Raw genomic sequence first — 144,179 nt, forward strand, 5'->3', positions numbered from 1 at the left:
AAAGACTTCCAACACAGAGAAGGCCATGACGACAGGAATTCTCTGAAAATTCTACCAGTATTTTAAGGAAGTACTACTGCCAATACTCCTCAAACTATTACATGAAATAGAAGGGGTGCAACACTTCCAAATTCATTCTAGTATCACCCTGATTTATAAACCACAGGACATATTCAGGAAGGAAATCTACAAACCAATGTCCTTGAGGAAAACTGATGTAAAATCTAATCAAATAATATAAATTGCATTCAACAGAACATTAAGATTTTACATCAAGACAAAGTTGATTTCATTCCAATGATTCAAAGATGGTTTAACTTATGCAAATCAATAAATTTAATTCATCACAAAAACTTAATTAAGCAGCTGGACTTGTGCTTCAGTGGTAGAACGCTTGCCTGGCTGATGTGAGGCTCTGGGTTTGATCCTCAGCACTGCATATAAATAAATAGAAAAACATTTATAAAGAAAAATATTTTTAAATATGTATATAATTAAGGACAAAATCACATAATCATCTCAATATGTGCTTTGGGTTTCTCATACACAAGTTTTATAATGTTGAGCTAAGTTATTTCTATCCCTAGTTTCTTCAGATTTCTTAACATAAATGCATAACTACATTTAGTCTTTTTATACATTTATTGAGATTATCATATTACTTTTGTCCTTAATTCTATTTATTTGATAAATTGTATTTATTGATTTTTACATGTTGAACAATACTTGCATCCCTATGGTGAAACCCACTTGATTATGGTGTAGTATCTTCTGAATATGTTTCTGAAAACAGTTTACTAATATTGTATTAAAAGTTTTTGGTATCAATGTTCAATAGGGATATTAATCTGTACTTTCCTTGTAACATCTTTACCTATTTTTGGCATCAGGTGATATGGCTTCAAAGAGTGAATTTGGGGGTCTTCTTTATCTTTCTATTTTATGGAATCATTCAAGAAGAATTGACATGAGTTCTTTAAAACACTGGTACAATTCAGCTAAGAATTCATCTGATCCTGGGCTTTTCTATTACTACTTCAATAGTTTTGCTTGAGATTGGTCTGTTTAGGTTTTTTTATATCCTCCTAGTAGGATACAAAAATTGTGGTAGGTCCTATATGTCTAGGAATTTATCAGTATCTTCTAGATTCTCCAATTTAGTGGAGTATGTGTTTCCAAAATACTATTTAATAATCCTCTGAATTTCAGAGATATCTGTGGTAATATCTCAGTTTTCTTGTCTCATTTTATTAATTTGGATATTCTCTTTCCTTGTTTTGATTAATTTGGCTAATCAAAACAAGGAAACAGATAACCAGGTTGCCAACTAGAGCAGCCTGTAACTGAAGCTACTTGAAATAGTTCTTAGCTTCCCTTCTCTCTAGTATAAATCAGAATAGAATGTGAAGTACTGTCCACAGGGGTTTAGTCCAGACAGACTAGATTGATGTACACCTAGGGTGGAGCTGATGCAAATTTCTAAGCGGGAATTTCCAACAGTTGGGGTTAAGCTCTGATCAGACCTTTGAAATTTTGTCAGGTGCTATCTCCTAGGACCAAGCCGATTTCTATCTCTGCTAAGTGTCTCAATCTCAGAGGCCTCTTGAGAACTCCACTCACAGGATGAGATAACCAAATTTCTACAACTCTTACAGACTTCACCACCCATGAACATGGCCTTCCCAGGCTCAGTTCCTATTGTAATCATGCCTGCCTGTTTAGCTTCCCAACTCTGTTCAGCTGGTTACATAAACCAGCCAGATTCAGAGGGAAAATGAGCCACATTCCCCTCCATAACCCTAACCTGAGTCCCCTTGGGAACAATCTTCTCTAGGCCTGTTTCAATCCCACTCTAATGGACACACCCTAGGCCACACTGTAGGTCCTTGCCAGCACAGTATTGCAATATTTGCTATGACCTGGATTCCTGTGGCAGCATGCTGCAACAGGACATCTTCAAGATGGCTGCCTGCCTCAGCTCTTCCAGTTGAGAAACACAGAGCACTTTTAAACACCAGCTCTGGGAGTTTGGCTAAGTTCAGACTGCTTTTGTGTTCTACAGGTTTTCTCATGCTGAATTTGTGTGCCTCACTTCTGTCCTTCTGTTTGTGTTTTCCCTCCACTCTGTGGGGAACTCGTGCTGCTGCCCACCACTGCTTTGGCTCTAATGCACGCTTTCTTGTCCTCTGTTACAAGAAACCAAATTTCTGGATTTTTATGATTCTATGACTTTCCAGTGTCAAATTTCAGTGAATTCCTTTTGTCACAGAGCTTTTTGAGGAGCAGAACTCCTGCTTCTTGAATCCCAAGCTATGGAGCAACTAAAAAGTGCAACTCTCTTCTAATCCACCATCTTTGATCTCTCTCTGGCATGATTCCAGACTCATTCTTATATTAAAATTTCACTCCTTTTTATGGCTGAAAAATATGCCATTATATGTCTATACCACTGGGTTTTCCAATCTTTTTTTTTTGTCTTCCCTCTTTACAGTTCTTCAAATTCAAATTTTAACATGACCATGAGTCTACCACGACTGTCTAGAGGTGACAAAGTTATTCCCAGTTAATATTCCACACCTTCTATGCTCGGGTTGCTGACTTCAGTGTTTATATAATTAAGAAGAAAATATTTAATGTGAGATCATGTCCTTTTCAAGGATGAGGAAATATTCATGGTTGCCACTTTGTCACTATGAAATGTTAAAAATTGTCACTAAAAATGGGACCCACAAACGCAAAGAAGTCAATCCATTATTAAATGTTGATGTCTATGCTACCTGCCCTTGCACATTGAGATATAATGAAACAGCAATAGAAAACCAGCACTATTCCATATACCAAGGTCTTTTTAGCACCTAGTTTGGACTGGAGTCTCTGAAAAGACATCCCTGTATAGTTTCATTCCTGTTGAAAATTGTTGTCATATACTTAGAAATTAAACTTATTTAATAAGAGAAAAGATGTTTCTAATATTTTAGACAAAACTTAGAACTCCTTTTATCTTTTATTCTAAGTTCTCATACATGCAAAAAACAAAACAGAACAAAAGAAAACTAGCCAGCATCAGATTTCTGTCCCTTGTATGAAGGAGTGAGTAGTTAGTAAAGGAGAGGACTCGTATGATAATTGATTGATAGGGCTTTTTGTGTATGTGGGCAGAGTTATCTCTAGTTAATTGCTGTTTGATAAAAGTCAGAAATTGAAATGATTTATGAAAACCTGACCCTGGAAATACAAATCCACTTTTATCTCATTAGATTTTTGAACATATGCAATTCTGGCAATTCTTTAAAAATTTTTGTTTTTCTTTTAAGAAATTTAAATGTTCAGATCCAGAGTAACCACTATAAAAAATTGAGTTATCGTGGTTTACCCAGATTGTACATGGATTCACAGAGCCACATCAATTAATAATAGTTATTTTTCATATTAATCGAAGGGAAATAACAGGTAGAATGAAAACATATTATCCTTCCAGAAGACTTCAATTGCTGACATAAGTAGCAAGACTTTTTCAATGATATTGACATTTTTATTATTTGGCAGCTGTCCGAAACTGCCACAACTGCCTGAAATGTGAAATCATCTTTAAGAAATGTTACATTAACAGCTGGGTGTTCTTCAGTATTGTATTCTGATGTTTTGCTTTGTTTTTATATCTTCTCTCAGTTCTGCATCATTTTGGTATATCAACTTGGCAGAGTTTAGGAAGTTAATAAAGTTTCAGAACCACTGTATTTTACTACATTTGTACTTCATTCTTTAGTATGTACACTATTGTTTATAGTGTGGTGATATAGGCTCCATGTTTATAAATGAGCATCTTTTTTTCTCACACTTTACTTCCTATCATGGCAAAGAGCAGACAAAATTGATTTTAGAAAATTCATGTTATTTTCCATTGCAGACCTTAACAAATATCATCTTTATGGTATTTAATTTATCCATTTAAGTGTGTTTAATCAAAAAAAAAATAAGAGCAAGTACAAATTTATAATTACTCCCAATAGTACTTTATCTCAATAACAGAATATTCTCACATGCTTTTTTTTTTTTAACTTTAACGTCAGTACCTTCACAGTCACTCACTAGCATAAAACTTTGTGTATTTTCTCTGTACTGGGGATTGGACCCTTAGGCATTCTACCTCCAAGCCACAACCCCTACCTTATTTATTTATTTATTTGACAGGATCTTTGTGGTGAGCCATTTCTGTGAACTGTGGCCGCCATTACAAGATGGCGCTGGTTTCCCCTGTAGTCTGTGACAAACAACTCCTTATCAGAATGAGTTGGCACGCTGTGACTTGGCACCCTATGAGAAAAGTCCACGTGGCAGTTGTGCATTGGGGCTTTATCTGCTTTATTAAGGCTGGGGCACACGGGAGTAGTAGTAGTGGCAGTAGTAGTAGCAGTAGTAGTAGTGGCAGTAGGAGTAGCAGTAGAAGTAGTAGTAGGAGTAGCAGTAGAAGCTAAAAGACATGTCAATACAAAGGCCTGAATAAACAGCTGAAAGAAGAAAAAGTATCAAGGACCTGAATAAACTGCTGAAAGAAGATTCCTGAGTTGCGTCTTCCTTGCGGGCAAGGGGTCGCAACAGATCTTGCTAAATTTCTCATGCTTTCCTCAAACTTTTGATCCTCCTTCCTTAGCTTCCTGAGTAACTGGGATTATATGGATGTGCCAACAAGCCTATCTACAGCTAATTTTTAACCCTCTGAAATGTCCTCTCCCTTTTACATTTTAAAGAAACACATAGGGGAAGTTCTTTGTTTGTAATATTAGGACTTGAGGACACCGAAATGTATCCTAAAGAGCCACAATCCAGGAACTGAGAGTCCTTCAGTGGATCCTTCAGTTGACCCTGGCCTTCTAGTTTTCAGTTTATCAGTCACCTACCTGAGGAACATAACTGTGGTGACTTGAACTGCTCAAATGAGGTCTCATTTGAATGTTGTGCCTTAATAGGCAGAACCTTCCAGGTTATTCAATTCATTTTATCAGATCAAATATCACAATATGAAAATAAAACCTTGTTTTTTATATTAAAATAATTTTATACTAGTACACAAGAAGAGATTGCTTTTGTTGAAGTTCTCACATAAAGATAGATGATAGATATATAATTGATAGATGGAGAGATGAATGATAGTTAATAGATAAGATATAGAGGCTACTTTCAATACAAAATCATTTTTTAGCCAATGAGAAGCAAACTGTAGGGTGCATTCATCCCATCCTCCATTTAAAAATAACCCACAGGGGTGTGAAATGCCTGAGATAGAAATGACTACCACCACACACAGAGGAAAAGACCTCCTAGTACAGAGACACTTATGTGACACTTGCATTATTGAATGGGGAGTAAGTAGGCAAGCTTCATCTTGCTACCATTTTGAAATCCTGTCTTAGCCCCTGTCTGCTATTAAAAACCTGCTCAGATGACGCACCCTTTAACCATTTCAGCAGAGACATGGGTATGCATCAATTAGCAATTTGGAAGCCAATATAGAATGTTAGATGCCTCTGTTGGGAAAGAGAAGTTGGACAACATTCCAACTGAAATTATCAGTCCTGAAAATGGAGCCTTTGGCCAGGAACTTATATGTATTCTATGTTCTGTTCTATATCTGCTATACAATATTAAGATTCTCCCTTAATTGATAAAGATTTATTAGTCCTTCAGAATAAGATAGCCCTAATGTTCAAATAGATACTCCACCATTATATCTCCATAAATATTTTATATTGTGTATACTATAGATTATAAAATATAATGTATACTATACTTATATCATACAGTGTGAGACGTGGTAGATGCTGAGGATACCATGGCAAATAAAGCAGATCCTAACCCCACTGTGATGATGATCCTATGAACTTGTGGAGAAATGTCACTAAATACACCACTCTATAGTTATAAGGCACGATTATATGTCATTGGGGTAATTATTGGTTAGTGCCTAGGAAGGCTTGTTGTTCATGATGGTGAGATAAAAAGAGCTTCAAAGAATGTGATTATTTAGGTAAAGGGGTCCGAAACTGGCCACTTCCCTTGTCTCCAATCTGTAGGTGGGAATCTTCATTATATAGTAAAGAAATGTACTCATAAAACATCTGAAGAAATTCATCTACCACATAGTGGGAATGCAGTCTCTCATATATATCACACAAATGATAGCTAATCCAGGAGATAAAGAAAGATTGTAGCAGAAAATGGAGTCCTATAAAATCCATCTAAAATTGGGAAGGAGTACTTCAGTAATCCTGTGAACAGATGTGGGTAGAATTAATACAAACAAGAGTGGAGGAAAATAAAATAGATAAGCAACCTAATGCCACTATGGTACAATTTGGAAGCAACTACCCTTATCTTCCAAGAAGGAAAAGAAAGAGGAGATAGTCATGAATAATAAATTAACTCCTGCTCCCAAAAGAGGCAAAGACAAATTCCTGCTATTAAGAGGTATAATAGGGGCTGGGGATGTGGCTGAAGCAGTAGCACGCTCACCTGGCATGCGCGGGGCTCTGGGCTCAATCCTCAGCACCACATAAAGATAAAGATGTTATGTCTGAAGAAAACTAAAAAATAAATATTAAAAAATTCTCTCTCTCTTTAAAAAAAATAATAAAATTTAAAAAGAGGTATAATAAAAGCACCATGAACTTGCCTGATGAATTTTTGGCTGTTTGCTTAAAGGATGAGTAAGTTGGGGGTCAAGGTTCAGGCATCTGAATTGTATATCTGGACTGGAGGCCATATATAAAATTAGCAGTACATTGGTCTTCAAAAATATTGAAATTAACAGTATTGGTGGATATGGAAGCTGAATATGCATTGATATATTGTATTCCTGACAAAGTCTCGGGCAAGTTAACTGCTATTGATGGGTGTGATGGGAAAAACAGTAAGGGTTCAAGCTGTCAACACTTATGCTTCAGTTTAGACACCTGCTGCCTATCCACTACCTAGTGTTCATAGCTCCCATTTTTAATATGTAATTGATATCCTGATCTAATGGGGTAGATTTCCATAAAACATAGTAAGGGAGTTTCATTTTATTGTTAAGAGATTAAACATGTGAGCTGTAAAGCCAATATTAAGGAGGCATGCTAAACACTCAACATTGATTTTCCTGAGCTTCTCTGTATAGTTACCACTAAACAGTGCCAGCTTCCAAATTGTTATCGAGAGATAAGGGACACCAAATATGAATTGACTAAAATAAACTGTGCTCAACCCACAGTCCTTTTAACTACCTTATGTGGCCAATAAGAAATCTGGACAGGACATGGTGCATCTCAATTGGTCTCTAGAAGGAAAACAAATCTTCTGATTAAAACAGAATGTATTTTGCCAGTGTAATAAGTCAAAATGGCATCAATTTTGCAATTCCTAAAGGATTGTTATATGAATCATCTATAGGTTTTTTCTTTTATGAACTGATTTTTTAAATGATTCTAGGGATTTAACCCAGGTCCTTGAGCATCCTGTGTAAATACTCTACAACTAAGCTTCATTCCCAGCTCAACTGCTGGTTCTTGTACTAATTAATGGATATATTAATATTATTGGGGCACAGATACACTCAAGATGTAATTAAGGTGACTATTAGAATGTTATTACACAATATTAGCATTAAAAAGACAAGGGCATTTCAGTGAAATATTGGTATTAGCCACTTGTGCTGTATGCATTCAGAGGATGAAAAAAGGGAATATGTGCCACTTTTCACTATGAATCAACAGATGCCATAGTGATTGGGACTCAGTAAGTTACCCAGAAAATTAAAGGATTATGGTTAAGAGTTGTTATCAAAAATAAGCTATGTACCCTTTGTAAGTTACACTTAAAAGCTCTCAAGTGGTTTAGAAAACTAAAAAGCTTGGAGAAATTCAATGTACATTAACCATTGGAAGCAGTAAGTGTTCCCAGAAAATCTAATGCCTATGAACTTCAACTCTAAAGAGATGTAGTGAATGAATCAATGCTATGAATATAAATTTACTACTAATCCTAGTCACTCTTGTAGTTAAATATAAGCATACTGCAGAATATAATGTGCAACTGCAAATAAAGTTGTTACTTTTGTCTATTATCTTAGTCCAGACTTTTTTAGAAAAATATAATTCAGAAAGACATTTGAAATAATATGTTCTAATGGCTCTTCTTTACCTGAAGAAGACACATTTGTTTTCCACTAGATCAAAGTATAAGATTATAAAGGTTTGAAAAGCAAATTTCCATGTCTCAATTTGAATCCCAACTAAAAATATTTTTAGTAAAGCCATGGTAAATGACCTATTTTATCTTGATAGTTTATTTGCATATGACGAAGCAAATTTGTCCAAAGTCTTTAAGTATACTAAACAGTTTCTTGGTCAGTTACTCTGTTTTCTACCTCTAAGATTTCTAGTAAAATGCATCCTGTGCATTAACAAAAAAAAATTTCTCCACTGGATATTGAACCCTCATTTAGTCAAGGGAGGTGCTCTACAATTGAGTTCATCCTCAGCCTTTTTTTAAGACAGGTTTAAGATAGGTTTCCCAGCTGGCCCTGGAAAATGTAATCCTCTTGCTTCTCTTCCCAATAACTGTGGTTACAGTTGTGCACCCCATGCCTGGATAATGATTTCGATTTTTGTTGGATGTTGTGTCATGTGTTTCTCATATCACCCCCAATAAATATTTTAGCCATTTTATCTTATGCACCGCTATTATATTTTCCTCTCCATTTGTATACTGTTCCATTACTGTCATTTCTCCCAAAATGGGCCCTTCTGATGATTTTGGATATGTAGAAAAAAGTTTTGCTCATGTGTTATAATTAAAGAGGTTTTACTAGTATAAGTAAGTGAATTTATACTATAATATAGGATCTTGTCTTTCTTTATACATTACTAATGTAGTATTCATGTCTTAATTATTACAGTATATTTCTTCTGTATTATGTAAATCCAGTAAGTTGTTCTGATATTTGTGTAGTATTTACTAGTATGAAGCCACCATATTTTACTTATGCATTCCTCTAGTGAATGTTTGGTTCTATTGCCATCATTTCAAAATCTTTGCATGAACATAATTCCCTTGGTAACTTTTCATGTGTTCCTCTCTGGATGTATGATAAGGGTTCCAGTGATAAGAGTGAAGTGAATAAATATTTTACCCAGGTCTATCAGGCTGCCCACCAGAATGACTGCCCAGGATAATCTAATTATGTGCACTAGGACTCCAGTTTAAGCCATAACCTCACCAGCACTGGTACCATATACTTACTGATAGAATGAGTTGATATTGAGCTCTTTTTTCCCTGATTCCTGGTAACACTGAATATATACTCTAGAGTTGTTACATAATTGAGTTTCCCTTTCTGTATATTTCTGATTCAAACCTTTAAAATTTTATATTTTGACTTAATGGGAAACGAGTATGTTTTGTTCATTGCCTGTTTTTTCAGTTAGGTTGATTACAGTTTTGCACCCCATGCCTGGCTAAAAGATGGATTTGAATGAATTAATGCTATGAATATAAATTTTATTATTAATCCTAGTCAGTCTTGTAGTTAAATATAAGCATACTGCAAGCTCTATTGGTTTAATGTAGATATTTGCAAAGTTATATAAAGGAATAGATAGTGTTATGTTTTGTATGAGACAAGCTCACATTTGAGACAATGCAAGAAGTTTCAGAGGAGAAAGGATTGGGTTGTAAGAGTCTTAAGCCAATCGGTAATTTAATCCACTGATAGGGATAAACTGAGTGGTAACTGAAGTGGTAGGAGTGTGGCTGGAGGAGGTGGGAATTGGGGTGTGGCTTTGGGTGTATATTTGTATCTTGTGAGTAGAGTCTTTTTCTCTGCCTCCTGGTCACTGTGATGTGAGCTGCCTTCCTCCACTATCCTTTCCCATCATGATGTTCAGGCTTAGGTTGAGCCTTGAGGAATGGAGCCAGCCTTCTATGGACTAAGAGCTCTGAAAGTGTGAGCCCTCAAATAAACTTTTTCTCCTCCACAATTGTTCTGGTCAAATCCTTTAGTCATAGCAGCAAAAAAATTTTACTGAAACAGATAGTAAATACTTAGGCTTTGTTGGTGACATCCATTTGCTGACTCATCTGCTCTCCTACAATGTCATAAACATACCAAGAGCCCAGCATCAGCTCCTGTTGCTGACAGCTCTAGCACCAGCAGTGCTGTCAGTACCTCAGCCTTTGTGACAGCCCCAGCTGCTTTAGGACCTGTTGAGAGCTCCATTCCTGCCACCTTGAAGATTTTCTTCTAACGCCTACTGAGCAAGCACTGGAATAGTGAAAAACATTTCATAAATGAGTAATCCCACTTTTCCAATGTATATTTGCTATGGATGTTAATAAAATTCAAATTTAAATATATATAGGATGACTTCAAAGGCAGGAGAAGAAGAATATATTCTTCTTTAACATCTCTCTCCAAACTACTCACTTTTTCTCCCCTTTTTTCCTCCCTCCCCAACTTACCAAGTAGCCTTCCATAGCCACAGGCTTTTATAATCTTGGTTGACTGTCTGAAAAAGTAATTGGAGTATAAATAGAAACAGAAATTCATTTATTTCCATGGTTCCTTTTAGTTTAAACCAAATTAATTGGTCCTATCCATTATAGACTAATTCTGACATCCAAGAACAAAAAAACATTTTATAAAGATTATAGTCATATTCTTAAATATCTAAAACTAACATTTTTCTTTCTACTTCATAGAAAAATAAAATCATAATTTAAAATTGCACCTTAATTAAAATATAGAGATGATAAATTTTATGTTATATGTTTCTTATCACAATGAAACACTATACAAAAAGTCAATCATAATGCAAAAGGGTGATAAACATAATAATTTATTTGTAGATGCTATTAAATTCTTATTAACATGTATATGTTAGTAATTTTGACTGTTCTCTTTCTTCTGGAAGGTATATTTTGAGCACAACGTATAGATATGCATTTCTCTGCATAATAAGGAAGTCTGTACTTAGTAAAACATAGGTATATAAAAAGCTGGAATTGTATTCAACACCCAAAAAATTCATTGGCCTTGATGTTCACATAGTAACAAGAATATGACATTATTGGTAGAATGAAGATGGTATGTGGAAATCAATGTGGTATACAGGGGAATCCTGTGTAGACCCAGATATAACAGTCATTGAATCATAATTCCAAAGTTTTCTGAGCTGAAAGGACTTTGGAAATGACCAAATCCAGCCCTGGTGTTTTTCAGGGAGTTGGTTCTGCATGTGTTGCTGTGGTGGGACAAGCAGGGTCAGGCATCTGTGTCTTAACAAAAGCTCTCAGGAGATCTGATGCATATACCACTGACTCAACCAGGGAAGTAAAGTGACTTCTGAGTAGAGTGTCTCAGAAATGGCACAGGAGTTACATCCCCAAACCTTTGGTCTCTATTCTAACTATGACCCAAAGTCCCCAGCTGAGACTCCTGAGGTTTTACAATTTCACTAGAGAAGTATCACTAACTTCCAACATCATCAATAACCTATACCATCATAGATTTTTGTCCCCTAGAAATAACACAGGTTATTACAACACATTTTAGATTTCATATTTTAATACAGCATTAATATATATCTGTTATTTATTATAGAATGGCAGATCATGGACTCATCATCTATTAAAACTAGAGGTCTACTAACCTCCCATGCATTTTGAAGGTGAGAAAACTCATACTAGAGATATTATTAACTTTCTAAGCATTTCAGTAATTTAATTCTACTTTTCAGATCAATAAATTTGACTGGACTTCTTTACTGTTTGATGAGATGAGCTAATATAACAGGTCAGTTGTTTTGGCTTGGGTTCTTTCATGTGTAATTCAGTTTGTTGTGATTTTTGTGAATATTTTCTACTAAAAATATTTTTTTTCTGAACAACAGTATGCAGGCTACTGAGCAAAGGCAAAAATATCTGCATTGGTGAAATAAATTATGGTGTTCCTTTTTAATATTAGGGTAATTCATGGTAAATTAAAGGGGATTTTAAAAATCTTTTTTTAAGAAGTAACAATTTTAGGTAGGTAATTGCAAGAAGGATAGTAGTTATACAAGCCAAAGCCAGGTGATTCTTCCACAAGCTCCACGGAGATGGATCAATGCCTTGGAGTGTCAAGTATTCTTCACCAGTACATCTAAAATTCAACACAAAATTTCTGATTACATTTGTAGCATCTGTCAAGGTTTACTCAATATATTCACTATTTCTTTCTTGGAAGCCAATAAGTAACCAAATCGTATGAAATCATCACTTCATATATAATATTTATCATGGAGTGCTTAAAATTTTTCTAAATACTGTGCTAAGCACCTTGCACCTAATAAGTTAAGGAATTCCTAAAATAACCCAAGGGGTATAGGTATTACACACAGTTCAAAGAGGAGGATTCATTAATAAGGATTAATGAAGTTGGCCAAGTTTACAGTCACACAATGAACCAAGTTCTAGTCTCCTCAGATTCATTCCATTTCAAATTTATAATGCTACTCTTCTCAAAGGAAGTATTGATGAAGGAACTTTTCACCACTCCTAGTGGGTAAAAGCTCAGCTTTAACTGATGACACCTATAGACCCTACTGAGAGCATCAAAAGTTCCTTCTGGTTTGGCTCACCCACAGAATAGTTATCCAATAAACTCAGGCAAGAATTCTACAACTACAGATAGAGGAAACAAATGCTTCTAGGCAGTCAGGATCTGTCAGCTCTTGTACCATGATGGTAATAATCATCACAGACACTCCACTACAGAAAGATACCCAGGAATCAGACTTAGGTAGCACCTGAAACAAGATGGAGCATTCTTGCCACATGGTAGAAAAGTGGCTCTTAATAAAAAACACCTTGTGCAGTCATAATTATTGCCTGCTGCCATTCTTGTGCATCTCTTGGAATTCAGCCATTTCTAAAATATCCTTGACCTCTCTGTGCTATTAGAGGAGCTTCTTATTTTCTCTTATGTGAAGGATCCTTCTGTGAGCATGAAGGCTGTGGTAGCTTCTCCTTATGTGGTCTAATGTTTCCCGTCCATTTCATCCTGACTAATAGCCTGGCACTAACTTTTTGTCACAGAGACTATGCCCATCTCAAAACAAAAAGAGTGGGTAAGGAAAACTCCTCTTAGTAGAGGCTTTATCAATCATTAACAATAGGGTTTGCATTTTTACAAAGACTTAATTCTATATATTTGAAAAATCTAGGAGAGATTGAACATGCCAGATTCTCTTTTCCCTTGGTAATTTATCTGTTAAAGTCAAAGATAACAGCAATCATAGAAAACAAAAGTAGTATTAAAAATTAAAAATGAGATCTTCTAAATTGATTGAAATTTGCACTTCAGTTTTAAAGACATTATGCAAAAATAGATTTTCTTGTCAACAAACTGAAATATGTATTTCTTTCTCTAGTGGATATAGCCTTTGATAAGGAGTATACTGAGTCAATGTATAGACACACACACACACACACACACACACAACTATGCAGACTTTGATTTCCCATAAGTGTGAACAAAGAGAAGGGCCAGAATCTCAACAAAGCAACGTTAACCACTTTTATGCTACTGCTGCTCTTTGAGCTATTACTAATCTCCAAGGGATGGGCTCACTGGTAGCATAGAATCCAAGTGATCAGAGACTATGATCCTTCACTAAACTCTGAAAGCAATTAATTTCAAAATCAATAGTTCTGAAAAAATAAGAACTGAATCCCACAACTAAAACATCAGAACAATTTCTCAAAAGTCTCAAAACAAATATGTCTCCACATTAAACTTAAACACAATTTTATGTTCAATACAGAAATTGTATGGGTGTTCATCTATATTACTGTACAAGAACTCATATTTCAAGTGATACAACTTAGAATCAGGAAGTTTTGTTAGCCTTGAAAGGACTCAAATCAGCTTTAAACCTGGGGGCCTTTCTTAATCACATCATAGGAGTAATCAAACCCTTTGTGACATTGAACACAAACTTACATCACATAGGTGGAACAGCCACTGCTTTTTGTTGTATTGAGTCCTGGACAGAAGTTTTGTCCCAAAAATTCATTATACTGCAAAGCCTACAACAAGGGGGAACAGAAGTGAAACAGACCTGGATTCCAAAAGTTTCCCAGAAATTATCCCAATGATGTGAATTCTAATCTTAATTTTGTATTTACAGCATGTAAAAGTCTCATATTCACAGTCTATTTCCCACAAAATACCTTATTTTCCCTGGAAATCAAGAGGCCTAAGCTTGGGATGTTGCTTCCCATTGGCCAAGAAGTTATTACATCATCTCTTCCCAATTTTATAGTCCCATAAACACTACAACTAAAATAATACAGTGGTGATCAAAGGTAATGTTGATTTATGATAATTATGTTTTCCTCAAAACTAGTTGTAATTATGTGAGTTAGAAATTTGGTTATACATGGATGGACAGTAACTTTGGAGTTGATTGGCTTGCTAAAGCCAATACAGTTAAGAGTGTATTATGGTCTTATTTTTGCTTCTTCTACTTTCCCTAATTTCTCTACAACCTTCATCTTCCTCAAACAATGAGGTGATTGGGGAAAATCCCATGTGACTCCTGGAGTTTGTACTAACTGAGGCTAATAGGAGATTTTCAGTCATAAAAGGTAACTCCTGGATAGGACTCCTTCACTGCTCATGGTCAAAGCAATATGGATAGGCATTGTTTTTGTTGCATCCAGCTTGAGAATACATTTCCTATGACAGATGAGGACAACTTACCATATAACCATAGTGAGGGATACTTAAGTACTGAATCCATGACAGCCAAGGGGAAAAGTTTCCAAAATCCAGTGAAAAATTTATCAAAATCTACAAAAAAAAAAAAAGCAAAAACCATGAATCGGAACAAGACCAGTAATTTTATGAGAAATTCTAGATAAGTCTCTCCAAGAACTCTAGAATTTTCTATACACTTCTGCTAGGACCAACTCTTTCTTAAAATTTCTTCAACTTATTCTAGACAGTAAGCTTCATCCTTCATCCCTTGCATATCTATACCTCCACACAGCTAAGATAGTTTATGTATTAAAAAAAGGACAATATACCTATGCCGCAGTCTGGCTGGACAGAAAATCACGAGCCACTCAAGCAGGAACAAACTTTATTTTTTTAAAACTGCCGCCAATGCCCTGTACTGCCTGGGAAGATTGCTGACCCACTCCCGCAGCAATCTCCTGGAACCCCAGAGGAAGTTCCTCCCCTGGAATTCCCTCCTACTGCACTTCCCCAACCAATGGGAAGTCTCCAGGAGTCCTGTAGCAGGCCCAGGTGAACAGCAGGAGTCAAATATCCACATGAATGCAAATCTTAACATAATCATATCATCTCAATGGCTAGCTGTCGTCACCTTTCAACCAAAAATGCCATGCATCATATTACTTGGCTGTGGCTCTTAGCATACCTATAGTCTGTATTATACATTAATTTATTTGGGAGATTCAGGACAATATTATCTATATTATATTTTCCACTTATTTGGAAGATTTGTAATTATCAAGACTAAGTCCTCTAATTTTTCTATAACTGCACATAAAATAATACCAAGAAGTACAGTTATCCTTTGGTAGCCCAACGGTATTGGTTCAGGATATCTAGTCCACAGATACCAAAAATCTGCAGATGCTCAAGTCCCTTATTTTTAAAATGGCATAATATTTTCATGTAACCCACATACATTCTTTATGCATAAATAAAAATATAATGTGTTTTAAAAATCATTTTAATATTTCTTGATGCCTAATACAACATAAATACTATGCAAATAGTTCATATGAGTAGAGCAAAATGACAAAGAAATAAGCACATATACTCATTGTAGACATAATCTTTGCTTTGCATAGTATTGATCTGCAGTTGGTTGGATCTTTGAATGTGGATCCCACGGACATGAAGAGCTGATTTTACTGACTATTCAAATTATACTAAATCATATGTACCCAGTAAGGAACCTGACAGTCTAAGAACAATCCTAAGCATCACATGCCCTTTTCTACTTTCATACAACAGGTAATTTGTTATTCACAAGGGTCGAGACTATATATTCATTACATTAGGAATCATCTGGAGCTCAGAAAGGAGGCCTTAGAAAACCCAAACCCTAGACCTGATAAACAACATAGTGTGGTGAAATACAGCAGGAAACATAGTCAATCCCTCCATTTAAAGCTACCAGAAAGTAGTGTGGCAATGAAGATGCCAGGAAGGACTGCTGGAGACACACAAGAGACAGCTGTGAGGTGCACATAATTCTTGTCCTAACTGGCGTGAGGTACCCTGGGATATTCGGAGCAATGACAATGCTGTGGTTTTGTCTGCATGTGTTAAAACTGGACCTAACCAACTGCTTAGTATATAAGTCAGCATCTCCAAGTAAAATGTGATCCTGGGACTGATTTTTAAATTTCTACGTAGAAAACCTTACATAATAATTAATCATATCTTTTATTTGTTGTATGACAATGTAGAAACTATAAACAAGACATTGCTTTTTCAGTAATATACATTGATTTTTGCCAAATTTATACATGAAAGAATTAAACTTTGGCAAGAGCTTATGCTAATTATGTATCTTTGAAAGACAACTCCTCCTACTGTAGAAGAAAGGATGTGTGTATTAATAGGAGAACCACTCCTATTTGATGTCATTGTGTGGCAAAGGTTAGTAACTAGTTTCTGCTGATTCATCATTGTGAGTGCAAAATTTAAGGCATAAAAGATTAAAACTAAGGAATCATTAAAAGCAAAAGTAAGCAGAAAAATATTGATATAAAAAGCATCAGGAACCCATTAATAGGGTGACCTTGTACTATAAGTTTGGGATTTCCAGTGTTTTTATAAGTGCCAGGAGGAAAGTGGTACATTCTCTAATATAAACAGGATCTTAGTCCATGGCCTCCTGAAAGCATCTTAGGTCTATGCCCAGAATCCTCAAAGCAGGTTTTAAAGGACAGGTGAAAGAGTGGGAAGGAACAAGGGGAAAAATTCCCTCTCAGACAATCACAGTTCACACTCACCATCATCAATAGAAAATATAGTCCTAGAATTGTTGCTGTGAAAAAAATACTGTGAACTCCAATAGCAAGGATCAGGGAACCAGTTGAATAAGACACCATCAAAATGGTAAGCATCGTTATGAAGAAAGCCTTCACCCCTGGTTTCAATCCTTTGAAAGAAAAGAAAGGGTCAGTCTACCTGCCTAGGTTCCCATGTATTTGACACTTTTGTGTGTGTGTGTGTGTGTGTGTGTGTGTGTGTATATACACCCGTGCACAAATGACAGCATAATACTCCGAAAAATAATAGTATCAAGATGAAAAGTTGTCATCCAAGACCAAAATACCCAGGGACATTAATTGCATCGTTCACCACTGTATAACATTACCATACAGATTTATTACACTTTCTACCAAACCATTTTCCCATATAACACTGATGTTGCCCTATGTGTAATTTTGACCAATTCAGAATTGGTGAGGTGGACAGAGGCAACATATCTAGCCAAATTATACTGCCTTCTCCTATTAAAGAAAACACATCAACAGCACATCCATGTACCCAGACATCTCTACATTACTCACTGTCTGCTATAATGCATTTGTCAGAAAAAAAATCTGGGATCACAATTCTATATTTTTTATCTAACAATGGTTTTAATATATGGGAAGGAAAGAGAAAGAATCCATACGCTGAATACCCCTAGACACATCATACTACTCTGATTCAGATTGGAACCAAATGAAGTTTCTTCGACCACCTTATGAACTCTAATGAGTTAATGCTCACCTTACAATGTCTTACAATGTTGCAATTGCTGCAGAAACACCAATCAGGACTGTGGGGGAGGGGTTAGATTACATAATTAATTATTTATGAAACAACTTTTATTTCTAAACTGGAAGGTTTACACTTTCTCAGTGGTTCTTACTCTGCAGTGTATTGTCAAAAATAGATATTTCTGTGATGTGTGTATGTGTGCATGTGAGTGCATGAGAGAGAGAAAGAAATACATTTACATTCTTACAGCATGAGCCTTGGAAGAAGCCTGAGCATAATGCACGAATTAATGTGTCTATGGTCATTAAACAAGTATTCCTGTTAAATCCCTGTACTCAAAAGAAATCATCTTTCTTTAAATAGGGAAAAGGAGAGGGAGAATAAATATGTGTGTGTGTGTGTGTGTGTGTGTGTGTGCGCACGCATATGTGTATGTGTGTATATGGATTTTTTAGCTCTCTCTTTGTATCTCTAATACCTATTTATAGTTTTTCCATTTATATTTTATCTTTATGTAGAGGTATATGTACAGAGACACAGAGAAAAATTGAAAAGCAATAAATATCCCATTATCTCCAGCATAGTCTCAAATATGAAGGGATTCTTTCCATGTTTTTGTATGAATCACAGCATTTTACTGACATAAATTGTATTTATAGCTTTGAAAGTTCAGTTGAGTCCAGTACAGTGCCATACACCTGTTATCCCAGGAATTGGGTTGACCGAGAAAGGAGGAATCCAAGCTTAAGGCAAGCCTGAGCAAATTAGCAAAACCCTATCTCAAAATAGAAGTGTTAAAAAGGGCTGGAGATGTAACTCAATGGTAGACCACTTGTATAGCATGTGAGTGGCTCCAGGTTCAATCCTCAGTACTGCACACACACACAAGTAACAAATAAAAATAAAAGAATTTGTGTAGAACAGTATTGTCAACTGAACTACCATTTTAGAAAGTGAGGAATGAATACTTTCTCTACTGGCTTATGCCTTGATCTTTCATTTTGGAAACCATAAATATGTTTACAAAGAGAAATTAGTTTCCTTTCATTTGTAAGACTATGGACACATCCTCTTTATCTTGTTACTTACCTAACATGAAGTATACTGTACAAGTTAATAGAATAATTGTTAACAAACTCCTGGGTAGAAAATCAGATAACAGTTTTCCAAAGAAGTAAGAAGACACTCTGTAGTATCCACTGATGTACTCTTGTCTGCAGAACAAAAACACATACCATACATCCCAGATTAGCCCAGGAAGGCACAGCCCAGAAGAGTCTCTGCTCTGCAGACTCCTGCTGCCACCAGGTCTGACACTGCAGATGTCCAAGGGTTGTAGGTGACCCCCACCTCCATGTCATTCTCCACTTCAGGTGCAGCCTCCCTGGAGCATCAGCCCCCCAAGGCTCTTGCTGGGATCCTCTCATGACAGCACTCCTCCTGTGCTGCCCACTCTGGCCCACATCACCCCTCCAGGGACAGAGTCTGCATCTCCTCACTTTCCTCAGAGGCTATATTTGTCCTTTGACCTGGGTTCTGCTTGAAGAGCAAAACATCAGGGGCTAATCTCAGTGATAACAAAGGCTTTTCTTCTCCCCACTTATGATTGTGACAAAGGTGGCTTTATTATTCTCCAAGGCCCTAGAAGCAGGTGCAGTTTCCTAAACTCCTTTTACTTTATTTATTTTTATTTTTATTTTTTTTAGTTGTAGTTGGACACATTACCTTTATTTTATTTATTCATTTTTATGTGGTGCTGAGGATGGAACCCAGGGCCTTGAATGTGCTAGGAGAGCGCTCTAGCGCTGAGCTACAATCCCAGCCCTCTCCTTTTACTTTTGCTACTCTCATGATTAAAAAGAAGAAAAAAGACTTCTTCCTTCAATGATCATGTCTTTCAACAATACCCCCTTTCAGATACTAAATCCTCATCTTTCCTCTTCTTCACATGGATTTCCTGTATTTTCAAACTCTTCCACCACTGTCTTCATTCCTTCCCTCTCTGATGATTGCTATCCTTGGTGCATATGTAAGCACAGGCAAATCTCCTTTATATTTGAAAATCTCAAGAGAAAAACTGAACCTTTTCTTTTTTTCCTTTGATTTATTCCATTCTTAAATCCACTGAAGGCTGCACACCTTCAATTCTTTGTCAGCTTTATTTACTACTGCTAATTTGCTGATTAACCCACCACTACAATTCTACCTAGCTCCTCAAAATGTTCTTGCTAGAGTCATCTTGATTTGTTATATTCTAGAAACAAAAAGATAATTTCAGCCCCTCTATTACTTGCTTTCTCTGAAGCACTGGAATTTGCTGACTACACCTCACCCCAAAACTCACTCTTCCTTTGGCAGGAGGCCCCATACACTTGACTTTCTACCCTGTTCATTTTTTTTTCAGTTAATACTGGTTATCTCTGCACATACTTTGAAAGCTCATACTGTACATAATAGGTATATAGGATTTGTATTCGTCCTTTAAACAAATCAACATATGAAAGAAAAGAAAAATACTGATATTCTCCCAATCAGATCCTTGATCCAATTATGGATATCACCAATTTAGTCAACAGACATCAAGCTCCTTCCTAAAATAGAGATCTACTCACATAAAGAGCTTCTTCTCAAGTGCAAAGGTCTTCTTTGTTGACAGGTTGGGTAAACACTGAAAGCCAATTAGCAGACAGAGTGTCCAGGTCCTGCCAGGACAGAACAAAAACAAAAGAACCATAGTTTTTTTCCATAAAAAAGAAAGAAAGGGAGAAGAAAAAATTACTATTCTGGTTAAAAGAGAGAGGAAGAATGACCCCATGAGGTCTCTCCTTGTGTAGGGTATAGAAATTCTGTGTGGGAAGACAAAAAAAAAAACATTCTGTGGTTGGATATTGGCTATAGTTGCACAATGATCAGGTGCTTGATGCACTAAACAGTAAATGTACATTCAAAAAGGGTTAAAAGGGTAAAATTTATGACGTATACAGTTCAACAATAAATAGATACAAATATATATGAAAAATAAAATTAGTTTTTTCACTCATTTTTCAATGCATGAACACATCCTACCCACAATGAATAAAATGTTTACTCAATACTTATACTCAAAAAAATATGAAATGGATTTTTCCATGCTTGAAAAAAAACAGCATTGATTCAAATTTACTTACCTAATCTGGATTTCGGTGCAATCATTTTTTAGGTGAAGGAGAATAGAACTCATAACCAGTCCACCTATGATTGTGGTAATGATCTTTTTAAAAAAGTAAAATGAAAAAGATAAAGAAAATAGTTTTAATTAGAAGTGAAAAATGTACACCATTTATAATAAAATATACAGCTTCATAATCAGATTTCACCACTGAGATAAACAATTTACATGGCTTGGCCAAAGTCTCTGAGAGAATCAGAATACAGTGCACACTATTACACTACTTTCTAAATTAAATTGAACACTAACCTGTTTTTGTTGAATTGAGAGAATAACAGAGCAGATTGTTGGAATGGCCAAAGACTCCTCTCAGTGTCTACCAAGTATTCCCAGTTCAGGGCCCAGTTCAGGAGCGGGACTTATGAATGTCCTACAACATAGTAGCAAAGCAATGCAGGCACCTGGCAAAGTTGATCTGGGAACAAATTAAAGTCCACGAAGCTAAGAGGGATGACTTCAACTGAGCTCTCAACTCTTCTGCCAGGAAACATGCACATTTTCCACCTGCCCATTTTCCATAATCAGGATTGCAACCAGGATCTCACATATGCAAGGCAAATATGCTCATACTGAGCCACATCCCCAGCACTTTTTGTTTTGCATAGGGTCTTGCTACATTGCCCAGGTTTGTCTCTAACTTGTGATCCTCCTACCTCAGCCTCCTGAGTAGCTGGGAATACAGGTATGTATCAACATATTAGGCAACTATTTTATACTTTAAGAAGTTTCAAGTGAAAATTCTTACATTAGAAATAAGAAAAAGAAAAGAAAATACTCATAATTCTTAAGTAGACTGTATCAGAACCCAATTGCTCCCACATAAGAATCTCACAGTAAAATGAAAAGAATCTTTCAGATTACCCTCTCTATAGAGGTCCTGTAATTAGGCAGCAAGTTTTTGAATGAACGCCAGGAAATCCATCTGAGTTGGTGACAGAAGGAGGTGATGTAGGTGGTTTCCATGAAGGCTGGTCTCCTCTCCTTAAGACCACCTGAGTGTTCTTCTAATTCAGCTTTTGTGTCTTTGTACAGGGAGGAGTTAGCATAAAACTCAGCTAATGTTTTTGTAACTGTTTTTTTCTCTCTTAGGAAGTTCTTCATTGTGGCTGACTTTAGAAGAAAAATAGATAAAGAAGGGAAATATTATTAGCAGACAAGAACTGACTTAACCCAATTTTCTGTGACTCATTTATGAGATAACAATTTTATTCTAAAGCTATCACGAGTGTTGTCATTGATGTAAACATTAGTAAACACAGCTAATTGGCCAGATTCTGCCATAATCATATGGATAGAAAAAACTCACTCAAACTTTCCCTAACAATTTGGATCTCAGTTCTTGAAATAGACTTCTTACCACAAAGAGTTATATTTCTTCGTATAAAAACTTGTCCTTATTTTCTACTAGGAGAAAATACATAAAGTACCAAATTTTTATTATAAAAGTACAATAAATAATAAGCAAATTTATTTTTAGTGAATTTTCCTCTTACAATAACAGCATCATATAATTGCTCATTCATAAATTGAATATAAAACACAGCACTCATTGACAATAAAGTCTATCTATTGGCTGGCATCAGAACATGGCATAAACATGAATTCACAAAGCTAAGTTTTAATGAGCCACCACATTGCTAAGCTTTGGTCAAACCAATTAGGGAAATATCTGTGAATCTAAAAGATTCACATACCTTCATGGTCTTCTTCCTCTCTGTTTAATATCACAGAGGAAATTCCATAAATGACATCCAGGAAGAAGTCAGCAGGGTCATTGTGGGGCTCACAGGAATAACCTGTAAAAGGAGATACCCCAAGAACTCAGTGTGATGGTCTTGGAATGTAAACAGGTCTCCTTTCCAGAGGGTGATGGAGGTGAGGCTAGGGAAGACAGAATCTTAAAGTTTTCTCCCTCCTCTTCTTGCTCTCTTCTCACCTCACAAACTTGTACTTTCTTTCATCCTATTCATTCATACAGACTTTCAACAATATTCTATCTGCCAGCAATACATGTGTGAGTATCATAAATCATGAAACTCGAACAGCTATCAATATGCTCTGGTGCTTCCCAGTACTAAGCTTAGTACTTCCCAGTAAACTTAGTACTTCCCAGTACTAAACTTTAGTACTTCCAAGTACTAAAACTAGGTCCAGAAAAAAAGTATTAAAGGCCTGGGTACAGTATGTTTTTGAGTTCACGTAGGGACTGCTGAAACTTCCCTGTGCATGCAGCAATGACTGCTTCTCTGCCTACTGAATTTGGAGGTGCAAATGATCATCTCACATGCTGCCATATTCCAAATATGGAGCAGCATTCTTGAGAACATGACCAGCAGGTTATACCTGAACTGCCAACTCAGCTTCTTTTGGCACAATCATCTGAAGAGAGCCTGAAGTCTGACTCTCAAATTCATCTCCACTGGACTCTCCAGACTCATACATGCTTGGTTAGATTTATTCTATTTAATTTTTCAAATAGTTTGTTAGTTGTTGATGGACTTTTATTTATTTATTTACTTATTTACTTATGATGCTGAGAATTGAACTCCATGCCTAACACACTCTACCACTGAGCCACAACCTAAGCCCAGGTTATATTTAAATGACAGAGATTAAAATAAACAAATAAAAAATTAGCTAGTGAGTATTCACTACTGCATTTGGAGTCATGGAGAAACACGTATGATCATCTCCAAATGTCTTTAAATAGATTTTTGGAGCCATTTTTAAAAAACACATAATTCAATATGAAATAGAACCAGGCAGCTCAGAAACATTGGATCATTAAAAATGAATTTAGAACCACACATTCTATTGACTATTATTCACACCCATTCAAGTCATAAATCTTAAATATAATGTTTCTAGAAGGTGATATAGCATTTTCATGAGCCCTCATCAAGGCAGAGCAAGATCACTACCAAGTCAACATAGAAAAACCACAATTGGTTCTATGATCAAGAAGAAAGTAATACTGGTACTTTCCAAAAATATTGAAATGACAGAATAACTAGATGACAGTACAACCAGTTAAATAATGAACTTTCAGGAAAAGACCATTGTTAGGGTTTGAATCTGAAGTATTTCCTTCCCCAGATTCATATGTTTAGTACTTGGGCCCCAATGTAGCAATGTTGGGAGGTGGGACTTTTAGAAAATGATTGGCTCATGAGGACTATAATCTCCTTAGTGAATTAATACATGTGATTAATTAAAAATATGAATAAATTACTGGAAGATGGGACCTAGATGGAGGAAGTTGGTGAGTGGGGCCATCTCCTTAAAGGTTTTATGTTTCCCTTGCCCCCCCTCTCATTCTACTTCCTGGATGTCTTGAGCTAAGCAGCTTTCCTGTGCCATGTCCTTCTGCCATGAGGTTCTGCCTTATCACAGTCCCAAAGAAATGGAGCCACCTGAAGGTGAACTGAAACCTCTGGAATCATTAGTCAAAATAAATCTTTCCTCATCAAAGTTGATTTTCTCATGTATTTATCATAGTGATGAAAAGTCGACTATCAGAAAATATGTACCAAGAAGAGGAGTCATTGCTGTGACTGTGCCTACCCATGTGGTTAAGAAGCCTTTGGAAGTGATTTGCAGGAGAAATCTGAAAAGGTTTGGTGATGACAGCTACAGAAGCCTTAAGATATTTTAAACAGAGCTTATTGAACAATTCTGGTGGGAGGTCAAAAGACCAGAATGCCCATAGGAATGCAGACAGTAAAGATTACATTCATGAGTTTCAGATGGAAGTGAGGATTCTTTGGGGAACCGGACTGGAGGCCATTAGTAATACATCCTGGCAAAGAACATGTCTACACTTTTCCATGTCCTTAGGCTTTGTATGAAGTTGAATTTAAATGTGATGGACTAATTAATCTGGTGGAGGAAATTTCAGTGCAGCAAAGCATTTTGATCTGTTTGACTATCTTTATAATAAAAATCAGGACTAAATATCAGAGCAGAAAGATTTTGAAAATTTTGCAGTTTGGCCAGAATTTAGCATGACTAAAAGCAAAACAAGTACTTCTCATAGTGACAATAGGAGAGATGCCTTGAGGCATTCAGGAATTGACCAACCTGCATAACAGGCTCAAGTGTGTACAAATGAAAACATGTTGAAAGACTTTAAGAAGAGTCCTTAGCACAGGGGTGCCTAAGAAGGTCTTTCCCTAGGATTCCTTTCACCCTGTGGTATAGGTTGGATGTGAGGTGTCCCCCAAAGGCTCACATGTGAGATAATGCAAGAAGGTTCAGAGGAGAAATGTTGGGTTGTGAGAGTGTTAACTCAATCAGTGATTAATCCCCTGAAAGGAATTAACTGAGAGGTAAGTGAAGTGGTAGGGAGCTGCTGGAAGAGGTGGGAATTGGAGGCGTGGCTTTTCTATCTGGCACGTGAAGACCTCTATCTGCTTACTGATCATCTTGTGAACTGGTTCCCTCTGCCACACTCTTCTGATGTTCTGCCTCATCTTGAGCCCGGAGGAAAGGAGTCTGCTGTCTATCCATTGAGACCTATGAAACTGTGAGCCCAAAATAAACTTTTCCTCCTCTACAATTGTGCTGATTAGGTCTTTTGGTTGCAGTGGTGAAAAAGCTAACTAAAACACCCTGCTTAGCTGCGCATGCATTCAGAACTACTGCAACCATGGTTCAAGAGGTCCAGAATAGAGCTGTGCCTGGCTGTACAGTTTGCTATTATCCACATGAGGCTGGTTTTGCAGGAATGCAGGATGCTAGAGTTAGGGGAGTCTCTCAGACTTCAACAGAGAGTTTAAATGAAGGCCTGAGAACCAGATAGTGTGTTTCAGAGTTGGAATCCCTGAAGGTGAACCCTGAGAAGGCAAAGTGTGAAACTTTGAGAGTGAAGCAAATGATGCAGTGGAATTCCAGGGAATTAAGAGATCCCTAGAATGTAGAATTTCTCCCAAGGAAAGCTGCAGACTAGGAACAGAACCAGAAGAAGGAGCCATAGGGGTTACAACCAGTAAGGACAGAGGTGGAGGGGCTTCCCCAGCCCTAAGAGCCCAGATCTTGCTACCATTGTCTCAGAAGCTAAACGTGGACCTACAGAATTTAATATTTTCACTGCTTTGGTCCAATCCCTTCATTCTATGTCCTTATTTCTCCCTTTTAGAATGGAAGGTTTACTCTGGCATTATACGTTGGAAGCATAGAACTTTTATATATATATATATATATATATATATATGTGTGTGTGTGTGTGTGTGTGTGTGTGTGTGTGTGTGTGTGTGTACAGCTAAGGTTTTGTCTTGAATCTCAGAGGAGACATTGAAATTAGACTTTTGAGACCTGGTAGAACTGTTAAGACTATGGGGATTCTTGGGACTGAATGCATTTTGCACTATGAGACAGGCATGAGTTTCTTGGGACCAGGGTAGAAATTTATGGTTGGCATATGAAGTGTCCCACAAAGATTCCTGTGTACAAGGCTTGGTCCTCAGTGGAAAAATGTCCAGAGGCGGGCTTTTAAGAAACAATTGGATATAAAAGTTCTAACTTCATGTGGATTAATCCATCTGATGTATTAATAATTCCAATTACTCCTATTGGGAGGTGGGACCTAGTTGGAGGAAATAGGTCACTGGTAGCATGCCATGGGAGGATCTGAAATTTCATTCCCTTCCCCTCCCCTCCCTACCTCTCCCCTCCTCTCTGGTCATCATTGTCCCTCCTCTTCCTCCTCCTCCTCCTCCTCCTCCTCTTCCTCCTCCTCCTCCTCCTCTTCCTCCTCCTCTCTTCTCTCTCCCTCTCCCTCTCCCTCTCCTTTTCTCTCTCCCTCTCCCTCTCCCTTTCTCTCTCTCCCTCTTTCTCACTCCCTTTCTGCTTCCTAGCAGCCATGAACTGAGCAACATTCCTCTACCATATTCTTCCTCATGAGATTCTTCCTTGTCTCAGCTCAGGTCCAAAGCAATGGAGCCAGCTGACCATGGACAGAAATCTCTGAAACTGTGAGCCAAAATAAATTATCTTTTTATAAGTTGTTTTTCTCAGGTGTCTTGTCACAACAATGGAAATCTGACTACCAATCAATGATCACTAAGAATCATAACAGACAGGTCCAGTAAAAATACTCAGATGCACACACACATGCATACTCAGATAGGAGAGGAAAAAGAAAGAGACCTAAAAATCAAGCAAGCACTGCCAAAATGAAGAAAAATTCTGGCACCAAAGTAACCAAAGATGTTTTAGGGAGGTGGAATCCCAGGTACCTCTATATTATCAAGCAGCACTCCTGTGGACTCCTCTGCTCTCTCCCAACATAGGATGAATGAAGGATCAAGTACATGCAAACAGTCTACTATACCTGCTGATGAGAAGTACTCCAAAGCCTTCTGTGCAGGACCATTGTACATTAATTTTCCTGAAGCCGAGATGGTGAGGCTGTCAAACAGCTTGAAGATGAAATAGTGAGGTCTATGAATAGAGAAGATAACCGTTCGTCCCTGCTGAGAAATCCTAAGTTAAAAGGGAAAACAATGAATCATTAAGTATATGAATCCTGAATTTCTTGGTAAAATATTTTATTTTTGCTATTAGACCATTTGTTCCCAGTTCCACTTGATTTTCTCTTATGGAGTTCTCATCTCATTTTATATTATCTACATGATTACTGGGGAAATGAAATTCAATATTTTTATTAAAAACACTAGGACATGGGCTGGGGATGTGGCTCAAGCGGTAGCTCACCTGGCATGTGCAGGGTGCTGGGTTCGAACCTCAGCACCACATAAAAATAAAGATGTTGTGTCCACCGAAAACTAAAAAATAAATATTAAAAATTCTCTCTCTCTCTCTCTCTCTCTCTCTCTCTCTCTCAAAAAAAAAAAAAAAACTGGACTTCTTAAAGGATTGTGAATCAACAGTCTGGAATCTACTATAAAGATTCCTAGATAGTCTTCCAAGATTTTGAATTAAGATCTCAGGGTGGGTACAGGGATTAATTTTTATTTTTTTATTTTTTTGTACCTGGGATTGAATCCAGGGGTGCTTAACCAGTTAGTCCACTTTTATTTTGTATTTAGAGACACAGTCTTATTAAGTTGTTTTGGGCCTTGTTAAGTTGCTGAGGCTGGTTTTGAATTGTTATCCTCCTGCTTCAGCCACCTGAGCTGCTGGGATTATAGGCATGGGCCACTGCACCTGGCAGGAGTCCATATTTTTAAGAAGCAGCCCAGGTAATCTGTAAGTACACTTGAGTTTGAGAACTAGTTATAGAGTAAATATTATTAAAGGTGTCATATGATAAATTCTCCTTGATCATTTATATCGTTTAGGTTTAATTTTCATTCTTCTAAACTGATAAAACAATTAACATTACTATGTGTTTGCTAAATGCTTTAGAAATAGCCAGGTTTTCATGTTCACAATATTGTTATAAGGCAGTTCTGATATAATTATTTTCTTCTTTTTACATTTCAGGCTTAACGTTCAAGCAGATGATCAAAGGGTCATCGAATGCTAGGGAAAAAACTTTGAATTTGATTTCTGGTTTAATTCTACAGTATAAGCAGTGCTAAACTTCCTTTACAAAGGAGTTATAGCTTATGGGTAGAAGACACAATGACAAAATCACTGTTAAAAAACTATATTTAAAATACTTTAGGGACCAGGCATAAAGGTACATGCTTTTAATCCTAGGTATTCAGGAGGGTAAGGAAGGAGGATTGCAAATTTGAGGCAAACCTGGGAAATTGAGTGAGACCCTGTCTTAAAAAAAAGAAAACAAAAATTAAAAGAACTGGAGATATATTTCAGTGGTAGAGCACCCCAAAGTTCAAACTTTAGTACTGAAAAAAATTATGAGAAGACAGCTTGAATATGCATACTTGAGAAGCACCTAGTATATGCTAAGTGTGTGTGGAAAGATGCTTTGCCTCAAAGATAATCAGGCCAGTAGGCCAATAATTTCAGTACAATGGGAAACAGAATTAGATGAGGGTTCCATTTAAGCAAAATAGGAGACTTACAACCCATTATGAAGATAATACTAGTAGAACATCAAAAGTCTCAACAGGAGTCATCTAAGAATAGAAGACAGCTCATTCTTGAAGAACAAAATAAACAAAGCATGGAATTTAAAAAAAAATGCTTATTTTGGAAACTAAAAGAAGCTCTTTTTTATAAAGCAGGACTTATGTGTGTGTGTATGTGTGTATTTGTTTGTTAGTGAGATATTAGATGTTGGATGAAGAAAATAACTAAAGAGATCACAAAAAAAAAGGGGGAGGATTAAGTCTTCACTCAAAAAACACAACTGTAGCCAGCAGGTAATAGGGAGCTGGACTAGAAGCAGGAAGCATAATTGCATGACAGCCCTGCTTCCCAAAATGTTGTCTGAGGACCAGTGGCAACGTTATCAGAATCCCCTGTTTGATTATCCTGTGGAGAATCTTAGGCTCTATATCAGACTAAAGAAATAGAATATGCATTATAACTAGATCATTGATGATAAGAATACACATAAGTCATTTAGAATGACCAGTTAGAGCTCCCTGCAGTAGGCAGCATGCTTGTGTGCTATGTAGTGCAAAGCATAAAGAAAGCAGTTGTATATTTTGTATCAATCCATCATTTGCTAATAAACATCATTAACATATTTCTAAATAATAAAAATATCCTGGGTATACTCTGAAATGGTACCAGAATGCTAGACCCATAACTTGGCATCTTCACTTTTATGTGCACTTTACAATTCAAAATGAAGATGCTTAATTATCCATCTTTGCATCTTTCTGTTTCTTCTCTGCTAGCACAGAACCTTGCTTATGGGGGCATGGGCACCAGAGGAAGTGACCTAGTGATAGAGAGGGTGAGCCATGAAGGTGGTGTGTCTGGTAGCTTAATATATGAAGCAGAGGGGTTCCAGAGGTGGTAGACCAAATCAGTGGGAGACTGATTGCATTAAACAATTAAATTACTTAACTGAGAAAATAAGCAAATATATTGAGATAATGGGCCATATCTCTCACTGTCTAAAGTGACTTGCAAAGATTGAAAGGACAAAATTTAAAATAACACTGAAGGGGGCTAGGGCTGTAGCTCTGTGGCAGAGCACTTGCCCAGCATGAGTGAGGCACTGGGTGTGACCCTTAGAACCACATAAAAATAAACAAATAAAATAAAGGATAGCTGTCCATCTACAACTAAAAAATATTTTAAAACACACTGAATTGTTAGATTGGAATTAGGAATGTTATTATGAATTCATGGGATTTTAATGATAACATTAAATGCTAAAAGAAATATCAACATTTACAGATGTATGTTTATTTGTGACTATCAGAAATTCACATGTAGGTGTTGGTAATGTTGCTCAGTGGTAGATTGGGTACATACAATGTGCAAATCACACAGAGACTCATAAATGCACATGTAAGTATATTTATAATTATTATCTGAACAAATAAAATATAGAATCAAATTTCTACTTTATATGTGTGTATACACACACACTTAAACATGTATATTTCCTAGATTTGTCTACTAAAGGCAATGCTACTAGAAGCTAAGCCACTCCAATAGTAGTAAGTGCACTAAACAACCAGATCTTGGTTTCTAACCAAGGGCACCTTCTACAAATGGCTGATATAGTACAACATGAGCATGGAACATCATAATGACCACAAAGAAAAGAAATGCTGGACAAATTATTAGGGAGAAGTCAAAGGAACACAAAAGCCACATTGAATGAACTCTAAGAGGCCCAATCAGGATCAACTTGATCACTAAAACAGGGAGTAATAGAGATTCCGACTAAGTGAATCATATGGGAAATGAATAGGGAAGAAGAAAAACCTCTTTCTTAGATACGCTGTCAACAATTACATGTTAGGCAGCTACCACAAGAGCAGGAGATTTGGGTTCATCTAAAATTGGTGGGGGACATTTGATGAGGAACAGAATTTGGCATTAAATAGTTTATTTTATTTCCAAATAATATACTAATCAATTCCAGTGTGGGGAAAACAGTAATTTATCAGAAGAGAAGTCCAGCAGACACCAATGTGATCAGATGATGGAGGTGTACACCAGCTGTGGTGGGTGAAGCTCAGGTGTGTTATACTGGGAACTCAGCATGGTTTCATGCCTGAGTCAGCCTAAGCAACTGTAATAGACCATCAGAAGGTCATTCATGAAATGTCCTAATTCAACCACATGAGAGCCAGAGAAAGACTGAGCATCTTTTCCAGATTAGAGGATAAAAAAATGAAACATCCAGAAAATACGTGTTTCTTCAGAATCCTGAGAGAGGAAGAAAGCAAAGTGAGCTCATGACATCTGATTGGAGTAGAAGGACTCAATAATTGTGAAGCTGTCATTGTTAAGTTCCTCACTGGGAGGTTGATATGGTACAGTGTCTTTATATCTTGGAGTTTAAACTAAGGAGTATTCAGTAGTGATAGAGGATGATGTAAAGTAAAAAATCTATGTAATGGTGAGCAGAGACAGGGAGGGCAAGAAAATGCAGTAAAATGTAACAATTGGAGAGTCTAGGAGAGGAGAGTGGATTTTATTTGTAATATTCTTGGAGCCATCTTATAATTTTGAAATTATTTTTTATACTTTCAAATAAGTTTAAAAGTTAACTTTTGAAATGTTGTTTCCTATAAACTTTCCTGTCACAGTCTTGCATTTTTTTTTCTTTTTGTTATTGGGAATTGAACTCAAGGGCACTTAACCACTGAGCCACATCCCTAGTCCTTTTTTGTATTATATTTAGAGACAGGTCTCACTGAGTTACTTAGAGCCTCACTAAATTGCTGAGGTTGGCTTTGAACTCATGACCCTCCTGCCGCAGCATCCAAGATGCTGGGATTACAGACATATGCCACCATGCCCACAGTTCTCACTTCTTTTTTTAAGAGAGAAAGAGAGAGAGAGAGAGAGAGAGAGAGAGAGAGAGAGAGAGAGAGAGAGAGAGAGAGAGAATTGAACCCGGGCCGCACGCATGCCAGGTGAGCACACTACTGCTTGAACCACATCCCCAGCCCCAGTTCTCACTTCTTAATAAAAGCTATTGTCATTTCGTTTGCTTCATTCTTCCTCTTAATCAGGACCCAAATCTCAGGCATCATTCTCTCAATTCTCAAAGCCCAGGTCCACTTCCCAAACTGATTGTTTTTTCCAGCCTCAAACAGATTCAGAACCTGTGCTCCTCACCACTGCAGCATGGGCACCTTAGTCCAGACCCCATCCTGCCTCAACAGTTCCTTCTTAGAGTCCTTCACTCATCCTATCCGAACTTCACAGCCTTCCCTATAGCCATTGCCCTGCTCTAATATGCTCAAAATGCTTCCATTAGTCTTTTGTGTTAAGTGCAAGGTAATCAAACTAGATTTAAATGGGTCTGTTTTCCAAAATCAGATTCTCAGTAACCAATCATAAGAGCTCTATATTACCTGAGTCGCATTACAAGGAAGGCCCTCTGTTTAACCCCTTAAGGAAAGTAACTTTCTAATAACCTATCTGCTATATATTCTCTTCTTTCTTCTGCCCTTTTCTTCCTATAAAGCCAACCCCCTTTGCTCAGTTCATTGAGCATTCATTGTTCCCAATTCTAGAATGGCAAATGAAAGCTTGTTGTATCTTTAATAAGACAAAAAATGACCCCATGTCCCCAGCAAAAAGAATAGAAAGCCATATATTTAACACTGGCCTAGGAGACCTAGGCCAGCCCAACGTCATCTCACATCATTTCTAACTGTGAATGGCTGAATTCTGGCTTTTCCAAAATTCACATATTAAAGTCCTAACCCCCTGTATCTCAGAATGTGGCTACTTTTAGAGATAAGAGTCTTCAAATTGGTCATTATGATTGCATGAGAACCTTGAAGGTCCTCATCTCATTGGTGTCCAGTTAAGAGGAGATTAGAAACAGGAACAGAGGGAGAAGATGGTCATCTACAAGCCAATAAGAGAGGCCTTGGAGGAAACAACCTTGTGGAACATCTTAATATCAACTTTCAGCCTCCAGAGCTAGAAGAAAATTAATTTCTGTTGTTTGCCTCCAGTCTGTGGTATTTTGTTTTTACACCAAAATCACCCAGTTTCCTCTCCCCTTATCTACTAGGTTCTGTCTCTGTGGTCTCTCTGATATTCCACACACACCAGGAATGCTCTTGCTCAGGGCCACTGGCTGCTCCTTCCACCCAGAACTCTTTTCTGCAGATACATCACATCTCACTCCAGCTCACCTGTCACATGCTTGTGGTCTTCCCTGACCCTCCTGCTATTTAAAACAGCTTCCCAACCCCATTACCACTTTCCTTCCCTACACTCTTATTTCATCAATCTTGATAACATTTCTTTGTTTGTTTATAATTTCCCTCTAACAAAGAAGTAAGAAAGACTGCGATGTATTCTGATTTCCCTGAACCAAGAATATCTGGTAAACAGAAGTAATCATATATTGAATAAATGAAAGAACTTTACCTTTTCAGGAGCAAAAGAATGGCAGTTGTAGTGCTCAAATCTAAACCAGTTGTTGGTTTATCCAAGAACAAGATGGGAGGATCTGTGATAAGCTCCATTGCTATCCTGGTCCTTTTTCTTTCTCCCCTAGATAAAACCCAAAGCAAAGATTATTACATTATCAATAAGAATGGCACAGTCAGTATGATTGTTGAACAGTCCTGACAGAAATACTTTATCTCATTGTCCTAATTATTGTGAGCAACAAATAAATGAACATGGGGGAGAATAAAGAAGTTTATCTTAAAAGTGAATAAACTGAGGGTCAGAGCAGAGCTGCTAAGTAAGTGCCGAGACTGGCTGTGAAGCCCATGCTTTGAACAGTCCTGTATGTTTTTAAGTATATTTAGGTTTAAGATAGTCTATTAGAACATGAAAAGTCATTGCCCTGACATAGTGAAATTGTAGCCTAAAATGGGAGAGAAAGATAGGAGAGGAAAAGGGGAAAACTTTATGGTGATTTATTAGACTTCTAACAACTTCCCACACTGTTTTCACCAAAAGTCCCCAAGTGGACTTACCAAAAATAGGAACATTTAGAGCCAGGAAATGTTCACTATCTCCCATACCACACTGACACCTTTTCAGTTTCTACAAGGTTTTCCAGACTGACATTGTCCATGCCCTAACTGAATGCAGAATTTCTGCTTTACCTTTTCAGACTTAAAATAAGACAGGTTACTCAACAGGGCAATGGGCTCACACATTTGAATGAGTCAATGTCATTCTATGTGTGAGTAGAGAAGGAAGGTTTTAGGTAGGCAGAAAGTTAGAAGCAATTATGAAATTCAGAGTTCCCAAAGAGTCTTTTAACAGGATTCAAACAAGGGTGCTATTGACAATTGAACTATAAAAGACATATGGACACAATTTGGAAAATGAGTCCAAATTAACATGAACTCCATATAGATGATGATGTAAATACATTACTCATTGTGTTAGTTGATAATGGCATTAAAACAAGGAAGGTAATGTTCTGGTTTGTTTGAGATGCATAACAAGTACTCAGAGGTAAAATATTATATATATATATTATATAATATATTTCTATAAAATACTTCAGTAAGAAATATCTATAGTAACTAAGGAAGAAGATATTAACAACTGAGAAATCTAAGGGAATATAATTAGGAATTTACTCTTCTATTAATGATTCAACAATCACATTATAGTAACGAGACTATCTTTTCTGTTTTTTTAATTAACTTTTTAAAATTTTTATATGACAGCAGAATGCATTACAATTCTTCTTAAACATATAGAGCACAATTTTTCATATATCTGGTTGTATACAAAGTATATTCACACCAATTTGTGTCTTTATACATGTACTTTGGATAATAATGTTTATCACATTCCACCATCATTTCTAACCCCATTCCCCCTTCCTTCCCCTCCCACCCCTCTGCCCTATCTGAATTTTGTCTATCCCTCCCATGCTTCCCCTCCCTACCCCATTATGAATCAGCCTCCTTATATCATATAAAACATTTGGCTTTTGTTTTGAGGGGATTGGATAACTTCACTTAGCATTATCTTCTCTAACTCTATCCATTTACCTGCAAATGCCAAAAGTAAAAAAAAAAAAAAAATTGAACTATGGAATTCAATTAGAATTTTTGAATATAGGCAGTCAGTGACTACCTCTGCATATTTTTCCAGCAAACATAAGCAAGAAATTTAAGGCTACGAGTGCTTAATGTTAAAGAATAGAGTAGAATCCCACAGAAGAAACTCAAAAGTCAAGTCAATAAACAGATGACAAGCAAAGACAACTCAATCACTAAGTACACAAAAAATAAATGGTAAATAGGGTCGTCCCAGGGTTATTCTTCCATAACAAATATATTTCACATGCAAGAATATCCACAATAATACAGGAAGCATCAGCCAATAGAACCCCAACTTTCATTGCTTCTAAGTCGGGGAGTTCTTAAGGAGGTGAACCATTTACAGTCTAAGTAGCGCATTATCACACACAGCTTCAAATGTCTGCTCAGCAATCCCTGCCTATAGACTGTTCAACTGTTCAATAGTGTTAAGTTGATGCATTCCACTCAATTTTTCTCTCTGATGCCTAAGTAGGCATTAACTGTCACACTTCACTCTTTGTCACACTTTCACAACTGTACCTCTCAAACCTAAAGAAGCCTGGAATATAGATCTGGAAATAGGACTGGCAAAGGAAAGGAAAGAAAGGAGAGAGTGAGGTAGGGATAAGAGAAAAACTGACAAAGAAAGGCTCCAAAAATTCTTGGTGACTATATGAATTAAAAGTAAATTATATTTTGACAAAATACAACTTTGAAAGAAAAATTAAACATACAAAGCAATAATCCTTGGATTCTTGTCATTTACTGATTCCAGAAATTCACCTCAAAAAAGTCATGGAACAAAGGCCCCAGGAGGAAGAGAAAGAAAACAGCAGTTAATAGCAGGAAGAGAAACAGGAAGAAGAAGGGTTAGTTCAAACACATCAAATGAGCCATGACTTAACAATGAGGGTGGAAAGGGTCCTGTGAGGAACACTCCCCACACCAGACCACACTCCATTCCTAGGATACAACCATTATTAAGAGTATTTTTCCACTTAATTCCCACCTTCATAGTATGTAAGTAGTCATTGTTCTCATCATTACAGAAAGCAGCCACTTTTGACCCCACACATTTTGGGGAACACACAATTAGGTCATAGCATCTACACAGGAGGTCATCTTTCATGGTTATGATACTATCAGGTTTTTTCACACTACCTTGGAATTTGCTACTTTATCCAGGTCTAAATCTTCAATGACTTTGTTGATCCTTTTATTTTTTTCATGATTTGTCATAGCCATTGGAAGCCAAAGAGCCACTGAGAACTGTAAGTTTTCTCTCACTGTCAGGGTGCCCATCACAATATCATCCTAAATGCAATTTTTTTTAATTTTTGAAATCAGGAATCAACATTTTCCCTTTACCAAAAAATGTTTTATTTTTACTTTCCATTAGGAAATTGCCAAATATATTCAAAAATAGACAGAATAATATAATAAACTCCACATCTTCAAAATTGAATTTCAGTAATTATAAATGCATGATCAGTGTTGTCTCATCTATAATTTGAAGAAAATTCCAGACATCATAGTACATAGTTCTATATGTATATAAAACGTAACCACAATATGATTATCATACCTAAAATTTGTTAGTGATAATATTTAATATCATTAGATTTCCATTCAGTTTTCCCTATTTCATACTTGTTTCTTTACTCTGTAATGATTTTATATGCTTAATCATAAATCTGCTCCAGGCTGGACTGACTTCTCTCTGGGACTTTTTTTCACTAATTTTCTAAGTTGAGTGTAATTTTCCCTGTACATGTGTCTTCTTCTGTCTCATTTTAATTTCCTCAGTCATATTTCAGTATATGTAACTTAATCCATGATCTATAAAAATAACATAACCAAGGTAAAGTTCAAGATAATAGTAAACTTTCAACTATACCAATTGCAGTGACCCACATAAAGATAGCTGCAGAGTCCAAGGAAGTCATTTTCATCCTCAAGCTGCAAGCCAGGTTTGAGCCCAGGTAATCATGCCCACTACAGCCAGGTTGCTTTGTACAAGGATTTGCAAACACATCTTCTAGGGAAAGAAAAAAAAATGCTAGAAGGGTAAAAAGGACAACTGTGGACACTTGTAAATTATACACAAGCCAGAATTGATAACATTGTCCAACAGGGTCATTTTCCAAGTCCTCATTGTTTTTTCGTTTAACTGTTGAGATGGAAGATTATGAAAGCTGGTGGAATGAATATTGGTTATGTGAGCATGACACATAAACAACTAGAAGCATAATAAGCTGTAAGTAAAGAGTATGCTCATACAGATGAAACAAAAAAGGCAAATCTACGAATTCTTACCTGAACCACATAATCCAAATTACATTTGAAATTATCAGATTGAGGTGCTCCATTGATCAAAACATCTCCAGATAATCCAGATGCATCTCTCCTTGCAGCTAAGATATTTAGCAACCTATAAAAGGACATATACAATACAGATTTCTCTCCTCCATTATAGGCCATATCTCTCATATTCTACTAAACTTAGAAAATTTACTACTCCAGAAATCTGAGGTTTAACTAAAATTATTTATATGTGCATGTGTATGTTTAAATTATCATCATCTTTTTGTTGTTGTTGTTGTTACAAGAAAACCCAAAGGTATATAAGCAAAGCCATGTTGGCTGATCCAGCACAGTCTTCCCAAATGAGTTTCTAGCTGTCTGAATTTGGTGGATCCAGCTCAGGCAATGTACTTCTTTACCAAAATAAAGAATTCTAGTCTTCAATTATTCTTTCAGCTCCATCCTCCCACTTTTATCATTATTCCCTTTCTCCCCTCTCCATTAACTTCTAATATGGCCAACATCACCATATCAATTGTTTAGTTATGCCCTAGTAAACTTTAAAAAGTCATCTTTAAAAATCACACAACAACTACACAGAAGTGGTTGAGACATATTTTCTGTTATACTCACAAAGATTTCCCTTGACTTTGGTGTGCCAGAATAGCATTGAGACCAGGTTTCATGATTCCACTGTAAACACAAAAGCGTGATGATTTATCGTTCTACTTTAGATGCAGTACTATTTATTTAGACTCTGCAATGATACACTCAAGGAAGACTGAAAAAATTGCAGACAGAAAACAAGCACCAAATCAAAGAAAAAAGACTTATTGGTTAACAGAAGTCTAGTCTATGAAGGATGTTATTATTAGTCAATATTTAGAAGAAAGATGGATCAGGTCCCTCTAAATTCCTTTCAATTATTCTTTAAACCATGATCCTTTTTGGACAACTATTCCATTTATAATAACCTCAAAAATAAAATAAAGTACTGGGAATTAAATTAACCAAGGAGGGGAAAGACCTCTACAATGATAACTACACGATGTTGAATAAAGAAACCCAAGAACTTAGAAAATAGAAAGACATCCCATATTCTTGGATAGGCAGAATTAATATTGTCCAAATGGCTATACTACCAAATGCAATAGACATGTTCAATGTGTGTAGGTACCTGCATACATACACTCCCTAGGTCTGTCCATTTAGAAGGCACAGGAGCAATGACACCTGAATAGCAATGAGTGTTCAAATCACCCAGATCATGTTTTCTCAATACCATTCTCCAAAAATAAACACTGGAGGATTCCAGGACTGGGAAGGCAAGTATACAATAAATTTGAAACTTCTTGCTATGCCAAAGAATTAAGAGTGGTGGGATGAGTTAAAAAAAAATAACCTATCTTGAAAAATTTCCTACTGACTAAATCAGCAGCAATAGGAGTATGAAGATAAATAATACTAATGAAGCATTACAATTGGGTGTTATTATATAGAATACAAATCCATACTAGACACTGTGGTGCACTATTGTAATCCAAAGACTCCTTATGCAGATGCAGGAGGATTGCAAGTTCGAAGCCAGCCTGGAAAATTTAGCAAGATACTGTCTCAAATCAAAATATAAAAGGACTGGGGAAGTAGCTTAGTGGTATAGTAACTCTTAGTTTAGTCCCCAGTAAAGGAAATTTTAAAAAAAATACAATCCATGAGTCTATACAGTAACCAAAAGGAGAAATGATGAATAAAGATTTTTCCTATAATTGAAATGCAAATTATGAGACAATGAAAATATGAACTCAACCTTTATCAACAATCAGTGGTTGCTGATCCACACAGGAGTCACCACAGTGGAATGAAACTCAAGTTTAATAAACAACAAGATTCTGGAGTAACATCAGAGTATCACCATTCATATTAATCAAGTACAAAGAGGAAAATGGTGATCTGATGGTGAAGTTTGACGGACAGCAAAATAACCAGGTGATCAGTTTTAACATCACCTGCAGTGGGATGGGACTAGAAAGTACCAGGATGGACAAGACTGCAGAGACACAATGTGGTGGTTAGTCACTTATGTGAGGAACACAGTGAAGAGTGATCCTCAGGACCTCTCCTGCCTTCACTCTGAGGATACATCATTTCTTGGTTGCTTCCAGAAAACAATTGAGTAATCATACAGGACAGGAATCATCTTTCTAGAAAGTAGTATTAAAAGTACTAGGGATAAAGGTGTATCATGTGGATAGTGTGCTCTCAAGTGATTCACAAAAAACAGTAGTAACAATGGACACAAATGAGACACAGTGATGGGAGCTAACAGTGCAGTGTGGACAGTTAAGAAATCTGGTGAAAGGGTTATGCACATGCAGGTTTACATCTCAAATTATTTCAAAATAGATAACTAAACCAATCTCTCAAACAGGGTGAAGAATTTTCCTCACAATTATATTGTATTTGAAAATTAATTGCATTTGAATATTGAATTTTCACTTAATATCATAATATCTAGTTATTTCAGCCCTTTGGATCTCCTCACACCCAAATTCTCAAAGATTCATATAGAATAAAAGACTAATGAACCACAACTACTATGAACACAATGAACTACAACTACTATAGTCACTAACAAGAAGTCAGGAGCAATCACCTTAATTATTAGATTTGTAGAACTTCTCTAGGGATGATAGATTATTGTAGTGTTTTTCTTCCTAGGTATGAAGCTCATCCCATGGAAAATCAATGTTTAAGAGATGGTTTTATTCAGGGTTCAAGAAATGAAGAAGGGGAATATTTACTCATAAATCAGTTTCTCGACTTTAGAGGTTACAAATATAGGATACAAATAATGAGGAAGGAGGACAGGTTACTAAAAATGAGGAATATCCATATATTTTCTGAGAATAGGAAAGATCTTCAACAAACTCAAATCCCACCTCTTTTCACTCTTTTTATGAAGCCCCCAGGGAAAGTCATTGTTAGAGATCAAGGCCATCTATGGAGCCAAAATTCCTCTCGATGTCTTTGGTCACTTGTTCTTTGTGATCATCCTGGAAAGATTTCAGAGGAGTTGCTCAGAGTAGCTCAGGCATGAGTTTATTAGAAGAGACAGGAAAAAAAGGAGACAATGGATCTTCTCAAAGAAGAGAGGGAAGGTGCAGCCCTCCTGACCTCTAGTTTTATTGGGGATCCAGGGAAGTTTCTAGAGTCACACCAGGTCCACCTCTTGACTTCTCACTGATAGAAGGATTGCATTAGACTATCAAGTTACCACTGCAAATGGTCTTTTGCCATGAGGGGACATTTTAATAATATAACAATATGTTAAAAATCCAAAGCAACTCTGAGTCACTTTGGCCCATTTTTGACCAGTTTTAATTAGAACTGTTCTTACAAATTTTATTGATAGTGTGCTTTGCTTTTAATTTTTCTGCCTCTTTTTTTAAAGAAGTATCATTTAAGATCACATTTTCTTGTTTAAATTTATTTGTTCTTTTTATATAAATATAACAAAGAATGTACTTTGGCATATCATACATACAGGGACTATAACTTATTCTAATTAGTATCCTATTCTTGAGGTTGAACATGATGTGGAGTTACCGTGATTGTGTATTCAAATAAAAGGCTAAGAAAGTATGTCTCATTAATTCTATTGTCCTTGATATTTCCCTCCCTACTCCCTTCCCTTCATTTTCCATTGTCTAATCAATGGATTTCTATTCTTCCCTTCCCTGTTCTCCCTTGTTTTGGATTAACATCCACATATTAGAGAGAATGTTTGGCCTTGGGTTTGGGGAGACTGGCTTATTTAACTTAGTATGATATTCTCCAGTTCCATCCATTTACCTGCAAATGCCAAAATTTCATTCTTCTTTATTGCTGTGTAATATTCCATTATTCTGTCTCATTGAGTCCTGGAATCTACCATGTATAAATGTCACAAAATCCCTCCTTCAGAGAACTTGTGTTCTTTTTAGTAACAGGAAGGAGTCTTTGGCCCTGCATTTCTCCAGCAGATAAAATGTTGTTTACTGATGAATCTTAGGCCAGACAGAGCTTCAGGTAAATTGCTTTTAAAAAGAAAGCACATGGGGGTTAGCACAGTTTATAGAATTGCCCCCTGAACCCCATGTTTCCACCACTCACATCTGTTGTCCATCTTCATCACCCTTTCTCTTTTCCTTTCCCAAGGTTGGCCTCATCAATCTGGCACTGTAACAACATGACCAACAGCCTAGAGGGGTGATTGGTGATTAAAAATTTGTAGAATCAGGAGATCCAAGGGGAAAACAAGAGGAATAGGCTAAGATCAAGCTGAGTGCTTGAGATAGAATTTACCAGAAGCTTTACATCACTGGATCTAAAACCTAGTCCGTCTAAAACAGAGAGCTCCTGAATTTCACATGAGAAAAAAACTCACACAGGCTGAAGATAGATGTCAAGATAATTAAAACTGACATAGTCTCTGGTTAAACACAGCCTAGTTATACTTATATCACTTACCTATCTTTTCTATAAATGTTAACCTCTTTTGGCACCAGCAGAAAAGCAATATAGCTACTTCTCCACAGTTTGATCAAAGTGCATAAAATGCATTTTTTCTTTTTACATCACTTGCCTTTTATAAAAGAGTAAGCAGCCTAATCTGGTCTGCAAGGATTATGTGTGTCTCATTATGTATGTACGACTAGAATTGCTAGTATCAATAACATCACTGCTCTTATGACTAAAATAAATATGGATTTAAATTTTAACTGAGTTCATTTATCACTGTGTATTCAGTCAGCAGATACTGAAATTAAAACTAAAATAGAGGTAGTATCCCAAATGTTTTGGATATTAAGGGGTATATTGAGCATGCAAAAAGCATGGGAGACAAAAACTATTGCCTAAAACCTTTATTTTTGGAATGAGGATGGAGACTCACAGACTTGCCCCAATATGACAGAGAAGGAGTAGATATCATAATTCATTTGAGAATATTTTAAACATCTCAAGAACAGGATGTTTTTTATATCTTCCCTTCACATACAGGCAATTATTAGTCAGGATGAAGTTTAATCAAGCTACTAAGTTAATAAAATGTTCTGGGCTTCTTACCAGTGACAAATAAACAGCTCATGTGTACACTGATTGTTTTGTAAACACTTACAAGTCATCATTTGAGATAAGCTGGGAACTTTTAAAAATTCCAAAGTGCTAGCAAATTGATCTCTTTACCCTTAAAAGGCTGAATCCAAATTGCCAACTACAATCAGGTCCTATATAGTGGATAAAATTTAAGGTAATACCAGCCAGACAGAGCTTCAGGTAAATTGCCTTCAAAAAGAAAGCACGTGGGGGTCAACACAGTTTATAGAATTGCCCCCTGACCCCCATGTTTCTACCACTCACATATGTTATCCGTGATCATCACTCTTTCTCTTTTCCTTTCCCAAGGATGGCCTCACCAATCTGGCACTGTGACAAGATGACCAACAGCAGAGAGGGGTGATATACTTAGTAGTCACAAATCTATTACACACAAATGTCACAGGGCAAGTCTGAAAGAAGAGGTTTTGGTGGCAAAAGCCGATGCAATGTGAACAGCAAATCGAATAAAGGTAATACTGGATTACAACCCATATAACAAAATAAACACCCATGAGTCAATACTAATATAAATTTGAATAAAAGAAGGAAAGGGGAAATTTTTCCTTACAGGAAAATATAAAATTGTAGAAGAAATGAACCATTTTTAAAAAACCCATCCTGAGATTGACATAATATCATTTACAACATGTTCCAAAAGTAGATGCCAAAATTCATCAGTGGAAGTTTGAGAACAAACAGGATATTTACATAACACAAGTTTTTCTCCCAAGATATGTCTTCATTACAAGGGGAATATGATGACTCCTGGCAAACATCACCTCCACCAAGGCTGACATCATTAGCAATGAGAGGCACCAACATCACACACCCCTGATATGATGCCTGGGAAGGCCATTCACTGCTGTGGTGTTTCTCAGAAGGCAGGACCTCGAGGTGATCATGAGAAAACATCAAACAAATAAAATGTGGTGAATTCTACCCATACACTAATTGGCATCTTCAACAGTATCAAGATCTTAGGGGAAAAAAAGCTGAAAAATTATTATAGGGAGGAGAAAACTAGATCTATAGCAGTGAACTATAATGTGAAAAACTGGATTGGATCCTGAAGGCAAAAAGGATAGTATAAAGACAATAAATCTTGGAATAAAGTATGTAACTAATGTATTACAAATAATTTAATTAGTAATATGAGTCTAATTAATAATACTATAGTAGTCTGCAATGGATATTTATTAGTTTTGATGATTGTACTCTAATTATGCAAGATGTTATGGAGATTTTCCACTTTTTTAAACTTTTCATTAAGTCAAAAATTATTTCAAAATTAAATAAACTCGGCCACATAGTGAGGCTCTGAGTAACTTAATGAGACTCTGTTTTTAAAAAAGGAAATAAAATGGTTGACCCAGCTATCCCTCTCCTTGGTCTCTACCCCCAAAGTCTTTAAAAACATCATGCTATAGGGACACAGTTACATCAATGTTTATAGCAGCACAATTCACAATAGCTAAATATGGAACCAACTTAGATGCCCTTCAACAGATGAATGGATGAAAAAATATGTGGCTTATATACACAATGGAATATTACTCAGCAATAAAAGAGAATAAAATCATGGCATTTGCAGGTAAATGGATAGAGTTAGAGAAGTAATGCTAAGTGAAGTTAGTCAATTCCAAAAAAAACAAATGCTGAATATTTTCTTTGGTATAAGAGGATGATTTACAGTGGGATAGGGAGAAAAAGCATTGGAGGAATAGACAAACTCTAGATAGGGTAGAGGGGTTGGAGGGGAAGGGATGGGGCATGGAGTTATTAATGATGGTGGAATGTGATAATTATTATTATCCAAAGTACAGGTATGCAGACACGAATTGGTGTGAATATACTGGGCATACAACCAGAGATGTGAAAAATTGTGCTCTATATGTGTAATAAGAATTGTAATGCATTCTGCTGTCATACATAAATTTTTTTAAAGTAAATAAAATGGGCTGGGTATGTGGCTCAGTGATTAGCTTTCCTGAGTTCAATCTCTGGTACCACCTCCTTAATAAAATAAAATTAAATATAAAACAAGCAACATTTTTTAATATTTGTATTAGAAGTGTAGTATTGGACTTAATCTACCATCATTGTTCCTGAAGTTTTCCTTATCAAAATCTATACAGCCCAATCAAAGCTTATTCTATGAAACATTGTTTTGTGAAGAATGGCATAGAAAAAATTTCCCTTCCTGGTTAATATGGCATATTTATAACTAACTTATATTCAAATGACATGAACAACAAGATTCCTCTAGAAATCAGGCTTGTGAAGATGTCTCTGGCACACTGAGAAAAGACACAGAGCAGGAAGCTTATAGTTTCCTACTCCTTGTTGGCCTTCAACATGAGCTGCTCTATGAACAACTAGGAGAGATATAAACTCACTACCAGGTTAGGTGAAGGGAAGAAGAGAAGGAAGGAAGAAAATAAAAGAGGGTTATAGGAACAAGGTGAGACACGGAGGAATAAAGACATAGAGATGGACAGACAAACATGGTGCACATTAACAAAGTTCAGTAGTATTTTGTTACCAATGAACTCTCACCTTCCTTATCTATTAATACTGCACCATAATACCTACCTGGAAAAGCTTTGCCCAAGCTCTATGTGTGTGTGGGAGAGAGGGGGTACACACACACATGCACACACGCAATGTAGGGACACAACCAGGGCAACGTATATACTGAGCATGTGTTCTACCACTGAGCTCTGCCTTTATCTCCTCACTTGTCCCAGTTTTGAGTGACCCTAGGAATTCTCAAATTCCTCCTATACATATGTGATGACTAAAACTCCTACCTGGAAGCTAAGAGTGAACATGAGAATGATTATAAATGACAAATGCACACAGTAGCATTCGGTTGCTCATTAATGGCCACTTCCTTCTATTATGCAAAAGACTTAAAGAATTTTTTTGAAAAAATTTCCACATTTTTATTGGTACATTATAGTAATACATAATGGTGGGGTTTTGTTTTGTATCCATACATGAAAACAATATAACAATATTATTTGGCCAATATAATATCTAAAGATCTTAAGCCATCTCAAACTCATGGAAAGGGTGAGGTAAAGTATGTTTTCTTCTTCCTTCTCAGTATTCTGCCATCCCTTCTCCCCACCCTAAAGTACAAGCAAGGTGGGCATGATTGAGGTAGTGCTATTGGAAAAGGGAAGCAGAAGGAATTGACCTCTAGCTGAAGATAAGATAAGTTTGGGTACCTCTCAGACTGTCTTCCTATATTTCCTCATTTTTTTTTTCTACTGGGAATTGAAACCAAGGACTCACAACTGCTAGGCTCTCCCACCATTTGTTTTTATTTTGAGACAGAGTCTTACTAAATTGCTCAGGCTGTCCTTGAATTTGAAATCAGGCTGCTTCTATCTTGAATAGCTAGGATTACCAGTATGCACACCAGGCCTGAGTAGTCCTTTCTCTTTCTTTGTAAGTCACTCACTTCCAATGGACCCAGAGGGAGATTCACAGCCTTATAAACTTTCTAGACACTTCTGGCATTAACTTTTGAAGACATCTTGTGTGTGTCACATGGGAACATAAAGTAGACTGAGTAACTATAATGGGAACATCCTTGGTGCTATCCTATAATGAATAAAACACTGAATGATCTAAGTGAGCTTCTTAAGACAGTTTATTGTAGTTGCAATTTTTCTTGTCCTAAGTGTTGTTACCAGAATCCTAAATCTGACAACTGACTGACTTTGTGTCCCAACCAATCAGGTCTGGGTGCTTGCCTCAAAAACCAAACAGAAAAAGTAATGGTGAAAAGCAGGTATTAGACAGGAATTCAGGGACACCAAGATTATGGAGGCAGGGTATAAGAAAAATGCCACTGGAGGACAATACAGGGATATGAGGCATCTTGTCCCTATTTATAAGTACAATTATCATGCCATCTCCCACCATGGATGTCTTATGGCCATGAAAACTTATGTCACAGGATTGGTCTTCTAAAACAACCAATGGGAGTAAGGTGGACAGTACTCTAATTAGGTTTTCTAAAGTAATATTGAACACTATTCTAATCAGGGCTTATAAAATAACCAATAGAAGCAAATGGGGTAAGGAAAACAATGCCCCACAGCTCAGTATGTAAGACACTAATTTTTACTCACTTGGGTCTTGAGCTTCCCTCTTTTGCTGTGCCCACTCCACTCTACCTTACAGAGTGCCATTTCCACCTTCACCTCAATAAATCTGTGCTTTGCCTGCTACTCCTGTGTGTGTTGCTCAGTTCTTTGTTCAGGACATGAAGAACTTGGACCCCAACTGGACTACACTGTTTAAAGTTATACCTCAATCAGTATAGCTATACCAGGAAACAAAGAGACCGCATTTCAGCATTGTCTTTGGGTGTATTAACTATGAGCCTTCAGATCACATCTATACAAAGGGGGACCAGGAGTCCTGAGAAAGCTGTGGTCTGGGGGATCATTATGTCAGAATTTATCAGGGGGAGGTCTTTTGTCAGATTAGAAAATTAGGGGATGCTTATTTATACTTTTAGAAATTTAGAACCTGAATATTTGCCTTATTTTTTCTGTATTATTTCTGTTTTTTAGTACTGATATAAATGTGCATTGTAATAGGCTGGTTAATTTTTAAAGTTAGTTATTAAAACTCAATATTCACAATTCACAGAAAAATTGCAAACAGGAGCTGAATAACTCTTCAGCAAATCATCCAAACTTGTGGACAAACTTTGTGTCTTGGGAATAAGTAAAAGACAGAATACATTTGTCAATACTTTTCAAATAATGTTAACAAATTTCTCTTCCATCCATAGTAATGCCCATGCTCAGTAAGGTTTTGTCCATCCAATATCAACCCTATGTTTGGACACAGGTAAGGTTTTACCTGAACCAAGACACACCTAACACATGACAAGACCCAGAGTCAGTTGCACCACCACATCATTTTCTGAAAAGGCATCCCACAAACCTTTAATTGTCAGTTTGTATTTCATGCTTACTTTCAACTGAAACTGGCAGGGGTTACAAATGTAACAAGGACCCAGACTTAACTGGAACCTACAAATACCCCAAGGGTAACTAAACATAGGATTTTTAAAAAATGGATTCTCTCCCTCCTTTTTTCATCTTTCTCCTTTGTTCTGAGTCAACTTGGATTCTAGGACCAACATGTCTGATGGATAAACATCTTGTAGAGAATAAGAACTGCCACCCAGGCAACAGCAACTTTACTGTCTCCAACAAGACTCCACTCAATCAGTCCTGACCTAATGATCATTCAGGCCACATTTGGATCAAGACAGATGAACTATGCTTTTTTATGATCTACTTGTCTATAGATCCTAGAAGTTCTTGTCAGTACCCTGAAGACAATGCTAGAGACACTGGTCCCCTTTGTCTTTATCATACAGCTGCACTGATTAACGTTCCTTTCCTGCTTTTAATCATTAATTTTTCCATTTGATTTTGGGGGCAAGTAATCAGACTTCATTTGTTGAGACTCCCAGAGTTGAAGCTCTGCTCTAGGACTCTAGCAATACAAACTCACTCATCTCATTCTAGCTGTGTGCTATTGTCTCACAAAAAGGGCACATAATATCCATCTTCCTTTCCTGCCACACAAATTTGCTCACTTGACTTAATAGTGGTTCAGTTAACCTGTAAGGGTAAAATTTCTAAGCTGATTAAGGGTAAAATTTCTAAGCTGATTCTAAACTGCAAAGCCTGAGTTAAAGTGTAAAAGACCGGGCATTGTAAAGTTTCCAAGCTGCAGGGCCTGAGTTAAAAAGTGAAAGACTAGGTATTGTTAAACTTCCTCTGTTACCCCCAGAACCTGTAATCCCTGTAGCTGTTAGGACAATATTGGAACTGCCCAGTAAATATTTCCACCATTTCCACTGGTTGTCTAATAACCTGGGACTCTGTGTAGTTTGTCATGTAGTTATGTAGGCCCTAAAACCAATCAGTTTGAATATGTACCCCGCTTAGAAGTGACCAATCACCCCTGCCCAGCCTGTTCCTGCCAATAAATGTACTAATCATGTCTCAGAGTTGTTGTTCAATTTTCCCACGCCTCATGATGATTTGTTCTGATGTATGCAAAGCCCCCAGCCCTCCCCCAAAAGTGTACTTAAGCTCTGCTTGACCTCTGCTCTGGGCTCTGGGCTGCTCTATCTTCCTGAGTGAGCCTTGAGCCTCAGCATACTGAATCAATAAATCCCCTTTTGCCAATTGTATGAAGCCAGTCTCTTGTGTGGTCTCTTCCTCCGACACTTCGCTGGACCCTTACAAACCAAGAGCTTAGGTCTCAGGATGGGTGTGCTCAGAAACAGATCATCAACAGTCTTTAAATAAACTTTCAAAGGAGTAAGCTGGACCTTCCAAACAGACCCAAAGAAGTAGTTTCTTGTCAGCAATGATGTCAAGCATCTGTGTTGTGCAATTCCTCAAGGGCTTTCCCCAAATATCATTGGCTCCCTTCCAGGCCCATGAAAAAACACACCCCCTTAAGACTGAAAGAGTAGGAGCTATGAGAGGGGAAATGAGACAGTCAGACCCAACCCCAGCCCTCCACCCCAGCTAGAGGAAAGGCTCTCCCAGGACCTTAACTTACAGCCTGTCTGCCATTAAATGTATGATGTGTGTTCTTCCCTGCTGCTCACCCTCTCAAGCAATCTTATGGAACTCAAAACCCAAATACATCATTAAAGCCTGGATGCCTTCTCCTAATATCTCTGAGGATAAACTAGATAAAGAATGAAACTGTTAGGGAATCTCTGCAAAGGGTAAAGGCAAATTCCCAGGGCCTTTAACTTGTTACTGTACATGATTTGTACTTTCCCCATCTTTGTGTTCTCTTAACAACTGCCAGGACTCCTCCTATCACAAGGCAAGGATTTCTTACAAGATAGCACCAATACAAGGAGCAAACATGCTCCTGGGCTCCAAACTGACAGTCTACTAGTCCAGGCAGAAGTGTTTGCATACAAAAACAGCACTCATGCTTTGAAAATGTACACCCAACAGATGAAAATTCCTGCACTCTAGCCCATGCCTACAACAGGTACATGTGAAAAAGAACCAGTCCCTGTCTTTTTTCAAGCAACCAGCCAACCTAACAGGGTCAGAGCTGGGCCTCCTTTCTGGCCACAAAAGAAGTCCAGTACAGCTTCCCATGTATCACTAGATTGACTTTCGTTTTGCCAACAAAGACAGAAATTCCTGTCTTACAATCCCTTAGTGGTGTCCTGCGGGGCTGCCCTTCCGTCCTGAGTTCTGGGGACATGTGCAGTCTGTGGACCCAGGAACACAGCCAACAGCTGCAGCAGAGACCCTTCCAGATCAAGGACCAGATGACTCCACCAGGGCCCTGACCTGGGGGCCAGACACTCACCGCAAGAAGCTGCCTGGGAAGTTGAGAAGCTTCGCCATTCAGGACTGCAGGGGGCTAGGAAGCAGCGTGGAGGCTGCAAGGAGGCCGCTGGACAGGCATGGATGCGGCTTTGCCACATGGGGCACGGGTCCCAGGCCAGGGCACGGGTCGCCTCTCTCTGTTTTGCCAAGGGACAGAAAGAGGAAGGCACAGAACCCCCTGCCAGTCAGCAATAAACATCCAGGAACCTGACAGCCAGATTCAAGAAGAGTGCCCAACCCAAAACTTTTTTTTTCTTTTTTTCTTTTTCTTTTCTCTCCACCTCCCCTTTTCCCTCCCCCTCCTCCTACTGCCTCCCCCTCCTTCTCTCTCCTTCCCCTCCTCCTCTCTCCTCCTCCTCCTCCTCCTCCTTCTCCTCCCTTTTACAAACAGAAAATGGGTATATGATTAAAATAGAGATGGACACAGAGTGTGTCTATGTTGTAATGGAGGATAAGACCCAAGGATGCCAGGATAGGGCCACCTTGTTTCATATAATTTGCTTTATATAGCAGATAGTGAACAACTAAGAAATAACTCATTTGAGCTTGGTGTGGTGGTGCAGGCCAGTAATCCCAGCTACTGAGGAGGCTTTCAAATTTGCCTTTCAAATATGAGGTGAGCCAGGACAAGTTAGGAGACCCTATCTGATAATATGAAATAAAATGAAATGGGCTGTAACTCAGTAATAGAATGGTTTCCTAGTATGTGCCAGGACCTGGGTTCAATCCTTCGCAGTGCTAAATAAACAAAAATAATTCATTTGGTTATCAGATTAACAGATAGCTACATCCAGTGAATACATTGAGAAAAACAAATACTGATGTTGGTAATTAACTTGGAGAGTCAGATAATACAGCAGCAGATATAACAATAGTCTCTGCTTCATAGGCTGAAATGTTAAATGTGCTGTGGATTGAACCCAGGGACTTACTAATACACTAACTCTATTACTGAGATACAGCCACATCCTGTGAGGATTCAAATAACTTTCTTCATTTTTTTGTTGATTCTGCAGTCTTTCCTCCGTCCCTCACATAGGTCCTCACCAAAGTCACTGAGGATCTCTTCATTCCCAAATTCTCTGGGCTTTTTTCAGCTTCTCTGGCATTTGATCCCATGCCATTTGATAGTCAAGAAATTTTCCTTTTTGGATTCTCTCTCACTCTTCCTGGGTTTCTCCTTGCCATATTCACTTTCTTAATTTTCTTTCTTAAATTTGTTTAGACAATGTATTTTCCATGACTAGGTCCTTAGCTTTCTCTTAGATGATCTTTCCAATAGGAAAGCTTCAACTAGTACTGGTATGTGATGACTCCCAAGTTTTCACCTCTTTCATGAGCTGGACACCTTGTGCCAGATTCTACCTGACATCCTGATGGGATGTCTCACAGGCATCTTATCCCTAATAGTCCTAAACCTGTCTCATCATCCCCCCCATCCAAACATGACTCAGTCACAATCTCTACCTGAATGAATGTTACCATCACCTGCCTGAACACCTTATCTCAAACCTGAGTGGCATCTGAGAAGTCTTCCCTTATCCTTCTTAAAATATCCTTCTACTTCCTTATCACTTCTCACTTCTGAGAGGTCTTCTGTTATATGGTATTCTTATTAGTAGTTAAGCCCTCATCTTCTCTTTCCTGAGTTACTCTTTTTTTTTTCACTAATTTGATTGTTTAGGAACAATTAGTTGTGAATGTATTCAGGCTTGGCCCTTAAGTGTAGTGGGTGATATGAAAGAAATGGAGGGGCATAATGCCTTCTTCCTTTGACTTCCCTTTCTTCACATTTTCTCAGCAATTGTAATACACACACTTGATTCTGTAACAACATTTCCTGGCCAAGCAAGGAAAAGAAACATATTCTATTTCTCAGTAAATTCAGACAAAAAAATGGTAATAAACTAGGGTATCCCTTCAAAGGGAGACTTTGGGGGAGACTGAAGCCGGTCTATACGATCTTTAAGTTGAGATGTCACTGATGTTTATGCTCAATATAGGTCATGATCATTTTACCATGTCATACTGAAAATGTCACCACTGTATGGACAGGTTGGCATATATAACCAGGAATCTGATTTTACTGGCAGTAGTAGTAGATCAGATTAGTTCAGCAATAAATATGTGAAACCTTTTGAAGGAAAAAAAAGAGAAAGAATATGACTGGGGAAGAGGGTTCCCCTATAGGGAAAAGGCTTTGAAACCTGAAGCAAGAATGGGAACCATTCAGAGGAGGATAGAACTGCAGGAATGAATGTTCTAAGGCAGAAATACCTTCAGAATATTCCAGAAGTTGAGTGAAGCCAGTTATTGGACAGTGCGAGCAGATGAAAATGGAAAGGTGATGGGGGCTAGATCCTGTAAGTCCTGTGAACTTTGATAAGGGGCTTTATGATGGGAAGCTGGGGTTTAAGTATGGTGTGATACAATTTATTAAAATGTTAAGACTCTGAAAACCATGGGAACCACAGTTTGGATGGGAGCCATTCCCCTTTGTAGTTCAGCATCCTCATGTGTGTCTCCAGCACTACTGCTTCTGACAGCTGATTAATGCAGGTTGTTCTTCCAGCTGACATGCTGTAGTCACCTCACCTTGAAGAGGAAACCTAGATAACAGACTAGAATTTCACTATATGGTCTTTGTTTACTTCTTCAGAACTGCTAACCCCAATAAATGCTTGGTACTTCAACCTCATCAATTTTGATCCTCAAAAAGGTCTCCAGGCATACTACTACATTCCTGTTTGTTTGTTTAGTTCCTATTGATAAAGAAAAAAATATTCAGCAATACGTTTTAAGACCCCATAAGGTACACTTTACTCAGGACCATGGTGATATGTATGGGGACAGTGCAACAGGATCTTACAGTGGACAGAGAGACTGGGCTGGACTCTGAATGCAGCATGAGCATTCAGAGAATGGGAAATTATAGTCAAGAATTAAGGTGGAATCAGTGGATGGAAAGTTACTAAGAGGAAACATCAGGGGTATTAGCCAGGGGGATTCTGGCTAATCCTACCTGACAGGATTCTTGTTGAAGATAGACCAGAGTGATCAAACATCACCTGAGTGATGTCACTCAGGTAAGGAATCTGAACAAACAGTCATCTTAATAAAGTGACTTAGCCAAGTTCTTTGTTAAAGCTGGACTTTACAAGGAAGTGCACAGATGGGCCTAAGAGCAGCTTCAGGAGGCTGACTACAGTAAAGAATCTTTGTCACCTGTCATTCTTAAAGATCAGTTCAGGACCAGATCCAGGGAGAAGCTTTATTGCTGTGTAAATGAAGCAGCCCCTTCTGAGGTTTGCTGATGTTCTGGGCATGTTATGCATCCTCAGGCGGGATTGTCATACTGGTCCATGCACCCATCACCTTCACAGGGAGGGAGGAAAGGACTCCATCATGCACATGGCAGTGTTGGCACATGGAGCTTCTCACTTATGGTTGGCAACATTGCCCCTTTCCCTCTTGTTCACCAGTATTTATCTTTCACTGGTGCACAGAGCTTTCCTTGAGGTTAATGACAAGTAAATCAATTCCAGGCTAATAATTATTTGGTTTATATATGTCACTTCTATTTTTTGTAATCTCTTCAAATATATGTTCTTTTTTACTTTCTTTCTATTTTTTTTTCTGGTACTGAAGATTGGACATGCTAGGCAAATGCTCTATCAATTGAGTAACATTCCCAGCCCCATCTCCCCTTTTTTTGATACAGGTCTCATAAAGTTTCTCAGGCTGACTCAAACTTGCAATACCCTGCCTCAGTCTCCTGAATAGCTGGCTTACAGGTGTGAACCATTATGCCCAATCCATATGCCCTTATTTCATCTCTATGATAGCATTGTAAGAATACAGTGTGATATAGAACTAGCAAAGTATTTAGGTTCCCTATGAAAGTGGCAGCTTCATGTTGTGGCATTTGGCCTGGAATCTGGGACCAAAGAAGACCTCTTGGTTCTACTCTCTTTATATCTGATATGGTTATATTTTTTATGGCACTTTGATATCGTCTTTGAAAATAAATAAATTTGTTAAGTAGCTTAACTATTTTATGTTATGCTTGTTTATCCTTCTGTTAATTAGTTTTCAGAATTAATGGCTTATGAAATGTTGCCTGTGTTTAGATTGTTCATGATTTGTTTCTTGTTTACTCTTAGGGGGAGAGATTTCTTACATTGTTTTAGAGCTTGGAGCAATATATGTTTATTTTATAAGAATTCTGGAGCTAGAAGTCCAAAATCAAAGTGTGGGAGGGCTGTGCTAACTCTGAAAATGTGGGGATCTTTCCTTGCTTCTTCTAATCTCTGGTGGTTGCAGAAGCTCTGGCCCTCCTTGGTGTAGCTATATTATTCTAATCCTCTGTCCTCACGTGGTGTCCTTACTCTGTCTCTCTGTCTATAAGGACACATAAATGACAAGTCCTTTATAAGGACACCTGCCCCATTAATTTTTCATTTTACATATTTGCTGATGGGACAACATAGAGGGAGAAGGAAAGGAAAAGGGGAAACACTGGTGTAAATATAGGCCAAATTACATTATTATATTGCATGTATTTATGAATATATGATGACAAATCGTTATGTAAGGCTGTAATGTACCAACAAAAATTTATGGGAACAATTTGAACAAAAATAATATTTTAGTACAACTATATTTCTGTTGTGAACTTTGCTAAAACGTGGAAGAGAAAAGGCCTCAAAACCATAGAATGTATGCAGCTACTTTGCTAGAATTTCTATGAAGAGTTAAGATAAATGTTAGGTATTATATTTTTCTTATCATTTTCTCATAATTAATGTCTATGAGAATAGCTGTGTAGCTTCATTTTCATATTATTTTAGCTCTCTAAATTAACTGAGAAAACCAACAGAGTTCAATTATAAGATAAAATGGTGTCTATAAACAAAAACATTGGAAGAAACCTTAAAAATGTCACTTTTTCAAAATCTTGTTTAATATAAAAAGTACTCCATTTATTTTCTTTCCCATGTGTCTCAATTAATTTGCAACTGAATTTAATTTTATACTAATAAAATAGAACCGATTTACTTTTTAATATGTAATAAAAGTTTTAATTCAGCAAATATTAATTGTAAGCAAGATTTTAAAGAAGTTTCATAAGCCATTATAAAACTAAAGTTGTGGTTTTACACTGTTTAAAAAATATAATTCTCTTCTGAGAAGTGTCTGTTCAGTTCTTTGGCCCATTTATTGGTTGGGTTATTTGTTTTTTTTATGATAAGGTTTTTGAATGTTTTATGTATCCTAGAGATTAGTGCTTTATTTGATGTGCTTGTGGTAAAGATTTGCTCCCATTCTGTAACCTCACAGATTGTTTATTTTGCTGAGAAGAAGCTTATTAATTTGAATCCATTCCTTTATTGATTCCTGGTTTTAATTCTTGTTGTATTAGAAAGTTGGGGACTAATCCAACATGATGGAGATTTGGGCCTGCTTTTTCTTCCATTAGATGCAAGGTCTCTGGCTTAATTCCTAAATCCTTTATCCACTTTGAGGTGAAAAGACACTTCTCAGAAGATATACAATCAATCAACAAACATAGGAGAAAATGTCCAACATCTTTAGCAATAAGAGAAATGCAAATCAAACTACTCTAAGATTTCATCTCACTCCAGTCAGAATGGCAGCTATCAAGAATACAAACAATAAGTGTTGGTGAGGATGTGGGGGAAAAGGCGCACTCATGCATTGCTCGTGGGACTGCAAATTGGTACAGCCAATCTGGAAAGCAGTGTGGAGATTCCTTGGAAAACTTGGAATGGACCCACCACTTGACCCAGCTATCCCACTCCTCGGTTTATACCCAAAGGGATTAAAAACAGCATACTACAGGGACACAGCCATGTCAATGTTTATAGCAGCTCAATTCACAATAGCTAAATGCCCTTCAGTAGATGAATGGATAGGGAAACTTTGATATATACACACATAATGGAACATTATTCAGCATCAAAAGAGAATGAAATCATGGTATTTGCAGGTAAATGGATGAAGTTAGAGAATATAATGCTAAGTGAAACAAGCCAATTCCAAAAAAACAAAGGCCAAATGTTTTCTTTGATATGAGGATACTGACTGATAAGGGAGATGAGGAGGATGGAGCGTGGGAGCAATGGAGGAACTTTAGATAGGGCAAAGGGGAGGGAGGGAAAAGGAGTGGGTATGGGGGTAGGAATGATGGTGGAATGAGTTAAATATCATTACTCTAAGTACATGTATGAAGGCAAGAATGGTAGTGAAAATACTTTGTGTACAATCAGTGACTTGAAAAATCGTGCTCTATATGTGTAATATGAAATGAATTGCATTCTGTGATTATGTACAACAGATAAGAATAAATAAATAATTTAATAAAAAGATAAGCAAAACAATATAGTTCTCAAATACTGCTGATCTTTTATTCAAAACTAGACTTTATTATCCATTTGAAGTTTAATTTAATTAAAAGGAGTCTATAGTTTGAAAGTTCATGCATTATCAGTAAATATCAGCCAAATTTTGAGTTACCAGGTATTTTTCCAATAGGAGAGTGTGTCCCCCAATTTACATGGGGAAATTTATTTCTCAATAAAAGATAAAACCATTATTTTTCAATAATGTTCAGTAATGTGACATTTAGAAAGTGAACATGACAAATAGGATACAGTGTTTTTTTCTTAAATTATTTATTTTGAGGTTGGGATTGTGGCTCAGTGGTAGAGTGCTCATCTAGCTTCTGCAAGGCCCTGGGTTCGATCCTCAGTACCACATAAAAATAAATACATAACATATAGGTATTGTGTTCAACTACAACTAAAAAAATCAAAAATTTTTAAAAATTTATTTATTTACTTATTTATTTGTCCTAATTGTACAGTTTGTATTATCAACTCACTTCATATTATATCATGAATCTACCATGGCATCCTGATTTTTGTTCATGGCTATAGAACATTAATATATATTAAATAAATATGATGTCTAGATATAAAATAATGATAAGCTTTAAACTTATGATTCATATGAAATTACTGAAAAATATCAATGTCATCCCTGGCATTGGATATTTAAATGGTTCCAGATTTCATTATTATATATAATGCTATCAATAATAAACATCAATATTTCTTTTATATTTTTGGCTATTCAAATTGAAGAGGCAAATAACAGGGACTGATATTACCAGATAATAAAAACTGACTTAGAATTTCTTTACACAATTCTTTATAAATATGTGTGGAAATTTACTAATTAGGTCAGTAAGTGTCAACTCATGGTTTAGATGCCACTTGCCAAACAATTTTCCAAAATGTTTATACCCATTCATAAAGGAAAAAAAAATCACATGGTTCCTATCTGCCCACCTGCAAATATAGCAGACGTTTAGAAAATTATTTATTTGTGTTTTAATTTAAATAAAATATTATACATGAATAGGAATAAATTTCAGAACCTCTGCCTCACAAAATACAGAATTCCCTAAAACCTCTTCCAGAATTTAAAAAGAAAGGGACATATTTAAAATTTTAAGGCAGGGATTTCTTTTTAGTGAATAAAAATTTTCCAGAGAATAAAACACAATCAATAGTTTTTTTAAAAAATCACAGTCCACCACCGATATCTAAAAGGGGGAAAGAAACTTCTCTAAATAAAAAGAATATTTTTCATCAGTGAATATGCCAAAATGGCATCAAATTTACAATTCCTTAAGGTTTTGGATTTTTACATGCAAATAATTTATATTTTTGTCTTTTATGAACTGTTGATTCTACTGACTCTAGAAAATATTTAATACTTTTGGGGAAAAGGTAGACCTAAGGTGTGATTAAAACACTAACTTTTATCACAAAAATCTCTGTGAAGACAAGGGAAATTTTCATTGAAATCGTGCTATTAGCCACTTGAGCCATAGTTCACCCAGAGGATGGAAAAATTGACTGTATAGCTCCTTTCACTATGAAACTGCCAAAGAGAGCAATCACTGGATATCTGTTCACCCAAGAAAATGGAAGGATCATGGCAAGAGCTGTCTTGAAAATAAAGCTCCCTGGCAGAGCGTCACTGAGTTCAATCTCCAGTATCACCAAAAATAAAAGAATATAAAACTACAAAGACAATTATAAAACAAAAGGGAGATGAAGACAGTAGTATATATTCTTATTAAATTCATATTTTAAAAGTAGAAATGGATTAAAAATGTGGCATATATAAACAATGGAATATTATTCAGCAATAAAAGAGAATAAAATCATAGCATTTGCAGGTAAATGAATGGAGTAGGAGAGGATAATGATAAGTGAAGTCAGCCAATCCCCAAAAACTAATGCTGAATGTTTTCTCTGATATAAGGTGGCTGACTCATAGTGGGGTAGGAAAGGAAAGCATGGGGGTAATAGATGAACTCTAGATAGGGCAGAGGTGTGGGAGGGGAAGAGAGGGGGTAGGAGATTAGCAAGGATGGCGGAATGTGATGGACATCATTGTCCAAAGTACATGTATGAAGACATGAATTGGTGTGAACATACTTTATATAGAGAGATATGAAAAATTGTGCTCTATATGTGTAATAAGAATTGTAATGCATTCCACTGTCATCTATTTAAAAAATAAAGTTAATTTTTAAAAAGTGTAGGTATTGTACTTTTGACTGTTTTGCTTGTTCTGGTTCGCCTAGTGTGAGAGTAAGGTATACGTGTACGTAATGTGGAAGCATGTACACAATGAGGAAGGCACAGGTAGAACAGTATAAAACAGAGGAAAAATTTATTCACCTTGACATTCACATAATAACCAGGAAACTACATTATAAGTTTTGAGATGAAGGCTTAGTCAAATCATAAGAAGAAAAAATTTTTTCTTTAAATTTAAATATAAAAATACAAATCTTTGTCTTCAGACACATGTTGCAACAACATGACAGGCAGCATAGATGGGCTAAATGATATAACAGGATGACCAGTAACTAGGGATCTCTGCTCACTAGCCCCCAAATTGCTTGATTCCTATAAGTATTTTGCTTTTAGGAAGGGTAGCTGGATGGACTATGACCTCCTGAACTGCAGCCTGGAACAGTGAAACAATGATGGTAGAAAAGTGGTGAAATCTGAACAGTGTGCAGTTGAATCAACAGCAATGTCTTGATGTTAATTCTTAGTCTGACACTGTGACTTGTTTTATAGGAACATATAAAATATTAACACTAAATGAATCTGGGCATGGGCACATGAGAACTTCCTACACTATCTTTTCAACTTTACTATAAATCTAAATTATTTGAAAATTAAAAGTTTACTGATTGTGGGAAGGAGATTTAACTATGTAGCTGTGCACACAAGAGCACAAACCTGAGCTGTAGTGATGTTCTGATGACAGCAACAGAGATGATTGCACACGTGTCATTTCAAAAACAACCCATGAAGAAAAGAGGAAGTAGTGGTTGGGAGAGGGGCACCTGGGCCTCCCAGTGCTGGTCATGTTTTACTTCTTAGCCTGAACTGGAGGTTGCACACATGTCTTTATTTTTTTGGTAATTCACTGAACTGCACTTTTGGTTAATTACCCTTCAGTAAAAGAAAGGATTTAAAATACTTCAGTGTTACTGGTAAATACTTTCCCATTCCTGGTAAAGGTGAGAATGATCACAGTATATGGAAATAAAAAAGGTGTACAAGTAGGGGGATCCTGTGTGGACCGAGATCCAACAGTCATTAGACTATAAATCTAAAGCTTTTAGAGCTAATGGACCTTGTACATGGCCAAATCCAGTCCTGGCAAGTTCTTCAAGGAGGCAGGTTTGCAGGTGCTGCTGTGGTGGGATGGACAGGGCCAGACACAGATATGCCACTGAGACATCTGGGGAGTAAAGTGACTTCAGAGGCGGAATGTGCCCAAAATGCACAAGAACTATATTCACAGATCCCTGGCCCTCTACTAAATCTCAAAGCCCACAGCCAACACTACCGAAACTTTATAATTCCAATAGAGAACTACAGTAAGTTCCACAATCTTAATAGACTTATCATAAACATGCTTTTCTATCATCATTATTTTTTTCTTTTTTTATTTATTTCTTACATACATGACAACAGTGGCGTGCATTACATTCATAATTATCCATTCACAGCACAATTTTTTGTAACTCTATATATAAAGTATGCTCACACCAAATTATGCCATTATACATGAGCTCTCTTTTTTGCATACAATTCTTATTATTCTTATTATAAAGGTGTATTAAGAATTATATAATTTTTTTACCCTGGATATATCTCTGTTTTTTCAGCCTATAATAGATTTCATTCTACCATTATAGCATTAATATATTAACATATGTTATTTATTAAGTAATAGCAAATCTATTAAAACTGAAGGGCTACTAATCAACATATTAATTTTGAAAATGAGAAAACTGATTCCAGAGATATTAGTAACTAGACAAGAATATCCAGAATTCAATTTTTTTTTCTGAACAATAAATTCAACTGGATTTCTTCCCCACAATTACTGTCTAATGACAATATACAATAGTTTTTGGCTTAGATTCTTTCCTGTGTAATTCCATTAGTTGTGTTTTTTTCTGAAAATATTTTCTATTGAAAATAATTTGACAGTATGTTTGGCAATCATGCACAAGAAAACAAAAATCTTCATTGGATACTTAAAATAAATTAAGGTCCTTCTTATTAATGTAAGAGTAACTCATAGTATATTAAAGGGGAGCTTAATGACTTCTTTTGAGAAATAATAATTTTAGGTAGACAATTATGAGAAAGCAAAAGCCACATGATTCTTCCATAAACTCCAAGGTGAGAGATTCATGCCCTGGTTTGTCAAGGGTTCTTCACCAGTACATCTGAAATTCAACACAAAAATATATGACTATATTGTAAGAATCATTCAAATTTTACTCAATGTAGTTGCTATTCCTAAAGAAGTCTATAGGCCACCTAAATCATCAGTAGTTGCCATTTCATGTATAATAGGTGACAGTTATTGAATATTTAACATTTGGCTAGATATACTAAGCATCTTGTACCTGACAGCTTAGTTAATTCCTAAAACAATCTAAAGAAATATAAATATTATACACATTTCAAAAAAGAAGTGATGCAGGCTTAACTTACTTGGCCAAGTTTACACAGTCATACTGTGAACCAATTTCCTAGGCTCCTCAGATTCACTTGTTTTCAAATCTATGATGCTGCTCTCCTCAAAGGAAATACTGATGGAGTAACTTCATTTACACCTGGTGAGGAAATCTCAGTTTACTTGATGTCACCTGTAGCTCCTGTCCATATGATCAAAGCTCCTTATAGTTCTGCTTACACACAAGACAGTCAATCCAAAAAAAGGCTAAGAATTCTAAAACCAGGATCAGAGGGGAGAAAGGGCTTCTGAACAAAATCATGTTCTATCAGCTCTTGCACCAAGCCTGTAATGAGCATTGCAGATAGTCAGTTATGGGAAGATACCAGAAGGCCCAGGATCAGGCTCGAACCTTAGGTAGCAGCTGGAGCACAGCAGGATAGAGTGAGTATCCCTGTTACAGGTCATAAAAGCACCTGAGTAGGGCTCATAAGTATCCAATAATCCACAGGTTCAAAGACTGTAAACCCTTGCAAATCCATTAAAACAGTCTATTGCAAATTCAAATGTTCTGAAAAAGAACTCATTTTTTCACATTAGACAATATTTTACTGTTAAGAAAACAAGAATCACACAGCATGATCACATACATTAGTGTACAACACTCACTTTACAAGTGAGAAAACATAGGCTCAGAAAAGCTTATTGACTGTGAGAGGATAATTACCAGCTCTAAGCCCAGGGATCTTTCCACATCATACTATGATAGTAAGCAAATCTAATGTGACACTGAATGCAAACTTAACATCACATAGTTGGAACAGCTACTGCTTTCTGTTGTATTGAGGTCTGGACACTAGTTTCATCCCCAAAATTCATTGTGCTGAATAGCCTAAAACACAAGGGGGAGCAGGACAAGATAAATACTTCCAAGGGATTATCACAAGGGGGCGAGGTAAATAGTGTCAAGGGATTATCACAATTATGTCCTCAGGTTTAATCTTTATTATTATTATTTCTAAAAATATTCTCTTTCCCTTTAATGTCTTTGCTACACCAAAGTAATTAAAATTATTTTTCCTGGAATTCAAGTGGCCTAGGGTTGTGATGTTGCTTTCCATTGGTTGAGAAAGGAGAACTCTAGATAGATTAGACTGTGGTTACTTTCTGCTCTCCAATTTTATAACTTAAACATTATAATTAAAATGATACAATGGAGCACAATAATATTGCTGATTTACAGTAACAATATTTTCTTGTTGTTTTTTCAAATCTAGTTGTAATTATGGGAGCTGGAAACAGTCATACTGTATTGACACAGGTTACTCTGGTGTAGAGTAGTTCACTAAAGCCAATATGGTTCTTTGTTTCACTTCTAACTTTCCTTTTGATATCAACTATAAATATAATTATATGGTTGTTTCTCTTCTAATTTTCATATTGGTATCAACTATAAATATAATTATATGGTCTTTGCTTCTCTTCTAATTTTCCTTTTGATATTAACTCTAAATTCTAATCCCCCATCCTCTCATTTATTTCCTTACTTAATTAAATCACAACATGCTTATCATCATTAGTTAGTCTTTCCATGTTACTATAATATTTCTCAACCACTTTCCTCTTCCTCAAACAATAGGTGACTGGGGAAAACCCCCCATGACTCCAGGAACATGTGCTAACTGACATTAACAGTAGAGTTTCATTCATTGCTCTTGAAAGGAGAGTCCCAAATGGGGGACATTCACAGATCATGGCTGGGGAAATGAGCCAGTCAGGTTTTATTTTGATTTTGTCACAGATTGGGAACCCACTTACTGTAACAAATGAAGACAGCCTACCATATACCCATCATGAAGGATACTGATGTACTCAAGCCATAAGAGCCAAGGCAGAATAGGAATGGAATTCAGTAACATAATACATAAACCCTACAAAAAGCAAAAATACATGAATCAAAATCCAAAAAGTGATTTTAAGATGATTTCTAGATAATGCCCTTTTCAAGAACCCTACAACTTTCTAAACATTTCTGCTAGGAACAATTCTCTTCAAATTCCTTCCAGTTACTCTAAACAATAATCTTCATTCTTTGAATATGTATACCTCTGAATATCTGATGTTGTTTGTGGTATGGAAGGAAGGACCACATACCTATATCTATATTATATTTTTTAATTATTTAGAAGATTCCAAATGATTAAGACCATGTCCTCAACATTCTCTATTACTGCACACAATGGAAGTTTAAGAAGTAGTAATCTGTTAGTATGCAAGGGGCATTGGTTGCAGAACCCCAGGCCATAGATACAAAATCTGAAGTTACTCAAGTCCCTTTTTTAAATGGTATAGTATTTACACAAATGTAACTCATGTACTTCCTTTTTGCTTTAAAATCATATCCTGTATATTTCAAATCATTTCTCTACTTCTTAACAATACTTACTACAATGTAAATGCTATATAAATAGTTTATATTGTATACTTTATGGCATAATGACTAAAAAAAGACATTAAGAATAAGTAAGAGTTCAAAATGCAGGCTTTAGATGACCTAAAGTCTAGAACTGATAAACAGAATAATATGATGAATTATAGGAGAAAATGTGGTTAATCCTCCCAATTCAAGCTACTAGAAATAAGTATCACAATGGAGATGCCAGGAAGGACTTCTCAGAACACAAGGGACAGCTAAATGGTACAGTCTTAAGTGATACCAAGTGCACTAGGATAACAAAACAATGACAATGTTATGTGTCTGCACACATTTAGTCTTGACCTAACCAAGTCAAGCCTAAAACATAACCATCTCTGAGTAAAATGTGGTTTCATGACTGTGGTTTTAAGAAAGAAACCCTTACATAAAAATCAGCCTAAGCATCCAATAAATCAAAGAAATCATCTGTATTTATTAAAAGATATTTTATTTATTAGATGAAATATAAACAAGGACATCACTTTCCCAATGCAATACATTGTAGTTGAGAAAGTCAGAAATGCAAGAATTAAACTATGACAAGAGCTTATGCTAATTATGTATCACTGAAAGACATTTATTATACCAGAGATGGCATGTGCATTGATTGCCTAAGCATTCCTGTTTAGTCCACGTCATGGGACAAAAATGAGGGAACTCGTTCTGCTCATCTGTTGATTCACCATGTATGTACAAACATTAGGGCCTTGTGAGATTAGAATTAAGTAACCATTATAAAGAAAAGATAAGCAGAAATATTTGATATAAGAGATTCTTAGGAACACAGAAAGGAAGTGACCTAGTACTACGGACTTTGGAATTTTACAGTATACTTAAAAAAACTGCTTTTCAAAATACACGGAAGACCCAGATGAGACGCTCCCTCTCCATGCCATACACTATAACACTTCTCAAGGAAACTCATGTTTACCTTGGAGAGCAATGAATCCAATTGTTAAATAGCTGGCAGTTCTATATAACACCAGCATGAAAAGTAGGCAGAAAAACTACTGTTCTTGTTACATGGGTTTTAAGGTTCAAAATTTTATTCAATATTATCAAGAAGTGTCTTTTAAAAATTCATTAGTAAAGAAATCTATACTAACTACATTAGAATAGTGGCAAAATAAGGTTGGATAAAGTTGAGAAGGTAAGCTGGAATATTCTCTAGACTGTATCAATCTATGTCCTCATGGAGTATCCAAATCCCATGTTTAGAATCCTCAAAGTATGTTTTAAATGACAGGAAAAGGTGCAGGAAGAACAAGGGGAAATTTCCCTCTCAGAGAAGCACAGTTCTTATTCACCAGTATTAACAGATAATAGGGCTCCATAATTTCTGCTATGGACAAATGTTCATGTGCTCCTATATCTAGTATCAGGAAACTAGTTGAATAGCATACCATCAAAACAGTAAGCATCGTGATGGAGAAAGCTCTTGACTCCAGGTTATATCCATAAAAAGAAAAGAATGGTTCAGCCCTGCTGCTAGGTAAATATGGAATCAGGATCATTTACCATGCAAATATTAATAATTCAGAGAAATTAATACCTGAATGAAAAAAGTTATCCATATCCAACTATCATAGGCCAGCAATTTCAATGTTCACCTGTATATAACTGCATAGAGTTATCATACAGATTTTTTTGGTACACTTAAATACCAAATCACTTTTCCATATAGCACCTGTGTTTCCCTATGTGGAATTATGATTAACTTCAGAACTGCTTAGATGGAGAGATACAGGCAACATAATTGGCCAAATATACTGCTTTTTCCTGTACTCAGACACATTGCTCATGGTTTGTTGTCACTGCATTAGTGAAGAAACAGGGATTAGGTTCCACAACCTCAGTGGATTAATACCTGGGGGAAGGAAAGGTATCTCCATAACCTAAGTCTCCCAGACAAACCACTATATGGCTCTGTGATAGAGAATGGAATAAGATAAGCATCACAAACTACTTTAAAAACTGTAATGAGCTAACACTATGGGTCATACAGTCTAATGATTTTGGAACAGCTGCATGAACAAGAGTCGGGGGTATATATTCCATGACCAATTCTTTATAATATACCTCTTATTTACAAAATGGAAACTTTACACTTTATAAGTGGTTCTTGTCCTATAGTGTGTTTTCATAAATAGATTTTTCTGGTGCATGTAAAAGAGAGAGAAACATAAAAATTCAGAAACAATGACCCTGTGGAGAAGGCTGAGAATAATGTAGCAATTATCTATGAAATCAATAAACCCCAAAGTCACCATCTTCCTCTCATTAATAAGGAGAGAGGGAAAGGATACAAGTGTACACTGATTCCTTATCTTTCTATATATCTCTATAGATGTTATTGATAATTCATACCAATCTAATTTTATCTGTATAGAGAAATATCTGTTGAGAGATAACAGAAAAAAATGTCAATAGATAGGAAATAAATATCACAGCTCCTCCAGCATAGTCTCAAAGTGTTTTATAAATTCTTTCCATGTTTGAATATGATACATGGCATCTCATTAAAACATAGTTTTATAATATTGAAAGTTCTGTTTATCAGGGCACAGGGCACATGTGTGCAGCCCCAGTTATTGGTGGGATAAGGCAAGATGATTTAAAACCAGCCTGAGAAGCTTAGAAAGACCCTTCTGAAGATAAAATCTAAAAAATAAAACTGCTGGGGTTATAGCACAAGGGTAGAGCTTTTTTATTTTCCTTCTATCATCCATTATACCCAGCACAGCATCAAAAACGAAAACAAAAATCTTCACTTGGAAAAGTCTTGCCAATAAAGCTCAGATGAATGGCTATTTTAAAGAGTGCATAATGGATACACACTTTCCTAGATGAGAGAAAGCTCAAATGCTGGGTATGAAGAAAAACTAAGTATGATAGAATTATTTGAAGGTAGAAAAAATTCTTGAATTTTTATGGTCAACCTTTGTTTTATGTTTTTCTTATTCAATGAACAGAAAAGCAAAAATCAAAGGAGAATAAAAATGGTTTGAAATGTTGTCACTATTTTCAATGATGGTAGGTTATCAAACACAAATCAAATATATAATGAGAGAACTCTTCACAAACCAGAGACTGTTTGAAACCAACAGACAAGAGAAAATTTGGAAACACTTCAGCCAGAAAAATGATTACCTTTTCATGAATACCTAAACCAGAAATGTAAGTAACCAAGAAAACCAATCCTTGCTGTCTTTTAAAGTAAAAAAAAAAATAAAAAATAAAAAATAAAAAATTTAAAAAATTAAAGAACTTCAATACTTACTGCATTTTATAAGGCTAACAAAGCATAAAACAATGGCCTTCTCCTTTGCTGAGATGCACACCACTGAGTCATAGGCTCAATGTAAAGTCTTGAGTAGAGGAAACAGTATATTGAGTCTGGAGTCTACTAGATGCAAAAGATAAGCAAGTGGGATTAGGAGCATAGCTCAGTGGCAGAATAATGGCCCAGTGTGCATAAAGCCCTGGATTTGATCTGTAATACACATTGGAAAAAAAAGAATGAGAGAAAGAGAGAGGAGGAGGGTGAGTTAAACAATAAGGACACAGTACATATACATTCCCCATTCCCACAGTATACTTGTATATCTATTCAACATGCATGTGGTCAAATCACATTATTTCTACACAACTTCTTGTCAGCAATTCATGAATCAGTTTTACTGATGGAATAATTTTTGTCCTAGTTTAGTCAAAAAGAATGAAAGTAGGTGTCAATACATCAGCACAAAGACTGAAACACAAATGCTCACAGAAACTTACTGGTAATAGGCAAAGTCTGTGAATCCTGTGATAGGTCATTAAAGTGGTCTTTTAAAAAGTTCATATACATACTTGATATTTGATAGTAATTTTTTCTCAACTGTTTTCTGCCCAATTAGAAAGCCACTCTTCACTTTTTCCCGATATCAGAGGTTATGGAAACTTAACACAGCCCCTTCATGAAATGTCTTCAGGTCACTGGAGATCATCTCAGGGAGGTCAGTGGTATTTCTTTGTAAAAATGGGATAAAGTCCTGGTCATTATTGGAAAATATCTTGACATATTCTACCTTTATGTATTGGGGGAAACAGTAGTAAGTTGATAGTCCTTATAAATGTGATTGTAAACACTTAAAAATGCATTTAAATCAAGTCTGTTTAAAACTGTGCTGCAGTAGATTCTTTTCTAATGATCAGCTCACATCACTGTGATGAGAACACTTAGATCTTATAATTAGAGGAGAGACAACTTTGAATTCTTGTGCTCAAATTAGATGCCAAATAATTTCCTAATAATTAAAGAGTATACAAAATACTTGAATCTCATAAAGGAGGAAAAAGGCAGGGGAGCCTTAGACTTGCCTGGTGTAGTACTTGAAGTATAGTATGACACAACTTAAGTTTAGGGGTGGACTACAGGATCATCACAATCATGTGCCACCTTTTTTACTTTTCTCTTTTTTTTAGAGAGTATAACATTGTTGTTACAAATACAAGCTTAGTCAAGCAGTCAAGCACATAAAAATTTCTCTAAACTTATAATTTTAGACTTTATATTTCTGGTTGTTATGCACTTTTAGTCAGTTGAGAAAGTAAACTCCAACATAATTTTTCACAATGGCAAATCATTTCCTTAATGGCCATTTAAATTCAGCAAAATTTTAAATTACCTATGAAAATTATTAAGTAAATCAAGCCAATAGTTAAGAAGCTCCATCCTTTAAAGCAAAAACTGAATATTACATTCACAAAGTAGATTTAAAACATTTCACTAAATAATTTGCAAAAGGCCAATTAAAATATTTAATTGGAGTAAGACATTAATATGAACTGATCTTGTGCAAGAGGTTTGAAATGTTACCTGCAACAAACCTAGCTTTGTTTTTGAAAAGCCAATGTCATCCATGAAGAAATTTCTCTCTGCCCTTTTTTTCAAAAATAACAAAATGCTAAAAAATAAATGAGTAGGAAAGTGAGGTAGTACACTCAGTCCTCAAGACTATGGGGTCAGCAAACATCAGGAAACACAGACTGAGAAAAGCAAAATTATAAAGCTAACTATCAGTGATGCACAGGCATACATATTAATATTGTACTTTCCTCTAACACAGTGCTAAGGCTTATAGAGGATAAAGGCATGTGGAAACTAGTTACTAGAATAAACCATGATAACCTTTACTTTACTAGCACGTTAAAATTATATCACAGAACAGAAACCTAATATGATAATGAGACAGGTATCCCATGAAGACTACTTCTTCTATGATGAAAAGAGGCCAAGTGGACTCTACATGTGATGACATCAATGAGTGTCTGGGTGCCATGAACAGGAGGTGAGCACAAAGGAGCTTAGAATGACCCTTACCCTTGAGCAATGGAGATATGCCACCAGCTCCTGCTTGCAGCGCAGGAGGAGTGGACCCAACCTCTGCTCCACAGGGAAATTACAGCTCTGGGAGTGGGTGTCACCCAATGAGATTGGACTACACCTCCATGAAACCCCATCCCTTGCCTTATTTAGATGGAACTTTATGGAGGGCCTTCCCCTTAATAAATAGGGCTTCAGGGGTGCTCTCTTTTTTGTCTGTCTCTCTTGCTTCTTTTGTGGGAGCTGGGGCCAAGGAGCCATCACTGAACCCCAAGAAAAAGGTATTTTCTCTGTCTCTGTGTGATTATTTTGTGCCAACACAATTCACTAGAGTGACTCTGACTGATTTGGTCAAAGAATGGAGAAGGGAAATATTTACTCACAAATCAGTTTCTCAACTCCCAGGGAGTTGAGAGGTTACAAATGTAGGTTACAAATAAAGAGGAAGGAAGACAGTTTATTAAAAAGGAGTAATATCCATGTCTTTATTTTTATGGGAATAGGTAGAGATCTTCAACAAACTCAAGTGCTCCCCATTTTTTACTCCTTTTATGAAAACCTCAGGGAAAGGCATTGTTAGAGATCAAGGCCATCTGTGGAGTCAAAGCCACCTTAGATGCCCTTGGTCACTGTTTTTTTTGTGTGTGTGTGTGTGTGTGTGTGTGTGTGTGTGTGTGATCATTCTCTCGGAAGATTTCAGATGAGGTTCTCAGAATAGCTCAGGCATGAGTTTAATAGAAGCAACAGGAAAAAGGAAGACTCTCAAAGGAGACAATGGATTCTCTCAAAGAAGAGAGAGAGGGTGCAGCCCTCCTGACCTCTAAGTTTATTTGGGATCCCAGGGAAGTTTTCAGAGAGTCATACAAGGTCCACCTCTTGACTTTTCACTGATAGAAGGATTGCATTAGACTTTCAAGTCACCACTGCACAGGGTCTTTCCCCATGAGGAGAGATTTCAATATTATAATGACACATTAAAAATTCAAAGCAACTCTGGATCACCTTGGCCCATGCTGATCACTTCTAAATAGAACTTGTTCTATAGATTTTATTGGTAGTATACTTTGCTTTTAATTACTCTGTCTCATTGGTTTTTGGAATCTGGCCTAAATGGAGGTCACAAAAGTCCTCCTTCAGAGAACTTGTGTTCTTCTTACCAACAGGAAGGAGTCTTTGGCCCTACATTTCTCCTGCAGATAACAGGTTGTTTGCTGAGGAATCTTATTAGATTTAAGCCAGATGGAGTTTCAGGTAAATTGCTTTTAAAAACAAAGCATGTGTGGGTCAGCACAGTTTATAGAATTGCCCCCTAAACCCTATGTTTCCACCAATTACATCTATTATCTATCACCATCGCCCTTTCTCTTCTCCTTTTCCAAGACTGGCCTCACCAAGCTGGCACAATGACCAGATGACCAACAGCAGAGAGGAGTTGTTACACAATTTTAGAATCTGGAGATCCAAGGGGAAAACAAAAGGAACAGGCTAAGGTCAATCTGAGTGCTTGAGTTAGAATTTGCCAGTAGCTTTACAGCATAGGACCTAAAACCCAGTCCTTCTGAAACAGAGAACTCCTGAATTTCACATGAGAACAAAAACTTTCACAGGCTGAAGATAGATGTCAAGGAAACTAAGACTGACAGATTCTCTGGCTAATTACAGCCTAGGTATATGGACATATGTATATTGCTTACCTCTCTTTTCTATAAATTGTATCCCTTTTGTGGTACCAGCAGAAAAGCAAGCAATCTAGCTCCTTCTCCCCAGTTTTGTGAGTTTTTCAACTCCAGGGGAGGTGAGAAGTACAAATATAGTATACAAATATTGAGGAAGTGAAGTAGGATAATAAGGCAATATCACAACAGACACTACAGAAATACAGAAGATAATTAGAAATTATTTTGAAACCTATATTCCAATAAAATAGAAGATAGTGAAAATATCAATAAATTTCTTAAGTCACATGATTTGCCCAGATTCAGTCAGGAAGATACACACAATTTAAACAGACCAATAACAAAGGAGGAAATAGAAGAAGCCATCAAAAGACTAGGACCGGATGGGTATACAGCGGAGTTTTACAAAACCTTTAAAGAAGAATTAATACCAATACGTTTCAAGTTATTTCAGGAAGTAGAAAAAAAGGGAGCTCTTCCAAATTCATTCTATGAGGCCAACATCACCCTGATCCCGAAACCAGACAAAGACACTTCAAAGAAAGAAAACTATAGACCAATATCTCTAATGAACCTAGATGCAAAAATCCTCAATAAAATTTTGTCAAATCGGATACAAAAGCATATCAAAAAAATTGTGCACCATGATCAAGTAGGATTCATTCCTGGGATGCAAGAATGGTTCAATATATGGAAATCAATAAATGTTATTCACCACATCAATAGACTTAAAGATAAGAACCACATGATCATCTAGATAGATGCAGAAAAAGCATTTAACAAAGTACAGCATCCCTTTATGTTCAAAACACTAGAAAAACTAGGGATAACAGGATCTTACCTCAACATTGTAAAAGGTATCTATGCTAAGCCTCAGGCTAGCATCATTCTAAATGGAGAAAAACTGAAGGTATTCCCTCTAAAATCTGGAACAAGACAGGGATGCCCTCTCTCACCACTTCTATTCAATTTATTTCTTAAAATACTGGCCAGAGCAATTAGACAGACAAAAAAATTAAAGGCATAAAAATAGGAAAAGAAGAACTTAAATTATCACTATTTGCAGATGATATGACTCTATACCTAACAGATCTAAAAGGGTCTACAAAGAAACTACTAGAGCTAAAAAATGAATTCAGCAAAGTAGCAGGATATAAAATCAACACACATAAATTAAAGGCATTCCTGTATATCAGTGACAAATCTTCTGAAATGGAAATGAGGACAACCAGCCCATTCACAATATCCTCAAAAAAAAATAATAATTGGGAATCAACCTAACAAAAGAGGTGAAAGATTTATACAATGAAAACTACAGAACCCTAAAGAGAGAAATACAAGAAGATCTTAGAAGATGGCAAAATATACCCTGTTCATGGATAGGCAGAACTAACATCATCAAAATGGCGATATTACCAAAAGTTCTCTATAGGTTTAATGCAATGCCAATAAAGATCCCAATGGCATTTCTTGTAGAAATAGATAAAGCAATCATGAAATTCATATGGAAAAATAAAAGACCCAGAATAGCAAAAGCAATTCTAAGCAGGAAGTGTGAATCAGGCGGTATAGTGATACCAGACTTCAAACTATACTTCAGAGCAATAGTAACAAAAACAGCATGGTACTGGTACCAAAACAGGCAGGTGGACCAATGGTACAGAATAGAGGACATAGAGACCAATCCACAATATTACAACTATCTTATATTTGATAAAGGGGATAAAAGCATGCAATGGAGGAATGATAGCATCTTCAACAAATGGTGCTGGGAAAACTGGAAATCCATATACAACAAAATGAAACTGAATCCCCTTCTCTCGCCATGCACAAAAGTTAACTCAAAATGGATCAAAGAGCTTGATATCAAATCAGAGACCCTGCGTCTGATAGAAGAAAAAGTTGGCTCCGATTTACATATTGTGAGGCTGGGCTCCAAATTCCTTAATAGGACACCCATAGCATAAGAGTTAATAACAAGAATCAACAAATGGGACTTACTTAAACTAAAAAGTTTTTTTTCTCAGCAAGAGAAACAATAAGAGAGGTAAATAGGGAGCCTACATCCTGGGAACAAATTTTTACTCCTCACACCTCAGAGAGAGCCCTAATATCCAGAGTATATTAAGAACTCAAAAAATTAGACAATAAGATAACAAATAACCCAATCAACAAATGAGCCAAGGACCTCAACAGACACTTCTCAGAGGAGGACATACAATCAATCAACAAGTACATGAAAAAATGCTCACCATCTCTAGCAGTCAGAGAAATGCAAATCAAAATCACCCTAAGATACCATCTCACTCCAATAAGATTGGCAGCCTTTATGAAGTCAAACAACAAGTGCTGGCAAGGATGTGGGGAAAAGGGTAAACTTGTTCATTGCTGGTGGGACTGCAAATTGGTGTGGCCAATGTGGAAATCAGTATGGAGATTCCTTGGAAAGCTGGGAATGGAACCACCATTTGACCCAGCTATTCCCCTTCTTGAACTATTCCCTAAAGACCTTAAAAGAACATACTATAGGGATACTGCTACATCGGTGTTCCCAGCAGCACAATTCACAATAGCTAGACTGTGGAACCAACCCCGATGCCCCTCAATAGATGAATGGATAAAAAAAATGTGGCATTTATACACAATGGAGTACTATGCAGCACTAAAAAATGACAAAATCATGGCATTTGCAGGGAAATGGATGGCACTAGAGCAGATTATGCTAACTGAAGCTAGCCAATCCCTAAAAAATAATTGCCAAATGTCATTTTTGATATAAGAAGAGCAACTAAGAACAGAGCAGGGAGGAAGAGCATGAGAAGAAGATTAACATTAAACAGGGATGAGAGGTGGGAGGGAAAGGGAGAGAGAAGGGAAATTGCATGGAAATGGAAGGAGACCCTCATCGTTATACAAAATTACATATGAGATGAGGTGAAGGGAAAGCGGGGAAAAAACAAGGGATAGAAATGAATTACAGTAGATGGGGTAGAGAGAGAAAATGGGAAGGGAGGGGTGGGAGGGGGATAGGAGAGGATAGGAAAGACAACAGAATACAACAGACAATAGTATGGCAGTATGTAAAAATGTGGATGTGTAACCGATGTGATTTTGCAATCTGTATACGGGGAAAAATGGGAGTTCATAACCCACTTGAGGCAAATGTATGAAATATGATATGTCAAGAGCTATGTAATGTTTTGAACAACTAATAAAAAAAAGAAATAGGATAATAAAAAGGAGGACTATCCATGTCTCTCTCTCTCTCTCTCTCTCTCTCTCTCTCTCTCTCTCTCTCTCTGTCTTTCTTTTTATGGGAATAGGCAGTGATCTTCAACAAACTCAAGCAACCCTCATTTTTTGTTACTTTCATAAAAATCCCAGGGAAGTCATTTTTAGAGACTACAATCAGGAGATCCAAGGGGAAAACAAGAGATTCAGGCTAGGGTACATAAAATTCATTTTTTCATCATCACCTTTTATGTGGGTAAGCAGCCTAATCTGTTCAGTAGGGATCCAGATAAAACCCCAGTATTGACTGATTGGTAACATTTCTGCACATGTCTCCACATTAAGGTCAACATTCCTGTTTCCTTCCAGTTTATAATTCAATCCTCATCATAACAACCACTTATTGTGAACAGAAACTCAGGAGAGAACACCAGCACTATTTCTCAAAATTCTGAGGAGACCTGTGGTAACAAATGTATTTTAGCTGAGGGCAGTGATGCACAACTATGAGCCCAGGTGCTTAGGAATGTGAGGCAGGAAGCCAGCCTCAGGGATTTAACAAGACCAATACTCAACATAAAATTTGGCCAAAAAAAGTTTCAGTTGATAAAATAGCTAACATTATTTATTTCTCAAAATATATGAAACCAGTCTCTTCAATTTAGCAAGATCCAGACTCAAAATTGAAAATAATAATTTGGAAAAAAAGAGTGTAGGTAGAACTCAGTGGTAGAGTTGTTTCCTAACATGAATGACATCCTGGATTGAATCCCTAGCACCAGAAAATATTGAAATAATGAAGGAATTCCCATTATAACCCAGTAAACAAAACTACAAAAGTGTGCATGCACATGTTTTCTGTGTCTGTGTGTATCTATGTGTACATGTGCATAAACTCCGGAAAACCACAGATTGGTCTAAATTATTATATAAGACCCTATGAGCAGTGGCATTGTCTCCAATCAAATGATGTCTCAGTATGCATGCTGGTCTATAGAATTGCTAGCATCACTAACATCAATGTATTATGCCTAAAATAAACATGAATTTAACCTTAAAAGACTGAATGTAAATTGCTAATTACAATCAGGTCGTCTCTAGGATATGAAATTTGAGGTAATACCAGTCTTTGTAGAAATATACTGATTATGTTACAAATCTATTACACACAAATGTCACATGACACAGTCTGAAAAAAAGAGATTTTAGTGGAACAATGTGAACAGTGAATCAGATGAGATTAATAATTGATTGTATTCCATATAATAAAATAACCTTCCATGAATCAATACTAATATAACAGTTGAATAAATGAAGAAAAAGGGGAACATTTTTCTTCCTGGAAAATTTAAAAGTGCATAAGAAATTAACCATTTTTTAAACACCCATCCTTAGATTGACATAACACCAATTACAACATGTTCCAAAAGTGGATGCCAAAATTCATCAATACAAATTTAAGAACAAACAGGATATTTGCATAACCCAAGTTTGTCTCCCAAGATATGTCTTAATTACAAAGGGAAAATGATAACTCTACATTGACATCCTGGCAAATATCACCTCCACCAAGGCTGATATCATTAGGAATGAGATGCACCAACATCACACACCCCTGATGCACTGAAAAGGCCCTTTACTGCTGTGGTATTTTTGTCAGAAGGCAGGACCTCAATGTAATCAGGAGAAAACATCAAACAAATAAAATGAGATGCATTCTACAAATAAACTGCTTGGTATCTTCAATGGTGTCAAGATCATGAGAAAAAAAGGTCAATAAAAATATTACAGGAAGGAGGAAACTAGATATACAGCAGTGAATTGCAATGTGAGAACCTAGATTGGACCTGAACAGAAAAAATGTAGTGAAAAACTATAAATCTTGGAATAAAGTAGATAACTAATAGTATTTCAAATAATTTAATTAGTAATATTAATCTAATTAATAATAGTATAGTAGTCTCTAATGTGTTTTATTAGTTTTGATGGTTGTACTCTAGTTATGCAAGATATTATGTAGACTCTTAACTTTTTTTTTAACTTTTCATTAAGTCAACAATTGTTTTGAAACTAAATAAACTTAGTATCTTAGCAAAGCTCTGAGCAACTTAGTGGGACCCTGTTTCAAAATAAAAAAATAAAAGGGCTGGGGATGTGACTCAGTGGTTAAGCACCCTTGGGTTCAGTCTCTGACACTACTCTCCAAATACAATTAAATTAAATATTAAACTAGCAACATTTTTTAAATGTTTATAATAGAAATGTAGTGTTGGACTTAACCAACCATCATTGTTCCTGATGTTTTCCTTATCAAAATCCATACATCCCAGTCATAACTTGTTCTATAAAGCATTGTTTTGTGAAGGGTGGCATACCAGAAACCTCTGTTCCTAGCCAATCTGTCATATTTATGATTAACTGATATTTGAATGACATGAGCCATAAGATCCTTCTAGAAATCAGGTTTGTGGAGATGTCTCTGGCACACTGAGGGAGGAGTTGGAGCAGGAAGCTTATACTTTTGTAAACTATTCAGAAGTGTTTGTACCTCTTCCTTTTTAGTTGGAAAGAGTGGAAGAATTGCTTTTTGCGAGGCACTTGAATTATCTCTTTGTATGAATCATCTATTGCTGTGAGGCATACATGATTCCTAGAGATAGTTATTGAGGAGACTACACTTCCACAAGTGGCATTCTGTGAGGCAAATGAAGCACATATTCTTAAGGGAAGGCAGATTTATATCTATGTATAAAATCAAGACACAACAACTGATTTGTAAGCTCAGGGAAATTACTTAGTAGCAAAACTAAAACTATTCAGGACCAACTGCAATTGGTCCACAGTCCCAAGGTGATGGCTTATCTCTGGGTATTAATTGACACTGCACATGTCAGATGCATTTTATTCCTAGCTTTGATTTGAGGATGGAAATGGGTAAGTGCTTTGGCATGAGTAAAATATTACCATTAGGCCTAGGTATGACTGACATGATATCACTATATTTTCAACTAAAGTTTAGTTTCTGAAGTACACTTATGTTTTTGTTGTTTTTGTTTGGTGTTTGGTCTTTTTGTGATGCTGGGGATTGAACCCAGGGTACTGTGCAAGGAAGGCAAGCACTCTACCACCTGAGTTATATCACCAGCCCCATACTTATGTTTTACTTGAGTAACTGTCATAGGGAGTATATTAGACAGATACCACACATAATCGTTTCACTGCTGCTAAACTTTCACAGCACAGAACATATCTGTGACTGCATATTGAGGGAGGTTCCCACACACACTAAGCAAATCTCCAATGGACCCAGATAGATATCCAGTAACTTAAGTGAAAGCATTAGATATCACAAGTTAAGGGCTCTGTCTCACAAGGCTGGCCCCCAGTTCAGATAAAACTCCCAATAGTAGGTTGACATCTGTATTTCTGATTGACTAGATGTACATCATGGTTCCTATGATCTCCTGCTCAGGTTGGACAAATTTGCTAGAATGGCTCACAAAGCTGGTATGATGAAGGATACTAAAAAGGATACCAGTGGATAGCCAGAAGGCAAAATGCTCAGGGTGAAGTTAGGAAGGGTCCACAGTAAGAAAGTTTCTGTCCCTGAAGAATTGGGAGATGCCCCTTCCCTGCACATAGATGGAAACACTAAGCAAGAAGCTCATCAAATCTTACTGTTCAAGAGGTTTTAATGAGCTTAACCTCCAGCCCTCAGGTTCCCTTCCCAGAGGTGCATAGATGTGGCTAAAAGTTCCAATCCTATAACACTTTCTTCAGACTAGCTCAACATAAAGCTATCAAGGATTACCACCCTCAACCACCTCACTAGCATAAATTCAGGTGTAAATAACTGGCCTCTTTGATGTTGGGGGTATAGCTAAATGATAGGCCTTGTATGCAGAGACACTGGGACTGGCCTCATTAGAAATTATAAAAGACACTCCTATGAATCAGGAGACTCCCAGGGCTTCAGGAACTCTGGGAAAGGGATAAGAATGAAGACCATGCACATTTTTTTTAAATCCTTTATTTTATGAAACAGAATAAAAGGAACATAAAGATTACAAGTTCAAGTCAGGTTGGCATAACCAAGAGTTGGTTTCCTTAGACATTCCTAACACAATAAGCATGCAGGAAAATAATGGACAAGTCTTACTTCCTAGATTTTTACAATTGTATGACTCTTCATCTATTAAGCACAATTGGATATTATAAAAAAGTTATTAGTTATTAAAAACAAGAGACAATTCTACAAATATATTATCTTCAGGATAAAAAAGGCATCAACCCAGTTAATTTCTACAAGTGTTATCAATTAATCTGCACTGTCTATAATGGCAGCCTGTGAGCCACAAATGGCTATTAAGCACTGGAAATATAGAGTCTTAAATTGAGATATGCTGTGCATATGACATACACACCAGATTTTGAAGAATTACTATGAAAAAAAGTAATATAAATTATCTGAATAATTTTTTACTGAAAAGTGAACTTATATTATCTTTAAAATACTATTTTATATATTTTAGTGTGCAGATAGACACTCACTTTACAGTTTCCCAACAATATTGCTGTATTGTCTCCTTTGACCTTTACAGCCATGAGGTTAGCTGAACAAGAGAGGCGATGAGCTAGTTATTGACATGCCAGCACCAGATCCTAGGGCCTTAGACTCTTACCAGATCATGACTCCACAGGCTGAACACTTAACAACAACTGGAACAGAGAAGCATTATCCTAGTGAAGGGTCAGGTAAGAAAAATAAATATTCTCAGCCCACTTCACACCATACTACTTTCCTGAGATTTTTAATTAGCCCGTAACTTACTTCTGGGCTCCTTAAATAAAATATGGATGATTCCTGACAAACTCATAGGGTCCCTGGTCCCAGAAGGAAGTTGTCATTCAAGATGAAGTGATTTATCAGAGGTAGAATATCAAGGAGTGGTACAGTTTACAGCCAATTAGATAGGTCAGGATCACCCTGCTCCCTATTCAACTCATACACAATTTCCTCTTCCCTGCTGGCCTTAATTATGAGCTGTTCTGTGAACAAGTAGGAGAGATATAAACTCACTATGAGGTTGGGAGAGGGAAGAAGAGAAGGAAGGAAGAATATAAAGGAAGGTAATAGGAAGACAGGGAGGAATAAAAGAAGGAAAGAGAGATGGACAAACATGGTGAACATCAATAAAACAGCAGACTATTGTGACCTGTGAACTCTCACCTTCCTTATGTATAAATACTGGACCAAAACACCTACTTGGAAAACAGTACCCAAGGAGTGTGTGTGTGTGTGTGTGTGTGTGTGTGTGTGTGTGTGTGTGAGTATATGCATACACACATGTGTGTGTGGGAATGCAGATGCACATATGTACACATGCAAGCTAGGAACAGAACCAGAGCCTTGTATACACAGAGCATGTACTCTACCACTGAGCTATACCCTGAACCCCTACTTTGTCCCAGCTTCCAGTGACTCTTGGAATTCTCAAATTCCTCCAATACATACATGATGACTAAAATTCTTACCTGGAAGCTTAAAGTGAGCATGAGAATGGTTATAAGATCCACTTGTGCATAGTAAACATTCAATTGCACATTAATGGCCACTTCCTTCTATTATTCTAAGGATATAAAGAATTGTTTTGAAATGTTTTCCATGTTTTTATTGGTGTATTATTATAGTAAATAATGATGGCATTTGTTGTTATATATCCATACATGCACACATTATTTGGCCAGTATAGGATCTAAAGATCATAAGCCATCTAAAACTAATGGAAAAGGTGAAATAAAGTATAATGTTTTCTTTTTCCTTCTCAGTATTCTGCTGTCCCTTGTTACTTTTCTATCCCTTCTCTCCACCATAAAGTACAATCAAGGTGGGCCTGATTGAGGCAGTGCTGATGGTCATGGGAAGCTGAAGGAATTGACCTCTAGATGAAGGTGTGATAAGGTTGGGTACCTCTCAGACTGTCTTTCTTGTATTTCCTCTTTTTTCCCCCCTGAGGATTGAACTCACACATGCTAGGCTCTCCAGCCATTTGTTTCAATTTTGAGACAGGGTCTTAGTAAGTTGCCCAGGCTGGCCTTGAACTTCAGATCCCACTGTGTCAATCTCTTGACTAGTGAGGATTATCAGCATGCACCACCAGGCCTGGATAGTTCTTTCTCTTTCTTTGTAAGTCATTCATTTCCAATGGATTCAGAGGGAGATTCAAAGGCTTATTAACTTTCTAGACACTTCTGGAATTAACTTTTGAGGACATCTTGTATGTGAGTGTGTCACCTGGAATATAGAGGAGATTGAGTAATGGCAATGGGAGCATCCTAAGTGCTATCCTATAATGCATAACACAGTGAATGATCTATGTGAGCTTCTTAAGATGGTTTTTGCAGTTGTAAATGTTCTTGTCCTAAGTGTTGTTACCAGAATTCTAGACCTGATAACTGATTCTGAATCCCAATCAATCAGGTCTGGGCACTTGCCTCAAAAACCAAACATAAAAAGTAATAGTGAAAAGCAGGTATTATGTAGGAATTCAGGGACACCAGATGGTAGAGGCAGGGTACAAGAAAAATACCACTGGAAGACAAGAGAGGAGATGAAACATCCTTTCCCTATTTATGATAAGTCCCATCATGTTGACAACTCCCACCACTGAAGTCTTATGGCCCATGGTAAATTCTGTCACAGGTCTGATGATCTATAATGAAAAAGGGTAAGGAGAACAGTATTCTAATTAGATTTTCTAAAGTAACCAATGGGGGAAATTGAACACTATTCTAATCAGGTATTATAAAGTAACCAATGGAAGCAAATGGGGTAAGGTTGTCAATCATGTATATTTAGAGAAAAGAATGTCTTACAGCTCAGTATATAAAACACTAATTTCCAGCCACTAGGCTCTTGAGCCTCTCTCTTTTGCTTGGCCCACTCTGTTCTACCTTAAGTAGTGCTACTTCCACCTTCACTTTTAACTATTCTGTGCTTTGCCTGCTACTCTGGTGTGCCTTACTCAGTTCTTTGTTTAGGACGTGAAGAACCTTGACCTCAATTGGACTATACTGGTTAAAGTTATGCCTTAATCAGTGTAGCTATAACAGGAAACAAAGGGGACCAGTGTTTCCAGCATTGTCTTTGGGTGAACTAACTATGAGGTTTCAGATCATGCAGACAAGGAGGAATAGTAGTCCTGGGAAAGCTGTGGTCTAGGTGATCACATGTCAGGATTTATCAGATGGAGCCTTTTCTCAGATTAGAAAGCTGGGGGTGCATATATTTATAATTAACTGAGAAATTTAGAACCTGAATTTCTGATCGTATATTTTTCTCTATGGTTTGAATTTTTTTTAGTATTATTTTCAATATGCATTGTAACAAGCTGGTTAATTTTTAGTGTTATTAAAACTCAGCTAATCACAGGAAAATGACAAATAATAAGCAAATCAATAAGCAATTCTCCCAAACTTTTGGACAAACTTTACATCCTTGGAATAAGAAAAAAAAAAAAAAAAAAAAAAAAAAATATATATATATATATATATATATATATATATATATATATATACCCTGAAGACAATGCTGGGAATGCTGGTCCCCTTTGTCTTTCTCATGTAGCTGTACTGATTAAACAAAGTTCCTTTCTTACTTTTAGCCATTAACTTTTTCATTTGATTTTTGGGGCAAGTGACCAGACTTCATTTGTTGGGACCCCCAGAAATGGATCTCTCGACTAGGACTCTAGCAACAAAAACTCAGCCTTCTCATTCTAGCTATATGTTTTTCCTAAGAAAATGGGTATATAATACCCACCTTCCTTTCCTGCCACACAAATTTGCTCGCTCAGTAGTGGTTCAGGCAACCAACGGCTTAGGTCTCAGGATGGGAGTGCTCAGAAAGAGAGCATCAACAGTCTTTATTTTTTTTTATTGGTTGTTCACAACATTACAAAGCTCTTAACATCTCATATTTCATACATTAGAATCAAGTGGGTTATGAACTCCCATTTTTACCCCAAATACAGATTGCAGAATCACATCAGTTACACATCCACATTTACATTTTTACATACTGCCATATTAGTGGCTGTTGTATTCTGCTACCTTTCCTATCCTCTACTATCCCCCTCCCCCCCATCTTCTCTCTCTACCCCATCTACTGTAATTCATTTCCCTCCATGTTTTTTATCCCATTCCCCTCACAACCTCTTATATGTAATTTTGTATAACAATGAGGGTCTCCTTCCATTTCCATGCAATTTCCCTTTTTTTTCTCCCTTTCCCTCTCACCTCATGTCTCTGTTTAATGTTAATCTTTTCTTCCTGCTCTTCCTCCCTGTTCTGTTCTTAGTTGCTCTCATTATATCAAAGAAGACATTTGGTATTTGTTTTTTAGGGATTGGTTAGCTTCACTGAGGATAATCTGCTCTAGTGCCATCCATTTCCCTGCAAATTCCGTGATTTTGTCATTTTTTAGTGCTTCGTAATACTCCATGGTGTATAAATGCCACATTTTTTTTTATCCATTCATCTATTGAAGGGCATCTGGGTTGATTCCACAGTCTAGCAATTGTGAATTGTTCTGCTATGAACATCGATGTGGCAGTATCCCTGTAGTGTGCTCTTTTAAGGTCTTCAGGGAATAGTCCGAGAAGGGCAATAGCTGGGTCAAATGGTGGTTCCATTCCCAGCTTTCCCAGGAATCTCCAAACTGCTTTCCAAATTGGCTGCACCCATTTGCAGTCCCACCAGCAGTGTACAAGAGTACCCTTTTCCCCACATCCTCGCCAGCACTTGTTGTTGTTTGACTTCATCATGGCTGCCTGTTCATGGATAGGCAGATCTAACATTATCAAAATGGTGATATTACCAAAAGTTCTCCATAGGTTTAACGCAATGCCAATCAAAATCCCAATGGCATTCCTTGTAGAAATAGATAAAGCAATCATGAAATTCATATGGAAAAATAAAAGACCCAGAATAGCAAAAACAATTCTAAGCAGGAAGTGTGAATCAGGTGGTATAGCGATACCAGATTTCAAACTATATTACAGAGCAATAGTAATAAAAACAGCATGGTACTGGTACCAAAACAGGTGGGTGGACCAATGGTATAGAATAGAGGACACAGAGACTAATCCACAAAGCTACAACTATCTTATATTTGATAAAGGAGCTAAGAACATGCAATGGAGGAATGATAGCATCTTCAACAAATGGTGTTGGGAAAACTGGAAATCCATATGCAACAAAATGAAACTGAATCCCCTCCTTTCGCCATGCACAAAAGTCAACTCAAAGTGGATCAAGGAGCTAGATATCAAATCAGAAACTCTGCGTCTGATAGAAGAAAAAGTTGGCTCCGATCTACATATTGTGGGGTTGGGCTCCAAATTCCTTAATAGGACACCCATAGCACAAGAGTTAATAACAAGAATCAACAAATGGGACTTACTTAAACTGAAAAGTTTTTTCTCAGCAAGAGAAACAATAAGAGAGGTAAATAGGGAGCCTACATCCTGGGAACAAATTTTTACTCCTCACACTTCAGATAGAGCCCTAATATCCAGAGTATACAAAGAACTCAAAAAATTAGACAATAAGACAACAAATAACCCAATCAACAAATGGGCCAAGGACATGAACAAACACTTCACAGAGGAGGACATACAGTCAATCAACAAGTACATGAAAAAATGCTCACCATCTCTAGCAGTCAAAGAAATGCAAATCAAAACCACCCTGAGATACCACCTCACCCCAGTAAGATTGGCAGCCATGACGAAGTCAAACAACAGTCTTTAAATAAACTTTCAAAGGAGTAAGCTGGACCTTCCAAACAGACCCAAAGAAGGAGCTTCCTCTCTGCAATGATGTCAAGGATCTGTTCTGTGCAATTCCTAAAGAGCTTTCCCCAAATACTCCTGGATCCTTTCCAGGCTTCCTCCTTCCAGTGTGTCCCTGAGACTGTAGGGACTCCCTATGAAAAACACACCCCCTTAAGATTAAGAGAGTAGGAACTATGGGAGGAGAAATGAGACAGTCAGACCCAACCCCAGTTCTCCATCCCAGCTAAAGGAAAGATACTTCCAGGACCTTAACTTATAGCCTGTCTGCCATTAATAGTATGGTGGGTGTTCTTCCCTGCTATCATTGTGCATGATTTGTACTTTCTTCTACCCTTATCTTTGTGTTCTCTTCACAGCTGCCAAAACTCCTCCTAAACACAGGGTTAGGATTTTATAGAAAATGCAGCACCAATACAAGGAGTGAACATGTTCCTAGGTTCCAAAAAATCGGCAGTTCATTTTTCCAGGTAGAAGTGTTTGCAAACAAAAACAGCAATCATCCTTTGAAAACATACACCAAACCAATGAAAATTCCTGCACTCCAGCCCATGCCTGCAACAGGTACACGTGAAAAAAGAACCAGTCCCTTTGTATTTTCAAGCAACCAGTCTAACCGTGTCAGAGCTGGGCCTCCTTTCAGTCTGCAGAAGAACCCCAATATAGCTTCCCTGTGTATCACTAGAAGCACTTTCGGTTTCACCATCAAAAGAAATTCCCATTTCAGGTACCAGCCCTCAGTGTTTGTGTGAGGGTGTTCCCCTTTCCTCCTGTGTTCTGGCGACGTGGTCTGTACAGACCCAGGGCTCACAATAGCAGAGGAGTCCTTCCTGGGACTGTGACCCTGAGGACTCCATCTCTTCCCTACCCTGGGGCAGGGCACTCACAGCGGGCGGCTTCCTGGAAAGGTGCAGGGCGGCCAGGCTCAGTGCTGCCAGAGGCTAGAAGGTGGTGAGGAGGTGGCGAGGAGCTGCTGTGGGCAGCGGGGATGGGGCTTCCCCAGGCGAGGATCCTGCTGCCTGCAGGGCTAGGCCTCTCCCTGGCTGGCCTGATTGCCTAGTGATGGATGAGAGAGGAAGGAGGAAGGCGCAGGGCCACTTGCCAGGCAGCACTAAGCATCCTGGGACCTGAGAGCCAGATTTAAAGAGTGACTAACACAACACTACCTTTCATTTTTCTTTTCTTTTCTCTTCTCCCTCTTTTTTTCTTTTTCTCTTCTTTTCTTTCTTTCTTTCTTTCTTTTTTTAACAAATAGAGTAAACAGAAAGTGGGTGTATGATTAAAATAGAGAGAGATAGCACGGAGTGTGTCTGTATTGGATAGGGGTGAGGGTTAAGAGCCCAGATGCTAGGATAGAAACACCTGGGTTCATATACAGCAGATAGTGAACAATTAAGAAATAATTCATTTGAGCTTGTTGTGGTGGTGAGGGCCAGTAATCTCAGCTAGTGAGGAGGCTGAGGCACAAGAAGCTCAAATTCAAGGCCAGATAGGACAAATTATGAGATCCTGTCATAATATTCAAAATAAAATAAAGTGGGTTTGTAACTCAGGGTTAGAGTACTTTCCTAGGTCTGGCCCTGGGTTTAATCTCTAGAAATGGCAAATAAATAAAAATAATTCATCTGCAGTCAAGGATTTCTTGACCTGTCTCCAGAATAGGATGTACAGATACTTACCAGAAATGGGAGGTTGTGTACTCTCAGTACACACCTGGCTGTGCTACTATTGGTTTTGAACACTGAAAACTCATTAAAAGTTGCCCAGGTTTCTAGTTCTAGTCAGATATTTTTCCTGTGCCCAGCAATCTGGGAGGCTTTGTCCTCTCTGATTCTTGACAATCTAAGTGATAGTCCCATCAACTCTCAGTTTGAATTATGCCCCAGTGGCTACTCCCATTGGAGTCCTTTTCACTATTATAGATGCAACTAATAAAAACAAAACAAACAAAAACAAGAACAGATAAAGTCAGTGGAATACCTGTGGCAATTACAAACAGAATCCATTCTTGGCAAGATGAAATATATAATAGATCATTCTTATCCAGTTGATAAACATGCTTTGCATCACATTTCATAAATATTTCCTTATCGAATTCTCATCTGTTTTTAGTCCCCACTTTGAACAAGCATCCTGAAACTAAATGAAGTCAATTTAGTCCCCAAGGTTTAATGGCAGAGCTGCCTGTCCACAGAGCCTCGCCATCAGCCTGAGTTCCCCTGGCTACCTTCCCTGGTAAATGTCTGAACTCAGGGACTGCATGATTTCAGAGCCACAGTGAAAAATGCAGCTAAAAGTGAACAAGTCCTCCGGGTGCCCCACTGTTTAGCCCCTTTCTTCCATATAAAAGGAGCACAATACTTATCTTAGAGGTGTTCTGTGAAGGAGATATGAGACAACGCAGCTATGAACAGGGGCTGGCAAACAGAAGTGAATAAGTAAATATCTCCTTTTTTAAAATTTTTTATTTGTTTTAATTAGTTATACATGACAATAGAATGCACTTATATACTTTTATATATATCATACATACATAGGATATAATTTCTCATTTTTCTGAGTATACATTTTATAGAATCACATTGGTCATATAGTCACATACATACATAAATAAATAATGTCTGTTTCATTCTACTATCTTTCTTATCCCCACATCCCTCTTCCCCTCCTTTCACTTCCCTAATATAAGGTAATGCTATTCTTTTTTTTTTGCATTACAATTATTCCAATATAAGTATATATACCACTATTTTTGTATCTCTGTTTGTGTAAAGTATCTTGACACACAATTCAAGTCTTCATACATGTATTTTGTATAATAATGTCCATTACACTCCACCATCCTTGCTAATCCCTTTCCCCTTCCCTTTCCCTCCCACCCCTCTTCTCTATCTAGAATTCATCTATTCCACCCTCTCAATCCTGCTATGACTCAACCTCCTTATATCAGAGAAAACATTCAGTATTTGTTTTTTGAGGGGATTGGCTGACTTCACTTAGCATTATCTTCTCTAACGCCAACCATTTACCTGCAAATGCCATGATTTTTTCTTTTTTAATACCGAGTAAAATTTCATTGTGTACATATGGCACATTTTTTATCCATTCATCTACTGAAGGATATCTAAGTTGGCTCCACTGTTTAGCTATTGTGAATTGTGCTGCTGTAAACATTGATGTGGCTGTGTCCCTGAAGTATGGTGTTTTTAAGTCCTTTGGGTATAGTCCAAGGAGAAAAATAGCTGGGCCAAATGGTGGTTCCATATCCGTTTTCCAAAGAATCTCCATACTGCTTTCCAAATTGGCTGCACCAATTTGCAGTCTCACCAGTAATTTATGAGTGTACCTTTTTCCGCACACCCTTTCCAACACTTATAGTTGTTTGCATTCATAATAGCTGCCATTCTGACTGGAGTGAGATGATATCTTAGAGTGGTTTTGATTTGCATTTCTCTGATTGCTAGAGATGATGAGCATTTTTTCATATATTTATTGATTGATTGTATATCTTCTTCTGAGAAGTGTCTACTGAGGTCCTTGGCCCATATGTTGTTTGGGTTATTTCTTCCCTTGTCTTTTCATGTTGCTTGTGTTTCTTTTTTTCCAGTTCTATTAGACTGGTGAGTTATTGTTTTTACCCTGTAGATTTGTAGTGCTCTTATATGGTTCCAAGATCCCTCCTTTGTGGGGAAGGACAATGTTAACAGATCCTAATATCAACAGTACATCATCTATGAACAAATTATTGTTATTAAGACGTTTATAGTAGTCTAATGTCCAGAAATGTTAGATTCAACTATTATTTAAAATATAATCAGTAGTTTCATAAAAGGTGTATAGTGTCTGTGGCAGACAATGAAATTGGGGTCAGGCATAGGACTATACGCTAAGAGGGAAAGATGTGAGGGTATGGGGTTAATATACTTTAGGAAATTTGAAGGAGAACTCCAATGAAGAGGGTTAGAAGCAAAGGAATAGACAGGAGGTAATTTAGGGTAGACAAGTACTTGGAAGGACTGTAGAGTACATAAAAATAGACACATATATCTATTTAGAAAATTACAGGCTGTTAAAATAATATAATTTGGAGGGTACAAAAAGAGGAAAAAGGAAAAAAGGAAAGAAAGAAAGATAGAAAGAAAGAAAAAAAGGGAGAGAAGAAAGAGAAAAAAGAAAAGAGAATTAAAAAAGAGGGGCCTTACGCAATTCATCTATATTATATTATTCATGTGACTCAGTTCTCATAGTTCTATTTCAAGTAAAGTTCTTGGTTTCACATACGTTGGGGTTATGAGGACCAGAGGATAGAAGGGTAGAGGAGGAAGAATAAGAAGGAAAACAACAACAAAAACAAAAACAAAAGCTCTTAGAATTCCATTATTTATTTATTTATTGATTGATTGATTGATTGCTTCCAGTAGGTGGAGTTGTCTTAACCAGGGTGAGAGGACTTGAGGCCCCAGTATCCTCTCCCTCTCCTGCCTGGAGCTTCCCAATCCTGGTCTCTCTGATTTGCTCTGGGTTTTTCCCTTTTTTCACTAAACCCTCCCCTCCTTTGATCATCAGGTCCAAACTTTGGGACCCCTCACCCTCAGGCTCCTGCCTGGGGGAGAGATCCCTGTACCCAGGGTTTCAGGGGAAAGCTCAAAAGGGCACACTGGATAGAGGGGTCTCCCAACTCCAACAGAGAGAATCCCCTCTACCTTGCGTGTAGCGGGGAGCTCCCCACCGAACCCAGGAAAGAGGGGACTCTGCCCTCCAGCGGGGAGTCCCCTCTACCATGGGTGTCAGGGGAAGCATTGTATACCAATGCACCCAGGATAGAGAGGACTCCCTCCTCCAGGGGGGAGACCCCTCCAACGTGACAGGGAGAGCTTCTGCTTACCACCACACCGAGGATAGGGGTGATTCCACCCCCCAGAGGGCACCCCTCTAACCTGGGTGCGGGTGGAGCTTCATATACCAACGGACCCTGGGTAGAGGGGACCCGCCCTCCAGGGGAGAAACCCATCCAACCTGGTTTCGAATCGAGGGGCTCCTTATACCACCTCATCCAGGGTAGAGGGGACTCTGCCCTCCAGGCAGGACACCCCTCCAACCTGGATGCTGGGGAAACTCCATATAACACAGCACCCAGGGTAGAGAGTGGACTCTACCATCCACGCGGGAGACCCTTCCAACCTGATGGTGGGGGAGCCCCATATACAACCGCACCCAGGGTAGAGGACACTCCCCATCCAGGGAGGAGACCCCTCCAACCTGGGTGCTGGGGGAGCCCTGTATATCACCACACCCAGGGTGGAGGGGACTCCCCCCTACAAAGGGGAGACCCCTCCAACCTAGGTGCGGGAGGAGCCCCATATACCACCGCACCCAGAGTAGAGGAGACTCCCACCTCGAGGAAGGAGACCCCTCCAACCTGGGTATCGAGGAGCTCTGTATACCATTGCACCCAGGGTAGAGGGGAGTCCCCATTCCAGGGGGAGACCCCTCCAACCTGTGGGTAAGGGGGAGCTCCGAATACCACCACACCCAGGGTAGAGGGGACTCCCCTTCCAGAAAGGAGACCCTCCAGTCTGGGTATCAGGGGGAGCTCCGTATACCATCGCACCCAGGGTAGAGGGGAGTTCCTCCTCCAGGGGGGGTCCCCTCCAACCTGTGTGTATGGGGAACTCCATATACCATCGCACCCAGGGTAGAGGGGACTCCCCCCAACAGGGCGGAGACCCCTCCAACCTGGGTGTCAGGTGGAACACCATATATCATAGCACCCAGGTGGAGTGGATTCCCCCCTCCAGGGGTAGACTCTGCCAACCTGGGTGTCTAAGGGAGCTCTGTATATCATCGCACCAAGGGTAAAGTGGATTTCCTATTCCAGGGGAGAGATCCCTCTACCCTGGTTTTCCGGGGAACTGCCCACCACACCAAGGGTAGAGGGGACACTCAGCTTCTGGGTGGAGGCCCCTCTATCCTGTGTCAGTGTGTTAGGGGGAGCTCCCCACTGCACCCAGGGTAGAGTGGACTCTGCTCTCTAGGGGGAGACCCCTCAAACCTGGGAGCCAGGGGAGCTCCATGTACCACCACACCCAGAGTAGAGGTGAATCCCTGCTCCAGGAGGGAGACCCCTCCAACTTGGGAGCTGGGGGAGGGGGGCTGGAGGAAGGTGATCTCAGAATTTCACTGAACCCAGGGTAGAAGGAACTCCCCACTTTAGGGAGGAGAACCATGCAACCTGAGTGCAGGGTGGGGTGGCTCTGAATACCACGGCAAAAAACTGGAGAGGGAACTCCCCCCCCCCTCCAGGGGGAAGACACCTCTAACCACCCCAGTGTTGGAGGAGCTCTGTATACCACCGCACCCAGGGTGGGGAGCCTCCGTCCTCCAGGGGAAGACCCCTCTAACCTGGGTATCAGGGCGAGCTCCATATACCATCGCACCTAGGGTAGAAGGCAGTCCCCCCTCCAGGGGGAAGACTCCTCCATCTAGTGTGTAAGGGGGAGCTCCATATACCATTGCACCCAGAGTAGAGGGGACTCCCCTATAAAGTGGGGAGACCCCTCCAGCCTGGTTGTCTAGGGGAGCTCCATATACCATTGCACCCAGGGTAGAGGGAGACTTTCTCTTCCAGGGGAGAGATCCCTCTACCCTGAGTCTGGGGGGTGGGGAAGCTCCCACAACAACAAGGGTAGAGGGGACTCTGCCTTCCACGGGGAGACCTCTCCAAACTGGGGACAGGAAAAGCTCCTTATACCACCATACCCAGAATAGAAAAGACTCCCCCCTCCAGGGTGGAGACCCCTCCAACCTGGGTTCCAGTGGGGTCTCCTCATGCTGCCAAAGCCAGGGTCCAGGGCAATCCCCCTCCAGGGGGGAGACCCTCAACCCTGGGAATGGGGAGGGGGAGTTCCAAACTCCACAGCAGCCAGGGTGTAGGGCACTCCCTTCTCCAGAGGCGAGTCCCCTAAAATCTGGGTGCCTGAGGAGCTCCCAAAGCCAGAGCAGCCAGGGTGGAGGGCACTCCCTTCTCCATGGGCAAGAACCCCCCAACCTGGGTGCTGGGAGGGCGGGCAGCTCCACAAGCCTCAGTAGCTAAATGTCAAGGGCACTTCCACTCCAGGGGGGAGAGCCCTCCAACCTGGTGTCAGGGTGAGCTCTGCACTTCAGCTCAGCCAGGGTCAAAGGCACTTTCCCCTCTAGGGGAGAGACCCCTCCAACCTGGGCTCCCAGAGAAGCTCTGAAAGCCACTGCACCCAGGGTCCAGGGCACTCCCCCCTCCAGGGTCCAGACTCCTCCACCATGGGTGCTGGGAGAAGCTCCTTACTCCTCCCCAGCCAGGGTTGAGGGCACTCCCCCCTCCAGAGGCGAGACCCATCCATCCTGGGTGCCTAGGGGAGCTCTGCACACTGCCCCACCCAGGCTCAAGGGGACTCCCCCCTCCTCCAGGCACAAGACCACTCCATCCTGAGTGCCAGGGGGAGCTCCACATGCTGATGCAGCAAGTGTACAGGGTACTTCCTTCTCCAGGGGCAAGACACCTCCAACTTCCATGCCATCTGGAGTTCCTGCACACTGCAGCAGGCAAACTCTAGGGGACTCCCATTACCAGGGACAAGACCCCTCCACCCTGGGTGCCTGGGGGAGCTCTGCACACTGCTGCAGTCAGGGTCCAGGGCACTCCCTTCTCCAGGGGCGAGACCTTTCCAACTTGGGTGCCTGGGGGAGCTAAAAGCCCCTGCAGCCAGGGTCTAGGGCACTTCCCACTCCAGGGCTGATATCCCCCAACTCTGGGTGCCAGGGGGAGCTCCTCACACCCTCCACTCAGGATAGAGGAGACTCCCCACTCAAGGGGCGACACCCTTCCACCCTGGGTGCCAGGGGGAACTCCTCACCTGGTTGCAGCCAGGGTAGAGGGCACTCCCCCCTCCAAGGGCAAGACCTCTCCACCCTGGGTGCTTGGGAGAGCTCCACAGGCCTCTGCACCCAGGATAGAGGAGACTCCCCACTTAAGGGGGACACTCCTCCACCCTAGGTCCCAGGGGAGCTCCACAAGCCACTGAAGCCAGGGTGAGGGGACTCCTCTGTCCAGGTGCCAGTCCCCTCCACCCTGGGTGCCAGGGTTTGCTCTGCATACCCCTGCATCCAGGGTTGAGGAGACTGCCCCATCCAGGAGCGAGACCCCTCCACCCTGGGTGCCTGGAGGAGCTCCTTACTTTGCCCCAGAAAGGGTCAAGGGCACTGTCCCCTCCAAGGGTGTGACCCCTCCACCCTGGGTGCAGGTGGTAGCTCTGCATGCCACCACACCCAGTCTGAAGGAAACTCCCCCCTCCAGATGAGAGACTCCTCCACCCTGGGTGCCAGGGTGAGCTCCACATGCTGCTGCAGCCAGGTTTGAGGGAACTCCCCATTCTAGGGGTGAAACCCCTCCAATCTGGGTGCCTGTGGGAACTCTGGACACCTCTGCAAACAGGGTGGAGGCACTCCCCTCTCCAGAGGGGAGACCCCTGGAAAATGGGTTTTGGGGAGCTCTGCATGCCGCCCTCAAGGGGGAAGACCCCTCCAACCTGGGTGCGGGGGGTGGGGGCTCCTCAGGTAGTTGCAGCCAGGGTAGAGGGCACTCCTCCCTTCCAGAGGGGAGACCCATGTGACCTTGGTGTGCAGGGGGAGCTCCCCACATCACTGCAGCCAAGGTGGAGAGCACTCCCCTCTCCAGGAAGGAGACCCCTGGAACCCGGTGCCTGGGAGAACTCTGCACCCCACCCTCCAGGGGAGGAGACCCCTCCAAATTGGGTTCTGGGGAGGGCTCCGCATGCCACCTCAGCCAGGGTCCAGGGCACTCCCCCCTCCAGGGAGGAGACCCCTCAACCCTGGGTGTCCAGGGGAGCTCCAAACTTCACTGCAGCCAGGGTCGAGGGCACTCCCTTCTCCAGAGATGTGACCCCTAAAACCTGGGTGCCTGTGGGGGGCTCCGAACCCCAGAGCAGCCAGGGTGGAGGTCACTCCCTTCTCCATGGGCAAGAACCCTCCAACCTGGGTGCAGGTGGCAGCTCCACAAGCCGCCACAGACAAGGTCGAGGGCACTTCCCTTCCAAGGGGGAGACCCCTCCAACCTGGTGCCAGGGTGAGCTCTACACTTCACCTCAGTCAGGGCCAAAGACACTTTTCCCTCCATGGGGGAGACCCCCTCCAACCTGGGTTCCCAGGGGAGCTCTCCAAGTCACTGCACCCAGGATCCAGGGCACTAATCCCTCCAGGGTCCAGACTCCTCCCCACACTGGAGAGAAGCTCCTTACTCTGCCTCAGCCAGGGTTGAGGACACTCCCTCCTCCAGAGGCCAGATCCATCCATCCTGGGTGCCAGGGGGAGCTCCGCACACTGCTGCACCCAGGCTCAAGGGGACTCCCCCCTCCTCCAGGCGCGAGATCACTCCACCCTGAATGCCAGGGGGAGCTCCACATGCTGCTGCAGCAAGGGTACAGGGCACACCCTTCTCCAGGGGCAAGATGCCTCCAACTCCCATGTAATCTGGAGTTCCCCACACTGCAGGAGGCAGACTGTAGGGGACTCCTATTACCAGGGGAGAGATCCCTCCACCCTGGGTGCCGGGGGTGGGGGGAGCTCCTCACCCCACTGCACCCAGGTTTGAGGGGAATCCCACCTCCAGGGGCAAGACCCCTCCATCCTGGATGCCTGGGGGAGTCCAAATGCCACAGCACCCAGGCTCCAAAGGCCTCCCCCCTCCAAGGGCGAAACCCCTCCACCTTGGTGCTGGGCGGACCTCAGCATGATGTTTCACCCAGGGTCAAGGGGACTCCACCCTCCAGGGCGAAAACCCTCCAACCTGGTATCCAGGGGGAGCTCAGCATGCCAGCAGCCAGGGTGCATGACACTCCCCCCTACAGGGTGGAGACCCCTCCAACCTAATTACCAGGGGGAGCTCCCCACGACCTTGCAGCCAGGGTCGAGGGCACTCCCCACTCCAGGGGCGAGACCCCTCCACCCTGGGTGCCTGGGGGAGCATGGAGCTCAGTGATGTGTGGACATCACTGAAGCCAGGGTCAAAGGGACTGCCCCCTCTAGGGGCGAGACTCCTCCACACTGGGTGCCAGGAGGAGCCCCATACTTCACACCAACCAGGGTCTAGGGCACTCCCTCCTCCAGGGGCTAGACCCCTCCACCCTGGGAGGTGGGAGAAGCTTCTTACTTGGCCCCAGCCAAAGTAGAGGGCACTTTCTCTTTTAGGGATGGGACCCCTCCCTCCTGAGTGCCAGGGAGAGCTCTGCACAGGACCAGACCCAGTCTAGAGGAGACTTCCTTTTCCAGGAACAGGAACCTGCCAACCTGGGTGCCCGGAGAGCCCACAGGATGCTTCACCCAGGCTCGAGGGGGACTCCCCACTCCATGGGTGAGACCCCTCCACCCTGGGTGTCATGGGTAGCTCAGCACACCTCAGCAGCCATGGTCAAGGGCACTCCCCCCTCCAGGGGCAAGACTCCTCCACCCTGGGTGCCTGGGGGAGCTCCACACACCACTGAAGCCAGGGTCAAGGGGACTGCCCCTTCTAGAGGCCCCTTCACACTGGGTGGCAGGAGGAGCTCCATACTCCACCCCAGCCAGGGTCGAGGGCACTCCCTCTTCCAGGGGAGAGACCCCTCCACCCTGGGTGCCAGGGGTAGCTCAGCACACCACTGCAGTCAGGGTTGAGGGGACTCCTTCATCCAGGGGCGAGACCCCTCAACCCTGGGTGCTGAAAGGAGCTCCATACTCCACCCCAGCCAGGGTCGAAGGTACTCCCTCTTCCAGGGGAGAGACCCCTCCACCTTGAGAGCCAGAGGTAGCTCCACACAGGACTGCAACCAGGGTCGAGGGGAGTCCCCCTTCCAAGGGCAAGACCTCTCCACCCTGGGTGTCAGGAGGAGTTCCTTACTCTGCCCCAGCCAATGTCAAGGGCACTCCCTTCACCAAGTGCAAGACCCCTCCACCCTGGGTGCCTGGGGGAGCTCCAAACACCACTGCAGCTAGGGTCAAGGGGATTCCCTCCTCCAAGGGCGAGACCCTTCCACCCTGAAAGCCACCACTGCCAGGGTCGAGGGGAATCCCCCTTTCAGGGGCCGGACCCCTCCACTCTAAGTGCCAGGGGAAGTTCTATATGACTCTGCAGTCAGGTCCAGGGGACTCCCCCATCCAGGGGCATTACCCCTCCACATTGGGTGCCTTGAGGAGCTCCTTACTCTGCCCCAACCAGGGTTGAGGGCACTCCGCCATCCAAGAGCGAGATCCCTCCACCCTGGGACCTGGAGGTTGCTCCACAAGCTGCTACAGCCAGGGTCCAGGGGACTCCCCTCTCCAGGGGTGGGACCTCTCCACCCTAGGTGCCAGGAAGCTCTGCAAGCCTCTGCACCCAGGCTTGAGGGGACTTGCGCTCCAGGCGCAAGACCCCTCCACCCTGGCAGCCAAAGGAACTCTGTATGCTGCTGCAGCCAGGTTGGAGGGCACTGCCCCCTCCAGGGGCGAGACCTCTCCACCCTGGGTGCTGGGGGTGGCTCCACATGCTGCTGCAGCCAGGGTCGAGGGGACTCCCCCCTCCATGGGTGGGACCCCTCCAACCTAGGTGCCAGGGCAAGGTCTGCAAGCTGCTACAACCAGGCTCCAAGGCACTACCCCCTCTAGGCTTGAGACCCCTCCACCCTGAGTATCGGGGGGAGGGGGGAGCTCCGCAGGCCTAATCATCCAGGCTCTAGGATACTCCCCGCTCAAGGGGCGAAACCCCTCCACCGTGGGTGCCAGGGGGAGCACTGTTCCCAGCCCCAGCCAGGGTGGAGGGCACTTTCTCCTCCAGGGGTGGTACCCCTCCACTCTAGGGGCAGGGGGAGCTCTTCAAGCAGCTGCAGCAAGATTCCAGGGGACTCCCTTCTCAAGGGGCAGGACCCCTCCACCCTGGGTGCCTGAAGGAGCTCCAAACACCACTGCAGCCAGGGTTGAGGGCACTTTTCCCTCCAGGTAGACCTCTCCACCCTGGGTGTCTGGGAGCTCCTCATGCAGCTGCAGGCTTGGTTGAAGGGACTCCTCCCTCCAGGGGCCAGACACCTCCACCCTAGGTGCAGGGGGTGCTCTGCATGCTGCTGCAGCCAGACTCAAGGAGACACCCTTCTCTAGGGACAAGACCCCTCCACCCTGGGTGCAGGAAGGAGCTCTGCCTGCTGCTGCAGCCAGGGTCCAGGGCACTCTGCCCTCAAAGGGAGAGGCCTCTCCAACCTGGGTGCCAAGGGGAGCTCCACATGCCACAGCAGCCAGGGTTGAGGGTACTTTCCCCTCCAGGAGTGAGACCTCTAGACCTGGGTGCCCAGGGAGCTAAGCAAGCCACTGCAGCCAGGGTCGAGGAGATTCTCCCCTCCAGGGGCAAGACCCCTCCACCCTTGCTGCCAAAGGGAGCTCCACAAGCCCCTGCAGCCAGGGTCGAGGGGACTCGCCCCTCCAGGGGCTATACCCCTCCACACTGGGTGCCTGGAGGAGCTCCTTACTCCACCTCAGCCAAGGTCGAGGGCACTCCCTTCTCCATTGGCGAGACCCCTCCATGTTGGCGCCAGGAGGAGCTCTGCAAGCCTCTACAGCCAGTGTCCAGTGCACTCCTCCCTCCAGGAGGAAGACCCCTTTACCCTGGGTGACAGGGGGAGCTCCACAGGTAGCCTCAGCTAGAGTGGACTCCCCTCTCCAGGGGCAAGACTTTTCCACCCTAGGTGCTGGAGTTGCTCCACAGGCCACTGCAGCCAGGGTCAAGGGGACTTCCCCCTACAGGGGCTAGATCCCTCCACCCTAGAAGCCATGGGGAGCACTGCAAGCCACTGCAGCCAGGGTCCAGGGCTCTCAACCCTCCAGGGGCGAGACCTCTCCACCTTGGGTGCCAGGGGTAGCTCTGCACACCGCTGCAGCCAAGGTAAGTCAAGGGGACTTTCCCTTCCAGAGGCTAGATTCTTCCAACCTGGGTGCCAGGAGAAGCTCCTTAATCCACCCCAGCCAGAGTCCAGGGCACTCCCTTCTCCAGTTGGGGAGACCTCTCCACCCTTGGTGCCCTGGAGCTCTGCACATGCCTCCACAGCCAGGGTCTGGTGCACTTCGCCCTCCACAGGGGAGACCTGGGTGACAGAGGGAGCTTCACATGTAGCCTCAGCTAGGGTCCACGGGACTCCCCTCTCCAGGGGCGAGACCTTTCCTCCCTGGGTGCAGGAGGTCGCTCCACACGCCACTGCAGCCAGAGTCAAGAGGACTTCCACATACAGAGGAGAGATCCCTCCACCCTAGATGCTGTTGGGAGCACCGCATGCCAATGCAGCCAGGGTCCAGGGCACTCCCTGCTCCATGTTCCACACCTCTGCACCCTGGGTTCCAGGGGGATCTCTTCAAGCCACGCAGCCAGGGTTGAGGGCATTCTGCCCTCCAGGGGCGATACCCCTCCACCCTGGGTGATGGGGGAGCTCCACAAGCATGTAGCCATCACATCCAGGCTCCAGGGGAGTCTCTCCTCCAGAGGCGGGACCCCTCTACCCTGGGGTCTTGGGGTCGCTCAGCATGCCACTGCAACCAGGATGGAGGGGACTCTCCCCTCCAGGGGCTAGATCTTTCCACCCTGGGTCCAGGGGATCCCGAAACGCCACAGCAGCCAGGGTCCAGGGCACTCCCCGCTCCAGGGGCAAGACCCCTCCACCCTGGGTGCCAGGGTGAGCTCTGCACTCCACTGAAGCCAGGGTTGAGGGGACTTCCCACTCCAGAGACCAGACCCCTCCACCCTGGTTACCTGGGGGAGTTCCCCCATGCCACTGCAGCCAGGGTCGAGGGGACTCCTTCCTCCAGGTGCAAGAGCCCTCCACCATGGTGCCAGGGGTAGCTCCACACACTGCTGCAGCCAGGGTCGAGGGGACTCCCCACTCCAGGGGCGAGACTCCTCCACCCAGGTGCTGGTGGTCGCTCTGCATGCCACTTCAGCCAGGGTCCAGGGGACTTCCCCCTCCAGGGCAGGACCCTATCCAACCTAGGTGCCAGCACAAGCTCTGCAAGGGCACTCCCCCCTCCAGGCTTGAGACCCCTCCACCCTGAATGCCTGGAGCCGCTCAGCAGCCATTTCAGCAGGGTCAAGGGGACTCCCTTCTCCAGGGGCAGGCCTCCCCACCCTGGATGCCAAGGGGGTGCTCAACAGGCCAAGGCATCCAAGCTAGAGGAGACTCCTCCCTCAACGGGGGAAAGCCCTCCATCCTTGCTGGGGGGAGCTCCGTTTGTCGCCCCAGCCAGGGTGGAGGGCACTCTCTCCTCCAGGGTCGGATCCCTCCTCTCTAGTTGCAGGGGGGAGCTCTGGAGGACCCCTCCACCCTGGTTGCCTGAAGGAGCTCTGCATGCTGCTGCAGCCAAGATCGAGGGCACTCCCCCCTCTAGTGGGGAGAACCCTCCAACCTGGGTACCAGGGTGAGCTCCACACCACTGCAGCCAGGGTTGAGGGCACTTTACCCTTCAGGGGTTAGACCCCTGCACCTTGGGTGTTGGGGGGAGCTCTGCATGCAGCAGCACCCAGGCTCCAAGGGACTCTCCCCTTCAGGAAGGAGACCCCTCCAACCTGGGTGTCAGGGGGAGCTCCCCATGCTGCTGCAGCCAGGTTCAAAGGGACTGTCCCATCCAGGGCCTGACACCCCCATTCTGGGTTCCAGGAGGAGCCCCTTACTCTGCCCAAGCCAGATTCCAGGGTACTCCCCGCCCCCGCCCTGAGACTGCTCCACCTTGGGTTCCAGGGGTAGCTCTGCACACTGCACACCACACACCTCTGTAGCCAGGGTGGAGGGGACTACCCCATCTAGGTGCAAGACCCCTCCACCCTGCATGCTGAGGGGAGCTCCTTACTCTGCCTTAGCCTCGGTCAAGGGCACTCCCCAATCCAGGGGTGAGACTCCTCCCCCCTGGGTGCCTGGGGTAGCTCCACACACCACTGCAGCCAGAGTCCAGGGGACTTCCCCATTCAGGAGGTAGACTCATCCAGCCTGTGTGCCCAGAGGAACTCCTTACTCCACCCCAGTCAGGGTCAAGGGCACTCCCTCCTCCAGGGGCAAGACCCCCTCTACCCTTGGTGCCAGAGGTAGGGAGCTCCACAACTTGCTGCAGCCAGAGTGGAAGGGACTCCCCTCTCCAGGAGGGAGACCCCTCCACCCTGGGAGAAGGAGGGAGCTACTCATGCTGATGCAGCCAGGGTCTAGGGCACTCCCTTCTCCAGGGGCAAGAAGACTCCAATCTGTGTGCCAGGGGAAGCTCCTCAGGCCTCTGCAGCCAGCCTCAAGGGGATTCCCATCTCCAGGGGTGGGATCACTTCACCCTGGGTGCCAAGGGGAGCTCTGCATGCTGCTGCAGCCAGGGTCCAGGGGACTCCCCCCACCAGGAACGAGAACCCTCCACCCTGGGTGAGGTGGAAGCTCCACACTCCACTGCACCCAGTCAAGAAAACTCCCCATCAAGGGGCGAGATCCCTCCACCCTGGGTGCCAGGAGTACTTCCACACACCACTGCACCCAGGTAGAGGGGACTCTCCCCTCCAGGGGATAAACCCCTCCACCCTGAATGCAGGGGGAAGCTATGCATACTGCTGCAGCCAGGGTCCAGGGCACTCCCTTCTCCAGGGGCCAGAAGACTCCAACCTGTGTGCCAGGGGAAGCTCCTCAAGCCTCTGCAGACAGACTCAAGGGGACTCCCATCTCCAGGGACAGGACCACTCCACCCTGAGTGCCAGGGGTAGCTCTGCATGCTGCTGCACTCAGGGTTGAGGGCACTCCCCTCTCCAGGGGACACCCCTCTACCCTGGGTGCCTGGTGGAGCTCCACACACCGCTGCAGCCAGGGTTGAGGAGACTTCCCCATCTAGGGGTGAAACCCCTCAACCCTGGGTACAGGGGAGATCTCCACAGCTGCTGAACCCTGGCTGGAGGGGACTGCCTTCTCCAAAAATGGGACCCCGCCACCCTGGGTGCCAGTGGGGGGAGCTCCACATGATGCTTCACCCAGGCTCCAGGGGACTCCCCCCTCCAAGAGCTAGACCCCTTCACCCTGGTTGCCTGGTGGAGCTCCGCAGGCAGCGCAGCCAGGCTGAGGGAACATTCTCATCCAGCAGTGAAACCCCTCCATCCTGGGTGGCAGGGTGCGCTACACAGGCCACTGCACACAGGCTCTAGAAGATTCCCCCATCAAGGGGCGAGACCCCTCCACTCTGGGTTCGAGGGGAGCTCCGCATGCTGCTGCTGCCAGGGTTATGGGGACTCCCCCTCCAGTGGCAAGACCCCTCCAACTTCGGTGCCTGGGGATCGCTCCGCATGTCAATGCAGCCAGGGTCCAGTGGACTCCCCCATCCAGGGGCGAGACCTCTCAACCCTGAGTAATGAGAGAGCCGTGCACGCCATTGCAGCCAGGGTCCAGGGCACTCCGGGCACCAGGGGCAAGATCCCTTCACCCGGTGCCCTAGGGAGCCCCGCACATGCTGAACTAGGCTCCAGGGGACTCTCCCTTCCATGGGCGACACCTCTCCACCTTGGGGGCCAGGGGGAGCTCTGCATGCTGCTGCAGCCAGACTCCAGGGGACACCCTTCTCCAGGGGCAGGACTCCTCCACCCAGGGTGCCAGGGTAAGCTCAGCATGCTGCTGAAGCCAGGGTCAAGGGCACTCTCTTCTCTAGGTTCGAGACCCCTCTCACCTGGGTCCCAGGGGGAGGTCCACACACCACAGAAACCAGGGTGCAGGGTACTTCTCCCTCCAGGGGCTGGTCCCCTCCACCCTGGGTGCAGGAAGGAGCTCCACATGCTGCAGTAGCCAGGGTCAAGGGGATTCCCTCCTCCAGTTGACAAACCCCTCTAACCTGGGCGCCAGGGAGAGCTTCCACATGCCCCTGCTTCCAGGCTCCAGGGGACTCCCTGTTCCAGGAGTGAGACCCCTCCACTCTGGTTGCCTGAGGGAGCTTCTTACATCATCCAAGCCAGGATGGAGTGAACACCGGAGTCCAAGGACAAGACCCCTTCACACTGGGAGCCAGGGGAGCTCTGCATGCTGCAGCCAGGGTCCATGGCACTTCCCCTTCCAGGGGAGAGACCCCTTCACCCTGGGTGCCAGGGGGAGCTCAGCACGTTGCTGCAGCCAGGGTCCATGGCACTTCCCACTCCAGGCACGGGACCCCTCCAACCTATGTGCCTAGGGAATCTGTGCATGCTGCCTAGCCAGACTGGAGAAGACTCTCTTCTCCAGGGGCAGGACCCCTCCACCCTGGGTGCCAGAGGGGAGTCCCATAAGATTCTGCACCCAGGCTCAGTGGACTTCCCCCATCCAGGGGCGAGACCCCTGAACCCTGGGTGCTGGGGGTTGCTCTGCACGCTGCTGCAGCCAGGGCCGAGGGCCCTCCCTACTCTAGGGGAGATACCCCTCCACCTTGGGTGCAGGGGAAAGCTCCTCAGGCTGCTGCACCCAGGCTCCAGGGGAATCCCCCATCCAAGGGTGAGAATCCTCCACCCTGGGTGCAGGAGGAGCTCCATAGGCAGATGCATCCAGGGTCTCCAATCACTGGAGTCCTAGGTCTCCTCCTCCAATCACTGGACCCCTCCACCCTAGGTGCAATGGGGAGCTCTGCAAGCTGCTGCAGCCAGACTCCAGGGGATTCCCTTCTCCAGGGGCAGGACTCCTTCACCCTGGGTGCCAAGGGGAGTTCATGCCGCTGCTCCCAGACTCAAGGGTACTCCCACCTCCATAGATGAAACCTCTCTGCCCTGGGTGCTGGGGCAGGAGCTCTGCATACTGCTGCAGCCAGATTCCAGGGGTCACTCCTCTCCAGGGGCAGGACTCCTCCACCCTGGGTGCAGGAAGGAGCTCCACATGCTGCAGTAGCCAGGGTCAAGGGGACTCCCTCCTCCAGGTGAGAAACCCTTCTAACCTGGGTGCCAGGGAGAGCTTCCGCATGCCACTGCACCCAGGCTCAAGGGGACTCCCTGTTCCATAGGCGAGACCCCTCCACCTTGGTTGCCTGAGGGAGCTTATTATGTTATCCCAGCAATGGTGGAGTTTACAGCCCAGTCCAGGAGCAAGACCCCTTCACCCTGGGAGCCAGGGGAGCTCTTCATGCTGCAGCCAGGATCCATGGCACTTCCCCCTCCAGGGGCGAGCCCCCTCCACCCTGAATGCCTAGTGAGGTATGCAGGTTACTGCACCCAGGGTCCAGGACACTCTCTTCTCCAGGTGTGAGATCCCTACACCCTGGGTGCCTGGGGGAGCTCCAAACACCACTGCAGCCAGGGTAGAAGGGACTCCCATCTCCAGGGGGGAGACTCCTCCAACCTGAGTGCCAGGGGGAGCCCCACACTCTGCTGCAGCCAGGGTCGAGGGGATGCTCCCCCTCAGGGGCGGGACCCTACCAACCTAGGTGCCAGGGCAAGCTCTGCATGCTGCCACAACCAGGCTCCAGGGGACTCCCCCTCCAGGATCCAGGCCCCTGTGGGAAGCCATTCTCACACCTGACTAAATACCACCCTGATTGGGTGTGAGGCGCTCAGACCAGCTGCAACAGAGCTTTCACCACCCTTTCCAGGTGAGAGGGCTTGTCCATGTGGGGGTGTGGCTGACCATTGACCTGGAAACCAATCACTGACCCTGACTTTGGAATGCCGTCTCCCTCCACCTTCATTGGATGGAATTTTCTCCTGAATATTTTGTTCCCCAATAAAAGCCCACTTTCTGGTGTGCTTCTTCCTCTCCCCTGCTGGTCTCTTGTGTAAACCTTGCTACAGCCAGGTGGCTCCAGGCATGAGCCAGGAAAAGCCATCTCTGAGCTGGGCAAGAAAAAGCTAAATTGAGTTTTATGTGTCTTTATTTTGATCTCACTAGTTAACTTCTATGTTTGGAACCTCTAGTAGGAAGGTAGCTGCTGGTTGCACAGCAGAGCCCCTCCACGCTGGGTGCCTGGGATCCCTCTACAGCCACTTCAGCCAGAGTTGAGGGGACTCCATTCTCCAGTGGCAGGACCAATCCACCCTGGTTAGGGGGCTGAGGGAGCTCCGCATGCCATCGGGTACCCAGGCTCTGAGACTCCCCTCTCAAGGTGCAAAACCCCTCCAACTTGGGAGCGGGGGGGGGGATTCATTCGCTGCCCCAGCCAGGGTGGAGGGCACTTTCTCCTCCAGGGGCCGGACCCCTCCACCCTGGGTGCCTGAAGAAGCTCTGCACACTGCTGCGGTAAGGATCCAGGATACTTCCCTTCCAGGGGAAAGACCCCTCCAACCTGGGTGCAAGGGGGAGCTTCACACACCGTTGCAGCCAGGATTGAGGGCACTTTCCCCTCCAGGAGGTAGACCCCTCCACCCTGGGTGCCTGGGATCACTCAGTATGCTGCCACTGCACCCAGAGTCCAGGGGAATGCCCCCTCCCAGGAAGGGACCTCTCCACCCTAGGTGCCTGGAAGAGCTCCCCACACAGCTGCAACCAGGCTTGAGAGGACTCCCTTCTCCAGACTTGAGACCCCTCCACCCTGGGTGAAGGGGGGAGCTCCACACACAGCTTCACCAAGGCTTCAGGGGACTTCCTCCTCCTAGGGCTAGATCCCTCCACCCTGGGCGCCTGGGGTCGCTCCACAGCCACTTCATCCAGGATCCAGTGGACTCTCCCATCTAGGGGCGAAACCCCTTCACCCTAGGCGCCTTGGAGAGCTCTGCATGTTGCCACAGCCAGACTTAAGGGGACTCCCTCTACAAGTGCGGGACCCCTCCACCCTGGGTGTCAGGGGGAGCTCCGCATGCTGCCCTAGCCAGGGTTGAGGGCATTCCCTCTCCTGGGGCAAGGCCCCTTCACCCTGGGGGCCAGGGGGAGCTTTGTACACCGCCCTGCCAGGATGAAGGGCACTTTCTCCTCCAAGAACTAAACCCCTCCACCCTGGGTGCAGGGGAGAACTCCACACACTGTCACAGCCAAAGTCGAGGGCACTACCCCCTCCAGGGGCAAGACTCCTACACCCTGGGTGCCTGGGGTCACTCCGCAGCGGCTTCAGTAAGAATTGAGTGGAGTCCCCCCTCCATGGGTGAGATTCCTCCAACCTGGGTGTCAGGGGAAGTTCCCTATGCTGCCCCAGCCTGGGTGGAGGGCACTCCCGCCTCCAGGGCAAGACCCTTCCACCCTGGGTGCAGGAGGGAACTCCATACACCTCCCCAGCCAGGGTGGAGGGCACTCCCCCCTCCAGAGGCAAGACCCCTCTACCATGGGAGCCAGGGGAGCTCTACATGCTGCAGCCAGAGTGGAGTCCAGGGCACTCCCCTTTCAGGGCGACACCCCTCCACCATGGGTGCTGGGGGAGCTCCGCATGCCTCTGGACCCAGACTCCAGAAGACTCCCACTTTCAGGAGTGAGACCCGTCCACGCTGGGTGCAGGGGGGAATCTCTGAACGCCACTGCACCCAGGCTCCAGGAGACTTCCCACTCCAGGGGCGAGACCCTCCATCCTGGGTGCCAAGGGGAGCTCAGCATGCCACTGCAGCGAGGGTTGAGAGCACTTTCCCCTCTATGGATGAGACCCCTCCAACCTGTGTGCCCAGAAAAGCTGTGCATGCGGCCACACCCAGGGTCGAAGGGACTCCCCGCTCCAGGGGGATATCCCCCCACCCTGGATGCTGTGGGGGGAAGGTCCATATGCCATGGGAGCCAGGGTCCAGGGAACTCCCTCCTCCAGGACCGGGACCCCTCCACCCTGGGAGCTGGGGGAAGCACCCCATGCTTCTGCAGCCAAGGTCCAGGGCACTCCCCTCTACAGGGGCAAGACCCCCTCCACCCTAGGTGCCTGGGGGAGCTCCACACACCGCGGCAGCCAGGGTCAAGGGGACACCCCCACCGGGGGCGAGACCCTCCAACTTGAGTGCCAAGGGGAACTCAGCGTGCCACTGCAGCCAGGGTTGAGAGCATTTTCCCCTCCAGAGGGCAGACTCCTCCAAACTGGGTGCTGGGGTTGGCTCTGCGCTTCAGCTAGGATCAAAAGGAATCCCCCTTCCATTGGCGGGACCCCTTTTCCCTAGCTGCCTGGGGAGCTCCATGAGCTGCTGATCCCAGGCTCCATGGGATTCCCCCCTCTAGGCTTGACACCTCTTCACCCTGGAAGCCTAGGGAGCTCTGCATGGTGCTGCAGCCTGGTTGGAGGGCACTCCACCCTCTAGGGGCGAGACCCCTCAACCCTGTGTGCCCAAGAAAGCTCTGCAGCCATCAAACCCAGGGTCGAGGGCACTCCCCCCTCCAGTGGAGAGACCCTTCAACCCTGGCAGCCAGGGGGAGCACTCCTCTCTGCTGCAGCCAGGGTCGAGGGCACACCCCTCTACAGGGGCGAGACTTCTCCACCCTAGGTGCCTGGGGGAGCTCCATACACCATGGCAGCCAGGATCCAGGGGACTCTTCCCCCCAGCGGGGAGACCCCTCCACCCTGGGTGCCTGGAGGAGCTCCTTATTCCACCTCAGCCAGGGTCATCGAGGGCACTCCCTCATCCATTGGCGAGACCCCTCCACCCTTGATGCCAGGGGGAGCTCCACAGTCCTCCATAGTCAGGGTCCACTGCACTCCCCCCCCCTGCAAAGGGGAGACCACTCCACCCTGGGTGACAGGGGGAGCTCTCCACACTTAGCCTCAGCCAGGGTCCATGGGACTCCCCCCGCCCCACAGGGGCGAGACATTTCCATCATAGGTGCTGGGGGTCGCTCTGCCTGCCACTGAAGCCAGGGTCAAGGGAACTTCCCCCTACAGGGGCGAGACCCCTCCACCCTAGAAGCCTGGGGGAGCACCACAGGCCACTGCAGCCAGGGTCCAGGAGACTCCCCCCTTCAGGGGGGGAGACCCTCCCACCCTGGGTGCAGGAAGGAGCTCTGCATGCTACTGCAGCCTTGTCTAGGGCACTCCCCCCTCAAAGGGAGAGGCCCTTTCAACTTGGGGGAGCTCTGCAAGCCCCTCAAGGGGGAGACCCCTAGACCTAGGTGCTGGGGGAGTTCCCGAGCCTTGCAGCCATGGTCTAGGAGACTGCCCCCTCCAGGGTTGAGACCCCTCCACCCTTGGTGCTGGAGGGAGCTCCGCCCTCCCTGCAGCCAGGGTCCAGGGGACTCCACTCCAGGGGCAATACCCCTCCACAATGGGTGCCTGCAGGAGCTCCTTACTCTGCTCCAGCCAGGGTTGAGGACACTCCCCCCCTCCAAGTGAGAGATCCCTCCACCCTGGGTGCTGGGGGTCACTCAGAAAGCCTCTGTAGCCTTGGTCGAGAGGACTGCTCCCCTCCAGGAGGGTGACCCCTCCATCCTTGGGTCCTGGGGGAGCTTCATATACTGCTGCATCCAGGGTCGAGGGGACTCCCCCATCCAGGGGTGCCTGGAGGAGCTCCTTACTCTGCCCTAGCCAGGGTCAAGGGCACCCCCTTCTCCAGGTACAGGACCACTCCACCCACCCTGGGTGCCTAGGGGAGCTCCAAACACCACTGCAGCCAGGGTGGAGGGGACTCCCATTTCTACCTAGAAGACTCCCCCCTCAAGGGGCGAGACCCCTCCACCCTGGTGCCAGGGGAGCTCCTCACGAAGCTGCACCAGGTTTGAGGGGATTTTCCCCTCCAGGGGGGAGACCCCTCCAACCTGTGTTATGGGGGGAGCTCATCACGCCTGCATGTTGTAGCAGCCAGACTCCAGGGGACTTCCTTCTAGAGGTGCGGGACCCCACCACCTTGAGTGCCAGGGGGAGCTCTGCAGGCTGCTGTACCCAGGCCCGAAGAGACTCCCGCCTAAAGCGGGGAGATACCTCCACCCTGGGTGCAGGGGAGGAGCCCCTTACTCTGCCCAAGCCATGATCAAGGGTACTACCCGCTCCAGAGGCGACACTCCTCCACCTTGGGTGCCCTGGGGAGATCCGCATGCCGCCCCAGCCAAGCTTGATGGGACTCCGCCCTCCAGAAGCGAGACCCCTCCAACCTGGGTGCCAGGATGAGATCCACAGGGTGCTGCACCCCGGCTCCAGGAGATTCCCCCCTCAAGGGGCTAGAACCCTCCACCCTGGGTGCCAGGGGAGCTCCTCATGCTGCTGCAGCCAGGGTTGAGGAGACTTTCCCCTCCAGGGGCAAGACCCCTCTGACCTGGGTTGCGGGGGGAGCTCAGCACGCCTGCAGCCATGATGGATAGGACTCCTGCATCCAGGGTGGAGACCTCTCCAACCTTGGTGGTGCTGGAAGGAGCTCTGCAAGCTGCTGCTGCCAGGGTCCAGGGCACTCCCTTCTCCAGGAGCGAGACCCCTCCAACCTGGGTACCTGAGGAGCCTCATAAACCACTGAAGCAAGGGTCGAGTGGTCTTCCCCCTCCATGGGCGAGAACCCTCCACCCTGGGTGTTGGGGGAGCTCAGCACACAGCTGCAGCCAGGCCAGAGGGAACTCACCCCTCCAGGGGCGAGACCCCTCCATCCTGGATGCCTGGGGTCTCTCCACATGACACTGCAGCCAGGGTCGAGGGGAATCCCCCCATCAAGGGCGAAATCCCTCCACTAGGAGCCTGGAGGAGCTCCCCACTCTGCTGCACCACCCAGGCTCGAGGGAACTCCCCCTCAGGCATGAGACCCCTCTACCCTGGGTGCCTGAGGTCACTCTTCATGCCACTGCAGCCAGGGTCAAGAGGAATCACAGCTCCAGCGGCAGGACCTCTCCACCCTAGATACCTGGGGGAGCTCCTCATGCTGTTGCACCCAGGTTCCAAGGAATTCCCCCTTCCAGGCATGAGACTCCTCCATCTAGGGTGCCAGGCGGGGGAAGGGGGGAGCTCCGCATGCCACTGCACCTAGGCTTGACTGGACTCCACCCTCCAGGGGTGAGACCCCTCCACTCTGGCTGCCTGGGGTTGCTTCCCAGCTGCTCAACCACATTCCAGTGGACTCCTCCCTCTAGGGTGGGTACCCCTCCACATTAGGTGCCCTGGAGAGCAGAGCTCTGCATCCTGCTGCAGCCAAACTCGAGGGGACTCCCTTCTAGAGATGCGGGACCCCACCACCCTGGGTGCTGGGGGAGCTCTGCAGGCCTTGGCTTCCAGGATCAAGGACACTCCCTACTCCAGGGGTGAGACCCCTCCACCTTGGGTGTCAGGGGGAGCTTCCCACGCTGCTGTAGCCAGGTTCAAGGGGACTTCCCACTCCAGGGGTAAGATCCCTTTTCCCTGGGTGCCATGGGGAGCTCTGCATACCTCCGAAACCCGACTCCAGGGGACTCCCATCTCCAGGGGCGGGACCCCTACACCCTGGGTGCCTGAAGGAAGTCCTCACTCCACCCCAGCCAGAGTGGAGGGCACTCCCTTCTCCAGGGGAGAGACCCCTCCACCCTGGGTGCCCAGAGGAGCTTCTTACTCTGCCCCAGCCAGGGTCGAGGGCAGTCCCCCCTCCAGGGGCAAGAACTCTGTTGGGGGATCTCTGCATGCAGCCGCAGCCAGGGTCCAGAGGACTCCCTCCTCCAGGTGCAAGACTCCTCCTCACTGGGTGCAGGGAGGAGCTCCTTACTCCGACCAAGCCAGGGTCCAGGGCAATTCCCCTTATATGGGCGAGACCCTATCACCCTGTGTGCTAGGGAGAGCTACCACGGTGGAGGGGTCTCAGGATGGTATACCCAGGCTCCAGGGGACTCCCTTCTCCAAGAAAGGAACCCTGCCACCCTGGGTACCAGAGGGAGCCCCTCAGGATGCTTCACCCAAATTACAGAGGACTCCCCTCTCCAGGGGCATGAACCCTCCACCCTTGATGCCAGGGGGAGCTCTGCATGGCGCTTCAGCCTGACTCCAGGAGACTCCTTTCCCCGGTAAGGGGACCCTGTCACCCTGGGTGTCAGGGGAAGCTCCGCATGATGCAGCACCCAGGCTCAAGGAAACTCCCCCCTCCAGGTGCAAGACCCCTCCACCCAGGGCACCCAGGAGGGGAGAGCTCAGCATGCCGCTGCAGCTAGACTCCAGTGGACTCCTCCCTCCAGGGGCGAGACCCCTCCACCCTGGGTGCTGGGGTGAACTCCTCAGGCCACTGCACCCAGGCTCCAGGAGACTCCCGCCCCAAAGGGGCCTGACTCCTCCACCCTGGGGACCAGTGGGAGCGCCACAAGCTGCTGTGACTCCCAAATCCTGGGGCGTGACCCCTACAATTTGGGTGCCTGGGGGAGCTCTGCACACCAAGGCAGCCGGGCTCAAGGGGATTCCCCCCTCCAGGAGTGAGACTACTCCAACCTGTGTTCCTTGGGAGCTCAGCACACCTTCAACCAGATGGAGGGCATCCCCCTCCAGGAGCCACTGCATATGCATTCTCAAGGAGAATCTCAATTCTCAAGGAGAATCCCCCCTCCAGGGGCGAGATCCCTCCACCCTGGGTGCCTGGGGGAGTTCTGCATGATGCCACAGTCAGACTTGAGGGGACTCCCTTCTACAGGGGCAGGACTTCTCCACTCTGGATGCCAGGGTGGAGCTCAGCAGACCTTGGCACCCAGCCTCGAAGAGACTTCCCCTTCAAGGGGTGAGACTCCTCCACCCTTGGTGTTAGGGGGAGCTCCGCACGCAGCTGCAGCCAGAGTTGAGGGGACTCCTCCCTTCGGGGCAAGACCCTTCCACCCTGGGTTCCGGGGAGCCCGAATGCCACAGCAGCCAGGGTCAATGGGATTCCCCGCTCCAGATACCAGACTCCTCCACCCTGGTTGCTTGGGATAGCTCCACATGCAGCCAGGGTTCAGGGGACTCCTCCCTCCAGGGGTGGGACCCCTCCACCCTAGGTGCAGGGGTGAGCTTTTCACACTGGTGCAGCCAGACTCACAGGGACTCCCTTCTCCAGGGGCGGGACTCTTCCACCCTGGGTGCCAGAAGGAGCTCCACTGGCTTCTGCAGCCAGAATCTAGGGCACTCCGGGGAAAACGCTTCCAACTTGCATGCCAGGGGGAGCTCTGCAGCCAGGGTCGAGGGCACTTTACCCTCCAGGGTTTTGATTGCTCCACCCTTAATGCGGGGGGGGGGGGGAGCTGCGCATGCAGCTGCAGCTAGAGTCCAGGGGACTCCTCCCTCCAGGGGCGGGACCCCTCCACCCTAGGTGCCTGGGGGATCTCTCCATGCTGCCCATCCAGGGGCGAGACCCATGCCACCTAGGTGCCTGAGGTAGCTCTGCATGCTGCCGCAGCCATACTGTAGAAGGCTCCCTTCTTCAGGGGCGGGACCCCTCCACCCTGGGTGCCAGTGGGGAGCTCTGCACCCAGGCTCAAGTGGACTACCCCTCCAAGGACGAGACCCCTGCACCCTGGGTGACTGGGGTAGCTCTGCAGACAACCACACCCAGGCTCCAGGAGACTTTCCCATTCCAGGGGCGAGGCTCCTATACCCTGTGTGCCAGGGGGAGCTCTGCACACTGCCGCAGCCAGGGTTGATGGGACTCCTCCCCGCCGCAGCGGGACCCCAACACCCTAGGTGCAGGGGGAAGCTCTTCAACCTGCTGCATCCGGACTCCAGAGGACTCCCTTCTCTTGGGGTGGGATCCCTTCACCCTAGGTGCCCTGGGGAGCTCTGTATGCTGCCGCAGCCAGACTCCCTTTTACAGGTGCGGGACCCCTTCACCCTGGGTGCCAGAGGGGAGATCCACAGGCTGCTGCTCCCAGGCTCCAGGAGACTCCCCCCTCAAGGGCCGAGTCCCCTCCATCCTGGGTGTCAGGGTGATCTCCGCATGACACTGCAGCCAGGCTTTAGGAAACTCCTGCCTCCAGAGGCAAGACCCCTCGACCCTGAGTGCCAGGGGGAGCTCCTTATGCCGCCCCAGCCAGGGTGGAAGGCACTTTCTCCTCCAGGTGCTAGACCCCTCCACCCTGGGTTTTAAGGATAGCTCCCTCCAGGGCGGGACCCCTTCACCCTAGGTGTGAAGGAGAGCTCTGCACAATGTTGATGCCAGATTCAAGGGGACTCCCATCTCAAGGGGCGGGACCATTTCACCTTGAGTGGTGAGGGGGGGTGCTCCGCAGGCAGCAGCACCCAGGCTCTATGAGACTCCCCTTTCAAGGTGCGAAATCCCTCCACCCTGGGTGCTGGCAGGGAGGGGGGCAGAGCTCTACACGCAGACACAGACAGGGTCTAGGGGTCTCTATCCTTCAATGGCAGGATCCCTCCAACCTAGGTGCCAGGGGGAGGTCAGCACGCTGCTGCAGTCAGGGTGGAGGGTACTCCCTCTCCAGGGGCGAGACCCTTCCACCCTAGGTGCCCAAGGGAGCTCTGCATGCTGCTACAGCCAGACTGGAGGAGAATCCTTTCTCCAGGGGCGGGACCCCTCCACCCTGGCTGCAGGGGGGAGCTACTCAAGATGCTGCACCCAGGCTCAAGTGAACTCCACCCTTCAGGGACGTGACCCCTCCACACTGGGTGACTGGGGAAGCTCCGCAGGATACAATACCCATGCTCCTGGAGACTTCCCCACTCCGGGATGAGGCCCCTGTACCTTGGGTGCTCCGCATGCTGCTGCAGGCAGGCTTGAAGAGACTCCCCCCTCCAGGGACAAGACCCCTCCACCCTAGGTGCGGGGGAGCTGCATCCCTGCTGCAGCCAGTTTCGAGGGGACTCCTCCATCCAGGTGCAAGACCCCTCCACCCTAGGTGCGGGGGGGGGGAACTCTTCACGAAGTCTCAGCCAGACTTGAGGGGATTCCCATCTCCAGGGGCCAGACCCCTTCACCCTGGGTGCGGGAGGGAGGGGAACTCCGCAAGCCTTCACAGCCAGGGTCGATGGGACTCCCCCCTCCATGGGCAAGAACCCTCCACCCTGGGTTCTGTGAGTAACTCTGCACAACCCTGAAGCCAGGGTATAGGAGACTCAGGCCTCCAGGGGTGATACCTCTCCACTCTGGGTGCCAGGAGGAGCTCCTTATTCTGCCCTAGCCAGGGTCCAGTGCATTCCTCTCTCCAGGGGCAAGACTCCTCCACCCTGCCTGCCAGAGGGAGCTCCTTATACTGCTGCAGCCAGGGTCGTGGGGATTTTCCCTCCAATGACAGGACCCCTCCACCCTAGGTGCAGGGGGAAGCTCTGCAGGCTGCTGCAGCCAGACTCCAGGGAACTCCCTTCTCCAGGGGCGGGACCCTCCACCCTGGGTGCCAGGGGGAGCTCCACAGCCATTACAGCCAGGGCCAAGGGTACTCCACATTCTAGGAGCATGACACCTCAACCCTGGGTTCCAGAGGGAGCTCCATATACAGCCCCAGCCAGGTTCCAGGGCACTCCCCCCTCCAGGGGCGAGACCCCTCCACCCTGGGAGACAGGAGGAGTTCAGCATGCTGCTGCAGCCAGGGTTGAGGACACTCCCCTCCTCCAGAGGAGAGAGAACTCCAACCTGGTTTCCTGTGGGAGTTCCACAAGCCACTGCAGCCAGGGTTGAGGGCACTTTCCCCTCCGGGCGGGAGACCCTTCCAACCTAGGTGCCAGGGGAGCTCCACAAGCTGCAACCAGGGTATACAGGACTCCGCCCTCAAGGGGCAAGACCCCTCCACCCTTGGTGTCTGAGGGAGCTCAGCAAGCAGCCACAGCCAGGGTTGAGGAGACTTTCACCTCCAGGCTGGAGACCCCTCCACCATGGGTGCTGGGAAAGCTCTACAAGCCACTGCAGCCAGGGTCCAGAGCAGTCCCCTTTCCAGAAGGGAGACCTGTCTAACCTGGAAACCAGGGGTGGGGGGAGATCTCCATGCTGCTGCAGCCAGGCTGGAGGGGACTCCCCCCTCCAGGGGCAAGACTCCTCCCTTTTTGTGCCTGAGGGAGCTATGAACACCAAGGCAGCCAAGGTCAAGTGCACTCCCTTCTCCATGGGCAAGACCCCTCCAATCTAGGTGACAGAAGCAGCTCCACAAGCTCCCAAGCCAGGGTGGAGGGCACATCCCCCTCTAGAAGCGAGACCCCTTCAACCTGGGTGCCAGAGGGAGCTCCAAACGCTGCAGCAGCCAGGCTTGAGGGCATTCCCCACTCCAAGTAGGAGACCCCTCCAATCTGGATGGGGGGTGCTCCGCAGGACAATGCACCCAGGCTTCAGAGGACTACCCCTCCAGAGGTGAGACTTCTCCACTCTGGGTCCCAGAGAGCCCCTCATGCCGCTGCAGCCAGAGTTCAGCTGACTCCTTCCTCCAGGGGTGAGAACCCTCCACCCTGGGTGCCAGGGGGAGCTCCATATGCCGCCCCAGCCAGGACCCAGGGCACTACCCCTCTAGGACGAGACCCTTCATCCTGGGAGCCTGGCGGAGCTCTGCATGCTGCTGCAGCCAGGGTCAAGAGCACTCCCCACTTTAGGGGCCAAAGACACCTCCACCCTGGGAGCCAGGGGGAGCTCAAAACACTGCTGCAGCCAGGGTCCAGGGCATGCCCTGCTGCATGGGGGAGACCTTTCCACCCTAGGTGCCTGAGGTAGCTTAGCATGCCACTGCAGCCAGGGTAGAGAGTACTTACCCCTCCAAGGGCGAGATCCCTCTGCTGTGGTAGCCAGGGGAGCTCTGCATGCTGTAGCCAGGGTCAATGGCACTCCACCCCCAGCCAGGGGCAGAACCCCTACACCCTAGGGGCAGGGGGGAGCTCAGCATGCTGCTGCAGCCAGTCTCCAGAAGACTCCCTTTTCCAGGGGCAGGACCCATCCACCCTGGGTTCCAGAAGGAGCTGCACACTCTGCTGCAGTCAGGGTTGAGCGCACTTTGCCCTCCAGGGAAGAGACCCCTCTAACCTGGGTGCCTGGGGGAGCTCCTAAACCGCTGCACCCAGTGTCTAGGGCACTCCCCACTCCAGGGCCGAGACCCCTTCACCCTGAGTGCCAGGCGGAGCTCTGAACTCTGCTGCAGCCAGAGTCTAGGGTACTCTTCCATCCAAGGGTGGGACCCCTCCACCCTAGGTGCAGGAAGGAGCACTATATGCTGCTTTAGCCAGACTCCACAAGACTCCCTTCTCCAAGGGCAAGACCCCTTCACCCTGGGTGCCAGGGGGAGCTCTGCACTCCGCTGCACCCAGGGTCCAGGGGACTACCCCCTCCATGGGCGAAACCTCTCCATCCTGGGTGCTGAGGGGAGCTCTGCATGCTGCTACAGCCAGACTCCAGGGTATACTCTTCTTCAGGGGAGGGACTCCTCCACCTGGGTGCCAGGGGAAGCTCAGCATGCTGCTGAAGCCAAGGTCGAGGGCACTCCCTTCTCCAGGGGCGAGACCCCTCCAACCTGGGTCCCAGGGGGAGATCCATAAGCCATAGAAGCCAGGTTCCAGGGTACTCCTCTCTCCAGGGGCATCCCCTCCTGCCTGGGTGCAGCAAGGAGCTCCACTGGCTGCAGCATCCAGGGTCAAGGGACTCCCCACTCCAGGTGAGATACCCCTCCAATCTGGGTGTCTGGGAGAGCTCCGCATGCCACTGCCCCAGGCTCAAGGGGACTCCCTCTTCCAGGGGCTAGACCCCTCCACCCTGGGTGCCTGAGGGAGCTTCTTAAACCGCCCCACCAGGGTGGAGTGCACTCTCCCCTCCAGGAGGGAGACCCCTTCACCCTAGAAGCTCTGCATGTTGCAACCAGGGTCGATGGCACTTCCTCCCACAAGGGGCAAGACCCCTCCACCCTGAATACCAGGTGAGGACTGCAGGCTGCTACACCCAGGGTCAAGGGCACTCCCCACCTCCAGGGGCGAGACCTCTCGACCCTGGGTGCCAGGGGTAGCTCAGCACTCTGCTGCAGCCAGGGCCAAAGGGACTTCCCCCTCAAGGGGTGGGATCCCTTCATCCTAGGTGCCAGGGGGAGCTCTGCATGCTGCTGCAGCCAGACTCCAGGAGATTCCCTTCTACAGGGGCAGGACTTCTCCACCCTGGGTGTCAGGGGGAGCTCCTTAAGACATGATACACAGGCTCTAGGAGATACTTCCCTCAAGGGATGAGATCCCTTCACCCTGGGTGTCAGGGGAAGCTCCAAACTCCTATGAATCCAGGGTTGAGTGGACTCCTGCCTCCAGAGGCGAGACCCCTCCAACCTGGGTGCCAGGGGGAGCTCCACATGCCGCTGCAGCCAAGGGTGAGGGGACTTCACCCTCCAAGCGTGGTACCCCTTCAACCTAAGTGTCCAGGAAATCTGTGCATGATGCCCTAGCCAGACTGGAGGAGACTCCCTTCTCCAGGGGCAGAACCCTTCCACCCTGGGTGAGTGGGGGAGCTTCTAGGACACTGCACCCAGCCTCCAGGAGACTGCCCTACTCCAGGGGGGAGGCCCCTATACCCTGGATGCCAGGGTGAGCTCCACATGCTGCTGCAGACAGGCTCGAAGGGACTTTTTCCTCCAGGGGCAGACCCTTCCACCCTGGGTGCCAGGCAGAGCTCTACATGCTGCTGCAGTCCTGGTCTAGGGAACTTCTCCACCAAGGGGTAGGACCCCTCCACCCTAGGTGCAGGGAGGAGCTCTGTATGCTGCTGCAGCAGCCAGACTCCAGGGGACTCCCTTCTCAAGGGGCGGGACCCTGCCACTCTGCCAGAAGGAGCTCTGCAACACGCCGCTGCAGCCAGGATCTAGGGCATTCCCAAATCCAGGGGGGAGACCCCTAAAGCCTAGGTGACAGGGGGAGCTCCACAGGCCACTGCAGGCATGGTTGAATGCACTTTCCCCTCCAGGGGGAGACACCCCCACTCTGGGTGTAGGGGGTGCTCCGCACTCAGCGCAGCCAGGATACAGAGGACTCCCCCCTCCAGGGGCGAGACCCCTCCACCCTAGGTGGTGGGGGAGCCCTGCACGCCACAGCAGCCAGTCTTGAGGGCACTTCCCACTCCAGGAGCCAGAACCCTTCACCCTGGGTGCCAGGGGGATCTCCGCAAGCCGCTGCACCCAGGTTCGACTGGACTCCCCCCTCCATGGGTGAAACCTCTTGATATTGGGTGCTGGGGGAAGCTCTACATGCTGCTGCAGCCAGACTCCAGGGGACACCCTTCTCCAGGGGCGGGGCTCCTCTACCTGGGTGACAGGGAGAGCTCAGGACTCTGCTGAAGCCAGGGTCAGGTTGAGGGCACTCCCTTCTCCAGGGGCGAGACCCCCTCAACCTGGGTCCCAGGAAGAGGTCTACAAGCCACAGAAGCCAGGGTCCAGGGTACTCCTCTCTCCAAGGGGGGTCCCCTCCATCCTAGGTGCAGGAAGGAGCTCCACATGCTGCAGTAGCCAGGGTCAAGGGGACTCCCCCCTCCAGATGAGATAACCCTCCAACCTGGGTGCCAGGGAGAGCTCCACATGCTGCTGCATCCAGGCACAAGGGGATTCCCTCTTCCAGGTGTGAAACCCCTCCACCCTGGGTGCCTGAGGGAGGTTATTATGCTGCCCCAGCCAGGGTGGAGTGCAATCCCCTCTCCAGGGGCTAGACTCCTCCACCCTGAATGCCAAGTGAGGTCTGCAGGCTGATGCACCCAGTGTCCAGGTCACTTCCCCCTCCAGGGGCGAGGCCCCTCCACCATGGGTGCCAGGGGGAGCTCAGCATGCTGCCTCAGCCAGGGTGGAAGGGTCTTCTCCTCCAGGGGTGGACCCCTTCACCCTAGGTGCCCTGGGGAACTCTGCATGCTGCAGCAGCCAGACTCCAGGAGACTACCTTCTACAGGGGTGGGACCCCTCCACCCTGGGTGGCAGGGGGAGTTCCTCAGGCTGTGGCACACAGGCTCGAGGAGACTCCTCCCTCAAGGGGCGAGATCCCTTCACCCCATGTATCAGGGGAAGCTCCAAATGCCACTGCAGCCAGGGTTGAGGAGACTCCTGCCTCTAGGAGTGAGACCCCTCCAACCTGGGTGCCAGAGGGAGCTCCGCACACTGCTGCAGCCATGTCAAGGGGACATCCTCCTCCAGGTGTGGGTCCCCTCCAACATAAGTGCCTAGGGAATCTCTCCATGCTGCCCTAACCAGACTGGAGGAGACTCTGTCCTCCAGGGATGGGACCCCTCCACCCTGGGTGCCAGGGGAGAGTTCTGCATGATTCTGCACCCTGGCTCAGTGGACTCCCCCCTCCACAGATGACAGCCCTCACCCTGGGTGACTGAGGGAGCTCCACAGGCCACTGCACCCAGCCTCCAGGAGACTTCCCCACTCCAGGCGCGAGGCCCCTATACCCTGGGTGCCAGGGCTAGCTCCTCATCCTGCTGCAGCCAGACTCCATGGGACGCCTTTCTCCAGGGGCAGGACTCCTCCACCCTGAGTGTCAGGGGGAGCTCAGCCCACTGCTGAAGCCAGAGTCAAGGGCACTCCCTTCTCCAGGGGCGAGACCCCTCCAACCTGGGTCCCAGGGGGAGTTCCACAGGCCACAGAATCCAGGGTCCAGTGTACTCCTCCCTCCTGGGTCGGGTCCTCTCCACCCTGGGTGCATCAGGGTCGATGGCACTTCCTCCTCCAGTGGTGAGACCCCTTCACCCTGAATGCCAGGTAAGGTCTGCATGCTGTTGCTCCCAGGATAGAGGGCAATCCACCCTTCATGGGTGAGACCTGTACATACCCAGAGAATCTGTGCATGCTGGGGTAGCCAGACTGGAGGAAACTCCCTTCTCCAGGGGCGAGACCCCTCCATCCTGGGTGCCGGGGGATGGGGGGAGAGTTATGCATGATTCTGCACCCAGGCTCAGTGGACTCCCCCCTCCAGGGATGAGACCCCTCCAACCTGGGTGATTGGGGGAGCTCCACAGGCCACTGCACCCAGCCTCCAGGAGACTTCCCCACTCCAGGAGGGAGGCCCCTAAACCCTGGGTGCCAGGGCGAGCTCTGCTTGCTGCTTCAGACAGGCTCCAGGGAACTTTCCCCTCTAGGGGCGAGGGGTTGCCAGGGTGATGTCCACATGCTGCTGCAGCCTGTTTCAAGGGTACTCCCCTCTCCAGGTGGGAGGCCTTTCCACCCTGGGTTTCAGGGGTAGCTCCCTCCAGGGTGGGACCCCTCTACCCTAGGTGCGGGGGTGAGGGAGCTCCACTTGCTGCTGCAGGCAAGGTCTAGGGGACTCCCCCTTCAATGGCAGGACCCCCTCCAACCTGGGTGCCAGGGGAAGCACAGCATGTTGCTGCAACCAGACTCCAGGGGACTGCCTTCTCCAGAGGTAGGACCCCTTCATGCTGGGTGCCAGGGGTAGCACACCACGCTGCCACAGCCAGGCTCAAGGGCACTCCCTTCTCAGGGGTGAGACTCCCCCTATCTGGGTGACCAGGGGTGCTCCACATGCAGCTAAAGCCAGGGCCAAGTATACTCCACCCTCTAGGAGAGTGACACCTCAATCTGGGTTCCAGAGGGAGCTCCCCAAGCTGCTGAGCCAGGCTCAGTGTGCTACTCCCTCCAAAATGGAGACCCCTCCAACCTGGGTGCCAGGGTGTGCTCAGCAGGCCACCTCCACCGCACCCAGGCTTGAGGGGACTCCCCCCTCCAAGGGGAGACCCCTCCATCCAGGGTCCCTGTGGGAGCTCCGCAAACCACTGCTGCCAATGTCGAGGTGATTCCTTCCTCCAGGGGCGAGACCCCTCCACCCTGGGTGCCAGGGGGAGCTCCTCATGCTGCTGCAGCCAGGGTTGAGTGAACTCCCCCTACAGGAGTGGGACTCCTTTACCCTGTGTACCTGGGGAGCTCTGCACGCCACACCGCAGGCAGGGTTGAGGGGTCTCCTCCCTCCAGGGGCCAGACCCCTCCACCCTGGGTGCTCACCCTGCTGCAGCCAGGGTCGAGAGGACTCCCCCCTCCAGGGCGGGAAGCCTCCATCCTGGTTGCCAGGGAGAGGTCCATATGCTGCCCCAGGCAGGGTGGAGGATACTCCCTCTCCAGGGGAGAGATCCCTCCAACCTGTGTGTCTGAGGGAGCTCTGCACACATCCTCACAAGGATGCAGGGGACTCCTCCCTACAGGCACGAGCCCCCCACCCCCACCCCAGGCACCTTGGGTGCCAGTGGGAACTCTGCACACCTGAACACCGCTGCAACCACATTCCAGGGGATTCCCCGCTCCAGGGGCGAGACCCCTCCAACCTGGGTGCCTGAGGCAGCTCTGCAAGCCGCCTCAGCCAGGGTCCAGGGCACTTCCCATTCCATGGGCGAGATCCCTTTAACCTGGGTGCCAGGGGGAGCTCAACACACCTCTTCAGCAAGGGTCGATCTGAACTCCCTTCTCCAGGGGCAATACCCCTCTAACCTGGGTGCCTGAGACAGCTCTGCAAGCCGCCTCAGCCAGGGTCCAGGGCACTCCCCACTCCATGGGCGAGATCCCTTTAACCTGGGTGTCAGGGGGGAGCTCCGCACACCACTGCAGCCAGGATCCAGGGCACTCCCCCTCCCAGTGGGGAGACTCCTAATCTGGGTGCCAGGGGAGCTCCGCACATGGCTTCACTCAGGCTCCAGGAAACTCCTTCCTCCAGGGAGGAGACCCAACAACACTGGGTGCCAGGGGGAACTCCACAGGCCGCTGCAGCCAGTGTGGAGGGCAATTCCCACGCTAGGGGGGAGATCCCTCCAACCTGGGTGCCTGAGGGAGCTTCACAAGCTACCGCAGCCAGGGTGAAGGGCACTCTCCCATCCAGGGGTGACCCCTGCAACCTGGGTGCAGGTGGGAGCTCTGCACACCACCACAGCCAAAGTCGAGGGTACTCCCCACTGCAGGGGGGAGACTCCTCCAACCTGGTGGCCCATGGGATCTCCATAAGCCTCCACAGCCAGGGTGGAGGAGACTCCCCGCTCCAGGGTTGAGATCACTCCACTTTGGGTGCCAGGAGGAGCTCCTTATGCCACCCCAGCCAGGGCTGAGGACATTCCCCCTCAAGGGGAGAGACCCCTCCACCCTGGGTGCCAGGGAGAGCTACACACACCACCGCTGCCCGATCAAGGACGCTCCCTTCTCCAGGAGGGAGACCCCTAAAACCTGGGTGCCAGGGCAGCTCTGCACACCCCCCTCCCGCAACCAGGGTCAAGGGGGCTCCTTTCTCCAGTGGCTGGCCCCTCCACCCTGTGTGCTGGTGGGGGAGCTCCAGAAGAAGATGCATTTAGGCTCCAGGGGACTCCCACCTTCAGAGATGAAACCCCTGCACCTTGGGTGATTGGGAGAGCTCCAATGCTGCTGCAACCAGGGTCCAGAGGACTCCCCCCTCCAGGGGTGGGACCTCTCCACCCTGGGTGCAGGGGGAGAGCTCAGCATACCACTGCAGACAGGTTGGATCGGCACTCCATTCTCCAGGGGCAAGACCCCTCCAACCTGGGTGCCTGGGGCAGCTCTGCAAGCCGCCTCAGCAGGGTCAAGGGCACTCCCCACTCCATGGTTGAGATCCCTTTAACCTGGGTCCCAGGGGGGTGCTCTGCAAGCCTCTGCAGCCAGGGTTAAGGGCACACCTCCTCCAGGAAGGAAACCACTCCAAATGGGGTGCCTGGGGAGCTCCACATGCTGCTTCAGCCAGGGTCCAGGGGCCTCCATCCTCCAGGGGTGAGACCCCTCCAACCTGGGTGCCTGGGGTGGGGGGGGGGAAGCTCCACCTGCCACTGCAGCCAGGGTAGAAGGCACTCCCTGATCCAGGATAGAGAACCCTCCAACCTGGGTGCCAGATGGAGCTCCATGCGAAGATGGACCCAGGCTCCAGGGGACTCCCGCCTCCAGGGGTGAAACCTCTCAACCCTGGGTGACTGGGAGAGCTCCAATGCTGCTGCAGCCAGGGTCAAGTGCACTCCCCCTTCCAGAGACCAGTACCCTCCACCCTGTGTGCTGCGAGGAGCTCCTTATGCCAGCCCAGGCAGGGTCCAGGGCATTCCCCCCCTCCAGCGGTGAGACCCCTTTAACTGGTGTGCGGGATGGGGGGTGGGAGGGGAGCTCCGCATGCCGCTGCAGCCAGGGGGAAGCCCCCTCCAACCTGGGAACTAGGGGAGCTCCACACTCCAAATCAGCCAGTTGGAGGGCACTCCACCATCCTGGGTGGGAAACCCTTCCAACCTGGGTGCTATGGGGAGCTCAGGAAGCCGCTGCAGCCAGGGTCCAGTGCATTCCCCCTCCAGGGGGGAGAACCCTCCAACCTGGGCTCCTGGGAAATATCCACAGGCCATAGCAGCCAAGGTGGAGGGCACTCCCTTCTCCAAGGGGGGCACTCCCCTCCACAGGGGCGAGACCCCTCCAACCTGGGTGCCAAAAGAGAGCTCCACAAGCCTCCCGTGCCAGGGTTGAGGGCACTCCCCGCTCCAAGGCAGAGACCAAGCTCTACCCTGGGAACCAGGGTAGCTTGCAAGCCTATGCACACAGGCTCCAGGAAACTCCTTCTTCCAGGGACGAGATCCCTCAACCCTGGGTGCCAAGAGAAGCTCTGCACACCTCCGCAACCAGGGTCGAGGGGACTTCCCCTTCAGGGGCGAGACCCCACCACCCTGGGTGCCTGTGGGAGCTCCGCATGCAGCCTCACCCAAGCTCATGAAGACTCCCACCCTCCAAGGGGTGAGACCCCTCCACCCTGGGTGCCAGGGGGAACTCTGCACACCACCTCAGCAGCCAGGCCCGAGGGGTCTCCCCCCTCCACCCTGGGTGCGAATGCTGCTGCAGCCAGGTTCCAGAGGACTCCCTGCTCCAGGGCGGGAACCTTCCACCCTGGGTTCCAGGGGGAGGTCCATATACTACCCCAGGCAAGGGTCGAGGACACACCCTCTTCAGGGGAGAGACCTCTCCAACCTGGGTGCCTGAGGGAGCTCTGCACATAAGGATGGAGGGGACTCCTCCCTACAGGCGAGAGCCCCCTCCACCTTGGGTGCCAGTGGGAGCTCCTCAAACCGCTTCCAACACTTTCCAAGGGATTCCCCCCTCCAAGGGCAAGAAGCTTCCACCCTGGGTGGAGCTCAGCACACCTCTTCAGCCAGGGTAAATCTGCACTCTCTTCTTCTGGGTCAAGACCCCTCCAACCTGGGTGCCTGAGGCAGGTTTGCAAGCAACCTCAGCCAGAGTGGAGGACACTTCCCACTCTATGGGCCAGATCCCTTTAACCTGCTGCAGCCAGGGTCAAGGGCACTCCCTTCTCCAGGGGCCAGAAGCCTCTAACCTGGGTGCCAGGGGGAGATCCAATCTGCATGCCACTGGAGCCAGACTCCAGGGGACTCCTATCTCCAGGGGTGAGACCCCTTCACCCTGGGTGCCAAGAGCAGCTCCGCACACTGCTGCATCCATAGTCTAGGGGAATCCCTTCTCCAGGGTCGAAACCCCTCCACCCTGGGTGCTGGGGAGATCTCCGCATGCCACAGAAGCCAGGGTCGGGGTATTCTCCCCTCCAGGGATGAGACCCCTGAACCTAGTTGCCAGGGGTAAGTCTGCAAGCTGCTGAAGACTGGGCGACGGGACTCCCCCCTCCAGTGGTCAGACCCCTCTAACCTGATTCCAGGTGAGCTTCACATGCCACCACAGCTGGGCTCCAGGCGACAGCCCCCTACAGGGGCGAGACCCCTCCACCCTGGGTTTCGGGGGAGCCCTGCAAGCTGCTGCAGCAAGGGTCTAGGGGACTCACCCCCTCCAGGGGTGAGACCCCTCCACCCTAGGTGCCAGGGGAGCTCCGCATGCCTCCTCAGCCAGGGTAGAGGTCACTTCCTTCTCCAGTGGCAAGACCCCTCCCACCTGGGTGCCTGGGGCAGCTCAGCAAGCAGCTGTAGCCAGGGTCAAGCATTCTTCCCTCTTCAGGGGGGACATCCCTCCATCTAGGTGTCAGGGAGAGCTCCACAAGCCGCTACACTCAGGTTCAAGGGGACTCCCCCTTCCAGGGGCCAGACCCCTCCACCCTGAGTGTCAGGGGGAGCTCCACAGGCCATGGCATCCAGGGTGAAGGAGAGTCCCCCCAAGGGGCGAGACCCCTCCATCCTGTGTGACAGGAGGAGCTCTGCATGTCACTGCAGCCAGGGTGGAGGGGACTCCCCACTCCAGTGTTAGACCCCTCCATCCTGGGTGTTGGTGCAGCTCCTCATGACACTGGAGGAAACTCTCTTTTCAGGGGCAGGACCCCTCCAACCTGGGTGCATGGGGGAGCTTTGTATGATGTTGCAGGCAGGGTCAAGGGCACTCCTCTCTCCAGCGGGGAGACCCCTCCAACCTTGGTGGTGGAGGGAGCTCCACACTGCTGCAGTAGCCAGGGTCTAGAGTACTCCCCCCTCTAGATGCTATACCCCTCCACCCTGGATGCTGGGAGGAGCTCCTTACTCTGCCCCAGCCAGGATCCAGATCACTTCCCCTTACAGTGGGGGGGGGGAACCCCTCCAACCTGGGTGCGCTGAGGAGCTAAGCACACCACTGCAGCCAGGGTCGAGGGCACTCCCCCCTCCATGGGCGAGACCCATCCAACCTAGGTGTTGGGGGGAGCTCCAAATACCACCGCAGCAAGGCTTGAGGGGACTCCCCCCTCCAGGTGCCAGACCCCTCCACCCTGGGTTCCGGGGGTAACTCTGCACACAGTTGCAGCCTGGGTGTCTGGAGGAGCTCCTTACTCTGACCCATCCAGGGCTGAGGGCACTCCCAGCCCCAGGGGCAAGACACCTCCACCCTGGGTGCAGGAGCGAGCTCTGCAAGCCCCTGAAGCCAGGCTCAGGTGGACTCCCTCCTCCAAAGGTGAGACCCCTCCACCCTAGGTGCTGGGGGGAGCTCTTCAAGCTGCTGCAGCCAGGGTAAAAGACACTCCCTTCTCCAGGGGCAGGAGACCTCCAATGCGAATGCAGAGGGAGCTCCACTGCAGCCAGCTTAGTGGGTACTCCCTGCTCCAGGGGCAAGACCCCTCCACCCTGCGTGTCTTTGAAGGCATTTCAGTCTTGTTAGCTTTGGAATGATAGAAGCTAACAGGCCACAGATTACTGCACAGATTACTAACTCATTATTAACATATTACTACTGATTTCACAAGTTTTTCTATGAAAAAATTATTTTTATATGTTTATTTGTATAATCCCTATATTCTAAAGCTTGAGTAAAAAAAAATTCACATGGATGGAGAAAACAATCATGTGTCTCTCCTCCGAAATCTTAAGTTTAAAAGGAAAATAATGAATCATTAAACATCTGAACCTGTAATTCTTGGTGAAATACTTATTCCTGCCAGGACCTCTCTCAGTTCAAGTTGATTTTCTCTTACAAACTTCTCATTTCAACTCATTACATATTTGATAGCTGAGGAAAATAAAATTCAATGATTTTATTAAAAGTCTAGAGATTCTTAAAATTTGATGCATCAGAAGTCTAGAATTGGCTAGAATTTGAATCAAAATGCAGATGCCTAGAGACAGTGAATTTGGGGAAATTGGTATACAATCTTTGGGGGTTGGTATAGGGAGCCCATATTATTAATAAGTATCTCATAAAATCTCTAGTACACGCCCTTTGAGAGCTAGGTATCAACTAAGTATTAAAAGAGTGGTCAAATAACATATTTTCATTGATCATTTAAGTAATCATACTCTTTAGTAATTGGTTTTCATCCTACCTTAGTAATACATTAATATTATTAAGCACTTAGAATGTCATTTAGCACTTACCTAAATGTTTTAGAGATAAATAGAGTTTTCACAATGCTATTAAGATATTAGTATTTCCTTATTTTGACATATAAGGCTTAAATGTCAGTAACTGATCAAGGGCTCACAGTTACTAAGGAGCAAGGGTAGAATCTGAGTTCTAGTCTTATTTTATGGTAGAAACAGTTCTAACCTATGTTTTATAGGATTTATTACTTATGAATATAAGAAGCAAAGGCAAAAATCACTTTCCCAAATTATTTTTTAAATATCTTATGAGAAGAATCACTTCAATTTAATAAATTGATAAGCACCTAGTATATCTAGTATATCCAAGCATGATATTCCTCAAAGAGAAACAGGAGATAAGATCTATAATTTCGATATGAGGTGGATTAGAAGTAGTTGATGGCTCTTTTTAAACAAAAAAGCAGAGTGATAACCCATTCTGAAGGTGATATATGTAGAAAATCCAAATTACCAACAACAGTAAGCTAAGAAAAGAGATACTCACAGTGAAAGAACAAGGTGATCAAAGTGTGAAATGAATAGGCAAAATCTCAAAACTATAAGAAGTAGTTCTGTGTAACACAACAATCAGTGTTTATGAATGTGCTGTGTTGGCGTTGTTTTGGATGAAGAAGATAACTACAAGTTAGGGCCAAACAGGACCATGGTGAATCCTTCATGAAGAAAATGGAAATTAAGTCAATTGACAATAGGGAGCTTGGAAAGAACTGGAAGATAGATGTGGGAATCCTAAGAGCTCTGCAACCAAAGTGTATTCTGAGGACTAACAGCATTAGTATCAGTAATTCTTCAAATCTCCTGTGGAGAACTGTGATGCCTTCCTGAGACCTAAGAAACAGAATCTGTATTTTAACCAGTCCCCAGGTGATGAATGTGCACAAAGGTGCTTGAGAAGGACTGAGCAGAGAGAGCTCTCTGCATGAGGAAGGATGCCTATGTGCTAAGCAGAGGAAACCTCAAAGAAAATGTCTATGAATCAAAATACTCTACATATGTTGTGTAATGGGGCCTGAACTCCAGACCCATAATTTGACAACTTTACTTATATGTGCAAGTGACATTGTAAACTTAAGAGGTATAAACCATGGATATATCCCCTTCTTGCTGTTTCCTCTTGTAGCATAGAGACCTGCTCATAAGATCATGGGCATCAGATGAAGCATGGTTGTGGCAGAGAGGGGAAGCCATGAAGGTAATATGACCTGCAACTTAAAACAATGGGGCAGAGGAGATTCTAGAGGTGGTAGACCAAGGGAAACAAGATCTACTTAGAGACTGGTTTCATTAAGCAGTTAAATTATGTCACTGAGCAAGTAAGTGACATATATACTTTGATATAATGAAAGCCAAACCTCTCCCTCTCTAATGTCACTTAAAAACATGAAAATGTCAAAGACTGAAAATAAGACAGAGCTGTTAGATTGGAGTCAGAAATATTATTATGAGTTCATGGGTTTTTCAATGTTTACACAATAACAGAAATAGTAATAGTTATAGATCTATGTTCATTCATGTATTTTTATAGGAAACAAATATGTATACATATATATGTACCACAATTAGATGATAAAGGCTGACACCACCTGTGCAGGTTGCATTCCCAGGTGTGTTGCATTGAGAACTCAGCATTCTTTCATGCCTGAGTCACTCACGCAACACTCACTGGGATGGACCTTGCAAGGGGTTACCCATTAACTGTTCCAGATTAGAAGAAGACAGGGAAAATGTGTTTCTGCAGAGGATCCTGAGCAGACAGCAAACAGAGACAGTAGGGAGCACTCCAGAAATCTCAGAAGTTCTGATTGGATGTTGGCAAAGCCATGCTTATTGATTGGGGATTGAAGATGATGGCATGTCCTCCCTGATTGGAGTTTACAGCAGGAAGTATTTGGTGTGAAACGGGGAGGATGACAGAAAAAACTAAGGACCAACAGTGAGGGAAGGAGGGGCTGCATATAGAGTGAAATGTCACAGAGGGAAATCCAGGTGAGAAGAGTAGGATTTCATCTGTATCGTTCTTGGATCCTTTCTCTCCAGTTTGAAATATGTTCCTTTATTTTTAAAGATGATGTCTAAATCTCAACTATTGAAAAATTTCCTACAAATATCCCTTCACATTTTTTTATAAAGGAAATGCCATTTCTTTAATTTCCTTCTTCCACTTCTTCAAGCTCGAAATCTCAGCAGTCATTTTCTCAATCCTCCCATCACAGGTGGAAATCCTGAGCTAATCCTGTTGGTTCCTTTGAAAACAGACCCAGAATCCATCCTTTGCTGGTTGAAGCTCCATCATCCTTCAGCAACTCCTTCACTGGGTCTTCCCTTACCCTTGCCTAACTGCCATTGCTGTGCTCCAAAACTCTCAAAAACCTTCCCATTTCCCCTAGTGACAGGAAAAGCTATACTTCTTACATGACCTATGAGGTCTATGTGATCTGCCACCCGCCCAATTCCACCTCATGTCCCAGTCGACCTGTGATGGATTCAACTTCGTTCTCCTCAAACTCAGATGTTAAAACCCTATCCCCCAAGGCCTCCAAATGTGGCCATAATGGACATGGTACTTTAAAAGATGTTTTTAAGGTTAAATGAGGTCATTGAGGGTCCTCATTTGCCTATGTCCAGTTAGAAGGTGATTAGGACACAGACATACAAAGGGAGAAGATGACCATCTGCAGCCAATGAGAGGCTGATGAAGAAATAATCCAGAAGACACATTGGTTTCAACTTTCTGGCTTCAGATCCATAAGAAAAATTTTGTTGTTGAGCCCTCAATCTGTGGTATGGTTGTGACAGTTCATGAGGCAACCTCCATTCACCTTAGTCTCTGGGTCTGTCCCTCTGGACTTGCTGATGTTCCACACACATCAGACATGCTCTGCCTTAGGGCCAATGGCTGTGTCTTCCAACCAAACTCTTCTAATTTACAGCACATCTCACTCCCTCTCTCCCAGCTCAGGTGTCACATGATTGTGGTCTTCTCTGACCTTCCTATTGAAAACAGCATGGCCTTTCTTCTGTATGTTCTCATTTCATCTTTCTTGAACCACTTGTTTTTTGTTAATTCTAACCTGCTAATAAAGAAGGAACATTTTTTTTTAGCTGCTGCAACAGAAATACCAGTAAAAAGAAGTAATTGGACAGTAAATGAATGAAAAACAATGTTGTCATAGCATTTCTTTTTTAGGAGTCTCATGACATCATTAGCTGTTCTCCCATCTAAGCCAGTTGTGAGCTTACACAGAAAGAAGATGAGAGGATCAAGGATCCCCTCCATTTCTATACTAGTCCTTTTTCTTTCTACTTTAGATTCCACCTAAAACACAAACTATTATAATCTTCAAGAATTTCCATGGTCACTGTCATTTGGTGAATTCACCAGTAGAAGTCCTGCTAGAGACATTTTACCTCATTTTCTTCATTATTCTGAATAGGAAGTAAATGAAACCTGGGAGAAGGAGGAGACTTTTTGCTCTTACCACAGCTGAGCCCAGTGCAAATTTCTCAAGTGATTGCACCTGATATAAAGCTCATTCATTTAATAGACCTGCACATTCCTCACCAGTCAAATAGTTTTAAGAGAGTAATTTAAAACACTAAAAATAAAACAACAACAACAACAAAAACTATGACAGGGAAATAACTCTTAAAATAGGAGAAGAACCAGGTGCAGTGGGCATGCCTATAATCCCAGTGCTAGGGTTAGTCAGGCAGAAGGATCACAACTACAAAGCCAGTCTCAACAATTTAGTGATGCCCTAAGCAACTTAGTGAGACTCTGTCTCTAAATAAAATATAAAAAAGGGCTAGAGATGTGGCTCAATGTTTAAGCACCCTTGGGTTCAATACCTGGTACAAAAAAAAGGGGGGGGGGAGAAAAGGAAACAACCTATATTGATCTTTTAATATACTGTAACCACCACCTCCAAACCCTACATCTCCACAAAAAGATCCCAACTGGATTGAAGAGAGTTACCTCAGCTCCAGGAACACATACTTTATATCATACTATACTCGTATCATTTTTATTTCATTTTTTTCCCAACGTGATTCTTTCTACATCTTAACTTACTGTGGAATTGCTCATTTATCTTTTTAGAAAAATCTAGAAGAGGGGATATTTCACAGGGTGAGCGGCCTAATCGATGCAAGCAGTAAGTGTGTGTAGAGGGGATAAAAAAGCTTTGGGGGAGGGAAGAAGTAGGAAACACATCTGGAATTTGTGTAATCAAATCACAATCAAATGTTCTTCATTTCCCTTGATTGGTTTCTACCAACAACTGAACTATTAAAAGACATTTGGGTACCTAATTCAAAGTACTATGTGCATGTACAAATATACCACAATGGAGTATATTATTCTGTATAATTATTATAACCAGTAAAAAAAGCTTTGAGAGACGATTAGGGAAATGTGAAAGATGTCAATATAAACACAAAATAGCTGAGAATACAGAGACCTTGTTCATTTGTTCACTGATAATGGTATTGGTAAGGTAAGGAAATGTGCTTATTTCCTTATGTAATTATGGGAGAAGAGGGAAACAAATGACCAATTGCAGGGAATAGTATTATTACTAATACAGTGGCATTAATTCTTTAGTTGTTAGGTAGTTGTTCTTATCATTTGAGTAATCAGACAATTTTTCTACATTTCTGTCATGTTCAAATATCATAAAGAGCTAAAAAAACAAATTATTTGAATCAATGAGATTTTATGCTTCTAAGAAGCCAACAATTGCCTTTTTACATTTCCCTTGGAAATCCAAGCAAGCAACTCATGGAAGTGCCTTCTTGGAACTAAATAAGAGAATAAAGAAAGTGTCTTCCTAGAAAGACAAATCACTTTTAATAAAAAAAAGCAGCCCCAAATCCAACATAACTCAATCACTCAACAAAAACAACAACAATAACAACAACAAAAATGTGGTGAAAGGTTGACTCATGTGCCAATATAATTAAGGGGAGATCCACCAACAAAAAAAAAAAAAATGATGTTCATCTGCTACAGGTCCAAACCCCTCTGAAATCCAAACCAAGATTCAACAAGACTTTTCTTCATATTGGCTTTTTTTTTACTATAAATAACTCTAACCTCAATTTTGATAATATATGTAACTTTTAACATAAATGAGAGTAGTGACCCCAAAAGCCAACATTGTACCTTCAACCCATTTGAATGTATTTCATTTAATGGTTTAAAGTATTAATTGGCATCAATCTTCCTAAGTTTGTTTTGTATCTCTGATTTATACCTGTTCCTCTTACCCTCAATTCATCCTCTTGCATTATCTGCTACTACCTTACATAACCACCATCCATCTGTTTTGCCTTTGAAACTTTGTATGAATTATCTTTTATACCTCTTCTCTCTCTCTCTTTCTTTCTGTCTCTCTTTTCCTTCTCCTTTTTGGCCTATCTCCCCACTCCTCATCCCTCATTTAAGGTGATACTAATTATGATAAATTTAAGAACTATTTGTTTTTAGTTATTCCAGTACTTTATTTACAGGTTTATATGGGGAACAGTGGAGAAAAATAGCAACAAATTTGTATTTCTTATAAGGTTGGATAGTATGGGGCTTGGCTCTGAACTGATTATAGCAAATAGGGTTAAGTGGCATCCTTGAAACTGGTGTTGATATTGGGATCAGCAGAGGTGACACACTGAAAAAAAAATCAACATCTGGATATATGATAAACCCAGGGCTCTTAAGAGAAAGAAACTCATGAATAGTCCCGCTCTTGATAAAGAAGTGATAACTGTAGCAATAGATGAGTAAACACAGAAAAGGCAAGAGAACAAATCATTCCTAAAGCACATAATGCTTCAACAAGTGACTCCATGTACACTACCATGGAGGATATGTCAGAGAAAGAATTTGGAAATTTCATAGATAAAATGTTCAGTAACCCATAAAGTTGTAGAAAGCAAAACTGGAGAGAAAATACAGGATATAAAAGATCATATCAGTAAAGATAAAGAAATTCTAGAAAGGAACCACATGGAAATACTAAAAGTGAAAAACTCAGAAACCAAACTAAAAGTTCAGTGGAAGCATCACCAAAAGATTAGATCACTTTGAAGGTAGATTTTCAGGCCTTGAAAACCAAATATAATATATATATATATATATATATATATATATATATATATATATATATTCTTGAAAATATAGTTTTCCATAAAGAAAATATATTAAGAGACAATGAATAGATATTCAAGAAACTTGGGATATCATTAAACCATCAAATTTAAGATTCATTGGGATAGACAAAGGCTTGAAATAAAAGCTAAAGGGAGGCATAATCTTCTCAAAAAATAATATTAGAAAATTTTCAAACCCTTAAGAATTAAAGAGAAATTCAAATCAAAGAGACATGTAAGCATCAAATTATAAAATAATCACAATTGATCCACACAGAGAAACATTATAATGAAAATGCCTAGTTTACAGAAAAAGGATAGAATTATAAAAGCTCCAAGAAAAAAAGGGCTGGTCAGATTTAGAACTAAACCAATCCAGATTTCAATTGATTTCTCAAGCCAGACCCTAAAGCCAGGAAGACTTGTAGTAATATTTACAAAAGTCTGAAAGAAAATGGATGTCAATCATGAATTTCTATACTCAGCATAATTAAGTTTCAGAATTGAAGATAAAATAAAAACATTTCATTATAAACAGGAAGCATATGAGTTAATAATAGGAATCGTGCACTATAAGACACACTCAATGAAATTTTTCATAAAGAAGAAATGAAGAAAGGAAATGAAAAGCAGCATAGAAATGAATTTCACTATGAGAATAGTTAATTAAAGGGGTATCAAATCTGCTTTAAATATTTGAAACAAATCAAATGTCTGCAAATATAAACCCTATCTCAATAACAACATTGCAAGTAAATAATTTAAAATCTTCAATAAAATGACATAGGTTGACCAACTGTATTAAGAAACAATATCTAACAAGAATTTATTTGGAAGAGACTCATCACACAGGCAAATGCATCCATAGACAGAAGGTAAAATGATGGGATAAGATATACCATTCAAGTGGGACTCATGAACAATCAACCTTAGCAATTCCTACATCAGATAAAGTAGATTTCAAGCTAAATTAATCAGAAGAGACAAGGAAAGTTACTTCATACTGCTAAAAGGAATTGTATATCCACAAGATAATGATGGTAGAGATTAATGCCTCAACCAACAGAGCATCTATGTACATGAAACAAACCCTTATCAATATTAAGAATCCATAATACAATGACACTGGGTGACTTTAAATTTCCTCTCTCATTACTGAATGGATCAATCAAACAAAAACTAAGTAAAGATTCTTAAAAAAAAAAACTAAAAAATACAATTAATATATGGATCTAAGAGACATCTATAGAATATTTCATCCCTCCATGACTAAATTCACTTTCCTCTCAACAACATATGGGAACATGTTATGAAGTAAACCATATTTTCTGCCACAGGCAAATCATGGCAAATACAAAAAAAAAAAAAAACAGAGATAATATCTTAAATTTTATCATAACATACAGGAATAAAATTGGAAATCAACAATAAGATAAAAAACAAAGACCACTCTGACACCAGCATATTGAACAATTCACTTTTGAAGATGAAAGTGCAAAGAATTAAACAGTCTTGAAAAATGAGGATTCCAACATGGCGGCGGGCACAGAGAGATCAAGTCTCTGACCTCTTCAGCTGTGCGGGTATAGGGAGTCGTAAACAATCTAAATTCTGTTTGCTCAGGATCACTAGGCAATGCTGAGCTGACATGGATCTGGGGCGATCGTTCTGGACCTCTCAGAACACACACTGAGCCCGGATCGGCTGAATTCAAGCTCCCGTTCGCCTGCTTCCCGCAGACAAACAGCTGTGACTCAGCACTAATCCATCCAGCTGAAACAACTGGTCAGCCCTTCTGATCCTACGGAGGTAAATGCCAACCGAGCCTTCATAGGTAGTGGCCACAGGTTTGAAACGGGGCTTGGGAGAGACAGTAAGGACCCACCCGTTGCATTGGTCACCCGGCAAAGGGAAACGTATTGTCGCCATTTGCAAGAGATACCACCATGGCAGTGAACTGACGTCACCAGACTGCGGTGGAGGAGATAACTTCATTGAAACCTGCGGCTACAGGTGTGTAATCCCATAGCCTTCCCTCTCCACACATCGGGGAAACCTTAAGGGTCCCTCCCAGCTCTCCCGTGAGCGCTAGCCAGACCAAGGGAATTAGACGTGGCATGGGACCCACAGCTCGGAACTCCCGGCTACCGATCCCACCAGGGGGGACAACTGAGGTCTCTTGCACCAGCTACTGGGGGCGTGGCTACTGGAGGGCAAGTAAAATGCGCTGAGGATTCTCAGCCCCAAGCTCTACAAACTTAGGGTCTGAGGGAATGGCAAACAGGGAGAGTGTGCCCAGTTGTTCATGAAAACAGGGCTCCCAGGAGCAGCAGACCTGGCGTGTAGCCAGTATTGTGGTGAGCGTCCCCAGTGAGAGGGGTCTGGCTAGAGGAAAAGTGGGGAAGGGACTAGACACAAGAGGAGGCCCTAGGCACTCAGGATTGGAGACTCGCCCAGTCTGGGAGGAGGAGCTGCTGCACAGTGATTGGTCCCTGCATATTGACAGGAGAAACTTGGCTTGGTGGGCACAGCGCCACCTACTGGAAGAGAAGTTAATCAAACTCTAAGACTGCATTTACTAGTTTTTTTTTTCCTCTTTTTTTTGATTTGGGTTTTTTCTTTCATTTTTATTTTTCTTTCTTGTTGTTTTTAAAATTTTATTTTCAATTTTTTCAAATTTTTTTCTTCGAATTTTTATTTTATTTATTTTTTTATTTTTTTAATTCCTTTTTTTCTTCTTTTGTCTTTTCTTTTCTTTTCAATTTTCTTATTCCCCCTTCATTGAATTCTACCTGCTTATTCTCATTCTCTTTAGTGTCTTCTTCCCTTCCCTTCTAATACCTTTCCTCCCAAGCATCAAATAAATTTATAGGAGTAAACAGTAACTTAGCAGTCAAACAGAACAAGAAGTAACATGAGCAGTTTGAAAAAGCAAGGAAGAAAAGGAGTACAAACAATGCAGGACAGCCTAAATATTCAGGAGGACCTAGAGTCATCAGAAAAATGGTCATATAAAGAACTCAAGGAACACCTTAGACAGATGGAATGGAACCTTAAAGAGGATACGAGACATCAAATTCAAGCAGCAAAAGAACACATTGAGAGAGAATTACATAAACAGATAAAATAAGAAGTTAAGCATCTTTATCAGGAGATAGAGATTATAAAAAATAATCAAACAATAATTCTAGAAATGAAGGAAACAATAAACCAAATTAAAAACTCAATTGAGAGTATCACATAGTGGAGCAAGTAGAAGCCAGAACGTCAGATAATGAAGACAAAATATATCATCTTGAAAAGAGTCTAGCCAACTCAGAAAGGCTGGTAAAAAAATCACGAGAAAAACATCCAAGAGTTATGGGATAACATAAAAAAACCAAACTTATGAGTCATCAGGATAGAAGAAGGTACAGAGATTCAAACCAAAGGAATGAGTATCCCGCTGAATGAAATAATTACAGAAAACTTTCCAGAAATAAAAAAGGAAACAGATATACAAATTGAAGATGCATACAGGACACCGAGCACACAAAATCACAGTAGACCAACGCCAAGACACATTGTTATGAAGATATCCAATATACAGAACAAAGAGAAAATATTAAAAGCCACAAGAGAAAGGAGGTAGATTACATTCAGGGGTAAACCAATAAGGTTAACAACAGATTTATCATCACAGACGCTGAAAGCAAGAAGGTCATGGAACAATGTATTTCAAACACTGAAAGACAATGGATGCCAACCAAGAATTCTGTATCCAGCAAAATTAAGATTCAGGTATGAAACGAAATAAAAATCTTTCATGATAAACAAAAGTTAAAAGAATTTGCAGCCAGAAAACCAGCATTGCAAAGCATTTGAGCAAAACACTACACGAGGAAGAAATGAAAAACAATAACCGAAACCATCAGTGGGAAATGCCTCGGTAAAGACAGGGGGCGAGGGGAAAGATAATCATGGAGAAACAAACGAAATTTTTTTAAAAAGGATAAATAATTGAGTGCCTGCAAGCTAGGCGAACCTGCAACCCACAGGCGGGCGGGTCAGGCCCAGCAACCAGCCAAGTGACAGAGCAGCTACACGCGCCTGCGGGGAACGTGGACCGGACCCACTAGGACAGGTCTGGCGGACGGCTGAGGGCTAGGCCCGTCCCATCCCCCAGTGTCTGCAAGGTAGGCGGGACTGTGAACACCAGCAGAGCGGGCCCAAAGCCTGCTGAGGGGCGGAACCGGCCCCTCCCCCAGTGCCTGCAAGCTAGGCGAACCTGCAACCCATCGGGAGGTTAGGCCTAGCAACCTACAGAGTGACACAGATGCCCCTGGCGCCTGCTGGGTAGGCGGACCTTTGACCGACCAGCAGAGCAGACCTAGGGCCTGCCAGCATGGTAGATGGATCACACTAATTGGAGGAGGATCACAGCCACTACTTGCCCTACAAGGGTGATTTTTCAACTATACAAGAGCAATATAAATAAATAGAGGGAAAATATCAAAGACACAACAATTTCACCAAGCAGAAAGAAACGCCAGCAGTATGAAACGACAAGGAAAGAAAGGACCACAGGCAATGCAGGTCAACTCAACTTTAGAAGAGGTAATAGCTACAACAGATGGAATGTCAGATAGAGAGCTCAGGACATACATGCTTCAGATGATCTGGAGTCTCAAGGAAGACATGAGACAGCAAAATCAGACAATGAAAGATCACATTGACAAACAAATCCAGGAAGTAAAAGATCAATTTCACAGGGAGATAGAGATAATAAAAAACAAACAAATAGAAATCCTAGAAATGCAGGAAACAATAAACCAACTTAAAAACTCAATTGAGAATACTGCCAGCAGAGTGGATCTCTTAGAAGATAGAACATCAGACAATGAAGACAGAGTATTTCAACTTGAAAAGAACATAGATAGCTCAGCAAGTCTACTAAGAAACCATGAGCAGAACATTCAAGAACTATGGGATAATATCAAAAGACCAAACTTAAGAGTCATTGGGATACAGGAAGGCACAGAGCTCCAAACCAAAGGATTAAGCAATCTATTCAGTGAAATAATACAAGAAAACTTCCCAGACTTAAAGAATGGGACAGAATCCCAAATCCTAGAAGCCTACAGGACGCCGAATGTGCAAAATCATAAGAGATCCACACCTAGACACATTATAATGAAGATGTCCAACATACAGAATAAGGAGAGAATTTTAAAAACTACAAGGGAAAGGAAGCAGATTACATTTAGGGGTAAACCAATCAGGATAACAGCTGTTCTCTCAACACAGACTCTAAAAGCTAGAAGATCCTGGAATAACATATTTCGAACGCTAAAAGAAAATGGTTTCCGACCAAGAATCGTGTATCCCGCGAAATTAAGCTTCAGGATGGAAGATGAAATTAAAACATTCCACGACAAACAAAAGTTAAAAGAATTTGCAGCTAGAAAACCATCTCTTCAAAAAATCCTTGGCAAAACACTACAGGAAGAGGAAATGGAAAACAACAATGAAAACCAACAGTGGGAGGTAGGACAGTAAAGGGGGGAAAATAATCAAAGAGGAAAACAAATCAGGTTTAATAACATAAATAAACAAACTATGGCTGGAAGAACAAACCATATCTCAATAATAACCCTAAATGTTAATGGCTTAAACTCACCAATTAAGAGACACAGGCTAGTTGAATGGATCACAAAACAAGACCCAACAATATGCTGCCTGCAGGAGACACATTTGATAGGAAAAGATATACATAGACTGAAGGTGAAAGGTTGGGAAAAATCATATCACTCATATGGACTGCGGAAATAAGCAGGAGTGTCCATACTCATATCAAATAAAATAGATTTCAAGACAAAGTTAATCAAAAGGGATAAAGAGGGACACTACATACTGCTCAAGGGAACCATACACCAACAAGACATAACAATCATAAATATATATGCCCCAAACAACGGGGCTGCTATGTTCATCAAGCAAACTCTTCTCAAGTTCAAGAATATAATAGACCACCATACAATAATCATGGGAGACTTTAACACACCTCTCTCACCACTGGACAGATCTTCCAAACAAAAGCTGAATAAGGAAACTATAGAACTCAATAATACAATTAACAACCTAGACTTAATCGACACATATAGAATATACCACCCAACATCAAGCAGCTACACTTTTTTCTCAGCAGCACATGGATCCTCCTCAAAAATAGATCATATATTATGTCACAGGGAAACTCTTAGTCAATATAAAGGAGTAGAGATAATACCATGCATCTTATCTGATCACAATGGAATGAAACTGAAAATCAACGATAAAAGAAGGAAGGAAAAATCATGCATCACTTGGAGAATGAACAATAGGTTACTGAATGATCAATGGGTTTTAGAAGACATCAAGGAGGAAATTAAAAAATTCTTAGAGTTAAATGAAAACACAGACACAACATATCAGAATATATGGGACACATTGAAAGCAGTTCTAAGAGGAAATTCATTGCTTGGAGTGCATTCCTTAAAAAAAGAAAAAACCAACAAATAAATGATCTCATACTTCATCTCAAAATCGTAGAAAAAGAAGAGCAAAACAACAGCAAAAGAAGTAGAAGGCAAGAAATAATTAAAATCAGAGCTGAAATTAATGAAATCGAAACAAAGAAACAATTGAAAAAATTGACAAAACTAAAAGTTGGTTCTTTGAAAAAATAAATAAAATTGACAGACCCTTAGCCATGCTAACGAAGAGAAGGAGAGAACTCAAATTACCAGCATACGGGATGAAAGAGGCAATATCACAACAGACACTTCAGAAATACAGAAGATAATCAGAAATTATTTTGAATCCTTATACTCCAATAAAATAGAAGATAGTGAAGGCATCGATAAATTTCTTAAGTCATATAATCTGCCCAGATTGAGTCAGGAGAATATAGACAACCTAAACAGACCAATATCAATTGAGGAAATAGAAGAAACAATCAAAAGATTACCATCTAAGAAAAGCCCAGGACCGGACGGGTATACAGCAGAGTTTTACAAAACCTTTAAAGAGGAACTAATACCAATACTTTTCAAGCTATTTCAGGAAATAGAAAAAGAGGGAGAACTACCAAATTCATTCTACGAGGCTAACATCACCCTGATTCCGAAACCAGACAAAGACACTTCAAAGAAAGAACACTACAGACCAATATCTCTAATGAACCTAGACGCAAAAATCCTCAATAAAATTCTGGCGAATCGGATACAAAAACATATCAAAAAAATTCTGCACCATGATCAAGTAGAATTCATCCCTGGTATGCAAGGTTGGTTCAATATACGGAAATCAATAAATGTTATTCACCACATCAATAGACTTAAAAATAAGAACCATATGATCATCTCGATAGATGCGGAAAAAGCATTCTACAAAGTACAGCATCCCTTTATGTTCAAAACTCTTGAAAAACTAGGGATAACAGGAACATACCTCAACATTGTAAAAGCAATTTATGCTAAGCCTCAGGCTAGCATCATTCTGAATGGAGAAAAATTGAAGGCATTCCCTCTAAGATCTGGAACAAGACAGGGATGCCCTCTTTCACCACTTCTGTTCAACATAGTTCTCGAAACACTGGCCAGAGCAATTAGACAGACGAAAGAAATTAAAGGCATAAAAATAGGAAAAGAAGAACTTAAATTATCACTATTTGCAGATGACATGATTCTATACCTAGCAGACCCAAAAGGGTCTACAAAGAAACTATTAGAGATAATAAATGAATTCAGCAAAATGGCAGGTTATAAAATCAACACGCATAAATCAAAGGCATTCCTGTATATCAGCGACAAATCCTCTGAAATGGAAACGAGGACAACCACGCCGTTCACAATATCCTCAAAAAGAATAAAATACTTGGGAATCAACCAAACAAAAGAGGTGAAAGACTTATACAATGAAAACTACAGAACCCTAAAAAGAGAAATTGAAGAAGACCTTAGAAGATGGAAAAACATACCCTGTTCATGGATAGGCAGAACTAACATCATCAAAATGGCGATATTACCAAAAGTTCTCTATAGGTTTAATGCAATGCCAATCAAAATCCCAACGGCATTTCTTGTAGAAATGGAGAAAGCAATCATGAAATTCATATGGAAGAATAAAAGACCCAGAATAGCAAAAACAATACTAAGCAGGAAGTGTGAATCAGGTGGTATAGCGATTCCAGATCTCAAACTATACTACAGAGCAATAGTAACAAAAACAGCATGGTACTGGTACCAAAACGGGCGGGTGGACCAATGGTATAGAATAGAGGACACAGAAACCAACCCACAAAACCACAACTTTCTTATATTTGATAAAGGGGTAAAAGCATGCAATGGAAGAAGGATAGCATCTTCAACAAATGGTGCTGGGAAAACTGGAAATCCATATGCAACAAAATGAAACTGAATCCCTTTCTCTCACCAAGCACAAAAGTTAACTCAAAATGGATTAAGGACCTTGATATCAAATCAGAGACATGGCATCTGATAGAAGAAAAAGTTGGCTACGACCTACATGCTGTGGGGTCGGGCTCCAAATTCCTCAATAGGACACCCATAGCACAAGAGTTAACATCTAGAATCAACAAATGGGACTTACTTAAACTAAAAAGTTTTTTCTCAGCAAAAGAAACAATAAGAGAGGTAAATAGGGAGCCTACATCATGGGAACAAATCTTTACTCCTCACACTTCAGATAGAGCCCTAATATCCAGTATATATAAAGAACTCAGAAAATTAGACAATAAGATAACAAATAACCCAATCAAAAAATGGGCCAAGGACTTGAGTAGACACTTCTCAGAGGAGGACATACAATCAATCAATAAGTACATGAAAAAATGCTCACCATCTCTAGCAGTCAGAGAAATGCAAATCAAAACCACCCTAAGATACCATCTCACTCCAGTAAGATTGGCAGCCATTATGAAGTGGAACAACAATAAGTGCTGGCGAGGTTGTGGGGAAAAGGGTACACTTGTACATTGTTGGTGGGACTGCAAATTGGTGCAGCCAATTTGGAAAGCGGTATGGAGATTTCTTGGAAAGCTGGGAATGGAACCACCATTTGACCCAGCCATTCCCCTTCTCGGTCTATTCCCTAAAGACCTAAAAAGAGCATGCTACAGGGACACTGCTACATCGATGTTCATAGCAGCACAATTCACAATAGCAAGACTGTGGAATCAACCTAGATGCCCTTCAATAGACGAATGGATAAAAAAAATGTGGCATTTATACACAATGGAGTATTACTCTGCAGTTAAAAATGACAAAATCATAGAATTTGGTGGGAAATGGATGGCATTAGAGCAGATTATGCTAAGTGAAGCTAGCCAAGCCCTAAAAAACAAATGCTAAATGTCTCCTTTGATATAAGGAGAGTAACTAAGAACAGACTAGGGAAGAAGAGCACCAGAAGAAGACCAACATTAAACAAGGATGAGAGGTGGGAGGGAAAGGGAGAGAGAAGGGAAATTGCATGGAAATGGAAGGAGACCCTCAGGGTTATACAAAATTACATACAAGAGGAAGTGGGGGGAAAGGGAAAAACAGTACAAGGGGGAGGAATGAATTACAGTAGTGGGGGTAGAGAGAGAAGAGGGGAGGGGAGGGGAGGGGGGATAGTAGAGGATAGGAAAGGTAGCAGAATACAACAGACATGAGTTTATCAATATGTAAAGCAATGAAGTGTAACTGATGTGATTCTGCAAGCTGTATACGGGGTAAAATGGGAGTTCATAACCCGCTTGAATCAAAATGTGAAATATGATATATCAAGAACTATGTAATGTTTTGAACAACCAACATTAAAAAAATAAATTAAAAAAAATAAAAATAAAAATAAATTAAAAAAATAAAAAGGAAAAAAGGATAAATAATGAAACATGGCTGGAAGTACAAACCATATATCAATAGTAACTCTGAATGTTAACGGCTTAAACTCTCCAATAAAGCGACATAGGCTGGTATCATGGATTAAAAAAACAAATCCAACAATATGCTGCCTCCAGGAGACACATCTGATTGGAAAAGACATACACAGTCTGAAGGTGAAAGGATGGGAAAAAATATAGCACGCACATGGTCCTCGTAAGCAAGCAGGGGTGGCCATCCTCTTATCGAATAAACTCGACTTCAAGACTAAGTTAATCAAAAGGGATAAGGAAGGACATTATATACTGTTAAAAGGAACCATTCACCAACACGACATAACAATTATCAATATTTATGCACCAAATATTGGTGCTGCGACATTCATAAAACAAATTCTCCTCAAGTTCAAGAATCAAATAGACCACAACACAATAATTATGGGTGACTTCAACACACCTCTCTCACCATTGGACAGATCCTCCAAACAAAAGTTGAATAAAGAAACTATAGAACTCAATACCACAATCAATAACCTAGACTTAACTGACATATATAGAATATATCAACCATCATCAAATGGATATACTTTTTCTCAGCAGCACATGGATCCTTCTCAAAAATAGACCATATATTATGCCATAGGGCAACATGCAGTAAATATAAAGGGGTGGAGATAATACCATGCATTTTATCTGATCATAATGGAATGCAACTGGAAATCAATAATAAAAGAAGGAAGGAAAAATCCTACATCACATGGAAAAGGAACAATATGTTACTGAGTGATCAATGAATTACAGAAGACATAAAGGAGGAAATAAAAAACTTCTTAGAGATAAATTAAAATACAGACACAACATATCGGAATCTATGGGACACAATGAAAGCAGTTTTAAGAGGGAAATTCATCGCCTGGAGGTCATTCCTCAAAAAAAGAAAAAACCAACAAATAAATGAGCTCACACTTCATCTCAAAGCCCTAGAAAAGGAAGAGCAAAACTACAGCAAATGTAGCAGAAGGCAATAAATAATTAAAATCAGAACAGAAATCAATGAAATTGAAACAAAAGAAACTATTGAAAAAATTAATAAAACTAAAAGTTGGTTCTTTGAAAAAATAAATAAGATCTACAGACCTTTAGCCATGCTAACAAAGAGAAGGAGAGAACTCAAATTACTAACATAGGGGATGAAAAAGGCAATATCACAACAGATGCTACAGAAATACAGAAGAAAATTAGAAATTATTTTGAAACCTATATTCCAATAAAATAGAAGATAGTGAAGACATTGATAAATTTCTTAAGTCATATGATTTGCCCAGACTGAGTCAGGAGGACACACACAATTTGAACAGACCAATATCAATGGATGAAATTGAAGAAGCAATCAAAAGACTACCAAACAAGAAAAGCCCAGGACCGAATGGGTATACAGCGGAGTTTTACAAAACTTTTAAAGAAGAATTAATATCAATACTTTTCAAGTTATTTCAGGAAATAGAAAAAGAGGGAACTCTTCCAAATTCATTCTATGAGGCCAAGATCACCCTGATTCCGAAACCAGACAAACACACCTCAAGGAAAGAAAAATACAGACAAATATCTCTAATGAACTTAGATGCAAAAATCCTCAATAAAATCCTGGCGAATCGAATATAAAAGCATATAAAAAAAATTGTGCACCATGATCAAGTAGGATTCATCCCTGGGATGCAAGGATGGTTCAATATACGGAAATCAATAAATGTTATTCACCACATCAATAGACTTAAAGATAAGAACCATATGATCATCTCAATAGATGCAGAGAAAGCATTCAACAAAGTACAGCATACCTTTATGTTAAAAACATTAGAAAAACTAGGGATAACAGGAAATTACCTTGACATTATAAAAGCTATCCATGCTAAGCCTCAGGCTAGCATCATTCTGAATGGAGAAAAGTTGAAGGCATTCCCTCTAAAATCTGGAACAAGACAGGGATGCCTTCTATCCACTTCTACTCAATATAGTTCTCGAAACACTGGCCAGAGCAATTAGACAGACGAAAGAAATTAAAGGCATAAAAATAGGAAAAGAAGAACTTAAATGATCACCATTTGTAGACCCCCAAAAGGGTCTACAAAGAAACTACTAGAACTAATAAATGAATTCAGCAAAGTGGCAGGATATAAAATCAACACGCATAAATCTAAGGCATTCCTGTATATCAGAGACAAATCTTCTGAGCTGGAAATGAGGAAAACCACCCCATTCACAATATCCTCAAAAGAAAAATAAAATAATTGGGAATCAACCTAACAAAAGATGTGAAAGATTTATTCAATGAAAACTACAGAACCCTAAAGAGAGAAATAGAAGAATCTTATAATATGGAAAAATATACCCTATTCATGGATAGGCAGAACTAACATCATCAAAATGGCGATATTACCAAAAGTTCTCTATAGGTTCAATGCAATGCCAATCAAAATCCCAATGGCATTTCTTGTAGAAATAGATAAAGCAATCATGAAATTCATATGGAAAAATAAAAGACCCAGAATAGCAAAAGCAATTCTAAGCAGGAAGTGTGAATCAGGAGGTGTAGCGATACCAGATATCAAACAGTACTACAAAGCAATAGTAACAAAAACAGCATGGTACTGGTACCAAAACGGGCGGGTGGACCAATGGTATAGAATAGAGGACACAGAAACCAATCCACAAAATTACGACTATCTTATATTCGATAAAGGGGATAAGAAACATGCAATGGAGGAAGGATAGCATCTTCAACAAATGGTGCTGGGAAAACTGGAAATCCATATGCAACAAAATGAAACTGAATCCCCTTCTCTCAACATGCACAAAAGTTAATTCAAAATGGATTAAGGACCTTGATATCAAATCAGAGACTCTGCATCTGATAGAACAAAAAGTTGGCTCCGATCCACATATTGTGGGGTTGGGTTCCAAATTCCTTAATAGGACACCCATAGCACAAGAGTTCATAACAAGAATCAACAAATGGGACTTACTTTAACTAAAAAGTTTTTTTTCTCAGCAAGAGAAACAATAAGAGAGGTAAATAGGGAGCCTACATCCTGGGAACAAATTTTTACTCCTCACACTTCAGATAGAGCCCTAATATCCAGAGTATACAAAGAACTCAAAAAATTAGACAATAAGAAAACAAATAACCCAATCAAAAAATGGGCCAAGGACCTGAACAGACACTTCTCAGAGGAGGATATACAATCAATCAACAAGTACATGAAAAAATGCTCACCATCGCTAGCAGTCAGAGAAATGCAAATCAAAACCACCCTAAGATACCATCTCACTCCAGTAAGATTGGCAGCCACTATGAAATCAAACAACAAGTGCTGGAGAGGATGTGGAGAAAAGGGTACACTTGTACAATGCTGGTGGGACTGCAAATTGGTGTGGCCAATTTGGAAAGCAGTATGGAGATTCCTGGGAAAGCTGGGAATGGAACCACCATTTGACCCTGCTATTGCCCTTCTCGGACTATTCCCTGAAGACCTTAAACAGCATACTACAGGGATACTGCCACATAGATGTTCGTAGCAGCACAATTCATAATAGCTAGACTGTGGAACCAACTCCAATGCCCCTCAATAGATGAATGGGTAAAAAAAAAAAATGTGGCATTTATACACAATGGAGTACTATGCAGCACTAAGAAATGACAAAATCATGGAATTTGCAGGGAAATGGATGGCATTAGAGCAGATTATGCTAAGTGAAGCTAGCCTATACCTAAAAAACAAATGCCAAATGTCTTCTTTGATATAATGAGAGCCACTAAGAACAGAGCAGGGAGGAAGAGCGGGAGGCAAAGATTAACATTAAACAGAGTCATGAGGTGGGAGAGAAAGGGAGAGAAAAGGGAAATTGCATGGAAATGAAGTGAGACCCTCATTGCTATACAAAATTACA

General features: G+C 43.2%; 1 protein-coding gene across 1 annotated transcript; it reads right to left on the minus strand.

Annotated features, from left to right (window-relative positions):
• Nucleotides 1–11,994: 11,994 nt before the first annotated feature.
• Nucleotides 11,995–118,901, minus strand: LOC144251243 (broad substrate specificity ATP-binding cassette transporter ABCG2-like). The gene is given in 17 exon segments (XM_077794269.1): nucleotides 11,995–12,175; nucleotides 14,018–14,103; nucleotides 14,780–14,869; nucleotides 17,074–17,222; nucleotides 18,923–19,047; nucleotides 21,001–21,083; nucleotides 21,903–22,147; nucleotides 22,736–22,837; nucleotides 27,373–27,524; nucleotides 33,501–33,626; nucleotides 35,672–35,715; nucleotides 36,293–36,445; nucleotides 37,448–37,562; nucleotides 38,069–38,128; nucleotides 67,412–67,629; nucleotides 118,586–118,756; nucleotides 118,839–118,901. Coding segments are annotated over 17 exon segments (2,163 nt in total).
• Nucleotides 118,902–144,179: the final 25,278 nt, after the last annotated feature.

The sequence above is a fragment of the Urocitellus parryii genome (assembly GCF_045843805.1).
Source record: "Urocitellus parryii isolate mUroPar1 chromosome 10 unlocalized genomic scaffold, mUroPar1.hap1 SUPER_10_unloc_3, whole genome shotgun sequence".
In the NCBI taxonomy this organism is placed as follows: domain Eukaryota; kingdom Metazoa; phylum Chordata; class Mammalia; order Rodentia; family Sciuridae; genus Urocitellus; species Urocitellus parryii.